This window comes from Drosophila subpulchrella, chromosome 2L (assembly GCF_014743375.2).
Source record: "Drosophila subpulchrella strain 33 F10 #4 breed RU33 chromosome 2L, RU_Dsub_v1.1 Primary Assembly, whole genome shotgun sequence".
Lineage (NCBI taxonomy): Eukaryota > Metazoa > Arthropoda > Insecta > Diptera > Drosophilidae > Drosophila > Drosophila subpulchrella.
The window spans coordinates 1,838,155-1,982,333 of record NC_050610.1 but is presented as its reverse complement, the minus strand read 5'-3'; the positions used below and the strand labels follow the sequence as shown (position 1 = coordinate 1,982,333).

The window sequence follows — 144,179 nt, the reverse complement described above, 5'->3', positions numbered from 1 at the left end:
CTCACTATCAGACGAGCATCCGCTGACGCCGGCGCTTCCTTTGCCGCCCCCATCCTTGTGTACCCGCCACGCCCCCGGCCACGGAATCATATCCTCGACTATTCCCAAGTTGCATTTGCAGCTGCTGGAGATGCTCTGCTGCCGGAAATTATTATTGGTTTGTTAGAGCGAGTTGCTGATCCAAAGATCCCAGTGGTAAACTCTCAGCGGCGCACTGATGAAGCTAACCAAAAAAGTTTCCTCTCGCCATCTCACTCGTAGTGTCTCTACCGCGTTCCTGATACCTGGTGATTGGAACATTTTGGGTATTCCGTATTTTAATAATTTTTGTGACAGAAAAAGCCACTAAACATATCAAATAATCACTAAAATCGTTAAAAAGCTACTTTAAGTAACATTTTTCTAATAATATAATGTCTTCACTTAAAAATGTGAAAAATTGTAGGAATTTGTACACCCTTACAGAGGATTGTATAATTTTAATCATGACTTGGCAACGCACTTAAGGAGAAATTTCTGACCCAAAAAGGTATATTCAGATGAGCTGTCGATATAAGCATATCAGTCTGTTAGGTCGTCCGACAGTTCGTCTGTCCGATTCTAGAGAAACTTGTCTCTATCTCATTTTATCTATCGCGATGAAAATGTTCAAAAGATCCTTTGGGAAGCCTTTCTGTTCCAGCTAGTTTATAGGTCGTAACGGATCGTACCCCTATATCCCATCGTATTTACCATCAACTCCGAGGTAAACAATTTTTAAAGATTTTAGAATTTTTAATCAAACTGTTTTTAATCATACAGCTGCGAACGATGGTAAAAATATAAGAAAATACTATGAACAAAACTAGAGCTTCTTTGTCATAAAACTTTTTTTTTTACGTTTTATTTTAAGATTTCCATATAATGAATTTAACTATAAATAAAATCGGACGACTATATCATATAGCTGTCATAAGAACCATCGGAATATCTTTTAACAAATCTGCGACATATATACGGCTTATAAAGTTTCAGTACTATACAATTGCTGAAAATCAAATTATTTTCTACTGCACATAATTCCAGGGTTCTTATATTTTCCTGCACTATATCATTCAATACGAAAAATCGAAGTACTGGGTGTCTGTAGCTCTCATCACTTCTTGTTTCCTCCTTGCTTAAGCATACGTATATTTCTTTTTCCCAGCCAAGACGGAGTTAACTTTTGCCATCGCAACGCATCGCCTGGCCATTGTCTCCGGCTCCAGAGGAAAAACTTTGCTCATGAACTTAATGCCGGAGGTGAGGGTTGAAAGGATCTGCGGGTGGCAAAGTGGAGGGGTGGAGAATGGGGGAATGGAGGTGCATAATGCGTGGCAGCTTCCCAGGGGAGCAGCGGGGAGTCCGGGCCAAGCACGCATCCTGATGACTTTGGGCATTATTCTTAAATCCGATCCAATTAAAATGCAGCCAACTTGCATATGCAATGCAATTTAATTAACGTCGCTGGGGATTTCTGTTTACTGCCCTTTTGGCCACTGATCCACTCGTGCCTTCGGCTCCATCCCCCCTCTCCCCTCCCCTGGTCAGCTTCAAAAAGCATATAAATATCCACTCAGACATGCGAGTGTGTGTGTGTGGACCCGGGTATGTATGGCCGGCATATCCTTCATATCCTTCAGTTCATTATGCAACAATTATGCAGAGCAAAGCATGCGTTTAATCTTTTACCCAACACACGTACGTAACCAGCTATCTGCCTCTCGCTCCCTCCCCACTCGCCGTCTCCCTCTCGCACTGCATTTTCTGTGCGATTTAATACGCATTTAAATGCAAATTTATATACGAAATTATCTACGTGAAGAAATCTTCGGGTTTTAATAACATTTGCCCGAATCACCAACAATCATTCAGCAATGATATTTTTACCACTTTTCCCCCTTCGGTGTACGCAAGTGTAATGAAAGGAAAAATTGGAAGTTCCCTGTAAGCGATATTAAAGGTGGAATATTCTTCGTCAGTCTGCGGGCTCAGCTGTGTAAAAGTTAGGTATTTACCTTTAAAATAGCAGAAAATAATCATTTCAAAGTAAATACTCTTTTTATATCTTGTTAAATTATTTTAAATTTACCTACATCGCTAAGCCAGTATAATTAGCATATTTAATATTGTAATTTAAATAAATGGAACTTGACACATCATATAACATGAAATACTCGTCCCTTTCAACGCTGCTTGATCTTAATAAGAGCAGACTAAAAAGAATTCCGTTGAAATGAAAACACAAAATAAATATTTCATCGTAAAACCCTTTTATTTTATTATGATGATAATAGAGCAAATAAATGATCTCTCCCCTGTGCCAGTTGCAATAACCGTTTTGTACCTTTTTCGGCTGAAAAATGAGTACAAAAATGCAAATACCCCAGCATATTTGCCATTTCCCTTTCGGAAAAATCAGCATAATGGAAATGAAAAATAAGCACAAAGGATGAGGGATTGCACGGAGATGCAATAAAATTCATTAACCCGAACATAATTAAAATTGATAGACAACAAAGGCGGAGTCGACTCGGGGCGGCAAGTTTATTAGTCCGCGAAGCGTTAATTGCATTTGTCGACCGGATTCCTATGCCTCAACCTTTACATTCACTGCCCATTCCACCTTTTAGCCAACGACACTGAGGCAGCTATCACGTCGACAGAAACAAAAACGTGAACAAGATGAGACGGCCATAAATCGAAATCAAATCAAATGCCTGGCAATGTGGACTATAAAATACTTGGAGGAGATTTTTTCTTTTTGCGAATGTTTTCGCTTGACCACGCCCACACGCCCAGTGTTTTGGCTACTGGTTTTCCCACTGCTGTCTTTATGAAAGCGTCCACAACTTTATTTGTTTTCAATGGCAATATTTTTGCAGGCAAAAAATCTATCTCTGTTATACTTACTATGAGAAAAGTTTTGGGCACTTTCATTTTTACTTAAGCTTGTAAAAATCCCCATTTAATATGTTTTATACAAGTTTTCTGGAAGTTTCATTCATATCTGAATGATTTAATATCTGATTCTGATATCTGAGGTGTTTAATATCGTATTATATTCAATATATGCATTTTGATATCAAATCAATACAATTTTTTGGTAAAATGAAACCCTTCAAAGAAAGTGATAGACTTCTTTTAATGTTAGGAGCAATTATATAAAGTGTTAATAATAGAAACATTTGTTGTCATTATAAATATAAAAATTAACTTTATTTATAACGTAAGTCACCAATAAAATGATTGAAGGGTAACTTAAAGTCCTGACCGAAAACGTAATTCAAGGGCTTGTTTTTTGTGTGTTATTGTTCAGCTCTAAGGGAATATCTCTGTGATACATTCGCCCAAACTAGTCGGGGGTTTGGAGTTGAGTTTCCCCCATCATCCACCCGAAAGTGAATCGCTTTTTATTAGTTGAGGCAGCTTGCGTTGAATTGATTTGTTGTTATCGCATTGTTTGTGGGCTGTGGCCAAGTGGATAGATGGATAGATGGATGTGGAAGTGGATGAGGATGCCGATGCCGATGCGGATGGCTAAAGTGGACGAAAGGATCTCGCCTCGTCTCGTCTCGTTTAGGGACGTGTCATGTGGCAATCAAAATTGAAAATAAAAGGCAACAGCTGCGTTGTCAACAAAATAAATCAGCGGCAGCAATTTCATTATTTGACAGTAAACGCGATAAACTGTTTCGGCCTGCACTTGGAACTGGAGCAGATGGCCGTCCCTTCTTTTATAGTGTTGCCGAAAAAGTTGAAATTGTTATTTGTGCTATTTTTACTGTCGAATACACATGCACGTACAATGCGTACACAATTAGCAGCTTCCTCTTCAGTTATTTTATTAATTGAGCTGCAAAAGTTTAATTGCCCTCCTTTTTAACCCCACCTGATCATTTTCACCTGCATGCACTGTACAGTTAAAATATAATAAGTAGGCGGATAAAATATTAATTAAAAATTTAAATCTTTGAACGAATAATTATTATAAAATTCATGATATATTTTTAAAGGTACTTTAAAGTCTTAAAGCAACGAACATTGAACATTGAATGAATGTCAAAAACTTCTAGATACATACATCTTAATAATTTTGATTTAGAAACAAAATATTTTTGTCCCACCTTAAAGATGGTATTTTTAACGTATCTACAAGACGTTACCAATTGATTAAGGAAATAATTTAAAATTTTAATCATGTTTCCCGAGTTTAATACAAACGTTTTTCCGAGTGCTGCGGTTCCTATTTCCGCATCCTGCAGAGAGGCGACGACGACACACCGCCGGCAGCCAGCAAGAACAGGAAACCGAGTTCCCAGTGCCAGATTCGAATTCAGATTCAGAGCCGGAACACCGGAGTCGGAGCCGCAGTGGAAGTCATGGCAACAACGTATGGAAATCCCCATGTGCGTGTGCACACAAAAGTTGCTCTGGGAATTGCTCGAGGAGGCGGTTTCGAAGCAGGTGACGGGTGCTGGGGTGCTGGGGTGCTGGGCTGCCCCGGCCAGAGGAGGAGGCTCTGAGGAGCTGCCGAGATTGGGGGACTGCTACGAATAAAATTTCATTAAATACACCAACAACAGACAAGTGCACGCAATTATGGTGAGATAGTTAAGTTTTTGATTGTGGGAATCACGCATGAGTACGCACACTCGCACACACACTGCTCAAGGATTTCCCCGCCCTCTTGGAAACTTTTTTCTTGTGGTAAAAACAATTCTCAACTCGAGTCGTGACGCAAAATTTTCGTATATTTTGTGCGAGGATTTTAGTTTTAACAATTGCCTCAATTTATGTCGCAAAAGTTTCCTCCCGTACGTAAAACTTCCGAGGGGTGAGGGGTGAGAGGTTGGAAAAGGGGAAGTCAACTACGCGTCTAATAAATTTCAATGCCTGTCGTTTAATTAATGATAACAAATTGGGGTGCAGGGGCCACGGCGGCAGACAAGGCCAATAGGCACCCCCAATCGCAAGGACATTCCATGTCACAAGCACACACGCACTCAGCCAAAGAAATCCACACAGACACGCATTCGGCGTTAATTCAATTTAACAAATATTGACATATGCTAATTCATACAAATGTTTGCCAGGCCTCGCCGATTTAGACTGAACGGCAGTCGGGGATAATGGATTATAAAAACTGACTGGCAATGAGCCGCGTTAAAGCCCAATTATTTGCAGAAGACATTAGCTGACTTGCGCCTGACGAGGGGTTGCCGGTACATTTATGGAAGGATTTACTGGCAGTGGCAGAGAAAAGCGGTTAACTAAGTTGATGCATTAATCATTAGCTCATGTGGCACTCGGGAATGCCATGTGTTAATAATTTACTCCTAGCGATAAGTATTGTTAGGGTATGCAAAATTGGAAAATTAAGGAATACTTTAGTTTTATTTTTAATTTATTAAATTGGCTTAAATCTTGAAATCTTTCTCTTATTTTGTACCTGATGTATCTTTACCTTTTTGTCTGTATAATTACTTATTATAGTTTTCAGCTTTAATGGATGGTATAAATACTACCTTTAAGATATTCCTACAGAACAATCGAATCGCTTTGAAGGCTTTCATTATGCCTTTGAATGGGGAAAGCGTTTTGAGTGGCATCGCCACAGGATTTCGAGCGAACAATCGCCTCCGCATTAACCGAATGGAACCTCCTCATTCAGCAACACAATTGGGCTCACTTTACACTTGCTGCTGCCGCTGCAGTTGAGTTCCCAACTTCCATTGACTTTAGCTCTCTGAAAGCCCGAAAGTATCGAACAATAACTCCACAATCAATGGCCTAAACGCCCCCAAACTCCCCTAAGCAATGCCGTCGAAACTAGAGACTATCGTCATCATCATTGACGGCATCTGAAGTTGATGGCCAACACATAATGGCAGACTAATGACAATAATCGCCTAGCCCGAAGAATGAGCTGCTGGGGGTGGATGTGGATGTGGAAAGGGCCATGAGCAGTTGCAAAATTTATGGCCAAGGGCAATGGCAAATGGCCATGTGAATGGGTCCTGCCAGCCTGGTTAACTCTGCGCAAAGGTCCTTGGGCGGAAAAGCACAGCAGGACATTCGATTTATAAACGAGCCATGCGTCCTCCCTGCTTATATGAAAAATATGTTGAATTAATGCCTCATAAAGCAAAATGTGTCCCATTTCGATGCCCTAACAGAAGGCGTAGTGGGCACAGCTAAAGTTCAAAAGAAATATTTTAGTAAATTAGGAGAGGTAAGGAAATATTATATACGTTATATGTTTAATATGTTATTGAAGATTTAAATGAAGATTTTACCATATGTTAAGTTAATGCCTCATAGGGTAAATTGTATGCTATTTTTATGCTCTAACAGAAGGTTTAGTGTTTTTGCTCAAGGAATTGCAAATAAATATTTGAGTCAGAAAAGATAACTTAACAAAAGGGTGGCCATTTAATATATTATTTTAAAAAAATGCTGGATAGAAAAACAAAAAATATCATGGAACCTTACAAGTTTGTAAATGAAGATTTTCCAATGTTGGCGGAAAACAAACCACTTTTGTTATGATCTAGCTGACTTAATGAGTGCAGTTCTCGCCACGTTAACTTTGAAATGTATGTAAAAACATGAAACGTTAAAATAAATCCCTTAAACTATTCCACTTTTAGGGCATTAAGAGCATCGGTTTTTGGAGCTCCCTTGTGCCATGCCTTTTAAGGGTGTTAGCCTGGCTTAGTCTGGGGCTTGGTCGTTGGTTTTTAACTCGGCACTTGGCAAGGTCGCCAACTCCGAGTTGAGTGAGTGACTCCCGGGCAGACAGCGCAGTCACTTTATTAAATTTAAAATCAACTTTTGCTTGTGGTCGTGTTGAGGGAGCACTGCACCCAGCTCACCCAGTATCTCTGTATCCCTGGGCTACGACCTCGTCTTCGTCTGGTTGTGCACACACATCATGCCCTCATATGGGCATGGGCGTGGCCCTGAAGGCGGCATGCACAGCCATTATTGCTCCATTAAATTTGTAAGTCAAGCATTTTAATATTTGGGCCAAACAATGCAAACGAGAGGCAACCAAACCCGGCCAAAATAAGAAATGAAAAAACGGAAAACAAGGCAAATACGCCACGGCGCTGCACACGCGATCCCTGGAGGAGTCCTTGGAGCAGCAGCAACAGCAGCAGCAGCAGAACAGCAGCAACACCAGCAGCAGCAGCAACATCAGCGACATGTTCGCATTTTTATAATAACAACAGGGCAGAGGAGCGGAACAGCGGAAAGCAGAGGGAGCCAAAGGAGCAGCGACGACAAAGATATGCAATTTCGCATATGTACTTATATCCTAGCGACATGAAAAGGATCAATTGTGGCAAAACGAATTGCATACGAATGCGATGCCAGAGCCGCGCGCCAGCGTTCGGGGGATAGTGTTGCCCAACCCCCCGGGGCAGGGGCGCCGCTCGAGGGGGTTGAACGACAGCCAGCTCTCGAAAGCAAAACGACGAAGTAATCCCGGATTTGCATTTTATCGGAATGCGGCGACGGCAAATGGAGGGCAACGTTGGTCCCGTTGTTGCTGCTGCTTCCGCTTTTGGCTGAAGACAACATGCTGCACGGTTGCTACGGGGTTTATGCGAGGCACGAAAGTCTGGAAAAGCCAATCTAATACTACATTTTGTTTATTAATTAGGTTTAACTTTTAATGAACACTAAAAATCTATTTTATTGAGCACTGAAACAATATATTTCAGATAGCCACGGTTATAGATGTTTTATAGCTATCGTTTATATATATATTTATTTTAAATACTATTGTACAACCGAAACAGTTTAATATTATATTATTGGAAATACAAAACAATAGTCAAATTCAATTAACTGAGATGGAAATTGCTTTAAGATATCTTCTCCTTAATTCGAAATCTTCAATTTCTCTCCCCATAAACGTCTATACCCGTCCTTCTCATACGCACTGCCCCACACAGATGCCATCTCTCTCTGGGAGTAAGTCAGTCATTTGCATGCGTCGCATATTTGTCGTTACAACAGCCAACTGTTTGTTATGCAATTGTAGTCGGCGAGTTTGTAGAATCGTCATCTCTCTCCCGGTTTCCTAGTAGTTCAGCATGTGTGAGTCCTAGCTGCTGCGTCCTTTTGCAGTTTTTCATTCTCTGCCTTTTTACACGGCATCCGTGGAGGACAAGAGTATTTCATATTCGGGTAGATGTATAATATACAATGTATACTTTGTACATCTTATTGTTTTATATATTTTGTTCTAAATATGTTAATCATTAATCTGTACTATAAACGATAAAAAACATCTACAAATATATCCGAAACGGTTGAGTTTTACGTTCGTTTTTTTTTTAATTTGATTCCATAGCGTTGGAAAATAATCATCTTGAAAGTTTGGTTCTTGAATCATGAAAAATATTTTTTAATTTTTCCTTACTTATGTACGTTTACATATTTTTGTTGGCATGGCCAATAATATACTCACATGTTTTCAGTAATTGGTTCCATTTGTTACTGTTTTTTAAGAAAAACGAATTTTTTATAAAGTCGAACTTCCTTATTTTGATACTCAAAAATAATTTGATAGCCTTATATTTAATTACCATTGCATATAAAGAATTTTTACTTATAGTTAGACTTCCTTTTAGGAAACTTATAGGAATATTCTGCTTCCTTATAAAAGAGACAAGAAAAACTTTCATCAGAGTATTAAATAGTCCCAAAACCAACCCAAACTTACTTGTTTGCTCACCATTTTTTTGTGACTCCGCATTGCCAACGTTTTGTTTGCATGTTTTGCAGTCGGCAGCTTATTCACATTATATAAACTAAATGCGCTCGCGTCTTGCGTAACGAATTGAAAACTGCAATCCATGGGGAGTTGGGGAAAATTCGCTGATGAAGTGCCGGAGGCTCTGGAGCGTGTGTGTGGAGATTCAGCTGTCCTATCCCTCAATCTCTGGGCAGCAGGGCGGAAAATACACAACACACAGCGACCGGAAACCAGAAAAAAGTGTTGACATTTGTAATCAAATTTTTGGGCTGTAAATGCTGTTATCATCAGAGGAGAAGAAAGGCCCAGAAGGAGGTAACAGCTTGCCGGGAGGAGGTCGTGGGGTGGTAAAATAAGGGCCAGGAGCAGCCATATGAGTTATATTTTTGACACGACCATAACAGACACACACACACACACAGAGCGGAGAAGTTATAGAAAATGTGCGATTTGCCAAGTACGTGACGCTTTTGTTGGATCCTTTCTTTGGGCAACAGTTGCCAGTTGAACTCGAATGGGTATAGAACCCCTATATCTCCCCAGTCTCCCCTCACACACACTCACTGCAAATGGCAGTTACTTTTGTTGTTGGCATTCCAAGTTGTGCCCACATTTTTTAACGTTTTGGCGAGAAAACGCATTAAAATTTGTTGCACGTCGCATAAATGCTTCCACTGTGTGTGTGCTTCCCTGCGAGCGAGTGTATGTGTGTGTGCCAGGAGCTAAACGAGCTAAAAGGATACGAAGGAGAGGGGGTTAGAGCTGGGTTAGCTGGCGAGAAAAGTTTACTACGCTTCTGCACTGCAGGCAAATAAATTTGCGGATACCGAAACCGAAAACAGCACATAAAATCACAGCCAGGACGAGAGATTTTCGAGAAAGGTGAACGAGCAGTGGCGAACCGGAGAAATAGAGGAGACCGGGGAGAATGTCCTGTTGCCAGCGATATCCTTGACTCGACATTGCCACGATTATGCGCCGGGGTCAAGGCATCGATTTAACTTGGATTTGCCTTGGCTTTCCCTCAAAGTCGATCGCCATGATGAAAAAATGTTGCGGACAGTAAAACAAATTCTAGCAAAAACCATGTAAGACACATAATATTACTAGGGCCTTTGTCACTTTTAATGGCGTCTAACAGTATGAAATCCAACGAGTTTCCTGATTCAAAATACATACTTGCATACTTCTAAACACTTTTATAACTGATTTCAAAACCACATTTTGTAGAAACAGCAAAACCGCACTGCTTAATAATTTATTTTCTGAATTTTTGTAAGTAATGTCATCACAATAAATTGCCTGATGTTGGTTCAACCCTTTCTAACAGGACCAACATTTATAGTTTTTATAGTTTTGTTTATAGTTTATAGTTATTGTTTTAGATAATTTCAAATTCGAGCTGGATATTATAATTTTTTTTTCATTACTATATTGTTTTAAACAAACCTCCCTTCAATCATCCGAATTTTTCCTGTAATACCATGAATGTCCGCCCCATCTCAGCCTGACTTTGCAGTTTTCTTCCTGCAATCTATCAAGCTTTTGACCACCAAGCCACCGCTTCCAATCTGTGCCGAGTTCATCTACTCCTGCCGGGCTATAAACTCTTCATTTCCGCATTATTGGTAACAGTCCATCATTAACCACAAGTTTGCGCCCATCGGGGATCCCCGCCCCCAAGAGGGGCCAACTACATGGTGGCAACCGCAAAATGCTTTGCCATGTCTTCCAAGTTAGTTATGGCCAACCAATCAACAATTTAGCATGCCAAATGTGCAATCTCAGACCACTAATTGCAACGCATTCATCAGGGGCAAGTAGACAGACATTTAGCACACAAAATGATAGAGAGACCCCTTTCGCCACCCCTTTCATTAGTCCGCCCCCGATGCCAGCTGGCAATTGGTTTATTAGGCCCGGAGGACTCTCCGCTCGATTTGTCCTGTGCTTTTCTGTTTCCCGGCAAATGAAAGAAAATTGTAAATTGCTTTTAATTAAAAGGCACAAACATAAACACCTGCTGCCTGCTGTCCACACATACACAAGCCCCACATCGCACACACACACACAAGTGTGCACGCACTCACGCATACTCGTACACTGGGGAAGCGGAAATGAAATCGCAGCTAAGCTACGGCCAACAACAGTTCCGCAATTCCCATTCAAACGCAGCCAGCTGTTGGTGTCCTTTTGTCTATTGGTTGCGGGTGAGGACATTAATAAGCACGAGTGCGAGAGGGAAGGGGAGGGGTCGAAGGGCATCCCTACACACACACGCACACTGGCAAACACAACAAGGACAAGGAAATATGGCGGCATGTGTTGCACGTTTGTTTATAAATCGCCAAGCCGCACGGCCAAGATCCAGAAAGAGAGAAAGAGAGAAAGAAAAAGAGACAAAGTGGAGAATAGTGGCAGCGAAATCTGGATATTGTTACTCATACGCAGTGTGCGCCATTTGGCAAAAGTCCTCGATTCCAATTATACAATTGGCCCTGTAGGTTTATAGGTACGCAAGGATAATAACCTATTAATATTTTAAAAATAAATAAATATAATACAAAATTTGGAAAATCTGTAAGAGGAGAAAATAATAAACCAAAGTATAAATGTTGCCAAAACCAAAACTATAGATAATATTAATTGTTATACCTTAAGTATAAAAGTTAAAATTCTATCCATTGATAAAAGGAGAACTTTATTTACTTTACTGAAACTTAATAATTGTTAACATTGAATTTGTAATGAACTTATCGTGGCCTAGCCCTAACAAAAACGCAACCAATAATTATAAAATAAGTTAGCACGCAATATTTTTGTGAGTTCCTTTATACCAACTACAATGCCATAATGGCATATATGTTTTTTCTGTTAAGACTTGACTCTTCTTGCAAGTTTAGCTTATTACCCCTTTGTAAGTGTTACAAAACCATTATTCTATGACTAACCTCTGCATTAAATGTCTTTTCCCAGTGAACTTGCCAATTAAGCTCTTTTGGGTATTTACAAAGTATCCGTGGCCTCATGGACTTTGTTCATTAGGGGCCGGGAAGTCCTGAGACATCCGCTCGGCCACTCAGCCACTCGGCCCACTCAATTTGAATGCAAATGCACGGTGCACCGCCCGACTTGTTGGCCCCACCCACAGCTGCTGTGGTTGTTGTATTCGTTGTCGTTGTCGTTGCCGGTGGTGCATTTGCATGCAACACTTTCGGGGGCGAGGCAAAAGCCAGGAGGATGCCAGCCAAGTTGATTGTTTTCCTGCGGTTGCTCGAAGCTGCAAAACTGTGAACATTGGCCGGGGAACAAAAATTGAAAATGCATCTTCTTGCGGTGCTGCGAATGGAGTCTGCAGCCCGAGCTCGAGTCGAGCCATAAATAATGCGGCATTATTTTCAAATAAACTCCCCGAAAACAGGTCTCCATCCCTTTTGGCCTGGTAGTTTCGGGCCTTCCCGCCGAATGATTTTCACACATGAGGAACGTGCAAAATTGTCCATAAATCTTGGCTAGATTCGCCATTCCCTTTGGATTTTGTTTGTTTTTTGGTATCCTTCGGAGGTGTTTCTCTTTTGTGGCTTTTGGTTTATTTTTGGTTCCGTTTGGGGCTGTTTTTGTGTCGCCGCTTTCATTGATTCTGCAGTGCAGCAAACGAAACAAACGAAACAACAATGGCAACTCTGGCGGCATTGTCGTTTAGCCTTTTCTACATTTGCAAGTGAAATGTTTTGCGGCTTGTCAGGCGCAATGAGGCGGGTGGGCAGGGGCGTGGAGTGAGGGGTCTAACCAACCAATATGCAATTGTAGCCGGCAAATGCCAAAACAGATGCCAATAGACAGCGCTTGGCCCCAAAAAGTAGGCTACAAAAACGCCACCACAGGCACTCCAAGGAGGAAAGCGGGAAAACGGGGCCGGGAAATGCAGACTGTGTGGGAGGAAATGTGGAAATGAGCAATGCCTGTATTGGCATATTCAATTTCGTTGATACAGTGGGCGGCATGTCCAGGACACATGACAAATGGAACGGAATGAAAACATGAGGCGTGAGGGACGCCAATGTAAAGGCTTTCAGGTCTATATGTTATCTTTTGTTTTGAAGTCAAAAAAGGAAACCGAAAAAAATGTAGATTCTCAGAATATATTTCTAAAAATAGAGTAAAAAATTTGCTGAAATAAAAAATTATAAAACAAGCAAAGAGTCAGCATTTTAATGCTCTATGTTTTATTACCTACAGTTTCCTTAGTTCTACAACAGTTATAAATTTGTATTCTTGAATTAAATAACCACTTTTAATTTTCCCCAACGTAATCCTAGTTACTCATGCTTGTCTAAAAAATGTACACACATTCCTAAGACAATGTCCCCACTTCTTTAAGCATATAATCAACATTTTTTTTCGTCATTAATTACTTTGGAAAATTCTTTCATTCTTCTCCTGCTCTTCCTTGCTAAGGGATCTACCGGAAATAATTCACCTCGGATCTCAATTGCATTCTCTTGATTCACTTAAGATGGCATCCTGTGCATCCATTGTGGCACAGATTTATGGCAAGTTAATATGCCCATTCCTAGCATTTCGCTTGGCCCGAAAGGATCCCGGCGGAGGGCATAAAAGTTCTCGCTGCTCGGAGCTGGCACACGGCAAATTATTAGTTGAGCATGTGCCAAAAAATATTGCTGAAGACGACGCCAGGCAGTCGCAGGCCACTCCGCCCGGCCCGATGTCGCCCATGGCATTCCCCATTTATATACCTATATAGAGAGTCTTGGCACTGGGTCGCAAAAATTTATGGCCGTTGTCTGTCGCGGACAAAGAACATCTTTGAATGTTGTATAACTTAAGTGCCAGTGCAAATTTTCTGCCACTTCATGGCCCACACACACACTCGCAATCACATGAGAATGCACTTTTCTACGAGTGTCTGGGTGTCTTAGTTTTTGTTGCAATTTTCGAATTTATTTTAGGGGAGGAATTCCCAACTTTATGAAAAGCCATTTGGCAATTTGGCGCAGCCTCCGAGTGCAACTTGCAGTCCCCTTTGGCAGTCGGAATTAGAAATAAGCCTGGGGAAAGAAAATAAATACTCAGCCTTCAGAGACCGCCTAATTGAATCGGGATTAGTTGAAAGTCAAATCATGTATCTGCTATTCACTGCAGGATATTTTATGATGAATTATTAATAGCCATTATATTTTAAAAATAATTAAAAAGGTGTTAACTCTTAACAGACCGCCAGAATATAACACCTTTCTAAGTTTAAGCCCGACCGAGCTAAGTTTCGAAAATTGTTGCCTGGTTTTAAAAATGAATGTTCCACTCGAACTTAAATTAAAAAACCAGCATTCTTAAATTTCAAAATATATATATTTTAAATAATGCTGTGTCTAATAAGATAAATTGAAATTCTATTAAGCATCCCTTTTACTAAAACCGATAACAAAATGCACTTATTACTCTTCAAATCAAAGAATGGTCTCTTCAATAAAATCATTTTGCACTTAAATAAAGTATAAAACTGAAAATACTTTTACATTTTCGGTTGTGGCTATAAGAAATATTTTTTGTTACCACAAGAATAAACAGCGATTTTTCTTAGCTCAAGAATATTTCATACTGAATTTAACTTTAAATTTATTCAATAGCAGTTTCTATGAAATTTGTAATACATAAGTATAACTACTAAGGTATAATTATAAAAATTCTCAACATTTGGAAATTTAGGACCAACTTTGACTAGACTCAAGCCCAAAATGCTTGTATTTTTTTAAATGCAATACGATATTAAAGTCACTTTTTAAATGTTACATTCGAAAAGAGTCAAGGTCTTTTGAAAACGTAGTGATTTCTGAGACACTTCAATGTTCTATTATTTTTATGTATATGACTTTGGTTGACCTAAGATTTTCTTATATTTGTCTTGGACTTGAAAATTAATTACATTTTAATTGCTGTCGATTAACTCATAATTGTGGCCCACCTGTCGGGCTTAAGTTAGAACCCCCAGACATCTGCCGTTTTTGGGGTAAATACGATAATTAAGCCAAACACTTAGCCGCAGCAAACGAGTTGAGTGGACGCCTTTGGGGGTGGACACTGTGGTCACTCAATTTGCCAGGCAGTTAAGTGCGTCAGCAACAACAATAATAACAGCAGCAACAGCAACAGCAGCAACAACAAGGGCAACAGGAGGCTGTGCAACAGCAGGCAAGGACCATAAACAAAATGCAATAATGCTCGACATGACACCGAAACCCGCAGAAAACCATATGGACAGCAGGAACGACCGGACAGCCGCAGAGAAGAGGACAATTGGACCAACGATTATGGCCGGAAATGCACACACACACATGTGCGCTTAAGTATGTAGGTGGGCGTACATGCCCATGTACACCAACACATATATACCTACATATATATCGAACGGCCAATGGACATAAGCACCCTGATATTGGCTTAATTAAGCAGTAATAATTGCGCATAAATATAAAACAACGGAACGCAATTCCGAATCGGGAATTTGTAGTGTTTGCGGTCGCTCCGGCTAAAATTTACTGCACAGAGTTGCGTGCGTGAGCAGTGAGAGTCACGAACGAAAATTTATCTAAAGCAAAATATACAGATCTATAGCAACACAAACAGCAAATGGAAGTATGGGTACCTTGCTTTGTAAGTACTGCTTTATATAACATTATTTTACGAAACTATTTAATTAAATAATAATTAACGCTATAAAACACTCAGGTGACTTGAAATCAATTATTAAGGTATCTAAAAGTATGCAACACAAAATACATAGTAATTTTTCTTCACTGCATTTTATAAGACACTTTTATAGGTTGTCTCCAATTATAGTATTCCTTCTTAAATATAATACTTGAGTTTGTTTTTAGACCGGCTGTGCATACAAATCATTTCTAAGGACGCTCCCAATGTTACACACCTACTTGAAAATATCGAATGGATTACTTTTTCCCAGTTCCACATACATATTTCCAATTCGAGGTCAGTTGTGTCGACCTCCTACTGCAGAGGCGCAGATTTTTATTGCGGATCGGATTGGATCGGCTTGTATTTTAATTATTTACCTGACTCTGTTCGACAGAAGCCTTAAAGCCGATTTTAAGGCAATTACAAAAAACGTTGGCAAACATTATTTTCTGCATTATTAATATTATTATTGCTTTTATTGTTATTGCCGGCCTCGAACATATGTTGAACCATTTGTAGCAACATGAAAATTACACAAATCGTTTAATTTCTGCACAGTTCTTTTTTGTTTTGGCTGTTTCACTCAACCCACCGAGAGTCATAAATTTTATCGTAGCCTCCGACTCTGACGTTTTTACCTGTGACATTTCCATTGTTGTTGCCCTGTGTTTTTGTTCTTTTTATTTGTTTGTCGTAATTGTGGCCAGACAAAACAAGTCGCAAAAAATGGGGCGAAAACAACTTCAGCAGCGGCAGAACAATGCGGGCCATAAAAATTTAATGAAAATTAAAATGAATATAATTTGTGTGTTTAATTTAATTTTATGGTGCCCCAAAGACCGCGGCTGGCGTAATATTGTGTGGAGACGGATGCCGGCCATAAACCAATTGCGCCTAAAACTATGCAACAGATCATAAATCAGCAGCATAAATTACGGGACGAGCCCCAAGGCCAAGTCGGAAGTGTCCTCTGACCCTTGGCAACGCGACGAAAATGGGAAAACAATTCGCAATTCGCAGGGGCGGAAGACACACACACCCAAAGGAAAAGAAAAGATAACAATAACAATAACGGTAACGGTTACAGTAAAAGCAATGTTAGCAATAACATTACCTCAAATTTAATTTAAATTATTGCCCCCGTCCCCCCAAAGGAACAAACAATTGGGGCGATGAGTATCTGGCGAAGATTACCTGTAATGTTGTCGAGTATTAGCTGAACACTTGGAAAAAATATATATTCCCATGGTTTATCAGAGGTATATGGATGGCACAAACGAAAAGGTAAACAGAAAAGAAAGTTTAGTATGAATGTGTTATCACAGTTTCTCACAGATAAATTATGTTTTCAATAGTAAAAGAACCATAATATATTGTTATTAAAGTTATTCCTGTTGTAGGTATATGTTTTGAGCAAGACAGTATTACCTAAAATAGAAACCCGGAAAGTGGACTAAATGATTTTTTAAGTGGAATCCTCCAGACGACCGTTATCCACAACAATAAGGGTGCCGTGTGTACCTGGGACGAGGAGCTTAGGTCAACAATGGTGGCTATAAGGTATAAGGTGGCCAACAATAGGCCACATTGGCCGGTTCGCGTTTTAGATACAAATCGCGGTCGATGAGGTCAGGCCCCGGATATGGGATTTGTCGACCGCCGCCAAACTAATATTACATGTAAGCTGCGAGCGAGCCATTGTCAGCAAAAGAGGATTGCGGCAGCCGACCGACAATTAGTTGATATTTACCAAGTGGAACTCCACTCCGATCTGGGGAATAAACACTTGCAATTGTTTGGGCGAATTAGGGGACATTAAGTGAGCGGAGCCAGACCTTTGTTTTAGGTTATAATGTATCTGATCACTGAGACAGTATGGGGAAGACTAAATGTTTAACAATGTGGGTTTTTAAATAGTAATAAACTTTTGTCTGATTCCTTCAATTCACGGCAATTATATTAATAGAATAAAAGATCTACAATTTAGAGTTTCTAAAACCACATAACTAATTGTTTAATTTTGGATAAACTGGTTTTATTTGATTTATGCCTGGTATCGAACTGTCAAATAGCCAAATTTAAATAGTTTTTCACCTGAATAATAATAAAATTCAAATATAACCAATTCTAGATCAAATAACACTGCAATTATTTGTTTTGCCACCATATGATACGTACCGGAAAAGGAGCCATCTGCCATGCATATCAATCAGTGCGCAATAAAAATCCAATTTTTCCGTCACCATAATTGTTATGCAAGCGATTCGAACTAACTCATTAAAATGAAATAACCAAACGCCAGAAAATTAAATTGCCAAATCGCACAGCCCCCACAAACACAATACGAATTTCGGGCAGGCTTCCACTAATTACAAAAACATAGATCCACCGACGATGACAGCCGCAACAACAGTGCGATGGGAGCCATAGAAAACATTCATAAACTTGATTTCCAGTCGCATTTTCCATTTCCAACAGGATGTGCATTAGCAATTCAAATTCAATGCTCGCCATTAAACTCATTAACTGCACACAGAGGCCAGCAGGACGAGAATCGGACACTAGAGGTCCCGGCCCCACCTCTGGGTATTCGAGACGACATCTAAAACTACCTAAACAGGCGCAGAGCGTCCTTTGGGATTGGATTCCCGGGTCGTGATGGGGGTTCCGGCCCCTTTAACGGCCATCGATCGACAAATTGAAGAACTGTCTTCATTAGACATTAGGCAGCGTCATCTGCGAAAGCTGCTCGGGTGTTTGTAGTAGTTTTTTCCTCATTTCAGCCTTTCTCTGCTGCGATTTGAACAGCTTCCGCTCAGGTAATTTGACTAAACATCACGGGCACTCGAAGAAACAAAGAGGAAAACTGTGCGCAAGTAGTTGTTGAGGCGCGGATACCCTGTACGGGTCAGCAAGAGATTAAGTTTAAATTCCTTTTTAATGTTATTTAAGGTGTATAAAAGTATGCAACAATATGTTTAAGCTCGGAGGTTCAGTGTGTTTTTCACAAAGAGTTTTGCCTTCCTAATTAATGCCTAATAAAAATTAAGTATGTTATGATGTACATTGTACATATACAGTTGAATTAAGATCGTAGTATAAGTTGTAAGGCATAGTAACAGCTCGGCTATGAAAAAACATCACTTGCCAATTAAAAAGTTCAGAGGGATGACTACATTTTATTTACTGCCAACTTTTAGGCACTTAGGGAAATTTAAATTTTCAAAGCTCTATCTTTAATATGTATTATGTAATGTATGTACTTGTTCTATATACATATTTACCAAGAATTCATGTTTACTTTTCTAAACTTGTATAAAAACATAAAAGCTTAAAGTAAATTTAAAGTAATGAAGGCCATAAAATATGAAAATTGCAATGCGAATAGATCGTAAAGTGTGCTTAAAATGGTTCAATATACAAAATGCTCAACCAATCCCTAATAATGGCGAAAAGATACTTAAAATTCCGTCCAAAACATTCAGTTAGCCCAAACAACCCCCTGGTGCCAGGGTATGACTAAGACCTTAAAGCATAAACTAGGTAGAAAAAGCGGAGACCTGGCTCGTTTGCATAGAAAAGCCATTTGCACGCCGTTGACTTCGACGGCGGCTGGGCCGGAATAGTTGACTGGCGGCCAGGGAAAGGAGGCGTGGGGCGCAGGAAGCTCCCGAGTGTTCCTGCTCCTAGGTGGCAAAGGATAATTGACTTTCAAATCAGTTTGCTATAAATTTTTATCGGCACTTCTGATGCTGTTGCTGGCAGTTCCAGCAGCTCGAGAGGGCCATGCCCCAGAAGACCCGCTCGCGGCGACATCGCCAGCGCCATCGCCATCGCCATCTCATCGGCATCGGCAACGGCTGCAATCAATTGCCAAAGTCAACGGGGGCAAGCCTGTGATAATTGCCAGCTCCGTGGAGTACCGAGGACCTGGTCCGGACTGCCGGAGTGCAAGAGTTCCGGGGTGGCAGTGGCCCTGGTATCGACAAAAACGCCACTAATGAGTTTTATTGAGTGACCCGGCCCCGGAGGAGAACTCCTACCCACCTGCCCACCAACTCCACGGGCTAAAAATGAATTTGATGACGCACGGAAGCAGTTAATCAAATCTGCAAGTGGCCCCAAATCCGCCCAAGGGGTCATCGTAATTGCATTTACCTGTCCCACACATGGCCCACTCCGGCTCGTTTCCGATGCTTTGCCAAAAATAGTCGAGGCCAAAAAAAGACTGCAGCTGGAAATGGAGAATGGAAATGAACGTGAAAATAAAAATTGGCAAAGGCACGTAAATTATGTGCTGCCAATTAGCAGGCCACAAATTCCTGCACGCAATTCTTCTCTCGTCCTTAGAAAAATCGCAAAAGGAAATGAAAATGTGACCAGAAATACGCAACGGGCAAAAAACGGGAAATATGGAGTCGGAAAATCAAAGCCAAAGAAGTCTTAGGCCAGGCTATTTTTTCCTCGACACACCCATATATCGTATAATAGGCACAACACAATGGTATGCAAAGGAGGAAGTCGTGAGGGAATGAGCAGGCCAGAAATAGTCGACCTGTGTATTGCCTAGAAATTCTATAAAAATTATCAGTGTTCTTTAGGTCCTTTAAGGATGTTTTTGATTTATTTTTATTCCAATAGATAGGGAAAAGTATTAAAATTTACAAACATAAATAAATGTATTATAACCGGTCAAAACAAAATGAAACAAAAAATTTTGATACTGGTGTAGCAAAGATAAAAACTCATAATAAATATTTTTAAGCCAAATAAAAACAGTAATATTGTAAGAAAAGCAAAAAAAAAATATTTCTACTTTTGAATTTTTGAAAAAGCTAGTACATAATAATTTAATTAATATCTTTTAACATAACATCCATTCGAAGGCTGTACCGATTTTTTTTAATTGCAACATTTATTAAAAAGAAATTAAGACTATCAAACATGACAAAAATATGACATTTTTCAGAAACTGGGGTCTAAATAATTATATATTTTTATATGTTTTCTTTAAAACAGAAATGGTTTTAGCCTTAATTCTTGATGTCGAAACTTCTTTTAAGCCGAGGTTTAACCTGTAGGGTATTTGGGAAGGGAAATATGTATATAAAAATAATTTCGTCACGACATAAGTGGCATCATTAGAAGAAGTATGTTGGCAGCCACCCACCGGCAGCCTTGACTCCCATGGCAGCACCACCCCCTTGAACACCCCTCGACCCACCCCCACCCCCCGTCTCAAGTGCCTGACGCAAAAAAGTCAAACACCAAAATTGCCGAGCACCAACAACGCAAAAAGAAGGACAGAAGAAGTTATATATGCACATATATATATCGCGGCAAGTGCGGGGCCAAGTGAAGGCGTCAGATTGGGGGCGTGTTTTGGCCAAGAGTGTGGCGAAAAGGGGGTGGGGGAGTGGGGGTGGGGCGGACCACTGCGAATGAGTGCGAGGAAAACATGGTAATTTTTCATAAAAACCGCCAAATGCGCACACAACCCGAAGCGAAGCAAAGGCAAAAAATAAAAGAAAATATATAAATTTTCCTCTTGCCCGCTTTTCCATTCCGTTTTTTGCTGGCCTGCGCGGTTTTTGCGGCGGCCGGAATGTGGCTCAAAGACGTGGGCGCTGCCTGAGCTGGGGGCGTGGCATGTCATGTTTATGCGACGTCTTTAGCCATTTAGGCATGCGAAATGCGTTCTGCCCCGAAATCCTTTCTACGTGAATCCCGTGGCCCAAGGACAAGACAGGCCGGAGAAATGGGTGGTAAGTTGGTCCCTTTTTTTCGCTTTTTTGGCTAACGGGGAGTCAGGGGGCTGGCCTGGCCAAACAAACTTCCAGCGGAAGTGGCAAACGGCGCGGCGGAAATGTCAACAAAACAGCAAAACGCTTTACCACCCCCAACCACGCAAATCCCTGCTCCGTCCCCGGCCACTCATAATCATTCCCTGGTGAAATATTATCAAATTGCGGCAATTGATTTAACTGCCGGCGGGGCTACGTGACGGGGTCCGAAGTCTAGGAAAGGGCCGAACCGCGATTCAAATTGACGCAGTAAGCCATCAGAGCCGGGATCTCAAGTTGCAGATGGATAGTTTGGTTTGGCTGGCGGTAGATAAACACGAGAGGATTGGGGCGCTGATTGGTAAAGGGATGGGCAGCGGTCTCGAAGAACAGAAAGCCACAGGGGAAGACAAATTGAGTTAGGAGATTCACCTGATCTGCACACTTCGAAACTTAATTAAAATGAGACCGTTCGTAAATTTGTAAAGAAAACAAGACAATCCTAATCCTTTTAAACAATTATCTTTTGTGGAAAGTCGAATAGCTTTTGATTGGCTGAATTGCTTTAATAGTTAGCATAATACGAGTTTTATAGAACCCACACAAAAGAATTTTTATTTGTTTTATTTACGGTTGAGTCTTTGCTTAAATCTTGTTATAGTCAAATTACTAGCAACACTTAATAAACCTATTTCGTCAGCTTACTGCATAATATTTATTTAAAATGCACATCCGGCATGGATTTCAAATGACAATTAATGGAATTATTTAATTGTTTAATTACAACGCACAGAACTGTGTACGTAGGACGAGGTCCTGACTAAGACCCAAGTTAAAACGGTTAAGTACAGAAGAACACTTCTGAGAAAACCCGGCAAATTCAGGGATTTTCCGTGCCACAAGTCGGTGGCGTTTCGCCACCGTTGATTTATTTTGGTGGCGTAATTGAAACGCGTTGCCAGGACTCTGATCAAATGCTGAAGCATAATTAGTGCTTTGCTCAAAAATAGATCATAAATAATCGCTGCTTGCCTGGAGGATGGAGTGCCGCCGAAGGAGAAGCCGCAAATTGTCTGAGGGCCTGCATAAATTACTTAAATGTTCGTCTTCCTTGGACCCTTTCACATCCTTTTCGCCGGTCTCTTGTTCCCACCCCCCGAAAGCAACGCGTCGTATGCGCAATTTTATTAAATTACATTCGTGTTTTGGCAAATTAATTACGAAATTATGTTGTCGTCTGGCGCCTAACGAGCTCTATCTCCAGAACCCCCACCCCAGCCGCAGATACATATGTATTCATCTAGCTGTGGATGGGTGGGCGGGGTTACGCCTTCGTCCTTGTACCGAACGCCATGCATTTCACTTATCTTTGACTGTCAGAATAGCCGCCTCGTCCTGCTGCCCGGCCATAGTTCATGCATATTAAAAGTAATTTCAGCTCATTTTTGGCATATTTCGTTGTCTGGCTGGACAAGGACGCAGCGCCGGCAGCCCAAACAGATTACTCAGCATTTGAATGGACCGTGTCGTCGTCGTTTTCGGTTTGATTCTGCCACAGAAATACCAAGCGAAATCTCAGTCGCCATAAATTTGACTTTATGTGCATGCCCCGCTTGCCAAATTGTGTTTACAAATCATACAAATCTCTGGCTCGTTCCGTTTCCCCTTTTCGCTTATCTAATTATAGCCGGCCAAGGTCAGAGCTCAAGCATTACTCATACGCCGCATTAGCCGCCGTCGCCCACATCATTGTCAAAATAAATTACAATAATTTGTTAAATCGCTGCCGGAGAACGTTGGGCTGCGAAATCCTGGAATCCAAATGGAAATCAAATCAAATTGCGAGCAACGTTTTAAGTTAAAAACCACATTTGCATATTTTCTGCATAACAATCAGGGGAGCAATGGCTTGTGACGTCAGAGGAATCGGTGTACTCAACCGCATCCCATATGATGCACGGTGAAAATAATTGTATTTGTTTATTCGGGTATATCCCAATTTTGTTGTATGGAAATGCAGCAAATTATAATATATGTGTAAAACAAAATATTCATAGTTAAAATTAAAAATTTTAATTTTTATTATGCATGCAAAGATTAAATGATTCAATTTGAATCACAGCCGTTACTTTTGGAGTATTTGAACCATGAGTTCTTTATTATCACATCCGTCTGAACCTCGGATGATATGAATTATCATTTTAATACGAACTTAATTTACTTAATCATGGCAAACCTAATCTAGAATTAACTTTAATTCCAAGCTTTTCGGCGCAGTGCTACCTGTTTGGGATCCCCTGCGAAATGTCTTGCAGACTTTGCCAAATTGCTTCCAGCTTGCAGCGACGGCACACATCAACCAAAATCAAGGCGATGAATTCACCCCTACCTGTCTCCCCCTCCCCCGCCACTCAATTTGCCCCTCCCCAGCCGGATGTGTACGCTTCATTTATGCATTCATCAATCAGCTAACCAAGTGTAAATTTTGCATTTCCCTGCGCGTTGAAATAAAACAGAGAATTTGAATTTAGCTCCGGCAGAGCTCGCACCCTCCTAGAATCTTTTGTCTTTTGGGCTTTCGCCTCGCATCGAATGCTCCCTCGTTCGCCCTTCATTTATTTTATTTTGAAATATATAAATCGCACCTAAAAAGTATGCTACACTAAACTTTGATTCATGGCGCAAACTTTCCGTGTGCGCTGGGAAATTTCGCTTTCCTTACGCACACACCCACGCTTTTTTGCAGCTGTTGCCCACAACGTTTCGGTTCAACGCTTTTTACGTGCTCAGCTGCCGCGCACCCCTCATTCCACCTTTAAATTTTGGCTAGAACCTAAGGGCAGTGGCGAAAAAAGCAAATGGGAAAAGAAAAGGGAGTTGGGAAGCCAGCACCCAATTTTTTTCGCAATTTTCCCTTGCGCCCATTTAGCACTTGGCCATGATACGCAGTTTTCTCTTTTATTTGCTGTGAAAATAATAGAATCATAAACTGAAGCGAACCGGCGCTCGAAGGATGGGGACGGGGCACGTGGTCCGCTTTGAAGTGTTTGATGAAATTTTCAACACTTAATGATAGCACACGCAACCTTGGGGGGAAAGGGGGCTGTGGCTGCAAAAAGGAAAAAGGGAAACGGCTCTGGCAACATTGCGATGTCCGCTCCTCGGCCAACCAACACAGCACATCATAAACGTCAACGGCAACGACCATGCACCACACAATTGTGTTAACCAAATGAAGCTGCTGCCCCGTGCAAGCCCCCTCCACCGCCCCTCACCGCCCTCCACCACCCTTTTGGCCATGTCCAGCTCAGTTTCGGTTTCGGACCTTCCGCCAGATCGGCGACTACATAAATAGCAGCCGGCAGTCAGCGACCGGGCCAATAAAACCAACGAACCACTTCAAAATAGGCTGCATGGAATCGCGCGAAAATAAAATAGCTGGCAGGGGGAAATGCAAAAAGTCCAGGAGCCATTGAAACAGAATTTTAATATACCCTGGAGGACAGTCCATAAAGGCTTTTTAATGTCCGCTGCTTAAATATTTAAACTTTCAGGCGAGCCGTGGATGCCAAACTGTGCCGGTGATTTAATTTTCACCTCGTAAGGCGCAGAATATTTTATTGAAATTATAAACTAACCATTTTTAATAAATTCTTTAGTTTTTAATTTTTTCTTACAATTAATGTTCAATTTAATGTTAATTAACATTAACAAAGGCAATTAAGATGTATTAAGTATTTATTTATTCTTAAAAGAGACATGGTAATGTTATACGTGAAACATTTTTAATAATTTCCTACTATCCACTTATAGTGAATTTTTATTTTTTAATATGTTTCTATAAAGATAAGTTACAGTAACATAGTCTTTAAGCCTCCAGCTAAAAGAATTTTGAATTTCAGCCTAGCTACCGAAGATATTTGCATTCATTACAAACTTGCAATTACCATATAAGGCACTTCTGGCATTATCACATCGTTATTATACCCCAAAATTTGCATGCCCCCGCTGTCCCCTTTTCCATTTTCCGCTTTTCCGCATTTTCCATAGCAGTGAAGCCTGCCTGCTGTTGTCACTGTTGGTCAGCAGCTGCTGTTGTTCTTCCCACATTTTCCCTGCCGCCGGTTGCTTTGGCTGCTTTTTGCTTTTGTTTATGGCCGGGAATTATGTTGTTAGTGTTGTTTATATTTTAAAGCCCCTCGAACGCTTAAAGTGTTGCATTGAACGCGCCAAACGGCTGCCAATTGCCAAATAAATTACGAAATTTACAGCCAACCCCAGAAAGGAGTGTTGCTCAGAAAAAATCGACGTAGAACTCACTAAAGCCCCGCCAAACAGTTTTCCCGCTGCGAATGGCTGCTGAGTGTTGGCCCATTTGGACACAATCAACGGCAACATTAACGATATCGCCTTCAAAGTGCCGACCCGTACCCAACCCAAGACCCGAGCCCCTGCCAAAAGCAAAACCGACCCGACCCAGCCGGATCCGGGTTCTGCTATGGTCCGGAGTAGGGGTCCGGGCAATAGCACGGCAAACACGCAGGTCCCCCAATGACAAACCCCAAAAAGTTTTGCAGGTATAGCAGATGGCCTTTACTTTCTAGCGATGGGTGCGTGAATGGTATTTCGATAACTATTCGAAAGTATGTCGGATCAAGAACGAATAAGGATATTTATTATTATTGTATTATTACAATATTTGAATAATATGCCTACTTGCTTACCTTTTTATAAATGTATTGAAAAAAATCCGAAACGTTTGTTAAATTACAGATATTACTTTTAATAAAAGTTAATACATAACATTTATTACTGTTAAGAGCTAGACCAATATATAGAACCTTAGGAATGCAAGATTACCAGTTTAAAAAAAAATTCAAGTTACTCGCATGAGTAATATTGAGTATTGAGTATTGCGGTTTTAGTAATCTTTTACGATCGTTGATTGTCGTAAGTTCCAATTAAGAAAATAATATATATTCAAACGGACGTCAATACACAGTAACGTTGCCATCCCTAACACCATTTTCCCCTGGCCCAGTGGCAAAGAGTTCCCTACGTTTTGCTTGTTGCGTGTCCACTTTCACTTAGTTTCCATCAGTATGTGTGTGTATCTGTGTGTCGGAGCCCCTGTATTAGTGTGTACCGAGAAATTGCGGTTTGTTTGCCAGGTAATTACATTTCGGCATTTTCTCTGTATGGGTTCACCCCTCGGTTTCCCCAACACCGATCTACTGTGTGTGGGCATGTCAGCGTGATAATTATGCGACTATAATCGCACTTTTACATGCCAGTCCTGGGGGGGGGGTCTTGGAGGGTAGGAAAATGGAGAGGAAAGCAAATAAGAGAAGGCAAAGGACAGCCGGGCAGCGGGGAAAACTCAACTTGGAACTTCGAACTTGGCTAAAACACTTGAACCTTAAACGAAATATGTCGTCAAGCGGCAAAAGTCAGCAGTGCCAGCTAATTAACTGGTCGCCAGGTACGGACTTACATACATACTTCTCGACCCGACGACGACCCCGACCCGCCCGCACCGCCCCCCGCCACACATTCATGCAATATTTAAGGCAACTTGGCCGGCCGGCCGGGCTTAAACAAAAGCGAAAGGCATGTTTAATCATAAGAGCAAAAACAACATGGAACCGTCGCCATTTGCCGTGTTGCCAAAGGCAGAAGGTTTCTTTCGTTTCTCGGATAAAGCAGCAACAGAATTGGCCGAGAAGTGACGTCAACGTGGCGGGCATACAAAAAAGGGTTAAGCAAATATTGAAGTGAATAAAAACCATGAAAAGGGATCCAGCAAAAAATTACGACAAAAATACCCGCATACGTATAGATCTATATATACATTTATAAGTCTACAGCTGTGGCTAAAGTATAGGTTAAGAAGAATACCAAGTAACTTATACTACAAACACTTAAGCTTAAAGTCCTAACCATATATAAGCTAATTATATAATGAGAATGAAACGTTAATAAATAAAATATTTACTTAGGGTTGGATATTTTAAAACAAAATGTATCTAAATTAAAGTATTCAATTCTAGTTAGGAGCTTATAAACATTATATCCCCCAAGTAAGAAAAATCAATAGTTATTCGATAAGTTATGAAAATCAATAACAAGCAATTGACCTAGAATTGGCAATTACGGGTTACTAAGAACCTTAACACTGTATCCTAAAATTTGGTAAAGTACTAGTGCTATTATTTTGGCCACAATTGTGCAGCAAAGAAAAGAGAGATGAAACGCAACGCACACAGTTAACTACTCTTTTGGCCGTGTCGCGCCTCTGTGGGCGTGGCACGTAGAAGAGGCGTACGGGCCAGAGCGAAAGTTCCACGGCAAAACCCAAAGCCGGAGCCCCTAGCCTGGCTTGCTGGAGCAGCAGCTACCAATTAATGTCCTTGTTAGGCAGTGGCCTGTAAAATTGGCTTAAAAAATATGTAACCTTATGCGAGAGCGGGCCACAAACTGAATACCACTATGGGCGAAATTGAGTTCATGTGTGAGGCTGACTGAGACATCACAAGTAATGATCTGAAAGATATCAATATAATTGTTACACAAAAAATCTCAACAAAACAGATCTGGTTCATTGTTATTATTGCTTGTGGTATTTTTTATGATAATCCTTCTGTAACAAGGTATTTTCTAGCCTTAAATAAAAGTTGTATTTAATTTTTTTCGGACACCAATCTTTTATTCCCATAAGTCACTTGTAATTTTTGTAGCATGTTCTGTACCCTAACATTTTCTAGATCGATCTTGTATTTGCACACAGTATAAACCCCACAATGCATGTGTGTGGCTAGGTCTGTTTATACGACCAGCGAGTGTGTATGTTGGCCAACCGAAAGGCGGGGAATGGGCATTCTTGCCACTACAATGGCTACTGTTACGTCCTGGCTGGTGTTGCTTTTGGCTTTAAGTGAAATAAAGTTCCCTTCGCTTTCTTTTTATGCACTCGCGGCTATTATTTAATTTGCGCAGCTGGGCGTAAATGGGCGACGGCCACGGCTTTGACATGGCCGGCACACGAAGGCTCTCGGAATGCCATAGTGCCAGACTGCCAGAGTTCAGCTTTCACAGCCCAACGTTTCTGCATTTCAGCATTTCATTATGGGCCACCTCATGCGACGCCATGGCGAATCATTGGACCCGAATGCGGCCCAAAGCGGTTGCCGGGCACGCAACTTTTGACCAAAACCAGGGCCCAAATATCGAATGGAAATGCAACTATTGTGCAGATATCAAAGTTGCCGCAGTGATTTGCAAAAACCAAGGAGGACACATCTTCGCCGGACAAAGGAGCCCGTCTGCATGCGCCTGCCAGAGGAGCAACAACCGCAGCCGGAGGGGTGGAGGTGCCAATCCCAGTGCGGCGAATCGAGGGCCACTAGGGGTTAACGCTAGCTGCTGCCTGCGAGGCCATCTAATCTGTAAGCATAAATTCCAATCATTTCGCAAATGGAATGTGCTAGCGCAAACCAATGAAACCGCAAAACACAACACAGCAGATGCAGATGGCCGGGGAGCCGAGGAGCAGGTCCAGTACTCCGCCCGTCAAACTGCATGTGGTTCCCGGGATGAGTGGAATTTTTGGGACCGACATTGATTTTTGACGGGTACTCTACGACGGACATTCCCTTCCCCTTCTGGCTTGATTTCGATTGAAGTTCTAGCTCTATTCTTCAAGCGCATTTGAGGCGGGGTTTTTTAGGGTCATTGGCATATTAACCATCTTTCTATAATTATATTTATTAGCATAGTAACCGTTATAGACCCTTGTCTTTTAATAGTACTCCAATATTGGAGGCGCATTTGGGACGGACTTTTTTCATTAATAAAATGCAGTTTTTCAAGTTCACTACAACATCTTGCAGGGGGTATTATAATTTTGCTCAAAAGTTTGTTACGCAGTAAGGGGGAGATATTTTGTTAAAAAACTTACAAAGCAAACCTTTTTATTACATTCATTCCAAACATAAACATTAACACAAAAACAAAGAAAAACATAAAATCTTAAAAAACATTCGAAAAAAACAAGGAAAACTAATAAAAACAATGAACTTTGACCAAAACAAATCGACTAAAGCGCCATTTAAAAGCAGAAGGCTTAGACCGTGTCACATCGACTACACTGAAGAACGTCTTTGGGAACCGAGTTATTTGAGGGTAAACAAATAATTCACCATTGTTCGTTAACCTATACCGTATTATCCATAGGCCAAATGCAAGGAACTGGGTTTGGAGGAGGAGTATAAAAGGTATCAGATCCGTCTGATGATCAGTAACCTCTCTGTGTTCTATGTCTTGCTCATATTTTTGGGTCTTACCTTTCTAGCAGTCCAACTGGTTTTCGTAGAGGTGAGACTTAGTGGATTATTGCTTAAAAATCGGCTAAAATAACTTATGTAGCGCACGGAAGGGGTTTTCGTTGATATGATGAGCAGGCAATTATCATTTGTCGTGGTAATGATCTTTTTAAGCGTCAACTTCTGTGAAAACTTTGTAAGCCGCCACAGGTGGGTCATGATTTTATCTTCTGCTTTGTCGGCATATGTTGTTCTAATCGGAGGTAAGTCAGAAAACTTAGGAACACGACTCATGCCCTTATTGGCTGTTTATCCTTAGATCTGGGACATAACGCATACCATTATTATACGGGCGGCTGGCAGCTCACTGCCAAATTTGACGTCTTTGTTCTGTGCATGATCTACATGTTCATGCCAATACCCTCAATTAGGGGAGCAGCCCTACTGGCCACCTCAGTCAGTCTCATTTACATAACCTACTTCCTAATGTACTCATTCTCATTTAACACGGATTTCGATGCGGCGAGTGCTGACGACTACGATGATATATCCGTTGATATATTACACAACGTGGGCTTCAACATGATGGGTATATTTTTCCGCATCATGAACGAGACTATGGTTCGTGCCTCCTTCCTGGACCGTCACCAGTTCATCATGGAGGAGAAGTGGTTGCGCCACGCCCTTCGGCAGGAGTCTATGCTTCTGGACAGCATCCTGCCACCCCAGATAGCGAAACCCATCCAGGACAGCATCAAGAACAAGATCAAGCAAAACGAAAACGAGTCCGACCGCTTTAGCACGGGAGGTTCCTGGAGAAGAGAAACCTTCATGGCCATCCAGATCCATCCTGATGTCTCCATCCTCTACGCAGATGTGGTGAACTACACCCACTTGACAACTACACTGACGGTGGGGAACCTGGTGAAGATCCTGCACGACCTCTACGGCAGGTTCGATATGGCTGCCTCTACTTTCAATGTGCAGCGCATCAAGTTCCTCGGTGACTGCTACTATTGTGTGGCTGGATTAACTACGCCCGATCCAGACCACGCGAAATGTGCCGTGTCCTTGGGCCTTTCCATGATTGCCAACATCCAGGAAGTGAGGTATGTTTGCCATTGGGGTTAGGATTTAATTGGGTTCTAAAATGCCCAACCAACCCACAGGGCTGAACGTAAATTGGACATCGACATGCGCATAGGAGTACATTCAGGATCTCTTCTTGCAGGCGTTATCGGCGAGGCGAAGCTGCAGTTCGACATATGGGGTACTTCACTCCTCATAAGATATTCCCTGCGAAGCGAAAAGTATTCATTAAGTAACCGCCAATGATCTTTTCAGGTGCTGACGTTGAGATCGCTAGTCGTCTGGAAGCTACTGGAAGACCGGGATTTGTACACGTCAGTGGACGGACTCTTAGTAACTTGAATCCATCAGATTATACTATTATGTCAGGTACAGAAACGGCCCGAAATGATCCGATGCTGGAATCAATGAGCACCTATCTACTTACTGACCGAGTAAATCGGAAGTCCGTTGTCTCCACCTTGGAAGGAGTTTTATCCGCTTCGAGCCTTGATTTTAAACCTGTAGAAACTGTACGATCACAAAGAACCAGTCACATGTCAATGAATGAGGAGTTGCGTGAAGACTTTCGGAATATGCCAGTAGGGGGCTTCGAGTAAGTGAAATTTGTCTGTTACATTCACAATTTACTCTCTTCGTGGTGTCGATTGAAATTAGTTTTTTTTTCTGTGAAATTGGTCAATGCAACATTTGAAAGCAAGCAATACCTGAATTCATGCTCGGATCCACGGGGGGGATATGGGGGTAGATCCCCCACTCGGGTTTATAACAATATGTAATATGTAATTTTACTTGGTATTTTGTACACCATGTTTGTATTATAATTGAAAAGTACCAAGTAACTAAATGTAAAGTTAACTAAGCATGTTTTTTCGTTGCCCACATTTAATAAAGCTTGTACTATAACCACTTACTTATCGAAATAAATTTAGGCATAAAATATTTACTTTAATTTTTATTAAGACTACTAATCGGTGTTTTCACTTTAGCTTTCATTCACTTTGCTGCCGTCAAGCTGGTGATGACACCAATGAGAAAACACAGCGCGATATCGGCCTTTTTTGTGCAGCGTTTAAGGACAAGTCTCTGGAATGGAATTATATGCACCAGCCGGATTTCATTTGGAAGTCCTCGGTGCTACTGGCCTGGGGAATCGGGTGCTGCCTGATCTACATCCAGTTAGTGACTAACAATTTTGCTTGCCCTGTATGCATTGTGGTCGACTTGATTGCGTTTTTATTTCTTACTTCTCTGCTGTGCATCGCGTGGTTCAAAAAATTCTGTTGGTGGAAATCTGGACACAATGAATTTAAATTGCACAGCAAATATAGCTGCATCGTATTTCACCTGTTTGAAAAGATCCAACACAGTGCGACTCTTCGCATTTGCGCCTATTTCCTGATCATAATTTCCTACTACTCGGTGATATCGCTGATTATGGTAAGTATTGTACAGACTTACTCACTATTATTGGTCTATTATAATTATAAAGTTAACTAGTGGTGGAAAAGTTCGATTTTTAAAACTAGAATAATAAGTTTATATTTGTTTTTGATGGAATTTTGCGCAGTGTATGATCTAATGACATGAAACTTTGAAAATCTAATTTTTTGGCAAAACACGTGCCGATCGGACGATTCCCATAAAAGCGATTGGTTAATATATGCACCTTGTTTTTAGTTTTGGAAAAAAAATGAAAGCAGCTTAAAGCCAGTCGCATATATCTTTGCAAGTCGTATTATTTTATCTATACCATTATCAGGACCAAAAATCTGTCCCTTAGAAATAAAACATATACAAATTTGATGAAACGCTAACCCTCACTCTGGGAAAAACACTGTGCTTAAATCATGTACAAACAGCCTTGATTTAAGAACGATTTCATACTTACCATTTTAGAATTATCGTGCTGAAAAAGTTTTTACATTCAGAACATTTGGCCTGTCAACTCTAAAAATTCCCAAATGTTTATTCTATAAGTGCCCGGTATAAAAGTCGCATAAATTACACAGTGTTGATGCCCGTGAGCGGCAAGTCGTAATTAACGTAAAATATATAATATTATTTAGAAATATATCGTTTATTTCAGTTTCCAATACTTATTTCTTTAAAAGCATATAATTAAAACCCTACTTAAATTTACAATATATGTATGTATTGATTTAAGAATTATTCGTCCTTAAGTCATGCCTGCAACATTCTTCTAGACTAGATTTGAGAATTATTCATACTTAATTGTGGACCGAAAGGTTCCGAAACCTAGCATATTCGGTCTTGAAATTGCGTGCTTAAAAGCTGCACCTTGTTCTCGGGTTCTGTATTTTCCATGCTTGGCAAAGTTTTGACACCGAAAATACTTAATTGAAGCACGAAGTACTTGTTATTTTCCTGGAACAGTCGCTCCCTCGCAATCTCCATACCTGATTAACGGGTATTTGATGGTCGATGGCATCGACTATAGCATTCTCTCTTGTTTTATTAATACACTCAAAACAAAAGTATCCCTTAATAAAAGAAAATCGGCCTACTGGTACCATACCCCGGCAGTTGGCAAAGTGCACCAGCCGGTCAGGCAGTTGGCAAAGTGCACCAGCCGGTCAGTGTCTCCCAAGATAGGGGAAATAGAGAAGTATATGAGGCAGGTAAAAGCTCTAGTCCGGTATAAAAGAGGCAGGTAAAAGCTCTAGTCCGGTATAAAAGACCCCAGCCAAATAGATAAGACAGACAGAATTTGTTCTGATCTCCGTGGCACTGGATTAGAGGTGCCATTCCATCAGCGCAGACCACATACTGGAAGAAGACTAATGTCCAGAAGGACAAAGCACCCTGGCAAAGAACCCCAAGTTGGTTTCCAATTCTGTTACGTGGGCATATTAGTTCCCGAGTTCCGAGGCGTCCAATGTTCAGGCACCATTTAACCGGCACAAGCTACGTCGTATTTGGTTATTGTTTCGTAGGATCTCGGTAAGCCTCTCTCCTCTCCAACATAACGGGAATAAATAATAAAAGTGCCTGGAAAATAATAACTGCTAAGGTTCGTCAGTCGTCAGCACACTTTCCTCCACTAGAGCAGCTGTCGCTTGATCGGAACACGATCGGGCTGTGTTTCGGCCATATTCCTTCCCCTTAACACAATCATGTGCCGAATGGATCGTTGCGGTGCGTACAATACGATTCCCTCTTGTTAAGGTTGTCCGTCGAAAGTTATGCCATTGTAATTGTCATTGTTCTCGACCTACTCCACTTATCGCGTCAGCACCCCTTTTGGAAATGTTTATCACACCATGGTTTCAAATTCTTTTTCACATTAAAAATTTATTGGATAAAATATTGGCGTACGCCATGCATGGGTAATGGTAATGGCTAATACATATGGAATTTATTTAAGTGAAAGTTCTTTTATAAGTGGAGAGTATCGAATTGACCACCTGCAAAGGTCGCCAAAACGATGACTATTCACGACTACAAGCGTCGTTCTGAGGGCTCATAAAGCCATAAGGCTGATACTTGCCGCTAAAAATTAATTATTTACTTACCATAAAAAAAATGTAAATTTATAAAAGTATAAATAGTATATCTAAATGATTATGTAATTTGGCCTATATAATTCTGCATGGAAGCTCTGGGCTCCAGCTGAGCTGCTGTGTATCACATCATGGTTTCAAATTCTTTTTCACATTAAAAATTTATTGGATAAAATATTGGCGTACGCCATGCATGGGTAATGGTAATGGCTAATACATATGGAATTTATTTAAGTGAAAGTTCTTTTATAAGTGGAGAGTATCGAATTGACCACCTGCAAAGGTCGCCAAAACGATGACTATTCACGACTACAAGCGTCGTTCTGAGGGCTCATAAAGCCATAAGGCTGATACTTGCCGCTAAAAATTAATTATTTACTTACCATAAAAAAAATGTAAATTTATAAAAGTATAAATAGTATATCTAAATGATTATGTAATTTGGCCTATATAATTCTGCATGGAAGCTCTGGGCTCCAGCTGAGCTGCGACCATATTTAGTTTGGAGAGCACATCATGCCATTAGCGCAGGGCATAAGGAATTGCAGAGATCTCTAGCCAAATTGAGGCAGCTTTAGTACTGATCAGGGATGGCGGTAGATGTGTAATAAAAGAGTGCGAGGTCTGTAAGATCAGCAAGACCACAAACGGAACGGGCTGGCTAGAGGTTGTTCATCAATTTTATGGGATTACGTACGATTTTTACGAAATTTTACGATAATTTTACGAAATTATAGGGTAGTTTTACTGATTTTAAAGTGATTAATTTTTTCAAAGTAAAGCCTAGTACTCACATCGACGAAAACCGCGAGCTAACCATAGGAGTGAGCGAGAGGCAAATAGGCGGCTAAAGGTTTTCGTCGGGTCTGTTTTTCAGCGCGGTACTCAGATGAGCTAAGGAAATACCAGAAAAAATACCAGGTTTCGCGAGTGAATTTCCGATGAACGCCGTTAGCCGCGGCCCAAAGAATAAGAAATTTGATCTTTGGCGGTGTTCGTGCAGAAGCGGTGGGGGAATTTAAAAATTAAAAATTGACGAAAAACGGCTAAAGGAGGTCAGTGCAGATAAAAAAGGACGGCTTAACCAAGCTGTTGCCCATTATGTTGGACTTGACCGACAGGAAGCAATACCACAACGGGGCAAATCAGCAGAATAGTTGAAGCGCTGGAGAAGATCCACTAGAGAATCCCAGTGGGAAGGAACATGGGACATCGCTCGATCTCCGACGAGCTCTCCATTGAGGACTCCTCCTTCACCAGCTACTTGGCAGCTGGTGATGGAGGCGGAGATAGAGGATGCGCCGGCTTCTATAGTGAGGAGGAAATAAGGTCGCCCGCTAAGGGACAGCTGGAGGAGCCATTACCAGCCATTATTGGCCAGCTCGGAGCTGGACTACAGATGGCGCGGGAAAGATGGCGAAGCATCCGTGGGACGAGAAGGAAGCCTAAAGCTTCTAATTTACCTAAATAAAAACATTCGTTGAAAATTTCATTTATTTTAATTTTAATTTCTTTGTGCACCAGCAGACTCTTCTTTTTTAAATTGCTCCAATTGATTTGTTTTCCGTTTGTCAACAAACCCAGCTGCTTGACAGTAAGACCATGCCACATGCATGGCGGGTGAACTTTGAAAACTTCGGTCACACTAGAAAGAATAAGATTTTTCGACTAGTGAAACTCTTAGCCGATCTGAGTACTAGGCTTAATAAACAATTTCTTGGATGTAAAAGCTAAAAGTAACAGTCGCTATAAATGTGAACTACGGGGGAGGGGTATGGGGGATGTAGAATGTTTTAATAAGTAATATGTTGTCTTTCTGAAAATATATAGAATATATATTTGTCAACAAGCCCAGCTGCTTGACAGTAAGACCATGCGACATGCATTGCGGGTGAACTTTGAAAACTTCGGTCACACTATTAGGCTATCTACTAGGCTTTAAGCCATTTTTATACCCGTAACTCGTAGAGTAAATAGAGATGGGGAGAGGGCATAAATTAAAATCTCCTAGCACTAAACAATTACTATTCAAAAACATCTGCCGGTGAAATAAATTCCTACACTCTTTTTCAATTTAAGTATTTTAGTATTTTTATCTAGTTCAGGTAATTTTTGTATTTGGCGTTTCGGGATTTTTTTGAGAAGAAAACGCATTTAGACTGCAATGGCGCCGTAACAAAAAAGTTGTTGGTGCAGGGTTGAGTGGTCTTTCAACGGCTCGGAACTGAGCAATCGATCTAATTTAAAAAATAAAATTGTGATATGAGGAAAAGACTAACATCCACCTTATGTCCTTGGCAAGACCTGGCACCTCTTGTACTAAAACGTTCATTTTTTATCTTAAGAATAAGTCATTTGAAGGCGCATCCACCTCCCAAAAAACGGGTTGCTTGTGCCGATCAGTTGTTCGCTTCAGCGATTCTCTATGTGAACAGAAATCCGCTTAAAGTTGCAACAGCGGTTTTTAAGCGGCTGGGTGCAAAGGGTATTAGTGGGAACGAAATAAATATATAATTTTTATAAAAAATATAGATATTATGATATATTATCTGCCTGGTATTTATCAAATCAGGGCTTAAGCTCCTTAATCCAGACTAGGCTTAATTAACAGGGAGAGAGAACATGGAATGAAGAGTGGAGCCTCCAATACCAAAAGCAGCGTTGCCTATGGAAGCGCCCAATAATATTTTAACAGAAGTTGAGTCGCATCCCGCTCTAACATTATACTCCTTGGAAAGGGACTGAATTAGCGTGGAAATAAGTCTACTCTTGCCGACACCTGCTCCGCCTTTTACGAACTCATGAAAACTAGCATTTCTTCTTGCATTATAGAAAACATGCGTTAAAAAGGTTTTTTGCTTTAAATTATGGGGTCTAACTAAAGTTGCAAAGTTTTCAGGGGGAATAATTGGTGGGAGCTTCATTGTCCGAGTCAATTTCTTGAACAAGGTTGTTTAAGTTTAAAACATTTATTTGAGAAGATATTGGAAATAAAAATGGACATATTCAAAGAACCGTATGCAAGGAAGGTGTTATAAATACTTAAAAGGATCCAAACGGTTATAAGATGTGAAAATTCTAGTGGCGTTACTGTTGGCCTACGAAAGTCCCTCTTTAATTTTCACAAAACTTGCCTAAATGGAAATCTCATCCACTGCTAATAGCAATAAAATAATTATTTGGAGCTGAAATCATTACACATACTGGCGTACAAATTTTATTGAGTTTTTTATCGTTGTTTTTCATTTTTTTCGGAGAAACTGAATTTGCTCGTCCTCTCTTGTTGGAATACCCCTAATCCTATACAAAAATTTCATTCCAGTATTTATCGTTTTAGTACTAAGTTATTATTTGTAACCGAATACGATGGCCACACTGTTAGTTGGCTTCTTTCTCTTTCTGGCTATAACTCTACCGAAGTGAAGTTGTGTGCTGGTGGTGCGGTATAAAAATACAAATTAACATAAGTTGATCATAAATTCAATCATCTCCCTTCGGATTCGGTTTGCTTGTGCCGATCAACTGTTCGCTTCAGCAACTCTCCATGTGAACAAAAATTTCAACAGCGATCTTAATCGGCTGTGTGCAGTAGATATTAAGGGAGAGTCCATATGAGTAGATACTTTAAGATCAATACATCTAGAACCACGGGTATTTCATAGGGCTGTCGAATGTTTTTAAAAATACTGTTTCGAACTTGGTTTTTTTTTATTGAAAAATAATTTCAAAGAAATGTTACATATCTCGTAAAAATATTGATTTAATTTTTTTTATTTCAATGAAAAATATATTCAGTGCTGTAAAAGCATTTTTATCTCCCTTATGTTACTAAAACAAATCTATACTAGGATGTATTGTTTAAGCTTTAAATATATTTTTAAGCGATTTTAAAAACATCCATTTGGTCTTGTGATTGCGGTTATCCGACTACGGCAATCGCAAATATCGCTTTTATTAGCTACCTGTAACTATTAAAACATATAATTTGTATATAAAAAAAAGTATCGATATTTTGATATATTATCAACAAGCCTGGTATTAAACAATTTGGGGCTTAAGGGAGAGAGAATATGGAATGAAGTGTGGGCCTCCGATAACAAAAGCAACTTTGCCTGTGGATAAACAATAATATTTTAACAGAAGTTGAGTCGCATCCTGCTCTACCTTTATACTCCTTGGAAAGGGACCGAAATAGCGTTGAAATAAGTCTACTCTTGCCGACACCTGCTCCGCCTCCAACGAACTCATAAAAACTAGCATTTCTTCTTGCATTATACAAAACATGCGTTTAAAAGGTTTTTTGCTTAAAATTATGGGGTCTAACTAAAGTTGCTAAGTTTTCAGGGGGAATTATTGGTGGGAGCTTCATTATCCGGATATTGCTATCCGGGTCCATTTCTTGAACAAGGTTTAAAACATTTATTTGAGAAGATATTTCCGGAAAAGCCAGGGCCCTAAACTCCTCATTAACTGCGGCCTCCTTATCTATATTTTCCTCAATATTATCCTCTACTTCCATGGCCCTTCTATGCATGTCTTCCAAACGTTATATGGCATTAAATCTATCAAAATTGGCTTTAATAGCATCTTCATTCCCTTGGTAAAACTCCTCACAATTTCTCTGTATTAAATCTGCCTGTTCGTCTCTCCACGGAGAAACGAAAAAAATAATTATGTCTGTCTATATTAACATTGAAGGGGCTATACCTAATAACACTCTGTCTATTCCTTCTCTAATAAAACCACAACCGTCGCGAAGCGCGCAATAAAGTTCTAAAATATAATTTTCTTCTTCAGCTTCATTGTCACTATTGGCCCCTTGACGAGTTCTTGCACGGCTTTTTGAAAACTTATAGTGTGCAGCAAAATCGGCTAAACACAGGCCTTCATAAGAATCTGGTCTTTGTTCGTATCTTTCCAGCAAACCTTTCTGAAAGATATCAGTGGTATTCTGAGGCACATTTTGCAGGACGCTTGTAGGTCTAAGCATACGAACTCGTTGTACTGGAGGGAAGGTGTTCATATGAAGGCATTTATTGCTAGTTCTGACAACGCCGATCCCAGACAACAATATACGACCTACTGAGCAGAGATCTGAGTGTCCGAAATAAATTTGTGACCAAGATACTGTAGCTTTTGACGATTGTTTGAATTGCTTCCTCGAATGTCATTAGCTGCTTCTCGCATTAACTTCGAAATACGCCTTTGGGATTTGTCCAAATTAAGGGTCCATAATTAACTGGATATCTATATCCTTTGCATAGAAAGAATGTGTTTATTATAAGCATTAACTTGAATTTCTGCCAACGTTCTCTTCAGAAAAATCTTTGGTTTTTTCAAACTAAACCTGCATACATGTAGTCCTCGTAACTGAGGCTCACCTGATCATGAGAAAGACAATTTTCGAATACGCCAAGATGGCTAATCAATTCATGTGATTGATTTTTAAAGTTTTCGTGGTGAAGAGAAAAGTTTTGAGTTTTTTCAGGAAATGGCTTCAACATTTCCGTTTGAGGTATTGAAGGGTATGGAATACCGAATCGACAAGCAGATTGTCCGCGCACCTTTTTAAGACACCAGTGCCCGTGCTTATTCTTTTGGTTTTCAGCATACGGAGCCAAATCTGTGTTGGTAACATCCACAGTTACAACCTGATCAATGAAGGCTGTTACACTAGACATCGATTCTTCATTGTTGAAATCGACTTCCGGGGCATCTTTCAGCCAAAACATACCGTGAATATGAGGTGAACCTCTCTGTTAAAACTTAACACGCCAAAAATAAGTAGTAACCAAATTACTTCCAAAGATACCTCCAGGTTTCTTCATTAATTTAAGAACTTCCCTATATCTATAATTAAAATATCTAGCACACGTCACTGGGTCTGTCCAAGTCAGGCGCGCCTTTTCCCTAAATTGTATATTAAAAGCTTCTTCATTTATTTTAACCCTATCTACATTGCGCTTGAGCAGTACTATCAGCTCTGGCCACCTAGTTTCAGCGGCCGACAGAGTTATAAAAAAAGTTGGCAAATCAAACTGGCGAATCATAGCCATGACTTTCTTCTCATCTTCCCAGTGAGCAGGAGACGTACGACTATCCTTAAGAATTCGATATCCATTATCATGGCTAATTAAGTTGCCCATAAAATCTTCATCAAGTACGTAAGCAGCTGTTACGTAAGCAAGTTGAAATATTGTTTCGAATCTCAATCAATTCCAACTTCTTATAATTGAATAATATGTCGGTGCTACAACCTCTTCTATCTACGTTCCTAAGTTCAGACCTAACTATGGTTGTATTACTTTCTGAAGATGGTTTTTTGACGCCAATATATAATATATTCTTGGGAACGCTAATTCTTCATAGTCGGCATAGAGAATTACGTCGAGAGGCCTTTGGCCATCACCTGGAGCCATTGTAATTCTCGGAATTCCTACATTGTGTGTCTGGTTATTTTCAAAATTTCTTAGCTCTTCGGCTTCTTTACACTGAAAGGAAAACCGTTTTCAGCGTTCTTGGAGGGGTTTTTGAGAATGGTCGATCTCGATTTCGAGAAAAGCCGTTCTCGGTTTCAACATCGCATTGATCTCGCTCCCAGAATCCATTCTCAATACAAATGCTAAATTATTTAAATTTATATATATTTTAGCCTTACGGCTTTAATGTCATTATTAAGTCCATATACATGGCCCCTTACAAAGTCGGACAAATTATAAATGTAGTTTTTTAAGGGGTTTTTTACAACGTACGATCTTAAATAAGAATTATATCCTACTTCTTGTATCAGGATTAAGTTCACAAACGATTTGTAGTTTCACGTCTTCTTTATTCGCACTCTCGGTTAGAACTAACTCGCTGCTCGCAGGCAACTCTGTTTTCAACCCCCGTTTTCAGGTTCTTTCGAGAGAGCCTCTCCTCTCTCGAGGATCGAATAGTGTGACCAGAGCAGATTCATATACTCTGCCCTGTTCATATAACTTTGAGTATAACAATCTAAAACTTAGAACTAGTGTATTGCATATAAACTAGCACGCCTGTTACAATATATAAAATAGCCTGCCTGTTACATTCTATTTTTCACAATTAAATTAAAAATTGCCCTTTGCAAGGAAAAATGTTGATAAACTCGTCCAACAACTTCGATAAATCTGCGGCTTGAACAACAATATTGTTGCGGAAAATCTCATCTATAATTATGTTTATTAAAATATTCCTTTGATTTTCCGTCAACACTTTACTGTTCAGTAAATCGCGGCCAATTTCAGACGATTGTACAAGTAGTAAGGAAAGCAAGCTCTATAAAATATATGAAATTTGTTGTAAGCTAAGATTACATAACTTGTTTTCGGAAAAAGTTAATTTTAATAAGATGAGATTACCTTTTTCAGCACATTATTGGTGGTTTCATATAAAAATTCACTGGATACTTTTTCCTTAAGCCTAGTACTCACATCGACGAAAACCGCTAGCTAACCATAAGAGTGAGCGAGAGGCAGACAGGCGGCTAAAGCTTTTCGTCGGGTCTGTGTTTCAGCGCGGTACTCAGATGAGCTAAGGAAATACCAGAAAGAATACCAGATTTCGCGGCCGTTAGCCGCAGCCCAAAGAATAAGAAATTTAATCTTTGGCGGTGTTCGTGCGGAATTTAAAAATTAACAAGGAAGAACGCTATAGTCGAGTACCTCGACCATCACATACCCGTTACTCAGCTAAAGAGACCAAAGGAAAATGGAGATATGCAAGCAGCAAAGCGAGATTGAAATGCGCCACCTGCCGGCGGTAGACAGATTTAAGCGTTATGGGCGTTAGAGTGGGCGTCGTATATTTGCGTAACAAACTTGCGCTGCGCTCAAGCCTACGGAATCTAAATCTGAAATCCCATTTCTCTATCTTTGATATTTTCCGAGATATCCGCGTTCATACTTACGATTTTTTGAAGTTTGTGGGCGGTTTGCGGGCGTTCAAGTGGGCGTGGCAAACTTTTTTTTGGGTCAATCGATAGGTATTGATGAGAACAATACATTTCAGTTAACATTTTTATTCTAGCATGAAAACTGTAGGAGCCACAGTTTTGGGCGGTTTGTGGGCGTTAGAGTGGGCGCGGCACTCTGCTGAAACAAACTTGCGCTGCGTAAGAAGCTCAGGAATCTGCACGCCTAATCTCAATAGCCTAGCTTTTATAGTTTCCGAGATCTCAGCGTTCATCATTCAGACAGACGGACAGACGGACAGACGGACATGGCTAGATCGACTCGGCTAGTGATCCTGATCAAGAATATATATACTTTATGGGGTCGGAAACGCTTCCTTCTGCCTGCTACATACTTTCCGTCGAATCTAGTATACCCTTTTACTCTACGAGTAACGGGTATAAAAATGAAAGAAAAACACCAAAAACGGCTAATGGAGGTCAGTGCAGATGAAAAAGGACGCCTAATCCAAGCTGTTGCCCATTATCCATTATTGTGGGATAGACCGACAGGAAGCAATACCACAACGGGGCAAAACCGCAGAATAGTTGAAGAGAGTTACCATAACTTTGGTAATTAGATCCCGATTTCGAAGTGGCATGCCTCTATGAGTTTGTGGTTGAATCCTCTAATAATCTACATTCAAATATTTCTTTTTTAAGAGGGTCAAAACTTTAACCCATTTTCATGTCCGATTTTTCCGTATTTCCAATGGCTCCTAGAATGGGAACTCAAAACTAGACTTCTAAGTTCCATAAATTTGGTAATTGGAGTTGGAGATGCACTAGAGAAGGAACATGGGACATCGCTCGATCTCCGACGAGCTCTCCATTGAGGACTCCACCTCCACCAGCTACTTGACAGCTAAAGCGGAGATGGAGGACGAGCCGGCTTCTATAGGGAGGAGAAAATAAGGTCGCCCGCTAAAGGACAGCTGGAGGAGCCATCACCAGCCATTATTGGCCAGCTAGGAGCTGGACTACAGATAGCGCGGGAAAGATGGCGAAACATCCGTGGGACGAGAAGGAAGCCTTAAACTTATAATTTACATAAATAAAAACATTCGTAGAAAATTTCATTTCTTTTTATTTTAATTTCTTTGTGCTTCAATTGATTTGTTTTCCTTTTGGCAACAAGCCCGCTTGACAGTAAGACCATGCCACATGCATCGCGGGTGAACTTTGAAAACTTCGGTCACACTACAGAGAACAAGATTTTACGACTAGGCTTTAAGCCTAGTACTCAGATCGGCTAAGAGTACCACATCCATTGGGTTTTGTGATTATCGGTTATCTGACTACGGCAATAGCAAATATCGACAGCTAACTGTAACTATTTAAACATATAATTTTTATAAAACAACAATTTAGGGCTCAAGCTCCTTAAGGGAGAGAGAATATGGAATGAAGTGTGGAGCCTCCGATACCAAAAGCAGCTTTACCTGTGGAAGCAGACAATAATATTTTAACAGAAGTTAATTATTATACTGCTTGAAAAGGGACTGAAATAGCGTGGAAATAAGTCTACTCTTGCCAATACCGGCTCCGCCTCCTTTTTATACCCGTTACTCGTAGAGTAAAAGGGAATACTAGATTCGTCGGAAAGTATGTAACAAGCAGAAAGAAGTGTTTCCGACCCCATAAAGTATATGGGCATTTCCAGGGGTCGCGAACGTACGTTTGTACGCACTAAGTGCAAATAAAAAAATGAAAAAAAATCTTTTCTGAATTTTTTTTTTGCTATTCGATAGCATTTTGTTAGTTCTTTGCATAGTGTAATTTATGGGATTTATTGAGCAATCGTTTTCATAATATTGGCAAAAAACATGCGGTCGCGAACGTACACAAAATGGAAGTCGACTTTGGCTTAATCTAGTAAAATGCAAATATCTGCGAATTGGGACGGAATGTTCTAAAGCAATAACTTTACTTTTAAAATGGATTTATGTAGCTTTCATTCGAGTCTGTTCCCAAGGAAATATCTCCGTTTGTTTTTTTTTATTAAAGTACCGGCCGCGAACGTACGGGTCGCGAACGTACGATTTTTCCATGTTGTTTTATTAATTGTTAATCGAAAATTTTTTTGCTCTCCTTGAATTTTTATCTTTTTATTAGATTGCAATAAAGAGATTTGGTAGAAAAAGTTCAAGCAAATCATATGCTTTCCTTGCGAAAAAATTAATCATAAAAATGCCTTTAAAAGTAGCTAAAAATGAAAAAAAGTGAATTTTTTCAGTTTTCAGGGAAATTTTTACAGCAAAACAAATGAAATATGCTTTGATTCCACTGTATTATGAAAATATGGCCATTGATTTGTGAAAATACGAAAAAAATTTGATGATTTTGAAGATTTTTTTGTTTCGGTCTTGGTTGACCATTTTTCGGATTTGCCCATATATATTCTTCATCAGGATCACTAGCCGAGTCGATCTGGCCATGTCCGTCTGTCTGTCCGTCCGGATGAACGCTGAGATCTCGGAAACTATAAGAGCTAGGCTATTGAGATTTGGCATGCAGATTCCTGAGCTTCTTACGCAGCGCAAGTTTGTTTCAGCAGCGTGCCACGTCCACTTTAACGCCCACAAGCCGCCAAAAGCTGTGGTTCCTACAGTTTTGATGCTAGAGTAAAAATTTTAACTGAAATAAATTGTTCTCATCAATACCTATCGATTAAAAAGTTTGCCACGTTACTTTAACGCCCACAAACCGTACACAAACTTCAAAAAATCGTAGGTATGAACGCGGATATCTCGGAAAATATCAAAGATAGGGAATTGGGATTTCAGATTTAAATTCCGTAGGCTTGAGCGCAGCGCAAGTTTGTTACGCGAATATGCCACGCCCAATCTAATGCCCACAAACCGCCCAAACCAGTGGCGCCTACAATTTTCATGCTAGATAACAAATTTTAACTGAAAGGTATTGGTCTCGTCAATACCTATCGATTGACCCCAAAATTTGCAACGCCCACTCTAACGCCCATAGCGCTTAAATCTGTCTACCGCCCACATAACCATATATTGTGATCAGGGGTAGGTGGCGCATTTCAGTCTCGCTCTGCTGCTTCCATATCTCCATTTCCCTTTTGTCCCTTTAGCATAGTAACGGGTATCTGATAGTCGAGGTACTCGACTATAGCGTTCTTCCTTGTTTTTTAATTATCCCTTACCTCCATGGCACTATACCTATCGAAAGTGGCTTTAATAGCCTTCTCATTCCCTTGGCAAAAATTCTCACAATTTCATTGAATTAATTCTGCCTGTTCGTCTTTCCACGGAGAATAAAGCATTACTAATGCTCTAAACTAATTCGGCCTATCTGTATTATCATTAAAGAGGCTAAACCTAATAAAACGGCTGTTCGTATATGTCCAGCAAACCTTTCTGAAAGATGTCATATGTTGTAGGTCTACGCATATGAACTCGTTGTTCTGGAGGGATGGTATTCATATGAAGGCATTTGTTGCTAGTTTCTGACAACGGCAATGCCAGACAACGGTGCCCGAAATAAACTTGTGACCAAGATACTGTAGCTTTTGACGAAGTCTTGAATTGTCTCTTCGAATGTCATTGGCTGTTTCTCGCATTAACTTCGAAACATGTAGCTATAGCAAGCAAAAGGTCAAAAATTAAGTGGATATCCATTTTTGACCTTTGCATAGATCGAATGTGTTTCTTATAAGCATTAATTTAAATTCATGAAAATGTTCTCTTAAAAAAAATTTTTTTTTTCAAACTACCTAGGCATAAATGCAACAAAAGCAAATCTGATCGAGGTCAAGACTTACTTTTCTATTAAAAGTTGGTATAACTTACAATTCAGTAGGTCTTCTACTAGGACTGTTTTCCTGAGATATACTAAGTCGTATCTCCTGACTTTGGATTGAGTTCCGAAGGTTTTCTGCTTCCCTACTTTCACTAAACATTCAAGTATATTAATGTTTGTTATGTTTGTTTGTATGTATGTTTGTTAAACATAAACAATCAACAAAAGAACAACAGTAAGGATAGAGGGCATTTTTTCCTCAATTAAAATAAAAACCGTAATGACCACCGCAAAACAAAGTGACGCTCGGGCGAAAATAAAAAGGAGACCCGAGGAATTTTCAGAAATAAAGGGGTAACGGCTAATTATCGCTACCTCCTTTTATAGCGTGAGCGTTGTTTTTTGGTTTTCCTTTCTATCTTCCTTTCAACTTCTAGAAGACATTTGGCAGACAGTTTTTTGGCAATAATTTGGTTTTTTGTAAAATGTGTTCTACCATATTTCTATTGACCAGAAGTGTCTGAGAAGTTATTTCTTCGCGATTCCAACGCTTTTGGTTTTTGTTAAATTTGTTCTATCGTACAGAATTGGTTTCTACTCAATATATGTATGTATATTTTGATTTTGTACAACATGCTCTATCGTGTTTCTATATTCCAGAAGTTTCTAAGAAGTGACTTGTGGACGACAGGGGATAGAATAATCGCCCTTTTGCTTGCAGGGTAAAAACCACTTAAATTAGTCAAAGACAGCTATGTATTTCTGCTTTGCTATCATAATAATTTAAAGAAAGAAAACTCCTTACAATCTTAGCTGCCAGTGCAAGCAATAGGACTTTAATAAATTTGAGGTTATGGTCAACAAGCAACACGTCAAATTTCAACAGCCCGAGAATTGCATTTAAAGCAGCTGACTTAACAGCTGTTATCTTATATCTCTATCAGAATACCTGACAGTTAACATTGCTAAATAGTCTTCAGTTACTGCATCTTTAACGACTTTTCAATAATGAGTTTTGGCCAACAAAAGTGGTCGAATTCCCCATAGTTCTGTGCTTCGGGATGCTATATATGATCTGAGACACCGAACGAAAAGACAACAAATACCGTTTATACCCTTGCAGAGGGTATTATGATTTCAGTCAAAAGTTTGCAACGCAGTGAAGGAGACGTTTCCGACCCCATAAATTATATATATTCTTGATCAGCATCACTAGAGGAGTCGATCTAGCCATGTCCGTCTGTCCGTCCATTTCTACGCAAATTAGTCTCTCAGTTTTAAAGCTATCGGGCTGAAACTTTCCCAAAAGTCTTAATTCTATTGCAGGTAGTATATAAGTCGGAACCAGCCGGATCGGACAACTATATCTTATAGCTCCTATGGGAATAATCGGAAAAAAAAATGTTTTTAAATTATATCTTTGGTGTTTATACATGTGTGTGTGCAAATAGTTGCAGGGCGAACTGCGCGGCAAAGGAAAAATCTGCCACAATACTATCATATTTTTGAATAGGTAACAATTTAAGCAATTTGTCTTTTTTATCTCCTTATTCTATCTCTATTCTGACCTGCAGTGCATTTACATAAGCGGAAAAGAAAGAGACGGAAGATCGTTTACCCAGTGTTGAAAAGCACTAGAAGGCAGTAAAAGGACCGAAAATTGTTGTACCTAACGGCACTGTAAATCTATCTGCTTTCCCATTAGTCCTTTTTGCGAATCTTCGAAGCGTATTCCAGTTTTAAAGCGGTCATCTTAACATTTTAACTTAACTTTTATCAATTTTCATTTTAAAAGATACCCGTTACATCTGATAGTCGAGAGCCTCGACTATAGCGTTCTCTCTTGTTTTTTATTTAATATTGTTTTTGTCAGTTTAGCTCGCTTCCTAATAGATGCGACTAGCTCTGAAATATTGTAGGCTTACCCCACCAAAATGTATATGTTTCGTGGCAGCAATCACAAAGAATCACACATTTGTATGTAGTTTAATTTGTATGTACCTTCTTGGCGAACAATTGTATAATATATTATCGAAATTACATTTATTTTATGCAAATACGCAGATCGACTGTGACCGCGACTTGTTTCAGCTGAGTTACATTGAGAGCAAGCTTTTTCACTACGAAATGAAAGATGATGTCTGCTTCACTCCGTGGTCCTTTACCAACATGATTTCCCTCATTCTCGGCGTAAGCTACACCTTCGCACGCATCCCGTTCGCCCTCAAGATATTTGTTAGCTGCTGCGAAGCCGTAGCCTTCGTGTTGATCGTGTTTTTCCAGTTCGCGTTCAACTTCCAGCACAGTGCTACCACAATCCCGTTTATGAAAGCGGAAGTATCGCACTGTCTTCGGGTGTGCATGATGTTGGCCACTATGTATGCAAAGGAGCGTCAATCCGAGTTCAACACAAAAATGAACTACAAGTGAGTGCAAAAGAAATAAAAGAGACTTATACCATGTATACAATTTTTCCACTTATCGATCATAATAGGCTCAATGTTGATTTGCAGAATAAGCAAAAGGCGGCTGACGTTACAAACCAATCAATTGTAATCTTGCTCAATAATATTCTCCCTTCTCATGTTGGTCAGTTTTAAGTAAACTTTTTCTAAAATTAGCCTACACATTGATTATGGTTTCTCTTCCGCAGTCAACCTCTACCTCAATTCGTTAGCCAAACACCAACTCTACTATGAAAATTATCAAATGGTATCGGTGATGTTCGCCATGTTAATCAATTTCCCAATGAATTTGGCCAGCTTACGAGTGCTAAACGAAATCATAACTGAATTTGATAGACTGGTAAGCTAAAGTATTTGTTCATTCTCCATAAAGGGAATTCCTGCGTTCTCATTCGAGTTAAAAATATTTCTTTAAATAGAACGACATTTTCGGCCTAGTTGTAGTTTTTATTTTCGTTAGATTCACACAGATTCGATTCGGTAAAAAAAATCCCTGCCGTAAACGTTCTGCACAATTACAACATTAAAAAATAAGTGCAACATTTTAAATTAGCTCTGATAAGTTAATAATTAATAAGTTAATTCGAAAGTTAATAGAATAACACTGTGAGATATTCGGATCCGTGCAGTTCCTTCGGAAATGAATCAAAGGAAAGTTTAAACTGGAACAGGGCCGATAGTTTTCCCAAACATTTCCTCAAAGTAAGAACGAAACGCACTTAAAGGAAGTTGCTTCTAAACTCAATGTTTCATTTTATTAAGACCTCTTAAGGTAGCAACTAAAAGTATTCAAAAAACACAAAATATTTTAATTTTAAAAAGTTCTTGAATCAACACAATCAACTTAATTTAGATTTTTCTGTTCTTACCATTTTGATCTGATGGTGATTTTCGGTTTTTAGGAACGCAGGTTCTCAATTCAATAACAATGTTCTTGGTTTTTCCTCTGTGCGATATTTAGTAGATCCCTCTTTTCCTTCCGATCGCAGTTGACGGCATACAGGGAATATCATGTAGTTGAGAAAATCAAGGTCGTCGGTTGCACTTACATGGCAGCATGTGGATTGGATTTCAATTTGGCATCAAACATCCGTCAAAGCAGTCACTTTCGCAATAGTTCACTTCATTTCGAGGGTAAGTAGTGAAAGCGCATGCTGTCCCTCTCACCAATTTGTATCTCCAAGCTGTTGCAGGAAGACTGTCTAGTACGTAATGTTTTAGTTTTCTTCTCTATCAAAGTCATTATAGCGAGGTTAAACTATAATTTGATAATTTTGAGGGCAATGTTATTTGTTCTGTTAAAAAGAACAACTTACATAAAAAAGATTTTTCGAACTGTTGCTTAAATTTATTAATACTACTTTCATTATGGTTATTCTAGTTGAACAGGCGCGCACTCACAGAACGACCGTGGGCACCACCGAAGATAACTACAACGAAGATGTCAACAATGATGAGGTGGTGTTTATGATGACCACGTTCGCTCTGGACCTGATGCGAACCCTCTCGGCGTGCAACAGGGCCCACTCGAATTCTTATTTCGAGCGGTCCTTGTCCTCTGCAGAGATCTGCATTGGAATCTCCAGTGGCGAAATAATGGCCGGCGTGGTTGGCGCCTCCCAGCCGCACTACGACATTTGGGGAAACCCGGTCAATATGGCCTCCCGAATGGAATCAACGGGCCTGCCTGGGCACATCCAGGTGACGGAGGAGTCCGCCAAAATTCTCCAGGAGTTCGACATTCTGTGCATTTACCGCGGCATGACCTTTGTTAAGGGCCGTGGTGAAATACCCACATACTTCGTAGGCATCGATGAAAACCTGAAGTTCATGTCCGCGAAATTGGCCAATCACAGTTGGTCGAGACGTTTTTCAGTCATGTCTTCACTCACTCCAAACTCTCAAGATACAGATTCTTCTGTTTGGGATGGCACAAGTGATAGTTAAGAAAAATAAATATTTATTTCAAACGTAACTCTTAACAGCAATCTCTTTGTGTAAGATTATAAAGTAAACATGTAGGCTCTTAGAACACTGTTCTTTTTAAAAGCATTCATACAAAACGGTCGTACACTTGGAAACAATACAGAGATATGAACAGAAAAAAAGCTTATAAATCTTCGTTCAGAGAAAGGTTTAGACCATGTCATCTTGACTATTCCGAGGAGCGCAAGTGGGAACCAAGCTATTTAAAGGTAATAATGGTTAAGGTTTTACGTTAATGTGGTTCGAGTTCCCGTCCGCAAATTAAACAAAAAGTTGGTAATAAATCTCTTTGGTCTGTATCAAAACTATACGACACTAAGAAGTTTCACATCGACCATCGAGCCGCCCTCAAAGGACATTTTTGTAGTACGACTGAAGAGGAAAAATACAAAGTATATTTAAGAAATATTTCGGAAACGATTAGAGTATAACTTTAACAAAAGTTTAACAAATTCCATAGTGTCATATAGTTCTGATACCGACCTTATATCTTTACGCAGTCCATGCTTAAGACCTTCATTTACATACGGACAGAAAAGAAAACGGAAATAAATGTGTCATCCTTAGGCTAAATGTAAGGAGTTGAATTTGGAAGAGGAGTATAAAAAGTATCAGGTCCGCCTGATGATCAGTTACCTGAGCGTTTTCTATCCCTTGTTTATAATAGTAGTCGTCGGCCTTCAAGTAGTCGCATGGTCTTGCGCCGAGGTGAATGCTCTCTGTTGATTTATCCAGCTGTTTTTGCCTAATTAACTTTTATTCAGTATACCAAATTCACCCACCTGGATTCGATTTTGGCCGGGATAACATTACTTCTAGTTACTGGCATTATGGCTATTAATTTCTATGAGAGCTTTGTAATTCGTCATAGGTGGGTTTTGGTTTTTACCTCGGTTTTGTCTGCGTATGTTGTGGTATTTGCCGGTAAGTCAAATGAGTTATGCCCTTGACTATTTCCCACTGATTGATCATTAATTTTCAGATATTGCTCATGTCACATATCATTATTACAAGATTCATTGGCCTCTCAATACCACATATGACGTTTTTGTGCTATGCATGATTTACATGTTTTTGCCGATACCCTCGATCGTTGGAGCAGCCCTACTGGCCACCTCAGTCAGTGCTTTTTACATTGGCTACTTTATTTTCTTTCCAGCGGGTGAACCAGAAAGCCTAGCGCGCAATATTCACGGCACTAACACGATATTTGTCGACGTATTCCACTACCTGGGTTTCAATATGATGGGGATATTTTTCCGCATCATGAACGACATTATGGTGCGCGCCTCCTTCCTGAACCGCCACCAGTTCATCAAGGAGGAGATGTGGTTGCGTCACGCCCTGCGCCAGGAATCAATGTTGCTGGACAGCATCCTGCCGCCTCAGATAGCAAAGCCCATCCATGATATCATCAAAAACAAAATCACCCAGTCAGAGAGCGGTCCCGACCGCATCATTCTGGGTAGTCCCCGAAGGAGAGAAAACTTCATGGCCATCCAGATCCATCCCGACGTCTCTATTCTTTACGCAGATGTGGTGAACTACACCCACTTGACAACGACTCTGACGGTGGAGAAGCTAGTGAAGGTCCTCCACGACCTCTATGGCAGATTCGATATGGCTGCCTCTACTTTCAATGTGCAGCGCATCAAGTTCCTGGGTGACTGCTACTATTGTGTGTCTGGTTTGACGGAGCCTGACCCCGATCACGCCAAAATGGCCGTGTCCCTGGGCATTTCCATGATTGCCAATCTCCAGGAGGTGCGGTATGTCTCCAATTGAGATTAGGATAAGACCTACACACAGAAACAAAGTAAGGATAAGAAAAATTTTGTAAAGGCAGTGGAATTTATTAAGTTTAATATATCTCATATGGGAAAGATAGGATCCCATATAAGATATATGTAGGAAAATATCCGTCCGTTAGTTTGCAATACCAGTGTAAGAGCAATCGATAAAAATCATGCCCAATCGTCAAACTGTATTATTTTTGATAAACTTTTAAAATTTTGATGTCTTTGAAGTCATTTTCCACTTTTTAAGTGAGTATTGCATGAATTATCGTAAAAAATTCGTACATACACGTCTTTTACCCTGATTGTAGTCCTGATCTAAAAAAGTTGAGCTCAGACGTAATCTTCCGATCCCTAGGGCTGAACAAGACTTGGACATCGACATGAGAATAGGTGTTCATTCTGGCACCCTGTTTGCAGGTGTCATTGGACAGGCCAAGCTGCAGTTTGACATATGGGGTAAACCCTCCCCAAAGGAGATGTAAGTAATTCCTTTTATTAAAACTGATGAATGCCTTTTTTAGGGGCTGACGTGGAAATTGCCAATCGTCTGGAGGCAACCGGAAAACCTGGCTATGTTCACGTCAGTGGACGCACTCTAAGTAGCTTAAATCCAGCAGACTACAAAATATTTCCGGGTACTGAAAAGGCTCAGGTGGATCCCGTGCTGCAAAAGCATCCGATGAGCACCTACCTTCTTACGGGCGAAGTTAACCGTGACTCAGTCAGATCCGTTGATTTAGTGTCCTCCTTTTCTGACCTTGACGTTAGAACTATTCGACCAACCCGGAAAACGCAGATTGTCACTGCTGACGCAATGTCCAATGAGTTGCGGGAGGAGTTTAACAAAATGCCAGTCGGGGGCTTACAGTAAGTGGGGTGTTGGTCATGCAAGAACATCCGAATTCTTTATGCAAAATTATTTATGGTTGTCATTAACTAGACGATTCCATCTCCCCACTAAAGATTTGTAATACCCTTCATCACAGATTTCGTTTTCCTTGCCGCCGGGATACTACTTCTAATAATGAGAAAGCCGAACACGTAGTGGGAATATTTTGTGCAGCGTTCAGGGACTCTTCGATGGAATGGAATTATATGCATCAACCAGACTTCATCTTCAAGTTCTCAATGCTACTGGCTTGGGCTATTGGGGGCTGCCTGATCTTCATCCAAATAGTGAACAGCAAAGTTGACTGTAAAGGGTGTATTGTGGTCGATCTGATTGTGTTTTCCCTGCTGACTTTCATGCTATGCCTCGCATGGTACAAGAAAGTGTGTTGGTGGCAGTTTGCATATGATGAGGGCAAAAAGTACAGCAAACTCAGCTGCTTGGCGTTTAATATGTTCGATAGGATCCAGCACAGTTTTGTCCTGCGCGTTACAGTCTACATGATAATAATGGTTTTGTATTACATGGTGATTTCCTTGATATTAGTGAGTTTTGCACTATCATACTGGATAGAAATAGGTTTATTCCTAGGCATGGGAAGGGTGGAAATCAGACATTTGAGTCAATTTGAGGTTTGCCCGAAGGTAAATAAGTTTGCCTTTTCGGCAAAGATACTTTTTAGTCATACTAGATCTTGATGTAAGAGTTGATTATAAGACTTATTTGCGAAGAAACTAGAAGATGCATAAAGAAATGGATTTTAAAAATACTGTCGGAACTTTTCCACTTTTCCCTTCATTTCTATGCCCCCTGTCAATTTTGCTATCGTAAATTTAAATACTGATATTTTTCTTCCAAATACCCTTAGATCAAATGTGATCAAAACCAGTATGAGTTGGATATCATAGAGAACAAACTGTATCACTACGACATGAATAGGGATTCCTGCTTCAATCCGTGGGTCTTCACAAACATGATTACCCTGATCCTTGGCATGAGTTACACCTTCGCGCGTATCCCGTTCGCCCTTAAGATATGCATTAGTTGCTGTGAATCCGTAGCCTTCCTGTTGATCGTGTTTTTCCAGTTCGCGTTCATTTTTCATCACAGTGCCACCACGACTCCGTATATGAGAGCGGAAGTAGCGCATTGTCTTCGGGTGTGCGTGATGTTAATTACAATGTATGCGAAGGAGCGTCGAGTGGAGTTCAATACCAAATTAAACTACAAGTGAGTCACAAGTGTAAACAGCAAATAAGAGTCGGATTGACAAATGCCATCCACAGGCAGAACGTTGACTTGCACAATAAGCAAAAGGCGGCCGATGTTACAAACCAATCAATCATAATTCTGCTCAACAACATTCTCCCCTCTCATGTTGGTCGGTGTTTTACTGAATATCTTTTTAAGCAGTTTAGCAAACATTAACTTGTCCTTTTCTTTCCAAAGTCGACCTCTATCTCGATTCGTTAGCCAAACACGAACTCTACTACGAAAATTATGAAATGGTATCGGTCATGTTCGCCATGTTAGTTAACTTTCAAATGGATTTGCCAAGTCTAAGAGTGCTAAACGATATCATAACGGAGTTTGATAAATTGGTAAGTTGATGTATTGAAGCTGATTTAGTATTCAATCTCTTTCTTCCGACCGCAGTTAACAGCCTACAGGGAGTATTACGTAGTTGAGAAGATAAAAATCGTAGGCTGCACTTATATGGCAGCTTGTGGATTGGATTTCAGCCTGACTTCAAATTTTCAAAGCAGATCCTTTCAATCCGAAAGTAAGTATTATTCGAGTGACACTCCACTATAGCATTGGTACTGATTCTATGCGGTTATTTGTGCATGTCTACATAAGTTATTCTATCTTTATTTCAGTGCAACAGGTGCGCATTCACCAAGAAGCAAAAGGGATCAATCTAAACCATGATGAGGTGGCCTTCATAATGACAACGTTTGCCCTGGACCTGATGAGAATCGTGTCCGTGTGCAACAAGGCGTACGCGGGCAGACCCTTTAATCGGTCCTTATCCACTGGGGAAATCTGCATCGGCATCTCAACCGGCGAGATAATGGCTGGAGTGGTGGGTGCTTCCCAGCCGCACTACGACATTTGGGGAACCCCGGTCAACATGGCCTCCCGAATGGAATCGACGGGGCTGCCTGGACACATCCAAGTAACGGAGGAGTCGGCCAATATTCTCCAGCAGTTCGATATTCTGTGCATCTACCGCGGCTTGACCTTTGTGAAAGGCCGCGGGGAAATACCCACCTATTTTGTAGGCATCGATGAAAACTTAAAGTTCATTTCCTCGAAATTTAACAATCGGGCTTCAAGGCGATTCACAGTTATGACATCATTGGATCCAGATGAACTTAGTATAGATTCTGTTGAAGAAAATAAGAGCGAATAGTATAATACATTCTTGCAAAATTTAAAAATATATAAATTATGTACACATATTTAATGTTTATTAAATTGTAAATAGAAATATGCTTGCTTGTGGTTAGCGCCACCTAGCGTCACTTAGCCTAAAACGCCAACTAGCCCATAGCGCCCCTAACGGCTTGGTTTGCTTATTAGTGAAATGTGGTGTGCAATTTTGATTTAATTTGCAAAATATTGATTATTGTTTGGTTATAACTCTTTATTGAGTGGTCCGATTTGAATAATAATAATACCCATTTAGATATTGATATATATTTTTACAAAATATTAAAAAATGTGGGCGCTACACGGGTTTTAGTGTTATGGTCGTTCGTGGGCTGTGTAGCGCTGGTAGTCAAGTGGGAACGGATCGGAACTGGCGCCTTCTGTGGGTTGGTTGCCGAACTAGGTAAAGGGGTAAGAGAAAGCGTAATAGGTCAACAGGGCGAAATGTCAGTTGTTTTCTGCTGAGAGCGGTTTTCATTTCTGCTGTAAAGGGGTTTGCCGCCATTGGCAAGCGGCATTAGCGTTCTTTTCCATTTGAACCTTCCACCGATTAAGTCGTGAAAACCATCGTCAAAATTTAAGTGGTGATAGTCTTGGGGCGAGCAGGCATATAAGCCTTCGCGAAGACTTTAAAAAGGAAAAGGCACCGAAATTAATCATTACCGCCGAGATCTATGATTTGGGTGAGTCGAAAATAAATGAACAAGATCCAAAGGGTCCGATCAGCAGCACTTTATGTGATTTACAGGGGCTCGGCGATTATAAAACTTACAAGGAAGAATGCTATAGTCGAGTACCTCGACTATCAGATACCCGTTACTCAGCTAAAGGGACCAAAGGGAAATGGAGATATGCAAGCAGCAAAGCGAGATTGAAATGCGCCACCTACCGGCGGTAAGGAGATTTAAGCGTTATGGGCGTTAGAGCGGGCGTTGCAAATTTTTTTTTAATCAATCAATAGGTATTGACGAGACCAATACATTTCAGTTAAAATTTTTTATCTAGCATGAAAATTGTGGGCGCCACAGGCTTGGGCGGTTTGTGGGCGTTAGAGTGGGCGTGGCATATTCGCGTGACAAATTTGCGCTGCGTACAAGGCTACGGAATCTAAATCTGAGATCCCAATTCTCTATCTTTGATAGTTTCCGAGATATCCACGTTCATACTTACGATTTTTTGAAGTTTGTGGTCGGTTTGTGGGCGTTAAAGTGGGCGTGGCAAACTTTTTTTGGGTCAATCGATAGGTATTGATGAGAACAATACATTTCAGTTAAAATTTTTATTCTAGCATCAAAACTGTAGGAGCCACAGTTTTGGGCGGTTTGTGGGCGAGGCACTCTACTGAAACAAACTTGCGCTGCGTAAGAAGCTCAGGAATCTGCACGCCAAATCTCAATAGCCTAGCTTTTATAGTTTCCGAGATCTCTGCGTTCATCCGGACGGACAGACAGACGGACAGACGGACATGGCTAGATCGACTCGGCTAGTGATCCTGATCAAGAATATATATATACTTTATGGGGTCGGAAACGCTTCCTTCTGCCTGTTACATACTTTCCGTCGAATCTAGTACCATAAATTTTTTACCATAATTCATGCAATACTCACTTAAAAAGTGGAAAATGACTTCAAGGACATCATAATTTTGAAAGTTTATCAAAAATAATACAGTTTGACGATTGGGCATGATTTTTATCGATTGCTCTTAAACTGGTATTGCAAACTAACGGACGGATATTTTCCTACATATATCTTATATGGGATCCTATCTTTCCCATATGAGATATATTAAACTAAATAAATTCCACTGCCTTTACAAAATTGTTCCTATCCTTACTTTGTTTCTGTGTGTAGGTCTAATCCTAATCTCAATTGCAGACATACCGCACCTCCTGGAGGTTGGCAATCATGGAAATGCCCAGGGACACGGCCATTTTGGCGTGATCGGGGTCAGGCTCCGTCAAACCAGACACACAATAGTAGCAGTCACCCAGGAACTTGATGCGCTGCACATTGAAAGTAGAGGCAGCCATATCGAATCTGCCATAGAGGTCGTGGAGGACCTTTACTAGCTTCTCCACCGACAGAGTCGTTGTCAAGTGGGTGTAGTTCACCACATCTGCGTAAAGGATAGAGACGTCGGGATGGATCTGGATGGCCATGAAGTTTTCTCTCCTTCGGGGACTACCCAGAATGATGCGGTCGGGACCGCTCTCTGACTGGGTGATTTTGTTTTTGATGATATCATGGATGGGCTTTGCTATCTGAGGCGGCAGGATGCTGTCCAGCAACATTGATTCCTGGCGCAGGGCGTGACGCAACCACATCTCCTCCTTGATGAACTGGTGGCGGTTCAGGAAGGAGGCGCGCACCATAATGTCGTTCATGATGCGGAAAAATATCCCCATCATATTGAAACCCAGGTAGTGGAATACGTCGACAAATATCGTGTTAGTGCCGTGAATATTGCGCGCTAGGCTTTCTGGTTCACCCGCTGGAAAGAAAATAAAGTAGCCAATGTAAAAAGCACTGACTGAGGTGGCCAGTAGGGCTGCTCCAACGATCGAGGGTATCGGCAAAAACATGTAAATCATGCATAGCACAAAAACGTCATATGTGGTATTGAGAGGCCAATGAATCTTGTAATAATGATATGTGACATGAGCAATATCTGAAAATTAATGATCAATCAGTGGGAAATAGTCAAGGGCATAACTCATTTGACTTACCTGCAAATACAACAACATACGCAGACAAGACCGAGGTAAAAACCAAAACCCACCTATGACGAATTACAAAGCTCTCATAGAAATTAATAGCCATAATGCCAGTAACTAGAAGTAATGTTATCCCGGCCAAAATCGAATCCAGGTGGGTGAATTTGGTATACTGAATAAAAGTTAATTAGGCAAAAACAGCTGGATAAATCAACAGAGAGCATTCACCTCGGCGCAAGACCATGCGACTACTTGAAGGCCGACGACTACTATTATAAACAAGGGATAGAAAACGCTCAGGTAACTGATCATCAGGCGGACCTGATACTTCTTATACTCCTCTTCCAAATTCAACTCCTTACATCTAGCCTAAGGATGACACATTTATTTCCGTTTTCGTTTCTGTCCGCATGTAAATGAAGGTCTTAAGCATGGACTGCGTAAAGATATAAGGTCGGTATCAGAACTATATGACACTATGGAATTTGTTAAACTTTTGTTAAAGTTATACTCTAATCGTTTCCGAAATATTTCTTAAATATACTTTGTATTTTTCCTCTTCAGTCGTACTACAAAAATGTCCTTTGAGGGCGGCTCATTGGTCGATGTGAAACTTCTTAGTGTCGTATAGTTTTGATACAGACCAAAGAGATTTATTACCAACTTTTTGTTTAACTTGCGGACGGGAACTCGAACCACATTAACGTAAAACCCTAACCATTATTAGCTTTAAATAGCTTGGTTCCCACTTGCGCTCCTCGGAATAGTCAAGATGACATGGTCTAAACCTGTCTCTGAACGAAGATTTATAAGCTTTTTTTCTGTTCATATCTCTGTATTGTTTCCAAGTGTACGACCGTTTTGTATGAATGCTTTTAAAAAGAACAGTGTTCTAAGAGCCTACATGTTTACTTTATAATCTTACACAAAAAGTTTGCTGTTAAGAGTTACGTTTGAAATAAATATTTATTTTTCTTAACTATCACTTGAGCCATCCCAATCAGAAGAATCTGTATCTTGAGAGTTTGGAGTGAGTGAAGACATGACTGAAAAACGTCTCGACCAACTGTGATTGGCCAATTTCGCGGACATGAACTTCAGGTTTTCATCGATGCCTACGAAGTATGTGGGTATTTCACCACGGCCCTTAACAAAGGTCATGCCGCGGTAAATGCACAGAATGTCGAACTCCTGGAGAATTTTGGCGGACTCCTCCGTCACCTGGATGTGCCCAGGCAGGCCCGTTGATTCCATTCGGGAGGCCATATTGACCGGGTTTCCCCAAATGTCGTAGTGCGGCTGGGAGGCGCCAACCACGCCGGCCATTATTTCGCCACTGGAGATTCCAATGCAGATCTCTGCAGAGGACAAAGACCGCTCGAAATAAGAATTCGAGTGGGCCCTGTTGCACGCCGAGAGGGTTCGCATCAGGTCCAGAGCGAACGTGGTCATCATAAACACCACCTCATCATTGTTGACATCTTCGTTGTAGTTATCTTCGGTGGTGCCCACAGTCGTTCTGTGAGTGCGCGCCTGTTCAACTAGAATAACAATAATGAAAGTAGTGTTAATAAATTTAAGCAACAGTTCGAAAAATCTTTTTTATGTAAGTTGTTCTTTTAACCAGAACAAATAACATTGCCCTCAAAATTATCAAATTACAGTTTAACCTCGCTATAATGACTTTAATAGAGAAGAAAACTAAAACATTACGTACTAGACAGTCTTCCTGCAACAGCTTGGAGATACAAATTGGTGAGAGGGACAGCATGCGCTTTCACTACTTACCCTCGAAATGAAGTGAACTATTGCGAAAGTGACTGCTTTGACGGATGTTTGATGCCAAATTGAAATCCAATCCACATGCTGCCATGTAAGTGCAACCGACGACCTTGATTTTCTCAACTACATGATATTCCCTGTATGCCGTCAACTGCGATCGGAAGGAAAAGATAGATTTATTAAATATCGCACAGAGGAAAAACCAAGAACATTGTTATTGAATTGAGAACCTGCGTTCCTAAAAACCGAAAATCACCATCAGATCAAAATGGTAAGAACAGAAAAATCTAAATTAAGTTGATTTTGTTGATTCAAGAACTTTTTAAAATTAAAATATTTTGTGATTTTTTGAATACTTTTAGTTGCTACATTAAGAGGTCTTAATAAAATGAAACATTGAGTTTAGAAGCAACTTCCTTTAAGTGCGTTTCGTTCTTACTTTGAGGAAATGTTTGAGAAAACTATCGGCCCTGTTCCAGTTTAAGCTTTCGAAAGATTCATTTCCGAAGGAACTGCACGGATCCGAATATCTCACAGTGTTATTCTATTAACTTTCGAAAATTCTACAACTGGTGGCCAAGTATTTGGCTCTCGGATTTTAATCTGCTAGCGTAATAATACATTTTTAAAAAATATTTTGCGATAGCTTTATATTCAAATGATACTTCTATCAAATTCGTTGATGTATAATGTTCAAAGTTGGACCATCAGAATTTAAACTATTTGCATATTGATTATATTAATTATTCTGTGGTTGCACGCCAAACCCAGGTAAATTCGAGCCCTCGCAATTTTTTTAGTCATGGTATGCATAAAAAAAGTATTTAGATATCTTACACGTTCGTTTTTTTAGTCATGGTATGCATAAAAAAAGTATTTAGATATCTTTCACGTTCGTTTTACTTATCCGAGCTACTTTAAAATGTTGCACTTATTTTTATACCCGTTACTCGTAGAGTAAAAGGGTATACTAGATTCGTCGGAAAGTATGTAACAGGCAGAAGGAAGCGTTTCCGACCCCATAAAGTATATATATTCTTGATCAGGATCACTAGCCGAGTCGATCTAGCCATGTCCGTCTGTCCGTCTGTCCGTCTGTCCGTCTGTCCGTCTGTCCGTCTGTCCGTCTGTCCGTCTGTCCGTCTGTCCGTCTGTCCGTCTGTCCGTCTGTCCGTCTGTCCGTCTGTCTGTCCGGATGAACGCTGAGATCTTGGAAACTATGAGAGCTAGGCTATGGAGATTTGGCGTGCAGATTCCTGAGCTTCTTACGCAGCGCAAGTTTGTTTCAGCAGAGTGCCACGCCCACTTTTACGCCCAGAAACCGCCCAAAACTGTGGCTCCTACAGTTTTGATGCTAGAATAAAAATTTTAACTGAAATGTATTGTTCTCATCAATACCTATCGATTGATTTAAAAAAAAGTTTGCCACGCCCACTTTATCGCCCACAAACCGCCCCCAAACTTCAAAAAATCGGAAATATGAACGTGGATATCTCGGAAACTATCAAAGATATAGAATCAGGATTTCAGATTTAGATTCCGTAGCTTTGTACGCAGCGCAATTTTGACACGCGAATATGCCACGCCCACTCTAACGCCCACAAACCGCCCAAGCCTGTGGCGCCCACAATTTTCATGCTAGATACAAAATTTTAACTGAACTGTATCGGTCTCGTCAATACCTATCGATTGACCAAAAAAAAATTTGCCACGCCCACCCTAACGCCCATAACGCTTAAATCTGTCTACCGCCGGTAGGTGGCGCATTTCAGTCTTGCTTTGCTGCTTGCTTATTTCCATTTCCCTTTGGTCCCTTTAGCTGAGTAACGGGTATCTGATAGTCGAGGCACTCGACTATAGCGTTCTTTCTTGTTTAATGTTGTAATTGTGCAGAACGTTTACGGCAGGGATTTTTTTTACCGACCTTGGCAAATATAATTTATATTCCGATGATGCAATTATGAACATTAAACACCAACGAATTTGATAAAAAATATCAGTTGCATATAGATATTTCAAAGTATTTGTTAACAAATAGTTATGATGGTGGCGGATTTAAATCCGTCAGTCAAATGCTTAAATGCAAAGTTAACAGACTAACAACAGAGGGAAATTCAAATCCGTACAGTTCTTTGGGAAGTAAGTCTTGGAACAAGTCTTGGAAATTCGAATCTGTGTGAATCTAAAAAAAATAAAAACTGCAACTAGGCCGAAAATGTCGTTCTATTTTAAGAAATATTTTTAACTCGAATGAGAACGCAGGAATTTCCTTTATGGAGAATGAACAAATACTTTAGCTTACCAGTCTATCAAATTCAGTTATGATTTCGTTTAGCACTCGTAAGCTGGCCAAATTCATTGGGAAATTGATTAACATGGCGAACATCACCGATACCATTTGATAATTTTCATAGTAGAGTTGGTGTTTGGCTAACGAATTGAGGTAGAGGTTGACTGCGGAAGAGAAACCATAATCAATGTGTAGGCTAATTTTAGAAAAAGTTTACTTAAAACTGACCAACATGAGAAGGGAGAATATTATTGAGCAAGATTACAATTGATTGGTTTGTAACGTCAGCCGCCTTTTGCTTATTCTGCAAATCAACATTGAGCCTATTATGATCGATAAGTGGAAAAATTGTATACATGGTATAAGTCTCTTTTATTTCTTTTGCACTCACTTGTAGTTCATTTTTGTGTTGAACTCGGATTGACGCTCCTTTGCATACATAGTGGCCAACATCATGCACACCCGAAGACAGTGCGATACTTCCGCTTTCATAAACGGGATTGTGGTAGCACTGTGCTGGAAGTTGAACGCGAACTGGAAAAACACGATCAACACGAAGGCTACGGCTTCGCAGCAGCTAACGAATATCTTGAGGGCGAACGGGATGCGTGCGAAGGTGTAGCTTACGCCGAGGATGAGGGAAATCATGTTGGTAAAGGACCACGGAGTGAAGCAGACATCATCTTTCATTTCGTAGTGAAAAAGCTTGCTCTCAATGTAACTCAGCTGAAACAAGTCGCGGTCACAGTCGATCTGCGTATTTGCATAAAATAAATGTAATTTCGATAATAATTGTTCGCCAAGAAGGTACATACAAATTAAACTACATACAAATGTGTGATTCTTTGTGATTGCTGCCACGAAACATACATTTTGGTGGGGTAAGCCTACAATATTTGAGAGCTAGTCGCATCTATTAGGAAGCGAGCTAAACTGACAAAAACAATATTAAGTAAAAAACAAGAGAGAACGCTATAGTCGAGGCTCTCGACTATCAGATGTAACGGGTATCTTTTAAATTGAAAATTGATAATAGTTAAGTTAAAATGTTAAGATGACCGCTTTAAAACTGGAATACGCTTCGAAGATTCGCAAAAAGGCCTATGGGAAAGCAGAAAGATTTACAGTGCTGTTAGGTACAAAAATGTTCGGTCCTTTTACTGCCTTCTAGTGCTTTTCAACACTGGGTAAACGATCTTCAGTCTCTTTCTTTTCCGCTTATGTAAATGCACTGCAGGTCAAAATAAAGGTAGAATGGGAGATAAAAAAGACAAATTGCTTAAATTGTTAACTATTCAATAGAATAAGATAGTATTGTGGCAGATTTTTCCTTTGCTGCGCAGTTCGTCGTGCAACTATTTGCACACACACATGTATAAACACCAAAGATATAATTTTTTTTCCGATTATTCCCATAGGAGCTATAAGATATAGTTGTCCGATCCGGCTGGTTCCGACTTATATACTACCTGCAATAGAATTAAGACTTTTGGGAAAGTTTCAGCCCGATAGCTTTAAAACTGAGAGACTAATTTGCGTAGAAATGGACGGACAGACGGACATGGCTAGATCGACTCGTCTAGTGACGCTGATCAAGAATATATATAATTTATGGGGTCGGAAACGTCTCCTTCACTGCGTTGCAAACTTTTGACTGAAATCATAATAGCCTCTGCAAGGGTATAAACGATATTTGTTGTCTTTTCGTTCGGTGTCTCAGATCATATATAGCATCCCGAAGCACAGAACTATGGGGAATTTGACCACTTTTGTTGGCCAAAACTCATTATTGAAAAGTCGTTAAAGATGCAGTAACTGAAGACTATTTAGCAATGTTAACTGTCAGGTATTCTGATAGAGATATAAGATAACAGCTGTTAAGTCAGCTGCTTTAAATGCAATTCTCGGGCTGTTGAAATTTGACGTGTTGCTTGTTGACCATAACCTCAAATTTATTAAAGTCCTATTGCTTGCACTGGCAGCTAAGATTGTAAGGAGTTTTCTTGCTTTAAATTATTATGATAGCAAAGCAGAAATACATAGCTGTCTTTGACTAATTTAAGTAGTTTTTACCCTGCAAGCAAAAGGGCGATTATTCTATCCCCTGTCGTCCACAAGTCACTTCTTAGAAACTTCTGGAATATAGAAACACGATAGAGCATGTTGTACAAAATCAAAATATACATACATACATATATCGAGTAGAAGCCAATTCTGTACGATAGAACAAATTTAACAAAAACCAAAAGCGTTGGAATCGCGAAGAAATAACTTCTCAGACACTTCTGATCAATAGAAATATGGTAGAACACATTTTACAAAAAACCAAATTATTGCCAAAAAACTGTCTACCAAATGTCTTCTAGAAGTTGAAAGGAAGATAGAAAGGAAAACCAAAAAACAACGCTCACGCTATAAAAGGAGGTAGCGATAATTAGCCGTTACCCCTTTATTTCTGAAAATTCCTCGGGTCTCCTTTTTATTTTCGCCCGAGCGTCACTTTGTTTCGCGGTGGTCATTACGGTTTTTATTTTAATTGAGGAAAAAATGCCCTCTATCCTTATTGTTGTTCTTTTGTTGATTGTTTATGTTTAACAAACATACATTAATATACTTGAATGTTTAGTGAAAGTAGGGAAGCAGAAAACCTTCGGAACTCAATCCGAAGTCAGGAGATACGACTTAGTATATCTCAGGAAAAACAGTCCTAGTAGAAGACCTACTGAATTGTAAGTAATACCAACTTTTAATAGAAAAGTAAGTCTTGGCCTCGATCAGATTTGCTTTTGTTGCATTTGAGCCTAGTTAGTTTGAAAAAAAAAATTTTTTTAAGAGAACATTTTTATGAATTTAAATTAATGCTTATAAGAAACACATTCGATCTATGCAAAGGTCAAAAATGGATATCCACTTAATTTTTGACCTTTTGCTTGCTATAGCTACATGTTTCAAAGTTAATGCGAGAAACAGCCTTCGTCAAAAGCTACAGTATCTTTGTCACAAGTTTATTTCGGGCACCGTTGTCTGGCATTGCCGTTGTCAGAAACTAGCAACAAATGCCTTCATATGAATACCTTCCCTCCAGAACAACGAGTTTATATGCGTAGACCTACAACATATGACATCTTTCAGAAAGGTTTGCTGGACAGATACGAACAGCCGGTTTATTAGGTATAGCCTCTTTAATGATAACACAGATAGGCCGAATTAATTTAGAGCATTAGTAATGCTTTATTCTCCGTGGAAAGACGAACAGGCAGAATTAATTCAATGAAATTGTGAGAATTTTTGCCAAGGGAATGAGAAGGCTATTAAAGCCACTTTCGATAGGTATAGTGCCATGGAGGTAAGGGATAATTAAAAGACAAGGAAGAATGCTATAGTCGAGTACCTCGACTATCAGATACCCGTTACTATGCTAAAGGGACAAAAGGGAAATGGAGATATGGAAGCAGCAGAGCGAGACTGAAATGCGCCACCTACCCCTGATCTCAATATATGGTTATGTGGGCGGTAGACAGATTTAAGCGCTATGGGCGTTAGAGTGGGCGTTTCAAATTTTTGGGTCAATCGATAGGTATTGACGAGACCAATACATTTCAGTTAAAATTTTCATTCTATCATCAAAACTGGAGGAGCCACAGTTTTGGGCGATTTGCATATCTCCATTTCCCTTTGGTCCCTTTAGCTGAGTAAAGGGTATCTGATAGTCGAGGTACTCGACTATAGCATTCTTCCTTGTTATTATGTGGAGTGAGCGTGCTACTGAAAATCAAAAGAAAACTTATTGAGATTTGCCAAGTCAATTTTTTTTTTCGTACATATAATGCTGCCTGTTTATGTAATGGCAAAAATATGGAAAAGTATAGATAATCGAGAAATTGAGTGAGACCCAATACCGTAGATTTTGAGCAGCAGAAACCCACTCAACGCGCCAATATCGTAAATTGCCTTTGCGGCTGCGCACAAAGTTTTGATTTGACATGCAAATGAGAACGGTGATATTGTAACGTAAAGCAAAGTAAATACGAATCTAAAGTAAAACAAAGAAAGGTTTTAAGTAAAGTAAAGCAAAAAATGCGGGCCGATCCTAATCGAAATATTTATATGCTACATTTATCGTATCTACCCCTATTTATAAGAAATTATTTATGCTATTTATTATATTATGATATTTAATTTTTTTATTATCTCTATACTGTCCCCTTATACTCAATGTTAGTTTTAGTCCGTAGTTTGGGCGATGTTCATTTTGCTAGGATTTTAATTTGTTAGTTGGTGAATAAAATGTTTATAATGTGGTAAATTAAGTGTTTGTCCTCGGCGGACATGAGACTCCCGTAAAGCCGCAACCGCGAAGGGGCCGTTCTGAGGGAACGAAAAGGGTTATGGAACGGCCAATGGAAGAGTGGGCTGAATGCCGCCTCTTTAACAGCTGAGGTGGAAAAGCGGTAGACTCGATCGCAGGTGTAGGGGGCCCTACGCCCGACAACAGTCCAAGTGTAGTAGTGCTTTCTCTCCCCGGCCTTATTTTTGGTTTTTCTTTGCACGCAATCCGAGTTTTAATAATAATCGAAGAGACAATGATGAGTTAAAGCAAAGATCCACCCCACTAGCCAACGAGCCAAAGCCGATTGACATTTTTGCGTGCGCTCTAACGCGTCCGTAACACCCAGCCTTAGTTTTTTTTATTCAGTGGATGTTCGTTACAGCTGCTGAAACAAACTACCGTTGCGCAGGAAGCAAAGGAATCTGCATGCCAACTCCCAACGTTCTAGCAAGAGCTATAAGATAGTTTCCGGTATCTCAGTGATCATAAGATCCTGATCAAGAATATATGTGTGTTATTTATTGTACGTGTATATACATCTACCAATGCACTCCTAAAGACGCAGAGGAAACGGCCTGGCTCTTGGCTGGACCACTGGTTCATGCGGAGCCCATCACCCAGGTCACGGAAGAGGAGACCGCCGATCTTATATCCGCAATGGCCAACAACAAGGCACCAGGCGATCGAAGCTGGTCATCGAAGCTCCTGATATATAAGACGATCATCAGGCCGATCTGGACATAAGGGATCCAGTTATGGGGCACAGCTAGCAAATCCAAAGCGAACATCATCCAGGCGTTCGAAAATAAAATGCTTCGCATCACCTCCAATGCCCGCCTGTCCCACGACAACGACACCATCCATGATGTACTCAACTTCCCGTGGGTGAAGGAAGAAATCCAGAGAACGAGTAGGCGCTACGTCCATAGGTTGCATGAACACCCAAAAACTCTGGCGATAAACCAGCTGGACAGTAACGAGCGGACCAGGAGGCTGCGAAGGAGCCACCCCCTGGACCTCCACTGAAAGTAGACGGAGCATAGATCCACTGTCCTATCCTGCCATAGGTGAAAAACCCATATGCCAAGTTTTTTTTATCAGATTTATTGGACAGTATTAAATGAAAAATTCCACGATATAAAAAAAACATAAACACGATATAAAAAAAACAACATATATGTGTATACTATACATACATGTGTCTACATACGAATGATTCTTTGTGATACGTATCGAGATTTTCTTTATGGTCTCAAAACGGTTTCATATTTTTATCACGATATTATACCATTTATATAGGATTTGAAAAAGAATAAAAAAATTAACCCATTTGACAGATGCAAAGATATGGCGATGCCTTTTTTGTTAAGTTTATGTATAACTTTAAATTACATGTAAACATTTGAAACTGTTATGGGAGTTATTTTTATCTGAAAGGTTGGCAAAAATAATAATTAATGACAATTTTTTTTTCACCATTTAAGCGGCCTAACAATACAAAGCTAAAACAAGGAAGAACGCTATAGTCGAGTACCTCGACTATCAGATACCCATTACAAACCATTAACAAACTTGCGATGCGTACAAGGCTACGGAATCTAAATCTGAAATCTCAGTTCTCTATCTTTGATAGTTTCCGAGATATCCGCGTTCATACTTACGATTTTTTGAAGTTTTTGCGCGGTTTGTGGGCGTTAAAAAGCGCGTGGATAACTTTTTTTGGGTCTATCAATAGGTGTTAATGAGAACAATACACTTCAGTTAAAATGATCCTGATCAAGAATATACAAACTTTATTTCTGCCTGTTACATACTTTCCGACGAATCTAGTATACCCTTTTACTCTACGAGTAACGGGTATAACAAGGAGCACGATTACGAAGCTCCCAGTCTTAGGCCCAAAAAGTACATCAAACAAGAAAGGAAGTTAACTTCGACAAGCCGAAGCTTGTATACCCTTGCAGCTATTATTATTAAATTTAAAAATACAAAAAATGATATTCCCAATAGTATAAGATAATATGTCAAAAAACACCGAAGCTATAATTTGTTTCATATTATTTTCCTACCAATTTTCCGATCGTTCCTATGGCAGCTATATGATATAGTCGTCCGATTTTGATAAAATTAAATTCGAAATTCAGAACGAATTAAAAAATGTTGTTTCCAAGCGTAAGAGGTTATATGTTAAAAAACACCGAAGCTATAATTTGTTTCATATTATTTTCCCACCAATTTTCCGATCGTTCCTATGGCAGCTATATGATATAGTCGTCCGATTTCGATAAAATTTAATTCGGAATTCAAAACTAATCGAAAAATGTTATTTTCAAGCTTAGGAGGCTATATGCTAAGAAACACCAAAAATATAATTTAAAAAAATTTTTTCCCGATTATTTCTATGGGAGCTATAAGATATAGCTGTCCGATCCGGCTGGTTCCGACTTATATACTACCTGCAAAAGATATAAGACTTTTGGGAAAGTTTCAGCCCGATAGCTTTAAAACTGAGAGACTAGTTTGCGTAGAAACGGACGGACAGACGGACAGACGGACATGGCTAGATCGACTCGTCTAGTCATGCTGATCAAGAATATATATACTTTATGGGGTCGGAAACGTCTCCTTCACTGCGTTGCAAACTGAAATCAATATACCCCCTGCAAGGGTATAAAAATTGTCCGAGTAGTAACAAAACTGCTGTATGCAAGAAATGCGGAAAGCCCTTCAAAACTGCTTGAAATACAAACAGTAAGTTCATTTTATTAAGATTTATTGATAATTGACCGTTACAAATTACGATTAAGATGAGTTCTCATAACATGAGCACCTTTAAGGCAACTGCAATGCAGTACTTATGGGTTCCCGCTACACACAGAAAAAATGAGAACCTTTTTCTTTTCGGTTTCACGACGGAGGCGATGACGATTTTAGTGTTCCGACCTAAAATTAAGCTCTGTTTTGCGGTTGTTGACGAGCGACGAGAGGGGAAGACGTAGATAAAATAAGAAAGTGAGAAAAGAGAGACCGAACTCCTCTCTTGAAACTACCGCAAAGTTTTCGAAATAAGCGCGTCTATTACTATGTTTATGCTATGGGAATCTCGATTTCTTGAAAGCGCGATATAGAAATAACCCTTGGTTATGCGACACATATAATTTCGTGATTTGATTTCAGTAGAGATGCCAGACGTGAAAATGAGGTATTTTAGTCTGGTCACACTTTCACAAAAAGTAAACAAACCAAAGAACGCGATGGATAAAGTTAAATTCTTAATTTACTCTCGGCAAATAAGAACCGGAAAAAAAGAACCGATGGCTTTATTAAAAGCGAGGCGGTTTTTGGTGGCCAGGAGTCACAGGATGCTGATGCAGGTTTACCCGGCTGCAACCGCGACTCTCAGCCTGAGGACACCTAGAGTGCGAAGATTCAGGAGCAGGCCAAGAAGCAATGCATTTTGGTCACTTATGCAAGAGCCAAAAAATGAAAATATGTTCTTTTAGAACTTACACCCAAAAAAAAAACCAAAAGTATACACTTAATAAGCGTTGTGTTAAAAGTATACTAAAGTTAGTATAAAAATGTAAGTATTAACTCAACACTTATTAGTTTTAACTGTATACTTTGTAGTGTAAGTGCTCTACCAAAGAGTATAAAGCGTAAACCTGTAGTGTTATTTTTAAACTATTCATATTTGACTATTTAGTTTATAATTTATACTTTTGGTTTCAACAAAAACTTGATGTAGTATAAAGAAAATGTAGTTTCAAGTTATTACAAAATAGTTTCATGCTTATACTAATAGTATTAATACTAATACTACTAATATTATTATTATAGTATGAAGCTTATACTAATTATTATATGAGTGAGACTCAGTAGCATAAATAGTATACTGAACATTAAATAGTTTTTCATGGTGTGAAACTCGGACAATAGCGATTATTCGAACATATATTTTGGTGTAAAACCAGGACAATAGCGAGTATACGAACACAGAAAATGCTTCCGGAGTTGGAGTTGCTTGACGCGTTAATGATTATTGTGATGATTTAACTCGGTGAGTTTGGTCCCGCATTTTTGTGAAATTTGTGCCGAGTCAACATGTAAGTAAAATATTTGTTCTAAAATTAAAAAAAATCAATATTATATTGTCCCTGTTGGTAAATATTGTGTGTATTGTGTATTTTCAGGTGCAAGTGCTTTGCGCACGCGTACAGCTGCATACCGCGAAGGAGCTAACGAACTCGACGTACAGCCTTTGTGCTGTCAGAACAGCGAGTGTCTTCCGGACGATCTCGGACGACGCAGCGCTCGTCATTGCAGGCCAAGTTCCCCTATGTGAACTGGTGCGGGAGCCACAGAACCAAGACCGAGGTGAAGAGGAGTGCAGGCAGCCTGGAACAACTCCAGCAAGGGACGCTGGACGCTGGACGCTGGACGCAAGGGTAAATAGGAAGCACGGCCAGGTAGATTTCTACCTCACGCAGGCGCTGAGTGGACATGGTTGCTTCCGAAGCTTCCTTAAGCGCTTCGGACACGACACGGAGAACGGTTGTCCAGAGTGCGGCAGTGGGATTGTTGAGGACGATCAGTATGTCCTATTTTAATGTCACCGCTTCGGGTCTGATCGCCAAATGCTGATGAAGACCACCGGGGCAAGAATTCGGCCAGCGACGGCAGCCTACGCAGCGAGTTTACTGCGAACGCTGCGTCGCAGCGAGAAGGAGAGGAGAGAAGCTACAGCCTAGGTGGCTACCATTGCGCTAAGCAATACATTGCGGTGATACTAGAGCTGGAGAACAATCGATGGAAACATCGATAGTATCGATTTTCTCAAAATTTCGTGAAAGTCGATTGTTTTATCTCACTATCGATGGTTTTCCTTTTTTTTGCCCATCACTTTATGCTTTTCCCATCACTTTTTTAGCGGGAGTTGGCAAGCGAACACGATAATTAATATGTAAGTACATAAAAAAGTAAAATTGATTACACAGTTAACTTGTTTTTATATTGTTTTATTAGCTTAACAGTGGTGGTGTTGGTGCTGGCAGTGGCCTGGAATGGATTATGGACAAGTTTCTCAAAAGTAAGTAAATGCGCTTTGGCACTTGTACATGTGTGTGTATGTGTGCATGTGTAATGCTTATAAATCAACGTGTTTTCAGTGCACTTTGGTGTGACAACTTTAAATATTTATTAATAAGAATTTTGACTTATAAAGAATTTGATCTCAAAATAGAAATTTTTGGCGTTTTTTTATTTATTTATTTATTTATTTTTTTTTAAACCATCGATAGTCCATCGATTGTTTTTCTAAAACAATCGAAAACCATCGATGGTCCCACCATCGATTGTTCTCCAGCTCTAGGTGATATCACGGCCCCTACTCTTGTTGCTTGTACTTATTTTAGTCTGAATATACGTGTTAGGTAAAGGAATATAAAAAAAAACACGAAGGAGCTAAAAACATGTGTTATGTGTGTTGCGCAAAATATGAATATTTATGAAATAATAACAAAATAATTTGTGAAATAGTAATAAAAGAAAAACAACATACAACTTGATTTTATTGGGTTTGGGATACCACGAAAAACAAAATAGTATAAATTGTATACTACAGGCAACGGGGAAATCGTATAAGTTTTATACGAAATAGTATAAAATGTATACTAACGATTTCGATAAATAGCTTAAAAAGTATACTACGGCCCTCTAGATTAGTATAATATGTATACGAAATAGTACAAAACGGATACTACATAGGATAGCTTTTATACTAAATAGTATAAAAAGTAAACTATCAGCATAAATTTCAGTACACTGAGTGAGTATAAATTGTATACTCGTTAGTTTAACTTTGATAAATTCGAAAGTTTCAGTTTAATACTTTGGGTGTCATAAGGTTAATACGCATCTTATCAAGATATTTTTGACACTCAATAGTTTAGTTTTAATGTACGAATCGTTTAGTTTCTATGATCATTTTTTTTTGGGAGTAATGTCAAAGAGATCATTTTTCGACCTGTGCGAATTGCTACGTCCCACCTTACCGGTGCAGAGCATGTTTCTAACCGTTCCAGTTCCCTTGGAGAAACAAGTTGCGATCTGCGTATATAAACTGGCGACCTGTGCCGAGTATCGAGTGATTGGGGATGTATTTGGAGTACATAAATTCCATTCCCAAAACTGGATAAATGCATTCAAAATGCAGGTGCATTTCAAAAAATGTGCCACATTCCTAACGTGATTGGAGCTATTGACGGTAAAATGCTTTTTAGAATATTAATTACAAATTATAAACGCTATGTATCAATTACTTAGGAACACACAAGCCCCAAAGATTGGCTACATGGATTTCGTCAATCGAAAGGGATGGACATCGATGGTCATGCAAGCTGTAGTTGACAACAATTACTTGTAAGTAAAAACATATTTAGATATTGGTTGTTTTTCCAAATATTATTTATTTTTAGGTTTAGAGACGTCAGCATGAAATTTCCAGGAAGTGTCCCCGACGCGACGGTCTTTAAAGAATCTGGAATTTTCAAGAACCATAGCCGAATTATTCCGGGTTTTGCAAAGCTGTTGGACAACAAAGAGATTCCCTTCATTATCCTGGGAGATCCTGCCTACCCATTGCTACCGTGGCTTCTAAAACCATATATTGGACACCTAACTCCACAGGAAGAGTCGTTCAACTGCTACCTTAGCTCGGGCAGAATTGTAGTGGAGAATGCCTTTGGTCGATTAAAAGGACGCTGGAGGTGCCTGGCCAAAAGAATATATATTGATTATAAATTTGTTCCATATGTTGCTTTGGCTTGCGTGGAAATAAGAAAAGAGAAGTTTACGCCAATCAACGAGTATGAAAGTAACCAGCAACCACCAATACATTGTTTCTAACTTTCCTTTGCGAAGCAGTTCAAAATAAATGAAAATTGCACAATTAGTTTTGTTTCGAAATATTTCAGCTTTAATTGGAGTTGAAGAATTCTCGCATGAATCTTTGGGTCTCGGCCAGATCCTCCGCAAGAACATCGCGCATGTGAAAAATCAAGTGAAATCATTAGAAATTACCATCGTGTTACCGTTAATGAGAATTAATATGCTTACTTGAAGTTTAGCGGCTCCTAGGCATAGATGTCTCTACCAGGAATTCAGGTGCATCAACCGTAGAACTGGATTCATCAATTTCCTCTGTTTCGGTGAAGACTTCATTGGCCAGGCTATCTCGGCGTCTGACCAAAACGATCTCTTCCATTCCATGGCTATTTCAATAATTACTCCCTTTTCTTTCTTTAATTTGCGTTTTAATTTCAACTTTTATGCACGGCGCTGCCACCTGATTTGTATAGTGTTAAGTTGGTTGCGCATCACCAATTCACGCTTTGAGGCTGAAATCATAGTCAAGTTTCGTGTGTTGCCGAATTTACGAAATGGCGTTTATGCACACACGAATCGGCTGAAATCGCAAAATAAAGCGTGAAATGGACATCGCATAAACGCAGTAGCAGTTATTTATTCTACTTGTAACTACGCAGTTTGCATTCACAGTGATACACAATATCCCTGCGAGCATTTTCTACCGCGGAAGGCACTATTAGGTGACTTCTAGAAGATGAAAACGATCGTCCGCGATATCGCATTCGGATCGCGGAAGTGACTCCCGTCGGGAAGAAATGTGCCGAAGTGACTCCGAGAAGTGTCGCAACTTGGCTGGGTTTACTCTGGACGTTATTCTATTAAAATATTGTTTGGCTTCTCTGTGCTTTGCCTCAAGCCTCATGCACCATAACTGCTTAAGAGGTCCGCAGTTTTTAATTGCTGATGAGTAATGGAGAAAAAAATGAAGTTTGGGCTTTAAAGGCCCGAAAAGCTCCAGGTAAATTCGATGGTGCAAGCAAACAAGCCTTTGCAGCTCACTTATATTCTCTTCAATAATATCAGGCTGTAATAGCAAATCAACAATATCTAGCAATGTTAGTAACAGCTCCCAGCTCCCGTTCCCTTCTGGTATTAAGTCACCACTTTGTAATGTTAGGAAATGGACTAGAGAAAACATTTGAGTTGCATTCATCTCCAAATGAAAATTCTTCAGTTTTTCGAGCTCGATGCTTTTCGACTTATTTCCTACCTCAGTCTCTCCATATTGAAAAAGATTTTTCCTACAATTTAACTCATCTATAGTTATAAATTTATTTTTTATTAGAGCGCCTAATATGTTTCTTATATCGTATATGCATACCCCCTTAAACACATCATGCATTATATCGAAACAAATGTTTTCTACAACGTGAAATGATGTTAGATCATTAAAACTGCAAACGCTCTTTACACCAGTTTCTTGAAAATTATTTAAACTTAGGTGTTCAGCATAATCAATTTTGTTCCTCAAATGAGATTCTGACTGTTCAGTATCCAGTTTCATTTCTGCTTTTGGTTTTGTACAAGCTCTGCAATACATTTTGGAATTAAATGACTCCACGAAGCCATTAATACCATTAACTGCCAAATTATCTCCAACTATTAGACCCAATACAAAGTGAACTGTTATTTCTCCACTGTCAGTTCTTAGCTGTATACCCTAATGTAAAACAATAATTTTATTTAAACGTACCAGATCGGTAACCTTAGCGTGGCTAAATTTTGTCCACCCCTGAAAGAATGTTATACTGTCCATTTCCTTAGACTCCCGCTGAGGAAGAGAAAAAGTATCCTTCCAGTTGGCACAGACTAAGTCCCAATCTGAGCAGTCTCTATTTAGCAATGCTTTCTTTCCTGCCGCCTCGAATTCGTCGTATTCAATAACTTTTGAATTAGCTTTAATAGAAGAATTCTCATCCATCGTTGTTAACTTAACCTTTTAAAATTGCTTTCGGCTACGCATATTTTTATATCGCGAATATAGTTTTCCGGACGCGTTGTTACGAGGTCCTCATGCAATAAAGTAACAGTCCTATACAAAATAAGTAAACAAATCTTTTTTTTCCGGATTTGAATGTACGTCTTTTGTTCTTACCTTTTTTTCGTTTTCAAATGGGAATAAGGTACATATTTCCTCAACTAACAATGAAAAATCAGTACTTTTGATGACCATAACTCTGACTTGAACATCGTCAACTATAATGCTTATTCAATTTTTTCGTTCATCGTTGGACAGCACTTTGTGCTCCACGAAATACGTTAGTATGTTTTTCCCTTTAGCGCTCTGCGCGCTACATACATATCTCTATAAAAATAGCTAAAACATTAAACACGTGCTCCTTTACCCAACAATATCAAACGCTGCAAAAATGATTGGTAGTCCTTAATAATTAATTTTTCTTGTATCGCATTCGGGACAATATCAGTTAATTTATTTATCACTTCGTAGCGTTTGGTCACACTGAAAAATGCAGTTTTCTTTAAATTTCCAAAATGAGCCCCCGCAAAAGCATCGAACAGCGTGAACTGGGCCTGAACCATTTCAAAAATGAGAAAATGCACCGAACAAAATATTTACCGATCTTGAGGAAAGGCGAATTGTCCGGAAAATCAAAGTAAGATTTCGGCCCCGAAAGAAACGGTAGAAGTGGAAAATGAAATGGGCAAAAATTGTTCAGTAGAAACCGTCCGTCGCGTTTTGCGGGAACACAACTGTTGAGGCCAGCGCCACCCTGTCCTCGACTTTACGTAGCACGTCCCGGTTCTAATAAAACTCGCAGGTTAACATATATCCAATTTATTATTCAATATATAACTGCTGGCTGTATGGCGTTACATATAGCCGTGAGACAAAGAAGTAAGGAAACCGCTTTAAAAATAATCGTAGCAGACGGTGGCTAGTGCTGTACTGAATAAGCGCGGGCGAAGTAAGTGCTCGCGTACCCCACAAGTGCGCTTAAAGCTTGTGTTGAACGGTACAATTCCAGCCACTCATCTGCTGATTGGAACATTATAGCGGGCTCATTATATCTATCTATTGTAACAGATTTCGGCGGCGACAACGGCTTTAATGGCCGAGTAACCCGGAACAAGCCCTTCATAAGCCAGAAAAATCAAAAGAGCAGGCTTAAATGCCAAGGAACTTGTTGTTCACCAGCCATCGTTCTGGAATGACGTAATTTTTGCAGACGAGTCCGAATTTAATATTTTTGGGTCGGCTGGAATGCAATATGTGTGGCGTCAACCAAATACCTAGCTTCAAATAAGAATTGGAAACCTACAGTCAAGCACGGTGGCGGTAGTGTCATGGCTTGGGCCCGCATGGCGGCATCCGGCGTTGGAAACATGGTTTTCATCGAGGGAAATATGGACAAGAAAATGTACCTCCAACTTTTGCAGGACAACTTGCAGACCGCCGAGAAATTGGTCCTAAGGCGGAAATTTAGATTTTACCAGGACAATGACCCTAAGAATAAATCGGCTATTTTTCAGTCCTGGTTGATCTGGAACTGCCCTTACGTAGTTAATCCACCCGCCCAGTAACCAGACCTGAACGTCATTGAAAATTTGTGGGCAAATTTGGCTCTGGCAATCCGCAAAGGTCAATTTCTAATAAAAATGACCTCAAAAAAGGCCTCTTGGAAGAATGGTCCAAGATTCCAAAGGAGACCTCAGAAAAGTTGTTTTCTTCGATGCAAACTCGCTTGAAGGATGTTATTAAACAGAAGGAAGGCCACACAAAATATTAAGTTAACTAAAAGTCTATATATTTAGCATGAAGTTCCTTGCACGAAATAAGCTGTGACATAAAAAAGTCAATAATTCTTTTAGTTTTTTTCAGTCTTAATTGTTATTAATTGGAGTTTAAAAATAATGAAATTAAAAGTGCCTTAATAAATGCCAAAATACTACATAACACATCTGCATTTAAATTTTTTTAATATTCCGTATAGTTTGCCAGCTACACGAGTTTGAATTTCAAGTTTACCTCTGCACGAAATAAGCTGTGATATTCTATTGTATCTAATTACATGTATATATGCATAATTATAAAAGCATTTGAAAAATACGTCTTAAATTAGTTGCATGAAGCAGCACATGTCTAACATTCTTAATTTTCTATGTACATATATATATATACGTATGTACATACAAAGTACATACATTGTGGCGGACAAAAGTCTACGAACGACCCCCTTTTTTGGATTTTACCCACCCCTTTAGCTTTTAGAGGAAAAGTAATGATGCAGTTTTGTTTTAATACCAAAACCGAAATGTTTTTCTTATTCATAAACAACTTTTAAAGTTACAAACTAAAAAATTAAAAAAGGCACTGACAAAAGTGTAAGTACGATTTCTTTTTTGGACTTACAGCTGCGGTCAAAATAATAGTAGTGCCCACAGAGGCTTTTTAGTAACCCCAAAAAATAGCTCTAGAAATGTTTTTACAATTTTTTCTTTAATTTTCATTGAAACTTAACTAATAGTAGCTAATAATAATAAACAACAACTAAGGATAATTTATAAGATTTTTCCAAAAAAAAAGAAAAAATTTGAATTTTTACAAAAAAATGTTCGGTCAAAATAATAGTAGTGAAACGTTTCAAAAATTTCACAGCCAAAAAAAAACCTTTAAAGGTTGAATTATGTACTGTACATAATGATCTATATTTATATTACATTTTAGTATTTTGTTGCATATCCTTTGTTTGCTATGACAGCTGCACAGCGCTTATGCATGGAATCAACCAAGTTTTTGCATATCTTTACAGGAATAGAGCTCCAAGTCCTTTGTACAGCTTCCCAAAGTTGGAAGTTATTGCTTGGTTTTATTTCTGAGATTGCTCTTTTTACGTCACACCATCAATTCTCAATAGGATTGAGATCGTGTGACTGTGCGGGTCACTCCATGACATTTACTTGGTTGGCTGCGAACCACTCCTTAGCATGTTTACTTTTATGTTTTGGATCGTTATCCTGCTGGAACGTCCAAATAGGAGGCATCTCCTCAGAGGCATATGGGAGCATCACGTCGTTTAAAATATTGACGTATACGTAACGGTCCATGATGGTTTTGACCCAATATATTGGCCCAACTCCATAGTATGAAAAATTTTCCCAAATCATGATTGATAAACCACCATGCTTTACCGTTTTTAGCGTATACTTTGAAGAAAAAACCCTTAAGGGTGGTCCTCTAACAAACTGGCGAGAGCCTCGGCCTCCAAACAAAACTATTTTTGACTCATCCGACCACAAAATATTCCTCCACTTTTCCAAAGGCCAATTCAAGTTCTGTCTTGCGAATTTTAAACGTTTGGCGGCATGTTTTTTTGTGAGTAAAGGCACTTTTCTTGGACTTCTTGAAATGATGTTATTATCTCTAAGCCGTCTTCTTACCGTTTCCAAACTTACATTTAAGTCACATGATTTTTTTTAGAGATGCAGCAGACGTGAAAGGCTCTATTCTTGCCTGTCTTGTTAAGCGATCCACTGATCTTTTGTACAATAATTTGGGTCGACCACGCGTTCTATTTGCTGGCTCATATTTAACAGTATTTCTAATCATTGTAGAAGAGCACCCAATAATATTTTGCACTTCGACAAAAGTCTTTCCAGCAGAAATCAATTTTTTAATCAGATCTCGCCTCTTGGCAGTACAGTGTTTGCCACGCCCCATGTAGCCAGAACTAATTTTAGAGCAAAATTCCAAAAATGCTAGGGACATTAAATAACATCTAAATGTATTGTTAAACAACACAAACCTTGTTACAAATGGAGTAAATTTAATTATTCTTGATAATTTCTCTGGCACTACTATTATTTTGACTGAGTCAAACACGCGGGTCATTGCAAATGAAGGAGAAAATAACAAGGAAGAACGCTATAGTCGAGTGCCTCGACTATCAGATACCCGTTACTCAGCTAAAGGGGCCAAAGAGAAATGGAGATAAGCAAGCAGCAATGCAAGATTGAAATGCGCCACCTACCGGCGGTAGACAGATTTAAGCGTTATGGGCGTTAGGGTGGGCGTGGTCAATCGATAGGTATTGACGAGACCAATACATTTCAGTTAATATTTTGTATCTAGCATGAAAATTGTGGGCGCCACAGTCTTGGGCGGTTTGTGGTCGTTAGAGTGGGCGTGGCACTCTACTGAAACAAACTTGCGCTGCGTAAGAAGCTCAGGAATCTGCACGCCAAATCTCAATAGCCTAGCTCTCATAGTTTCCGAGATCTCAGCGTTCATCCGGACAGACGGTCAGACGGACAGACGGACATGGCTAGATCGACTCGGCTAGTGATCCTGATCAAGAATATATATACTTTATGGGGTCGGAAACGCTTCCTTCTGCCTGTTACATACTTTCCGACGAATCTAGGATACCCTTTTACTCTACGAGTAACGGGTATAAAAACAAAGAGGTATGACAACCGAAATTAACTGCACATTCTTAGAGAGCAGATAATTACAGTTACTTAAGTGAAAAAATGAATTAGATTGGCGAAGAAATAGAGAAAATAATGAGAAGCTAGAAAGGAAGTTAACTTCGGCAAGCCGAAGTTTGTATACCCTTGCAGCTATAATTATTAAATTTAAAAATACAAAAAATGATATTCCCATGATATTAGTATAAGATAATAGTCAAAAAACACCGAAGCTATGAAATTTTTCATATTATTTTGGCATATGGCAGCTATATGATATAGTCGTCCGACTTTGATAAAATTAAATTCAAAATTCAGAACTAATTAAAAAATGTTATATCCAAGCGTAGGAGGTCATATGTTAAAAAATACCGAAGCTATAATTTGTTTCATATTATTTTCCCACCAATTTTCCGATCGTTCCTATGGCAGCTTTTATTACCAAGCTTAGGAGGTTATAAGCTGAAAAACACCAAAGATATAATTTTTTTAAATTTTTTTTCCGGTTATTCCTATGGGAGCTATAAGAAATAGTTGTCCGATCCGGCTGGTTCGGACTTATATACTACCTGCAAAAGATATAAGCCCGATAGCTTTAAAACTGAGAGACTAGTTTGCGTAGAAACGGACGGACAGACGGACATGGCTAGATCGACTCATCTAGTCTCCAATATACCCTCTGCAAGGGTATAAAAACTCTCTGAGCGAACGACACTACTATTATGTTGACCGCAACTGTATAATATATATTATTGATTTACGAAACAAAGTTTGTAAAGTAGTTCTAGAGCTGGGATGAAAGTCGGTCACGCCAGGGTCTCTTCACAGAAAATATTTACGGCCACTGCGCGGCCTACTTTCCAATTTCTTCGATTCTTGGAAATTTTTACAAATTGTATGCACCGTCGATTTGCTTAGATTTAACAATCTACCAATTTCGGCGAAAGATTTCTTTTCTTTCCTATGTTTTATAACTAATTCTCGCACAGGAAAAGAAATTTACTTTCGGGGAGACATTTTCGCGATTATACGTTCTTCAAGTGATGAAATGAAATGGGGGGGGTGGAAAGGAAAAGGCCAGGAACCCCGTTAGCTGTGAGTCGATCTCCAGTCCAAAGACAGAGGTCCGGTAAATCCGATCCCGTCACCCGTGAATCGGATTTCCGGCCTAAGCAGGAATTCCGGAGAAGGGAGGCTGGCCCCGTCACCCGTGAGACAGTTCCCCGATCCGGAGGTGAGGAAAACACTTCCCGGGCGGTCGGAGGAAGGAGGGGCCCCGTCATCCGCGAGCCCTCTTCCCCTTTTCGTCCCGGTAAGCACGAGAACACATTGTTGCTTTCCACTTTGTTACTCTTTATTTTCTTCTTAAGTTATCCCTATCCTATCTGCCACACATGTTGTCCCACTTTTGGGATTTCGGGCCTCGGCCAGCTCACCCACTTTTACTCCTTCCGACTCCTCTGGGTTGTGGCGGTGATGATGTCCAATTCCAGGCTTTGTTCTATCTCCGCGCTTTTCTGCGACCCACGACCGTCTCCTTTGCCGGTTTACGAGCGACTGTGCCTTTCGACAAGTCGGGAAGCTTCGGCTGCCGTTGTCTGCCGACGATCGTGTCGGCTGCTGCGCTGTCGTCGTCCGAGCAGAGGACCACGTGTTTTGATCTTCGGCTGCGTTCTTAGCTTCGGCTATGTCTTTAGCTTCGGCTGCGTTCTTAGCTTCGGCTACTGTTGATCATTGCGCCCTTCGTGGTCTCTCTCTTCCCTCTCTCTCCTGCAGCGCGTGGTATGTGCGTGTGTGGATTTCTTATAAGTCTTTATCTTTCCCTCCGTGGGTTTTTTTTTTCTCTTATTTGGCTACATCAGTTACGTCTATCTTTACTCTACTAATGTCTACTTATATCTACAATAATGTGGGGTTTTCCTCACAAGTTTTTGTTGGACCACCATGGGCATCAATAACTGCCTGTAATCGTCTGGGCATTGTAGCAGCCAAATTTTCCAGCTCTTCACTTATTCACTCCTCTTGGAGCCTCTCTTTAAGCATGGGAGCACTACTTATGGCGTGTTTTCGAATTTTTCGTTCCAATATTTCCCATATAATATTTAAATCTGGGCTTTGTGGTGGTGAATATAATTGCCGGGGAGCATAATAGAGCAGCCAATCCTTTACGATCTTCGCCGTGTGCTTAAGATCTTTATCCTGTTGAAAGATCCAGCTCGCACCGAGGCCTAATTTGTCCACTAAGGCTTTCAAATTATTTTCTAGCATGGTCTAATACTGAAAGCGATTCATGATACCCTCGACGAAGGCCAAATTTCCAACTCCCGAGGCTGCAACTGCTCCCCACACCATGACACTTCCACCACCGTGCTTTACGGTCGGAATAACATGCTTGGAATCCATGGCTGTATTGGGTTTCCTCCAAACTTTTGCTTTTCCATCGTATCCAAATATATTATATTTGGACTCATCAGTAAATAAAACCTTTTTCCAGAACTCCATATCTTTGTTTATATGCTTTTTAGCGAATTCCAAACGAAGTGCACGGTTTTTTCGCTTATGAGAGATTTCTTGCGAGGAGTTCTGCTGTGGAGTCCTTCATTGTTAAGAGTCCCTGTTATTGTGCGTGAGTGGACAACAATTTTTGACATTTTAGCTATCTCCTGGCCAAATTGGTTGCATGTACCTTGGGGTTTTGATTCACTTCATTGCGGATAAAGGAGATGTCCCTACGACGAAGCTTTTTTGGACTGCCACTGCGCGGCTTACTTCCCAATTTCTTCGATTCTTGGAAATTTTTACAAATTGTATGCACCGTCGATTTGCTTAAATTTAACAATTTAACAATTTCGGCGAAAGATTTGTTTTTCTTTCCTGTGTTTTACAACTAATTTTCGCACTGGAAGAGAAATTTCCTATCGGGGAAACATTTTCGCGATTGTATCGTTCTTCAAGTGATGAAATAAAATAAGACCAACGCCAAATACTAAGCAAAGCATAAAACAAAACTAAAGGCTACTTTGCCGTTAGGTTTTAGCTGGAAGCAACAGGAGAAACAGCTGTCCAACAAATCGTACGTACACTTTTGTCAGTGCCTTTTTTAAGTTTTGTAGTAGGACATATACTGACATTGCCCACTGTACAACATATGATGTAATATATTCATACGACGCCCACTGTGCTATAGAATAAGCGGGAAACCTAGTTTAAGTTAACTGTAAACGTTATATTGTCTCCCTTTCTACCGAGTACTGCAGCATATGAGATCGCAAATACGTATACCTGCCTCGCTCACACAGATGAGCGAGAAGAAGGAAGAGAGAGAATCGTGGCGGCACTCTGTGTTAGACGTTCAAGGAAAGCGGTTGTGAAATAAAGAAGTTAAACCGAAACTACTTCAGGAGTACATTCATTGCCTATTACAGGTTTTAGTTTATAACTTTAAAAGTTGCTTATGAATAAGAATACCATTTTGGTTTTTGTATATTAATACCATTTAAAACAAAACTGCACCGTTACTTTTCCTGTAAAAGCTATAGGAGCGGGTAAACTCAAAAAAGGGTGTCGTTCGCAGACTTTTGTCCGCCACTGTATGTACTCGTGCACCTTTTTTCACATGAAGCACTTTACAAAAACAAATTAGATTAAAACACTTACCCTCAGGCACGGAAGGGCCGATAGAATGTCCAATTTCTGCTACGTTACGCGGGGTGCATTTAAAAACAGTGAGAGAGAGACAACCATAAACGCAACGAATTAAAGTCCGCTTATCTCTCGTCCCATTCCCAGAACGGAATTCTCTAGAACTCATTATGAGAATTCGCAACCCCTCTTTTGAGTTTATCGGTTACTCATAATGAGAATATTAATTCTCAAATTGGAAATTGAAGAACACATTTCCTCAAACTTAGAATTTGTTGATCAATTCAAGTTATTTTTCTTAAAATGAGTGCAACTTTTCTCAACATGAGTTTTTTCCACAAATTTTGTACTTATATTGAGTACATCCTCAAATTGAGGATACAAATACTATATTTGAGAACGTCATAATTTTCTCTGTGTAGGAGTGGTAAAATCCAAAAAGAGGCCTATGTAGACTCAAGCATGTCGCGCTTTAGAAGACGACCTTCAAAATATTTTAAACAAATTGTCTCATAAACAGTTGACAGCATCGTCGATAAAGCCTACACCTCCCAATCCAACTGATTCTTCGAGCTGTTTTACAAATCTGCAATTAGAGTTGAATGCCATCACCACTACAACGCGTTTTGACGCAATCATATTGCTCAGGCAGCATGTAGAAAGCACAAATGAGCCATTTTTGATGATAGGAATTACAATTGCTTTAAAAAGTGATCCCATTAAAATGTTAAATTATCTCATTCTACTGAATTTCTAATTTTTTGTCTATGTTTTAATTTTTTGAATATTACATGAATAAATGTTTTTTTTTTTTGGTTTTAATACAAATTTCATTGAGATTTTGTAAGGACATTTTTCATAGGCTGGGATAAAACTCAGTCCGGCCAGGGTCCTCTACAGTTAAATTTGTAGAAAAGTATTGGGACGAAACTGGACGGGGAGTTGCCGCGGGGATTTGTGGGGAAAGGAGGCCAGAGTATCCGCGTTGCACCGAGTAAGCAGCTCTAGCGCAACACGGCACCCGAAAGGTATAGTGGAGGGCGGGGCTGCTCCCGGCGAAAATACTAACGGAAACGAGCGGCGTAGCCGATCCCTGAGAAAATACCAACAAAACTGGACGGCGTGGCCGTTCCCCCTGGATGTGCGACTCACAAGCTACTGGGGTAGGGGGTAGGGATCCGAGAGGAGGATGGCCGGAGGCGACCCTTCCCTGTGCTCACTGTGGTCGATCGAGTGGTCGTTTGCACTGAGTGCACCGGCACAAATCACTGCACGTGGCTCGCGACTACCTAAACCGTATTTGGGGCGGGGTTCCCAGGAGAGGGTGGCCAGAGGCGATCCTTTCCTATGCTCCTTGTGGGCGATCGGGTGGTCGTTTGCACTGAGTAAGCTTCTCTGGCGCAACACGATTCCCGTCCAGCACAAATCACTGCACGTGGGTTCCCAAAAAATGCACAAATTCACACGGACACATACTTCCTCATTCTCTCTTGTCTTTATTATTCGCTAGTACTACTACTACTACCCCTACTCGCACTCAGTCTGATCGCTATTGTCTGTCCCACTTTCTCCTTGGATCCGGCGTGCCGACGCTCGTGCCGCTGTACCACTCCGGGTTGAAGTCCGCTCCTAGGTCTGGTCGCCTTTTCTGCCATTCGGGAATGGGAGCGAGCTTCCGCCCTTGCGGCCGCATGTAAGCCCGGCTTGCCGGGTTTCTTCGTTTCCCAACACAGTTTCTTATCGAACCTCCCGCCTATCGCTATCGGCACTATCAGCTGTTGGCCCTCGGTTGACCAACACTGGGTGGTTTTCCAGCCCTGGTGCGCGCAATATTTAAATCGGATAAGCTTAGCTTCTAGTTTGAACTTAAATAAATTGCCTTCGTGGCGTAACGACTTATATTATAATTATATTATATATTATAACTTATAAATAAATGGCCTTCGTGGCGTAATCTCCAATTGTATGCCTTCGTGGCGGAAAGAATAGAAGTGGCGAAATGTGGAGGGTGTGTTTCACGCATCCTCACAATTTTTAAATAATATTTTGTAATATAAAATAATAATGAAAAACATCGATGGCCTACAGGCCATTGCTACCGCATTTTAGTCAAATGTGGCATTAAGCTTTTTTAGCAGCAGAGCATACGAAATTATAGACTAACACAACCAACGAATCTTGCACGGACAACGGATCGAAAATCACAACCCCAAAAATTTCGGTTTACCCATCTTGTAGTCTATTATCTTTCATCTCAAGGTATGTCACAAGACGATCTTGCATTATCAGTTCACGGCATTTAACGTAGTGACGAACGCGCACCCCTTACCTCTTTAAGAGGTGTTTTTACTTGATTTATTTTATTCTAAGAATCAACGTTTATTGACCTTTTGAAACTTCAGTATATGCACCATACTTTCAGATACCTGTTTTTTGTAAAAACATATTTTGTTGGAAAAAATAGTATCCTAAGAATTGTAATAAAATTTTTGGAGTATTTTCGATACATAGTATAGTCATACAGTAATAAATTCCGACCCCATAAAGTACATATATTCTTGATCACGATCACTAGCCGGAGTCAATCTGGCCATGCCCGTCTGTCCGTATGAACGCTGAGATCTCGGAAACTATAAGAGCTAGAGTGTTGGGCTTGGCATGCAGATTCTTGAGCTTTCGGCGCAGCGCAAGATTATTTCAGCAGGGTGCCACGCCCAATCTAACGCACACAAACCGCCCAAAACTGTGGCTAAAATGACTGAAATGTATTGTTCTCGTCAATACCTATCGATTGACCCAAAAAAAAGTTTGCCACGCCCACAAACTTCAAAAAATCGTAATGCCTAGTACTCAGATCGGCTAAGAGCTTCACTTGTCGAAAAAATCGTATTCTTTGTAGTGTGACCGAAGTTTTCAAAGTTCACCCGCAATGCATGTAGCATGGTCTTACTGCCAAGCGGCTGGGTTTGTTGCAAACGGAAAACAAATCAATTGGAGAAATTTAAAAAGGAGGAGTCTGCTGGTACACAATGAATGTTTTTGTTTATGTTAATTAGTAGTTTAAAGCTTCCTTAACGTCCCACGAATGCTTCGCCATCTTTCCCGCGCCACCGCAGTCCAGCTCCGAGTCCCAATGGGCATATTGGACCTTGCGGGAGGTGGGAGCCGGGTTGGGAACGGGGTTGATCTGCTGATGCTGCTGGAAGTCGCCCAGCATCCTGGCAGTGGCTGGCCATGGCTTCTCCAAATGTTTCTCCTCCCTATAGAAGCCACCGCGTCCTCTGCTTAAGCTGCCAAGTAGCTGGTGGTGGTGGTGTACGGAGTCCTAATGGAGAGGACTTCGGAGATCATATTACTGGTGGTTCTGCTAAAAAGATCTTTCTATTAGTACAATGCAACCAAATTATTTTGACCAGATCTTATTTTCTTTGCGAGGACACGCTCGGCAGGATGTCCATGTAGAGAGCGAAGTCCCAATCGGCATATTCCTTCCCACTGGGATTTATAGAGGATCTCCTCCAGCACGTCAACTATTCTGCAGATTTGCCCCTGTTGTATTGCTTCCTGTCGATCAAGTCCCACAATAATGGTCAACAGCTTGGACTAGGCGTCCTTCTTCATTTGCACTGACCTCCTTTAACAGTTTTTGGGGTTTTTCTACCATTAAAAATTTTTAAATTCCCCACCGCTTCTGCACGAACACCGCCAAAGATTAAATTTCTTATTTTTTGGGCCGCGGCTAACGGCGTTCATCGAAAACTCACTCCCGAAATATGGTACTTATTCTGGTATTTCCTTAGCTCATCTGAGTACCACGCTGAAAAACAAACCCGACGAAAGGCTTTAGCCGCCTGTTTGCCTCTCGCTCACTCCTATGGTTAGCTCGCGGATTTCGTCGATGTGAGTACTAGGCTTAAGTATGATTCAGATTAAGATTCCGTAGCCTTGTACGCAGCGCATGTTTGTTACGCGAATATGCCACGCCCACTCTAACACCCATAAAGCTCCCAAGCCTGTAGCGCCCACAATTTTCATGCTAGACAAAAAAATTTTATCTGAAATGTATTAGTCTCGTCAATAGCTATCGATTGTAACAAAAAAAGTTTTCCACGCCTACTCTCACGCCCAGAAGCCGCCCAATCCTGTGGCGCCTACAATTTTCATGCTAGAAAAATACAAAATTTCAACTGAACTTTATTAATCTCGTCAATACCTATCGATTGACCCAAAAAAAATTTTCCACGGCCACTCTAACGCCCATAACGCCTAAATCTGTATACCGCCCACATAACCATATATTGAGATCAGGGGTAGGTGGCGCACTTCAGTCTCGCTTTCCCTTTTGTCCCTTTAGCTGAGTAACGGGTATCTGATAGTCGAGGTAGTCGACTATAGCGTTCTTCCTTGTTTTGATTAATAAATTTGCGACGTTTCCTTTGTAATAAACAGTAGCCAATATTAGAAATAATATATTACATTATAAATATTATTAACCAAAGCTAATTCGCTTAAAAATTTTTAATGTGTTTACGCGAATTCAGCACTTCATGATTTCTGTGACATCCTTGATAAACTGGATAAGCTGATTGTTCCTTCACTCATATCAAATAAATGTTCAATGTTCGGACAAAGCCCCACATTTCTCGTTATAAAGAACAGTACATAAAATTATTGCAGGCTTTTGAATGATGAGATAGTTTTTATACCCGTTACTCGTAGAGTAAAAGGGTATACTAGATTCGTCGGAAAGTATGTAACAGGCAGAAGGAAGCGTTTCCGACCCCATAAAGTATATATATTCTTGATCAGGATCACTAGCCGAGTCGATCTAGCCATGTCCGTCTGTCCGTCTGTCCGTCTGTCCGGATGAACGCTGAGATCTTGGAAACTATGAGAGCTAGGCTATTGCTCTATTGCTATGTTGCTCCGCTACTTCCTGAGCTTCTTACGCAGCGCAAGTTTGTTTCAGTAGAGTGCCACGCCCACTCTAACGCCCACAAACCGCCCAAAACTGTGGCTTCTACAGTTTTGATGCTAGAGTAAAAATTTAAACTGAAATGTATTGTTCTCATCAATACCTATCGATTGACCCAAAAAAAAGTTTGCCACGCCCACTTTAACGCCCACAAACCGCCCACAAACTTCAAAAAATCGTAAATATGAACGCGGATATCTCGGAAACTATCAAAGATAGAGTATTGGGATTTCATATTTAGATTCCGTAGCCTTGTACGCAGCGCAAGTTTGTTATGCGAATATGCCACGCCCACTCTAACGCCCACAAACCGCCTAAGCCTGTGGCGCCCACAATTTTTATGCTAGATAAAAAATTTTAACTGAAATGTATTCGTCTCGTCAATACCTATCGATTGATCCAAAAAAAAAAATTTTCCACGCCTACCCTAACGCCCACAATGCTTAAATCTGTCTTCTGCCGGTAGGTGGCTCATTTAAATCTCGCTTTTCTGCTTGCATATCTCCATTTCCCTTTGGTCCCTTTAGCTGAGTAACGGGTATCTGATAGTCGAGGTACTCGACTATAGCGTTTTTCCTTGTTTATATTGCTATTGCTAAGCTCCTAAGTTGAAACAAATAAATAGCAGAAGCACAAATTTTGATATTTAAACTGTGTTGCTCCGCTACTGCTACAGTAGCGTTCCTACATGTTTTTAATTCGTAGCAATACGTATTTGTATTTTTAAGACAACCACATACGCAACGAACTTAAGGCCGCTCATGTCTCGTCTCGTTCGCAGAACGGAATTCTCTAGAACTCCTTATGAGAATTCGCAACTCATTTTTGAGTTTATCGGTTACTCATAATAAGAATACTAATTCTCAAGTTAGAAATTGAAGAACACATTTCCTCAAATTGAGAATTTTGTGATCAATTCAAGTTATTTTTCTTAAAATGAGTGAAACTTTTCTCAACATGAGTTTTTTCCACAAATTTTGTTCTTAAATTGAGAATACAAATTCTCAATTTGAGAACGTCATAATTTTCTCTGTGTACATATATTGGTAGCAGTAGCAAAATTATGGGATACTATCGCTCCATTTAAGCATGTAACAACTTAAACAATATGAACAAAATGACGACAGCATCATAGCAATCCTTGTTTCAAGGAAAAATGCAAAGTAATAAAATTTAATACTTTTAATAAAATAATTTTAATAACAATAAAAAAATAAAGATGGCCCTAACATTTAGAAGACACACTTATATTTTGAGTCAATTGCTCAGAAACTGAAAAGAAAGAGAAAACTCGAACTTTTAATGAATGTTCCGATTTGAAACATTTTTGGCATGTACACATTGATAATGAGAACAAAATCTTATTTGAATGTTTACAAAATAATAAAATGCTTTACTTTTCCTTGCTAAAAATATATGAAAATGATTTTCTCGTAACTGCAATCGCATACTTTTTAGCTTGCCCAGCTCTAATAGCAAGGAAACTGACGTTATGCATTACAACTTGCACCAAATTCTTACGTTCCCCAACACTGAAAATTTAAAACAAGGAAAAACGCTATAGTCGAGTACCTCGACTATCAGATACCCGTTACTCAGCTAAAGGGACCAAAGGGAAATGGAGATATGCAAGCAGAAAAGCGAGATTTAAATGAGCCACCTACCGGTAGAAGACAGATTTAAGCATTGTGGGCGTTAGGGTAGGCGTGGCAAATTTTTTTTTTTGGATCAATCGATAGGTATTGACGAGACCAATACATTTCAGTTAAAATTTTTTATCTAGCATAAAAATTGTGGGCGCCACAGGCTTAGGCGGTTTGTGGGCGTTAGAGTGGGCGTGGCATATTCGCATAACAAACTTGCGCTGCGTACAAGGCTACGGAATCTAAATATGAAATCCCAATACTCTATCTTTGATAGTTTCCGAGATATCCGCGTTCATACTTACGATTTTTTGAAGTTTGTGGGCGGTTTGTGGGCGTTAAAGTGGGCGTGGCAAACTTTTTTTTGGGTCAATCGATAGGTATTGATGAGAACAATACATTTCAGTTTAAATTTTTACTCTAGCATCAAAACTGTAGAAGCCACAGTTTTGGGCGGTTTGTGGGCGTTAGAGTGGGCGTGGCACTCTACTGAAACAAACTTGCGCTGCGTAAGAAGCTCAGGAATCTTTTCGCCAAATCTCAATAGCCTAGCTCTCATAGTTTCCAAGATCTCAGCGTTCATCCGGACAGACAGACAGACGGACAGACGGACAGACGGACATGGCTAGATCGACTCGGCTAGTGATCCTGATCAAGAATATATATACTTTATGGGGTCGGAAACGCTTCCTTCTGCCTGTTACATACTTTCCGACGAATCTAGTATACCCTTTTACTCTACGAGTAACGGGTATAATAATGCTTAACGGCCGCTGCACCCGAATACTGAACTTGGGTATATACCTTTAAAAACCTGTAAAAAATCGATTTACAAACGGATTGTCGTGATTAATGGCGCATATTCTCCGTTAAAGTTCAGCCTTCAAGAAAACAACATAAAACTAATTTCGGTTTTTAGGCGTGTATTTTTAAAGAAGCCATTTATGCCAGCGTTTTTTCTTTTTTTCCAACTTTATCAACTTTGACGAATTGTAGCTTCCAAACTAATGAATGGATCTCAATGATGTGTAAAAGAAAGTTAAAGGGCATCCTATTACCTGTAAAATAAGTCTTTGATGACCGAATTCGGTTTATCAGAATTCAAGTTAGAAAATAAAAAAGAGCGAAAAAAGATTTCCTTGAAGGCGTATTTCATCGATTTTTTTTGTAAGCTGGTGTAAGTGCTAAATGGGTTAAGAAAAGTTTTGTATTATTCAAACGCAATTTAAATGACATTTCCATTGATGCTAAAATGTATATGTAGTAATTTCAAATTATGAGTGTACTTAACTTTTGTTTCGTCAAAATACTTATTATGACTAGTGCACATCCCTAGAATCTGCATGCTTAATTGCAGCGCAAGACTGTTTCAGTCGAGTGCCACGCCCACATTAAGGCCCATTACGCTATAATCTGTCTAGCGCCCAAATTTTTGAACATTTTGCTCCAGTGTAATTGTAAATTAATAATTTGTAATATCTTTCTACACGCTAAAGATCTTACCAATTGCAGAATATCTTAAAAAGTTACGGGTAAATGAGTTTAAAGACCTGCCATGGGCAGTGGTTTCACTTCCCGCGTCATCCGCTACAGTACAGGAAATTTTAAAAATGAGAATCTCTACTATGGCGTTCCATCTTATTTTCAATAGTTTTTTTGCCATTGGTTTCGTACCATTTTTTAATACTTTAAAGCAACCATTAATTTGAATCATAATAGGTTTCAGACAAACAGCTTTTAAGTGGTGACATTTTATAAAGTAAATAAGCAGAACTATTTCAACTTACAAAAAACAAGGACGGAAGCCAATTTCGGAAAACCAAAGTTGTAATACCCTTAAAGATTTTACGAATTCAATTTGAAAATTATATTTACTGTAGGCAGGGAAGACAGTTTTAATAATTATACCCGTTACTCGTAGAGTAAAAGGGTATATTAGATTCGTCGGAAAGTATGTAACAGGCAGAAGGAAGCGTTTCCGACCCCATAAAGTATATATATTCTTGATCAGGATCACTAGCCGAGTCGATTTAGCCATGTCCGTCTGTCCGTCTGTCCGTATGAACGCTGAGATCTCGGAAACTATAAAAGCTACAGTACTGAGATTAGGCATGCAGATTCCTGAGATTCCTGCGCAGCGCAAGTTTGTTTCAGAAGAGTGCCACGCCCACTCTAACGCCCACAAACCGCCCAAAACTGTGGCTCCTACAGTTTTGATGCTAGAACAAAAATTTAAACTGAAATATATTGTTCTCATCAATACCTACCGATTGACCTAAAAAAAAATTTTCCACGCCCACTTTAACGCCCACAAACCGCCCACAAACTTCAAAAAATCGTAAATATGAACGCGGATATCTCGGAAAATATCAAAGATAGAGAAACGGGATTTCAGATTTAGATTCCGTAGGCTTGAGCGCAGCGTAAGTTTGTCACGCGAATATGCCACGCCCACTCTAACGCCCACAAACCGCCCAAATCTGTGGCGCCCACAATTTTTATGCTAGATAAAAAATTTTAACTGAAATGTATTGGTCTCGTCAATACCTATAGATTGGTTTAAAAAAAGTTTGCCACGCCCACTCTAACGCCCACAAACCGCCCAAGCCTGTGGCGCCCACAATTTTCGTGCTAGATAAAAAATTTTAACTGAAATGTATTGGTCTCGTCAATACCTATCGATTGATTTAAAAAAACTTTGCCACGCCCACTCCAACGCCCACAATGCTTAAATCTGTCTACCGCCGGTAGGTGGCGCATTTGCTGCTTGCATATCTCCACTTTCCTTTGGTCCCTTTAGCTGAGTAACGGGTATCTGATAGTCGAGGTACTCGACTAAAGCGTTCTTCCTTGTTTTATTTTGTTTCAGACTTGTCCGGCTTGTGACGTCCGGGGATTCACCATTAAGCGGTTTTGTCGAGCAGAAGATGAAGCGGGACCTGGTCATTGAGCGGGGAGCACCGCACATGCTGAAGGTTTCCTTCGCCAACGAGGGTCATTAAATGCGAGGCGGCGAGTTTGGGGACCTGATTGTAGTCATCGCACAACTGGAGCATTCGCTCTTTCAGCGCCGCCATGCTAATCTGTACATGCGGGATCTTGAGATAAACATCACGGAGGCGTTATGCGGCTACACACATTGCTTTAAGCACCTGGATGGACGAAACGTACGCCTGCGCACCCAACCGGGCGAAGTCCTGCAGCACAACCAAATTAAGATGGTGCGGGGCGGTGGAATGCCTGTTTTTAACAAGGCCACCGACAGCGGAGATCTCTATATGAAGTTTAAGGTTAAGTTTCCTGACAACGACTTTGCCACGGCACCGCAGCTGGCCATGCTGGAGGATTTACTGCTCCCCAAGCACGCCGAGGAAGTGCAGATGACGGACTACAAACCGATGCCGCGGCAACAGGAAGACGAGGACGGACAGTCGCCACACTTTGAGGGCGTGCAGTTTCAGACGGCTTAGTGCCTGTGGTTGTGGCTCCTGCAGGCGCGGTTTCTCTGTCTCGATCTGTGGCTGATACTGGGCACTTTCGGCGTAGATGAAGTCTGCTTCCTGGTGCCGCTTTTTGTCCTGATATGCATAGTATTATTTTTCATACAGGAATGTTTGCTGTGAAAAGCGCGTGATCTAAATTCGTAGTATACGTCATTATCCGAGACTAAAGCTTAGCTGATCTGATCTTCAATAGGAGTGTCATAATTACAGTAGTCACGCTAAATTAACTGTATGCTAAAACTATTAACTACATATTTATTGTTATTTTTTAGATGTACTCTTGCCCTAATTACCCCTACCTAACAATAAACAGATACGCAATAATCTCACTATAAAAGGTTCAATCTTTTATTAGGTTCTTTAAAATCGGTATTTAAGTGTATTCAGACTAAAATCTTAGTAAGAAAAATAATTTTTGTGTAGATATATAAACAAAGTATACCAATATTTAAGGCCCCCGAGATAAATTTAGTGGAATATACAATAAAGCAAAAAATATTTGCTTGTCCCTTCAAATTTTTCCAAAAATTTTGGTGTAACCAAATATTGTAAACTATGTTTTATTGAAATTGACAATAATATGATATAGTTGAAGCACGTGTACTTCCATCGTTAAGGCTAATCGCTTTCAGTAGACTCCTGAGAGTCATCACTGGATGTCATTTCGTCTGATTGAGCGCCATCTGACTTTGTTAAATCTAGAGGAGACTCTTTGGATTTTGGTTCGCCAACGGAGGCATTCAACGCTTTAAATGTTAGTGATTGAAAATGTGTATCTGCGGCTCCCTGTGGTAGCATATGCTTGCGGAAATCGTCGATACTTGTGATTACTTCAGCGTCAACGTTGATACTACCCATCGGGGGATCTTCTTTGGGTTTGCTCAGATCTAGAGCCGAGGTCGAAGAGGAACTGTCCATCATTTCAATGGGCAGCAGACTTTCTAGCATGTTCTCCTCCGTGTCCATGAGATGATGCTCGGCTATCTTCTCCGGTGGCATGGCGATCATTTCACCCGTGCGCATACCCTTGGAATCGGCCATCTGATCCGCACTCACCTTCATCAAAGTCAAATACTGGTTATACTTGGCGTAGTTGCGCCTCCCAGTCTCATCGTTCATCAGCACCTGGGCCTGATTGTGGGACCTGTCTCGGATGGCCTTCAAGCGGATGTGCTTGGTGATGTCCCAGCGCCAGTTGGAGCGATAGGCGCAAAGAGAGCATTCAAAGGGTTTTCTGTTCAGATGGCCAACGATGTGAACGTGAAAGCGCGAGGCAGTAGCTGCCCAAAATGTGCAATGGGGACACTTGAAAACCTTCTTCAAAGGCGACGTATCATCGGACTCCTCTGGCAAGACCTCAGTGACCTAAAACAATGGAGATTGAGTAAATATTCAGCCAAATATCAAGAAAATTGAGTTTAAAGTAAAATTTACTCTCCGTAGCCAGGAGCTGTCTCCACACCGCAATAGCTGAGATCGGTGGGAGCGCTGGGCAAGTCATCATCTTGAAGATCCATCTCCCCGTTAAGAACAGCCTGTAGATGAGTGGTGTTCCGCAAGGCAGGAGCACACACTTGCAGGTGGTTAATCAATTCGATGGCATTGGCCACCTTTTTTTGGCAGTGGGAGCAAACGATCTCCGGGAGTTTCGAAACTGGAGAATCTGGTGCTGTAATCGGAGGACCCCTTTTGTCCGTTTCTGGCTTCTTGGAGCTAGTTGGCTGTTGATCCAGGTGGTTCTCTACCTCATCCCGGCGTCTGGTGCCCGTTTGATGACCCACAGTAGGCACATGATGGTTTAACTCGTGTATGGTCAGCGATTGCTTGATATCCGTGCTGAAGTCACAAGCCGAGCACTTGAAATGTCCATGGGCACCATGATTTTTAGTGTGGCGGTCGAGGTTCCATTTGTAGGGTGTGTGAAAGTCACATGAGCTGCACTTGATCAGCGGCATGGAGTGGTATTTGACGTGCTTCTTAAATCTGGAACGGATAGGGGTACTATAGGAGCACTTCTGGCACTGGAACTGCTTCTCGCCCGGCGGCAGCTCAAAATTATCCGGCGAGGGACTCTTCGAAGCCTCCTCGGAATCGGAGCTGTTATTATTCTGGTCCATTTTCAGGGACTCCGATTGCTTCGAAGGCATCAACTTGGCCTGGAACTCAAAGGCCATGGAGAAGATGTTATCGTTGTTGTCGACGATCTGCTGCAGCTGCAGCATCTCCTGCTGCCGGCTGTAAGCCTGGACACTGGCCAACAGCTGCTGTTCCTCCTTCTGCAGCTCGATCTTGAGCTGTTCCAGTGGCGGACCATTCTGCAGCATGCGCAGCAGGCTGGGATTAAGGCACGGCCCAGTTGTGGCCTGCATTTCAATGCTCTCCTCCAAACGTCTTTTGCGCACCTCCCTGGAGAGGTTTCGCTTGCCCCGCAGTTGACCTCCAGATCCTGGCACTCCGCCCCCATCATCGGAGCAGCCGTGCACCATTTTCATGTGCCTCACCAGCTTTTGGAAATGTCGCGAGGCGTATAAGCAGAGCTTGCACTCGTTGATCACAATCCGTTCGCCATGGACGTCGCGAAGGTGGGACAGATGACAACGAGGATTTTGGGTGAAGAAGGAGCACTGGTTGCAGCTGTAGTTGCGTCGAATCTTGCACTGGGGTAGCTCTTCCTCGTTGTTCGAAGGATTACCTTCTTGCAGAGCACCTTCCACTTTTTCCTGGACCAGGTCGGCTGGAGCTGCAGCTCCCACGGGAACCGAACCGGGCAATGGAATGGGATACATCAAGTTCACCCTATATTGCTCCAATTGACGCTCCAGAGTATCTATACCCAACAAAGGCTGCAAACCTTGAGTTGTTGGTAGACCCACATCCTCTCCACCTTCCAATGCTGTTTGATACAGCGGTACGCCATTAACCAAGCTGCGCACCACCAGGTGATTCCCCGAACGCTCCACCATGGATGGTAACTCCATGACTTGACAAAATGTGAATTTACCAAAATGTTCCTCCTTTTTTCACAGAACACTTTCCTGACTTCCCGTGCGAGAGCTGCCGTAAGACTGAGCCATTTTTTCGGTGGTCGGGTTTGACTTCTTTCCGTTCTTTCAAGGGCTACTTTATGCTCACTGGATAGCAGTGTTGTAAGTCACTTTTAGGCTTAGTTATAAAATAGTTAAAAATAGAACATCCCTTCTTGTTTGATGTTCTGCAAGTGAGCAAATAAAACAGCTTTAGAAGTCTGCAAACTATTGTTAAGCGGTAGATTTAAATTTCAATGGTAAACATTTGAAAATACAAAATAAATGTAAATAATAAATTTAATTTTATTTAAATTGCCTACCCTATTACGATCAACACTTTTATTACGTAAAATTAAACCATCAACAAAACTAAAAATGAATTTCTTGTTATATAATTAGCTAATTAAAAATTGGTACATTATTTTTTAAAAACGTATTTTGTAACCTTTTGTTCTGGCTCCAGGGGGTGTTTTATAAGTTAGGATGCCCTACAAAATTGGTTCTAAAAACTCAACGATGATGTTCACTGTCTGGTTTATTAGCAAAATAATTTATCGCTCCGTTTCGAACTTTAGCTTTTATCGTCTTTTTAGACGATAGAAGCTAAAGTTCGAAGTGCTTAAAGTGGTTCAGCTCCGGAGCTGTTTGTAACCCTGATGCTAACACTATCCTTTTGTAAAAATCGTATAGCTGAAATTAAAACTGAATTCAACATTTTACAATTGTGTGGTAGACTTACTAAAGCAACAGCTAAATGCACATCTCCAATTTGAATAGTTGTTAACCTTTCTTACAGTTTCTTAAGAATCCTTTTTTTTTTAATTTAACCAAAGCCGCCTTCGCTTAATTTTGGGTCCAAATATTAAAAAAGCATTTTTTTAATTTTTAATACCATATTAGATTAAAACTTATAATTTGTTTACATTTTGTAATTTTTTTTTATGGATAGTAAGTATATATTAATTAAAAATAGTTTATTTCAGGAGTCAAGAGTAACGAGCCCTGGAATATAATTGTATCAATAAAAAAAATAATTTTTTGTGCTACGAGTAAGTCGAAGTATAAAATATAGTATAACATGCTTGCACCCTGTAATTAATAAATAATATTCTATAATTAATTACACCCTATTTATTCTTTTACAGGATCACTAGCCGCAATAATTTCAACATGTCCGTCTGTCTGTCCGTATAAAAGTCGAGACCACGGATACAGATTCAAGTACTTTAGGTAAGATAAGATTTTAAGTTGCAGGCTAAGACCTTTCAAATGGAACTCCGCGAAGTTTATTAATATAAGTCTGCATGACCTTATATTTCCAATACATCTTCAAAGGCTGCTACGGCAGGCAACTCTTCCTCTGCCTGAGATAAATGGAGGGGTAACAGCATTATCCAAAGCTTTGGATCTGTACCCAACTCCTGGCTGGTAAAGTTGAACAGAGGCGGCAGCGGAGAGCGATTGGGCATGCGCAGCCCCAGTGACTCCATGATGCGCAGTTCATCGTAGGAGCCATCATTGTCGGTATTCTAGCAGAGGACTCGTACACCAAACAGGAATTCAGCAGATCCGACAGGTCTTGCGGCACAGCCACACTCAGTAGCAGGTCCCAGCTGGGCCGGCTGGTCCTAGGATGCTGGAAGTCCCCACACTTTGAAAGGACTTCAGGAGCCCGTTCCAAGCCCTCGGCACCCAGCAGATTGGCGATAAACCGTAGATGCTTTCGGTCGTGCTAGCTTTAAGTACACTCAAAAAAAAATTTTCCCCTAATGTTAGAAAATCGCCCGTAATTTTACAACGCCATTAAAATAAGAACATTTTTCTTGGTTATAGAAATATTTTCTTAAACTAAGAAAAATTCGCAATTAATTTTTTTTTTATAATGAATAAGAAGAAGAGAAAAATTAGTTTTTCTTGGATTAATGGCGATATTTTCTTGGATTAATGACAATATTTTTATAACTTTTTTCTTGAAATAATGGCGAAATCGCCCTTGGTTTTTGGACAAAACATTATTTTTCATCACAGAAAGGGTGGACAATTTTGGTACATTTTTATACTGTGTGCGGTCACACTAAGGCAATGACAATGATTTTCGTGGTTTCTGTCCTTCGGATGTTCAGCTCGCAAAAAACTTAGAGTTTAAAAGTGAACAAAAATTGTGAAAAATGGACTTTGTTTTAAAACAATTGGACGGGGAAGCCTTTAAATCAATTTTCATCGGTAAGTACTTTTATACTCTTGTTACATAGAAGTGTATATTTAAATATGTATATTTATATACATATGTACATATGTATGTATATTCGAGTTTATATATGTATTGGCATGTGCTTTACAAACATTTATTTCAGAGCATGGTATAAATGATGAAAGTTTGCCATTCTTAAAATGGGATCAGATGATCAAAATTATTCCGCAAAGCATGGTGGGGCCTGCAATTATATTTTTTTCGAAATTGGAGAATTGGTATGTATGTTATGTTTAAAATAGTTACAAAGATCTGCGCATCCATGAATTTTACGCCTGCGTACGAGCTTGAGTGTGTATGTGTGTCTTTGTTTATAATACATATATGTATATATATATACATATATGTACATATGTACTTGCATACATCAAAGCACGTGCGTAGAAGCCAAAACATTTCTGGAATGTTCTACCTTGCACATTTTATATTTCAGCATGTTTCGTAGTAGTGAGGTATAAGCAAAAATAAAATGTAACTAATTAACATTGTAAGTAGATTAACTAAAGTTATTTTCAAAATTTGGCTCGAGTAAGTTGCGCAGCAGAACATTCCAGGAATTTTACATCTGCGCACAAGTTTACGTATGTGTATATGTGTGCTGTGTAGAAATGCGTACATTTGCGTAGATATGCCTGTTCATTCAAACGTATGGGAAAAGACTTACGAATATAGAAGGAACTTTTTTGAAACCGCTGAGTCCTTGGAAAATATTTTTGATACCCTACCAATCCTTAAGCAGTCGTTTGGGTTTGAGCTAGTAAATACAATTTATTTATTTTTTATGTTTATTTATTGACCTTTTTGTTTCATTAACAGATATTGGCCGATTTTAAAACCAAAAATGAAATGATTTTTGATATGTTATTTACAAAGTGGGATCCCTTCAAACTAAAATGTTTGCCGCTTTAACAATTAAAGGTAAAAGAGCATAAAGGTAAACTCTTTCTAAAAGAACTTGGCGGAAAGTCTGAGGGTAAGTAATTTTAATTTTTATTCTACTGCTATTTTCTTTCAATAATTTTGATTATCCTTTAGATACTCAAAATGTTCTTCTACTATTGCTGTTGCACTCCAAATATCAAAAATGCTTAATAGATGATTCCAGAAATAAATTTTTAATTTGGAAATCGACGATTGGAGAACTGCAAGATTACATCTCTGGCGAAGTCAACTCTTAGTTTGGAAATAAGACCAGTTTTCAACCACTGATTTGTTGCATCGGAAGTGGACCTCACAACCAGGAACATTTTTATGTATATGTTTCAGGTATATTTTATAAGCAACCAAATATCTTGTCAAGTTTAGACTAATGTCTTAAAGTTTTTTTTATTTTGAATTTAAAGTATCCCGAAGAGTGTGTGCTCGTATGGACGTTTGATCAAAAATACTTTTTTGATATTAATTTGGACACCGACACAAAGAGTAGATCATTATCCGAGTTCTTAAATGATTTGAAACAGTAACCAATAAGTTTTCAAAATGAGTTTCGTATATAAAATTTGCTCAGATCCCTTTAAACCACATAACGAATTTTGGTCTCATACAAGATAATTTCATTGTTTTGACTCGTATATTACTCTTAATTGTTGATATCCCAATTGCTCACAATCTTTTTCAAGCATATCTAATTTTAAAAAACATACTCTAAATGAAAAGCTTTATGCAACCAATAATGAAAATTTAAGTTCTGACACGACAAGTGAAAATGCTTTTTTCCTTCAAGAAAACGAACTATGTTCTTCCAGATCTCCTCAATATTTGCAAGATAATGATATTGTTACCAATCCCAATACTTGTCTTAACTTGAATACGAATCTTTATATTAATTCAACTTCTTATACTGTACAAAAAAAACTATATTGTCTATAAATCTAAACCTTACTTTGTGGCATACGAAATTAAAGAAATTGTCGCAAAAAATGAATTTGTATATTTTTTATGTATTATTTTAAGAACAGAATATTCTGAACACTTTACATTTTTTAAAAAGGTAGATACTAATAACCCCGAAATGAAGATAATTAAATTAAGTGATTTAGAGTATCCCCCATTGAATGTCATAAGTGTGGAAAATTTATGTTTTTAAAACCTAAGTTTTATTTTTAAGAATGAAAATATATATTTAAAATGTAATGTTAAGAAATGTATTAGCTATGTAACAAATGAACTATGTACCAATTTTAATTTTCAATAAAATTAGTTCTTAATATTGAACAATTGGCCTTTAAATAAAGAAAATGGGTTAATTGATTTAAGAAAAAATGCTGTAATTTGTAATAAACTTTGTTATTCAAATTAGAAAAAATAGCCTTTAACTATAGAAACAAGTTTCTTGATTTACGAAAAAATTAGTTATTCGATTTAGAAAAAATTTACCTTAAATATAGAAACAAATTTCTTGAAATACGAAAAAAGACCGTATTATATAGAAAAACAATCCATATTTTAAGAAAGAAATTCCCTAAAGATTAAAAAATTAGTACTTGTTCCTTAGAAAAAAAAGCCTTATTTTTCAGAACAATTTTCTAAATTCTAGAAACTTGTTCCAACTTATAAGGTATTTTGCCGTGAATTTAAGAAAAATTTGTAGTTATTTCCAGAAAGTGCTTACATAAATTCAAGAAAATTATTTACTTAAAATAAAGACGAGTCGCCGTAGGCTCAAAATCATAGGCGATTTTCTTGATTTAAGGGCGAATTTCTTGATTTAAGGGCTATTTTTTTTTTGGGTGTACGGACAGACGGACATGGCTAGATCGACTCGGCTAGTGATCCTGATCAAGAATATATATACTTTATGGGGTCGGAAACGCTTCCTTCTGCCTGTTACATACTTTCCGACGAATCTAGTATACCCTTTTACTCTACGAGTAACGGGTATAAAAAGTACAAAAATTGTTTAGATTTATTTGTACAAAAAAGTAAATTATGATTCAAAATGTATATAAGGAAAAAACAAACGTCAACATTTTTGTTGAACGAATGGGTATTGCCACCTAGCTGCAATATCACTCTGGTTCGAAGAACGAGTAGTGTTGAAAACTCAAAACATAAAACCCTAATTAAGATCAAAAGTATAGAAATGAGATTTCTCAAAAATAAAAACTTGACACGTTTTTGTGGGGCTCTAATTATAAGCAATCGTTTGGTAAGGAACTGGAATTAGAAACGAGTAGTAATATAATAGTTAAGCAAAACCTTCTAAAGTTAGGCGTAATAACAAAGAAGCGGCACAAAAAAATCCACAACAATGTTACAAATACTAGACTAGACCAATATAAAATGTAAAAGAATGTGCGAATAAAATAATCTAGTTGGGATATGTACAAATGAAACATATTTATTTGATTTTTTTAAATAAAAAAAGTATAAAAAAAATAGTGGGCGTGGCACGCCTTAAGAAGGTTTAAAGGAAGAAAGTAATATACAGCGCATTCATCTTGCAGCCCTGTAATAAAAACAATGAGTAAATAAATGATGTTCTAAATCTAACACATTAAAGGGTCTTGCATCCTCGAGCGCCGTGTTGTCACCCTGATTGGATGAGCATTCTAATAAGTCCAAAACCTCTAATGGACTTGGAATTTAGGAACGGCAATTGGAAGCTGGCATGAAAGGCATATCAAAATCGTTTTTAAATTAGTAATAAGTTGCTCGTTGATGCCAGTGATGTTGGAAAAGGCATTAGGATTGGAAAATGCTCGCCGAGCAGTATTACTATCGTTGATCGACTTTTAACGATAAGTGTTCCCAAAATAGCCCTTGGATTTTCTTTTTCCGCTGAAGACCGCTTTTTTTATCATTTTCTTAAAAAATTCTTCACTTCTTCACTTGATTTTTATAGCCTGCGTGCAAAACGAATTCAAAGGCTCGTCTCCAACAGTTAGTCCGAATTTTAAATGACTGAAAATGGGTAAGAATTTTGCACACTTGGAATTTCGGTTATTTAGAAAATCAGATGGTGTCCATAAGAAAAAAATCGACAAATTGGACAAGCTTGTGTTGAGTTTGTGCCCGTCAGCGCACTCAATACCTTGCCATCAATAACTGTTAAATTAAGGTTAAACTTTATATAAACTACTTTCCCAGTTTTCAAGATTATTTTGCAAGGTATTGATTCAGAAATTTGGTTCTTCACGTATTCGTCTTCTTTCAATATAAAGTCCTTGCCATCTTTGACAAATTCCATCTTTAATTACTCCATATTACATTTTTCGATGCATCTATAAGCCATAAATGTGCGACTGTTGTTGCAAATATATTCGAGCCAAAGTATAGCCCTCCCGAGTGCTTCTGATTGTAATTGGACTGCCCAGAGCTTCCATCAAAACCGTAGCTTAAAACCAGATCCGCCGATAAAAACTCAGTACCTTGATCTTACGTAATCTACTCGACGACGTCAACTTGCAAATCAACGAGCCGTCTTGCTATGTGGACTATAAGACTCTGGAGTGGTACTTCAGCTTTGTTATTACTAACAGAAAAAGAATCAGGTCGGCATATATTTTTTTGGTCAGCTACCGTCTTGTATAATGGATATATATCACAATGTTTTTTTTGGATTGGTCTTGGATAGCAAAGTATTGCTCTTTTGTAAGACTTTGGTCCAGCAGAAGAGCTAATGCCTCGTTAGAGGACAAAGTCTCGGGCTTTTTGATTGGTGCCATAATTGCTTGACGCATGTATTTAGCCTTTTCGGGGCATATTGAAAGCAGCTTGAGAATACTTGCAAGATCAGCTTGCTTTCTTTTTATAGCAGCCAAGCTTGCTGCATGAATAAGCAAACTTACATTTTGTGACTTAGCTAGTTCTGCAGCGCGGCTTCTGCGAGATCTGCTACCCTTTGCATTATAAGGCATAGTTGGCCGACCTGCTGGCTTCTTGGTTACCGGTAAATTGATAACAGCCAAACGGCAAGCTTCCTGCGCAACTGACTTAAATTAGCATTAGAGCTCTTCCACATTTGCGTCAAGCGGTAGCAAAATTTTATACATGCTTGGTCTACAATGTCGCTGTGCTGTTTAAACTCCACTTCCCATAGTGCAGCTTTCATTAAATTAAATACTACATTTCTCGATGCCCGACTTTCAGAAAATGAGTTTTGGCCAGAAAAAGTGGTCAAATTTCACATAGTGCAGTGGATCCATTTGCCCACATAAATTTGTAAATTAAAATTAATTTTTTTTCGTTTTAAGAATATTTCCATATGTTTAAAAATGTAAAATGTTCTGTAATTTAAAAGTCAAACTCGTTGCCGTTTGTAAAATCAATCGCAACAAGTAAACAAATCTACCTTGCCCCTAACAGGTTGTTTCTTTATTAAGCGGCAATAAAAATTAGTTTTCCTAATTTATTCTAACTACTGGCGTTTATGAAATACTGAGAGCAATGAAGCCGGACGTTCAAAATATTACATTTATTTTTGTCCGTCTGGCATTTCTATCAGCTGAGAATAAATAAGTGCAGGCATTTGATTTCACGCATTCAAGAGCCATCCAATTTTTCTTAACAGGTTTCTTCTCCACTTAGCAACAATCCAATTAAGTTTTCGTATATTATTTTTACGATTGTCATTTATGAAGTGCTTAAAGCAAAAAGCCAGACGTACACCTTTTTTTGCCTGTCTGGCATTTAATGAATGAATTCGGCTGTGCGGCATAAACACTGCCAATATTTTCACGCTTTCAAAATATGCAACTTAGTAACTTTTCGGATTTTTTTAACGATTATCCTAAACCTATTCACATACGACTACAAACATACACACACATAATATAAGCAAAATAAATATTAAAAAAACATCCAAACATACGCTTATTTGCTTACAGTGCAAAAAGTAAATTTTTTGGTTTTGTTTGCTTTATCAATACAAATTCGAACTTGGTCAAAAATGCTAGGCGTAAACTTAAAAAATAACTTTAAAACATTTCGACTTCTCTAACAGGTTTTTTTATAATTTTTCTGGTTCTGTGCCATTGCTAACGTTAATTAGGACCCTGTTTTTGTTCTTCCTCTTCCAAAAACTTTAAAAAAAACATACAAATATTTTTTACTGTAACTGCCCCTCCCCTTCCCTTTCAGCCCTACCCCTCGTCTCTTTGCTTCGACCAAAGACGAAGGGAAATCCATCTTTGTAATAGCGCTTGCTCCTTGCACCCGTTCTCTCTTCAAGCAAATTTTTAAAAATACTTAAAAGCATGTTAGAGATTTGGAAAAAAAACTTAAGCATGTGGGTCATAGATACAGCCGTGATCAAAAAGTCATCTAAATTTCAGTGAGAACCGCGATTATATAATTTTTTTTGGGGGTAATGGGGCATTTAAAATGATTTATTTAGCTCATTCTATCTATTTTTGGAAATGTTTGGAGCCGCTGCGCGGACACATCGAATCTTAGTGGTCACCTAGGCCCCCATAATCGTGGCGTATCCCCATAAACATGGCTCTATCAAAATATAGATCTTCAGAGATTCTAAATAATAAAATAGTAGGCAGAAAAGTGCCTTACTAAAAAATAATGCTGCTTTGTACTGTGTGGGGCTGAAAAGTGAAAACGCACTTCTCCAAAGCTTTTAACTTCTAAGTTCTTGTGACATCAACACAACAATTGTTCAAGTTCTATGCGGTTTTGTGATTTATTGCAATACATATTTTTGGGTTAATTTTTTAAAATCCATTAAAGTTTATGTTTCTCAGCAATAGATTTCGTAGTACGTGGCCTGGGATCGTGGATGAAATCAGTTGTCACTTAGTACTGGTATCCGTAGGACTGTGGCACGTAAGAGGCGCTGAAAAGCTGTTGCTGGTGCTGGGGGACTCCATAGTTAGGAGCGACGTAGGAGGCCACCGGAGAAGAGTAGGCACCGGCGGATCCGTAGCTGGGGGCTGGAGCACTGCACGGCACCGGGGCGAGATTAGGCTGGCAGCTGAACAGGTAGTTCTTGGGGCAGGGAGGGGCTGGTACGCTGGAGACTCCATAGCCACCGGAGCTTCCGCCGTAGGCGGACTTACGAAGACGAGTCAGGTCTCCGAATCCCTGACCGGCGAGTCCCTCCAGCTCGCCGTCCTGGGAAGTCAGGGATACCGTGGAGCTAGTCTGTCCGGTGGCCGAAGCCACGTTGGTGGGCAGAGCCAAAGCGGCTGCGGTGAAGGCGACCAGAGCGATGCACACGAAGGATTTCATCTTGATTGATTGATTGTTGTGAGAAGGAAGATGGGAGCTGGTTTGGCTGCTTGAACTGCGACTGATACCAATTCCATACAGTAGCGTAGTTTATATAGCTACCCAATCTGCACGGTGTGCACTAAGATCGGCCCTTAACGAGTTATTCTTCGCTTTTTCCCCGATTAATTTTCTGCTCCATCAGCTCATTGCATAAATGTATACCGCTGAATCCGGTAGCACAACATCGCCAGCTTTTTGGGGTCATCACTAGGCAGAAGAACGATTAGGTCGGCAAAAATATGCTAAAAATGTAGTGCAATGCACTTTAAGAGTGGTGTGAGTCAGCTTAAAAAGTTGACCACAAATTCGTGACACGTTGGACGTGGAATGACCCACATGCGTTCTTTAACGCATGAAAGAAAATGTTGTTCTTGGCCTTGAACCCAGGAAATGCCATGCTGCAAAGATTTATATCTTCTCAATCTCTTTAAAGGAGTTCATGTACCCGAAGTTTCCCCTAACATTTTCACAGTAAGATTTCTATGATTAGAAAGATCGAATACAGTGAGGATTTTGATTTTATGTGTCTTACTAAAATTTAGATTGCTGTCCAAAAACACTGTTTTGCTAACCATACTAGAATGGTCCCAAATGATGCTTCCGTTCTCGCTTAGCAAATATATTTCTTAATCTATAAGCAGAGCTCCCAATATATGCTCAATCTTTTTTCTCAGTCTCAGCTTAAAGCACGAAAAAGTAATCGAGCTTAGTCTCTGGTTGAGCATAGACACTTTTTTGTTTCACTTATGTTAGGTGACTCCACGTTACTAGATGAGAAACACATGATGGTGTTCCAAAATAAAAGTTTGGACCGGAGTCAAAAGAGTTCAGTAATGATCAAAACTTTTTAACTGGAATTAAAAAACAAAAACACCTCTTAACGAGGTAAAGGTTTGTGACGATCGTAAAATAATATGTGATAGCATTCGGAATTAAAGTTCGAAGGCTTTTTGAAGAAATTTCTGCCAGAGATGATGAATTTAAAAACATTCACAAGCTTTTTTCAGCATTAAAATATCTTAAAGTCGTATTAGAAGTGTCAGATTTTACGGCAAACACACTTCTATAAGCCGACAACATAAAACTACTTAGAAGTTAATTTTAAAAGCTTCTAACATGAAAATCAGCTAGTTTAAGTTACTTGAGTCATAAAGTTTAAAGTTACCCAAACAAATCACAGCAACTGCCATATATACTTTTCTCTTTCTAGGCCTCTGATAAATAAGTCGAAATAAACCTTGGAATAATCGCATTATGATTTTAGAAATAGCAATTGGTTTTGGGTAAAAGAGCTGTAACAGTATAAAAGTTAGAATAAAGAAAATATGAAATGTTGGGACCGTTGGGGATAAATGCGCCGCGTCGAATGACACAAAAGTTATACGCAAAACAAGATATTGGGGAACTTTTCAAAATGAAAATTGTATTTTGTTTGTCGGTTGGCCCCAAAACGTTGTTTTAGGGTCCCAAAAATTTTAAATGATGATAAACAGCTTAACATAAGAAACTTTAGCTCTACATATATTAGAAAGACCCGCTTGTTTGGCGGGAAAACAGCTAAAATGCATACGTCATAACTTGTGATCTACTAAAGCTACAGGGTTGTTCCATATGTCGTTGAAAAGGTATTTTAAAATACTACACCCAAAAAAAAAACCAAAAGTATACACTTAATAAGCGTTGTGTTAAAAGTATACTAAAGTTAGTAAAAAGATGTAAGTATTAACTCAACACTTATTAGTTTCAACTGTATACTTTGTAGTATTAAGCTTATACTAATTATTATATGAGTGAGACTCAGTAGTATAAATAGTATACTGAACATTAAATAGTTTTTCATGGTGTGAAACTAGGACAATAGCGATTATTCGAACATATATTTTGGTGTGAAACCAGGACAAAAGCGAGTATACGAACACAGAAAATGCTACCGGAGTTGGCGTTGCTTGACGCGTTAATTATTATTGCCATCCGGACGATCTCGGACGACGCAGCGCTCGTCATTGCAGGCCAAGTTCCCCTATGTGAACTGGTGCGGGAGCCACAGAACCAAGACCGAGGTGAAGAGGAGTGCCAGGATGCAGAGCGTCGACAACTGGCAGGCAGCCTGGGACAACTCCAGCAAGGGACGCTGGACGCTGGACGCAAGGGTAAATAGGAAGCACGGCCAGGTAGATTTCTACCTCACGCAGGCGCTGAGTGGACATGGTTGCTTCCGAAGCTTCCTTAAGCGCTTCGGGCACGACACGGAGAACGGTTGTCCAGAGTGCGGCAGTGGGATTGTTGAAGACGATCAGCATGTCCTACTTTAATGTCGCCGCTTCGGGTCTGATCGCTAAATGCTGATGAAGACCACCGGAGCAAGAGTTCGGCAATGTTGTTGGCGATGGTAAGTACATTTTTTTAAGTAATGATATTTTTATTTAAGAACTAAATTCTTTTACATCTTAGGCCCAAGGGACTGTATATTGTTTATGGCCTTGCACGCTGTTATAAAACCAACGTACCGGTACACTGTTACTCAAGCGGACCAGAAGTTCTGTCGAAAGGCGACCATCGAAGACAGCGTTAGCAGCGCGGTATTGCACGTCACCGAAATCAATGACATTCAAAACATAATTGAAACATTGAACAGAAAAAGTGTCGAGTCAAACTCCCCCATTCAACCATTTATAATTGTTGTGGGCGTGGACATTTTCAATTTGGTTGAATTCTATGTTAGCTTTGGAAAGTCCTTTTATAAGTTTAACTCTTTCATTATTGCACTAGATATATGTTTTAAAATTTATCAAGTATTTGGTCTAAAGTACCCAAATGAATCCCATAAAGTTTGGTCTTTTTTACAATATTTTTTCTATAATATGAAAACTGAATTTGATATTATATATCCGTGCGTATCCAATGTCATTGAAGATTTAAACAAAATGTGAATACTTTGTAAAATATTTTTAATTTGAAAATTTATTCATATCCTTTTTAATTTTAAGATCTTGAAATATTCTGTTATTAGTTAAGTCTTATATTTTTAATTTCTATATTTAGTTCTTTTATAATATTAATACCTAGCCATTAACAACATGCGTTGCTTTAAGTGTTTTAAAGAATTTTCTGACCTCAATAATTTATGCTTACACTTTAAGCATCACCACAATTTAAGGGAAATTTATTTATATAAATATAAAATCTGTCCACAACTTGACCAACACAGGGACCGAGGAGTACAGATCTCAGGGTAATTCAGGGGACCACAACATTGAATATTTTGACAGTAATGAAGATTTGGACGATATTCCGAGTGGCTCTCAAAATGGAATCCCTTAAAGTGCTGAAACTAGTTTAAAATTATCATTTGAAGTTTAATGAGCACTATCAAGCCTATACAGTGGAAAAGAAAATTCTTTAAAAATTAATAACATAAGTAGTTTCCAAGGTCCCCCTGTAAAATATCATAAAAAAAATGCTGTTAGCTATGTAAGATTAAAATCATTTTAAATAAAACTGTATAAATATTTATGAAATAATAACAAAATAATATATGAAATAGTAATAAAAGAAAAACAACATACAACGTGATTTTATTGGGTTTGGGATTATTGGGATACCACGAAAAACAAAATAATATACATTTTATACTACAGGCAACGGGGAAATCGTATAAGTCTTATACGAAATAGTATAAAATGTATACGAAATAGTATAAAATGTATACTAACGATTTCGATAAATAGCTCAAAAAGTATACTACGGCTCTCTAGATTAGTTTAATATCTATACGAAATAGTATAAAACGGAGACTACATAGCATAGCTTTTATACTAAATAGTATAAAAAGTAAACTATCAGCAAAAATTTCAGTACACTGAGTGAGTATAGATTGTATACTCGTTAGTTTAACTTTGATAACTTCGAAAGTTTCAGTTTAATACTTTCGGTGTCATAAGGTTAATACACATCTTATCCAGATATTTTTGACACTCAATAGTTTAGTTTTAATGTACGAATAGTTTAGTTTCTATGATCATTTTTTTTTGGGTGTATGTACGCTTTCTAACGTGAATTGTCTAAATACAATCTCAAACTTTAAACAAGTTAGAAAACTCCGCGTTTCTCAAAACTTTTCTATATCAGTACCATACGGAAGGCATACGTGTTATACCTTACCGAAAAAATTCAAATATTGTAGACGGCACTTTCTGGGTGTTTCTTATTCGGCGGTCGCAGCAAAAGTGATCTTTATTGCACAGATTTGTACAGGCTTAGCCTATTTCACAAGCGTTGGGGGTATACAGTATGAGGGAGTGAGACAAGCATAGTGTTTCTTAAGAGTAACAGAGATGTTAATGTGTGTTTAATAATAGTGTGACCTAACTTAACGTAGTATGTATGTATGACAGATGCTTAGGAATATGTATGTGTGTGTGTGTGCTTGCTACAATTCGGCCATCCTGACCAGAGAGCTCCTGATCTCTTAACTATTTGCATTATTAATCCATGGTCGTATATTTGCTACTGCCCAAACTCCCTTATAAGGAAGCCTAGACTGTTGAAAACCTTCAACATCCTCCAAGACATACCTATCATTAGGAAGCACCTTTGTCACTCTGTATGGTCCTTTGAATTTTGGAATTAGCTTTTTGGATACGCCTACATGAGAATCGAAGTTTTTGATCATAACTAAATCGTCCGTCTGGTACTCTTTAGGATTCTTTCTCTTAAGGTCCGTGCGTAACTTATTGTATTCTTGCAGCTTCTCGATGCTCTGAGTAGCTTTATCTCTAATTACTTCTAAATTTCTACTTTCCCTAACTTTATTCAACTCTTCTAATTTCTCTTTTAAGCTATCTATAACTTTTCCCTTTTGAGACACTCCGAATAAAACTTGACTTGGGTGCTGACTAACTGGTCTTTGGATCGTATTATTCAGTGCGTGTTCAACTGTTTCTAAAACTGTATCCCAGAACAATCCCTTGTCTGGATCAGTCAATTTAGCGATCATGGGTCCTATGCTTCTATTTACTCTTTCGACTTGCCCATTAGCATGCGGCGATCAAGTGGCTATCTTAATGTGTTTCACTTCGTTTTCCTCTAAGAAGTCATGAAATTCTTTAGATGTGAGGCATGTCCCACGGTCTGAGATCACGCATCGCGGCCATCTATACGACCTAAAATAGTCCTTTAATGCTACTATTGCTTCCCTAGACTTTGTAGTTTTTGCCGGATAAAGTCTTACATACTTTGTAAATGCGTCTATAATCACCAGTACGTGTTTGTTGGCTCTACTTTTGTCTACCGGGCCATAATGGTCTATGTGTATGACATCAAAGGGAATGCTTACTTTGGGGATGCTGTGAAGGAAACCTTCGTCTTTACCAGACTTATCAGAATAGGCGATACATTTCAAACAATTATTAATGTGCCGCTTGCATTTTTCACGAACTTTAGGGAACCAGTAACTTTTTGAGATAATTTCTACCATCTTATCTATTCCAACATGTCCTAATTGATCGTGGTAACTAAAAAGAACGTGGCTTTCCATTTCGCTTGGCACATAAAATAAAAGACCATCCTTATTCTTTTTTTTGTAAATTATTCCATTCCGCATCTCATAATCCTTTAATTCTGTTTCCTGAAGTTTCTTAGCTATACTTTTGATTTTCTCATCTCTACTTTGACATATAACTAAGTTTTCTTCAAATGAATTAGAATCGATTGTCAGTATGTGTGTGTTCCTGCTAAGTGCATCGACATGCTGCATACGCTTGCCGGCTCTATGTTCTAGAGTGTAGTCATAATCTTGAAGAAAAAGTGCCCACCTGGCAATTCTTGGGCATAATTCCTTTTTATTTAACGCCAGGGTAAGAGCACTACAATCTGTAACTATTTTAAAATGTATTCCTTGAAGATAGATTCTAAAGCGTTGTAACGAGTAAACTACAGCGAGCGTTTCTATTTCGAAACTATGGTACTTCGACTCCACATCCGTCGTGCGTTTAGAAAAATAGAACACGGGGTGAAACTTACTATCTTTCTTCTTCTGCATTAAAATTGAACCAAAACCTAGGGCGCTAGCATCACAATGTAACTCTGTTGGGTCTTTTGGATTGTACAAGGCCAGAATAGGGGCTTTCAAAAGATTTACTTTTAATATTTCAAAACACTCTAACTCTTTCGCACCAAATTCGAACTTTCTGTCCTTTCTTACAAGATCATACAAAGGCTTTGCTTTTGTGGAAAAATCTTTGACAAAGCGTCTGAAATAGGAGCACAGTCCAAGAAAACTTTGAACCTCATGCGTTTTTGTCGGTACAGGAAAATCTTTTACTGCTTGCATACCTTTCGAATCAGGTTTAATACCCTCTCCCGATATTATGTATCCTAAATACTTTATTTCTCTTTGAAGGAACTCACACTTGTCTAACCTAAGCTCAAGCTTGTTATCTACCAGTCGTTTAAAGACCTCCGTTAATATCTCCATATGAATCTTACTATCTTTCGTTGCTATTAAAATGTCATCCATATAAATTAGAACCTTATCTTCTTTAACCAAATCGGCAAAGATTTTGTTTACAAATCTTTGAAAAACTGCTGGTGCGTTTCGTAAACCAAATGGCATTCTAAGCCATTCATACTGACCCATAGGTGTTGTAAAAGCGGTATACTTAATTGAATCCTCGTGCATGTGCACGTGAAAGAACCCATTTTTGAGGTCTAACTTAATAAAAATAGTTTTTTCAGACAGTTTATCAATAAGGTCATCTATTAAGGGGGTGGGGTAGTTATCTTTAAGCATGTTTTTGTTGAGGGTTCGGTAATCTACGCACATTCTTAATTCTCCAGACTTTTTCTTAACTAGAACTATAGGTGATGCATACTCAGACTCGCTTACTCTAATAATACCGTTTTTTATGTAATCGTCTAATAAATTTTGAACTTGACTTTTCTCTGCGTATGATAAACGCCTTGGAGGGTAATTAAACGGTTTAGTTTTATCAAAATTCAGTTTCATTTTCCATTTTACTAAGGGGATCTCTGGCCGTTTCGGTTTCGTATAAAACTTATCAAAAATATCTATCAGTTTTTTTCTTCAGCCTAGTACTCACATCGACGAAAACCGCGAGCTAACCATAGGAGTGAGCGAGAGGCAAACAGGCGGCTAAAGGTTTTCGTCGGGTCTGTTTTTCAGCGCGGTACTCAGATGAGCTAAGGAAATACCAGAAAAATACCAGATTTCGCGAGTGAATTTTCGATGAACACCGTTAGCCGCGTCCCAAAGAATAAGAAATTTAATCTTTGGCGGTGTTCGCGCAGAAGCGGTGGGGCATTTAAAAATTAAAAATGCAAGAAAAACACCCAAAACGGCTAAAGGTCAGTGCAGATGAAAAAGGACGCCTAATCCAAGCTGTTGCCCATTGTTGTGGGACTTGACCGACAGGAAGCAATACCACAACAGGGGCAAATCCGCAGAATAGTTGAAGCGCTGGTGGAGATCCACTAGAGAATCCCAGTGGGAAGGAACATGGGACATCGCTCGATCTCCGACGAGCTCTCCATTGAGGACTCCTCCTTCACCAGCTACTTGGCAGCTGGTGATGGAGCGGAGATAGAGGATGCGCCGGCTTCTATAGGGAGGAGGAAATAAGGTCGCCCGCTAAGGGACAGCTGGAGGAGCCATCACCAGCCATTATTGGCCAGCTCGGAGCTGGACTACAGATGGCGCGGGAAAGATGGCGAAGCATCCGTGGGACGAGAAGGAAGCCTTAAGCTTCTTATTTAAATAAATAAAAACATTCGTTGAAAATTTCATTTATTTTTATTTTAATTTTTTGGTGCACCAGCAGACTCTTCTTTTTTAAATTGCTCCAATTGATTTGTTTTCCGTTTGTCAACAAACCCAGCTGCTTGACAGTAAGACCATGCCACATGCATGGCGGGTGAACTTTGAAAACTTCGGTCACACTACGAAGAATAAGATTTTTCGACTAGTGAAACTCTTAGCCGATCTGAGTACTAGGCTTTAACGTAAACTCACACTTGTCGCTAATATTTAACAGGTTGCTTTCGGCTGGATCAGGGTATTCAATTGACATAATTTCTGACTCGAAATGATCGCTGGGTTGGACACTTAAATTTTGACTTGACTCTATCGTTTTACACGAATAACTTTGCGTTTCTTTGTAACCACAATAAACCTTTATACTATCATTGAGACAATCATCTTTCTCACAGCTATCAGTAGCACAATCGTTTCCAGTCTGACCAACATTTGAGCAATAAAATTTAAAACTACTATCCTTCTCACTATTACCATTATCTGAGCGATCATTTGCAATACAACTATCTTTTGAAAAAATATCCTTTAAACGATCATCAACCCCACTGTCATTTAAACGATCATCAGCACAATCATCATTTGAACGATCATCAGTACAACTATCATTTGAACGATCATCAGTACAACTATCATTTGAACAATCATTTTCCCTGACAATCTTAAAGTTACAAATGTTCATAAAATCTCTTCCTAAAACAGTGCTATATGCCATCGATTCGTTTGCCACAATTAATAATTCAAAATTAAACTTCACTTTATTCATAATAACAAAACATGATATCTTTCCATATATGTCTAAAGGGCTGTGGTTCAAGCCAAAGTAATGCGACAAGTTGTTTTCATTAACGTTAACGATATTACTTCTTAGAATGTTTTCAACGCAGGATAACTTCGTAAAACTAATTGGACTCCCAGAATCGATTAGGCATTCTGTGAATAGGCACTGATTAGACTGTGAATTAAAGTAAATTTTAAACGGTCTCACATATTCATTTTTGGTTGCGTTCTTCTTCTCGTTGCAATGGGATATCAGGTGCTCCAAACTTCCGCAACCGTAGCAAGCGCCGTACGCGCGCTTAGGCTTGCGGCAGTCGGCTGCGAAGTGACCCATGGAGTTACAGTTGAAGCATCTTACAGCGGGTCCGGGCTGATTTCCAGAAACGTCTTTGTGGCGTCCAAATGCGAGAGATGGTTTCCGCAATGTTACTTTGGAGAATGCCTGCAACAGCTGGGCAGACGAATTAAAACAGTGCATGTGTGCCTGTTGTCGTAGAAGAGTATCCGGTATTCCTTCGATGATACTGTCGATTAATTCCTCGTCGTCTATTCTGATGTGTGCAGCCAACAGGGTCTTGTCGTTAAAGTACGTAGCAAAGTCTTCAGCTGGTTGCCACTTTCGCTCCTGGAACTTGCGTCTGGACATTATCTTGCTCTCTTTTGACTGAAAAGCCTCTGCGAGTTGAGTTAAGAGGTCCTGGGCTGGCAAGGACAGAAAGTTCTCAGAAGAGTACAACCAAATTTGAGCTCGGTCATTCAACTTTGACATAACCAGCATGCGAGTTATGTCTTCGCTCAGCTTGTACATTTTTATGATCGCGTTGAGCTGTGCGATCCAAGTGTTAACTGGCACTTTGCTGTTAACAGCACCGTCAAAAGGTGGAAGCATTTCCTTCACCGTGGTCACCAAAGAGTTGTTGTTAAAAATGGTTGTATTAGGTCTGGCAGCCTCTTCAACAATATTCCCCAAATTCGATAGGGTGACATTGGTTTGATTTGGTGTGGAAACATTGTTCTGGATTTCTGGCAAGTTGCTCGTCGAAGGTGCGGTCACTCTATTCAATGGCTGACGCCGGGAAACTTCCAATTTGAGAAACTCATTTTCCAATTGGACGACTTCTAAGTGACGCTTCAGAGATTCCAATTGCATGGAAATTTCTGGAACGCACATGTTGTTGTCAGCTTCTTCGTTGTTTTGGGCTTCCAGCGATGTAGCCCCGACATCGTCCTGATCGGTTCCTTGATTTTCAGCAGTATTTGACCTTTCCTCGGGTCCAGCTTCAATGTCGGTCATGTCCTTGGGGTCCAGTACTGGACAATCTCCTCGGGCTGCGGGGTGCACACCATTCAACCGCGCTGCTAGTGTTGCCTTGGTGCCGCTTTTCGGCAACCCAAGTTTTTCCAGCCAACATCGAAGTTCTGATGCTGTGTAGTCGTCCGCAGCGATGGGGTCCATGACTACAAACTATTTTAAATAACTGACTTAATAACTTTTGCTTTATTATGCTCGTAGGCAGTAAGGACGCGAGAAAAAAATTTTTTCGCGGTAATCCCACTTCTGAAATTGTAGACGGCACTTTCTGGGTGTTTCTTATTCGGCGGTCGCAGCAAAAGTGATCTTTATTGCACAGATTTGTACAGGCTTAGCCTATTTCACAAGCGTTGGGGGTATACAGTATGAGGGAGTGAGACAAGCATAGTGTTTCTTAAGAGTAACAGAGATGTTAATGTGTGTTTAATAATAGTGTGACCTAACTTAACGTAGTATGTATGTATGACAGATGCTTAGGAATATGTATGTGTGTGTGTGTGCTTGCTACAATATATTTTTCGTTACTACAGCCTACTAATTCGTTTTTTTGCTTTAATCTGGAAATAACTTTATCTTTACTTTTTAGCCTTATTATTTTTTTGGTTTTTGTTTCTTTTGTTAATACAAAAGTAATTAAGTTTACTGCTACCTATTTAGTTTTATAATAAGAAATATTTATTTTACCTTATTATTAGAACATTTTTTACTGATTTTTTGCGTTATTTTTAGATTTTTTATCTATCTATACAATATTATAATTAATATTTTTTCAGTATTTACAAATTTACACAACTTACTCAGCCTCACTAACGCTAGCTTATATATGTACCAGGGTGGTGTTTTTTTTTAATAAGGAAATAAATTAGCATATTAATATTTTTGGTAGTTTTGTTAATACAAAAGTAATTGAGTTTACTGCTACTTATTTATTTTTTTAATAAGAAATATATATATTATAATAAGTTATATTTTAATATTTGCAACCTACCTACTTTACCTCCCTAACGCTAACTAATATAGCACTGTGGTAGCTATTCGTGGTCTCAAATGTGCACGCAGTGGCCCTATTATCGAAAATATTTGAAAACGCTCAATTAATGTGCGTATCGCAATTGGTTGAAGACAAATCCAAATCTAGCATTGAACTAAATCCTTTTGCATATACTAAAAAATCGAAAATTCTCCTACAGCAGCCAGATATGTAGTGAAGGCACATATTAAAATCTTCTTACACTAAACAATTTCTAGTTAAAACATGAAAGGAAGTTAACTTCGGCAAGCCGAAGCTTGTATACCCTTGCAGCTATAATTATTAAATTGAAAAACACAGAAAATGATATTCCCAATAGTATGAGATAATATGTCAAAAAACACCGAAGCTATAATTTGTTTCATATTATTTTCCTACCAATTTTACGATCGTTCCTATGGCAGCTATATGATATAGTCGTCCGATTTTGATAAAATTAAATACCAAATTCAGAACTAATTAAAAAATGTTATTTCCAAGCGAAGGAGGTTATATGTTAAAAAACACGGAAGCTATAATTTGTTTCATATTATTTTCCCACCAATTTTCCGATCGTTCCTATGGCAGCTATCCAGTTATCCAAGTTTGATAAAATTAAATTCGAAATTCAGAACTAATTAAAAAGTGTTATTTCCAAGCGTAGGAGGTTATATGTTGAAAAACACCGAAGCTATAATTAGTTTCATATTATTTTTTCACCAATTTTCATATCGTTCCTATGGCAGCTATATGAAATAGTCATTCGGTTTCGATAAAATTTAATTCGAAATTCAAAAATAATTAAAAAATGTTATTTCCAAGCTTAGGAGGTTATATGCTAAAAAACACCAATGATATAATTTTTTCAATTTTTTTTTCCGATTATTCCTATGGGAGCATCTTATAGCTCTATAGTTGTCCGATCCGGCTGGTTCCGACTTATATACTACCTGCAAAAGATATAAGAATTTTGGGAAAGTTTCAGCCCGATAGCTTTAAAACTGAGAGACTAGTTTGCGTAGAAACGGACGGACAGACGGACGGACGGACATGGCTAGATCGACTCGACTAGTCATGCTGATCAAGAATATATATACTTTATGGGGTCGGAAACGTCTCCTTCACTGCGTTGCAAACTTCTGACTGAAATCAATATACCCTCTGCAAGGGTATAAAAAAGGTAGTCCGCTGGAATAAATCCTTAAACTCTGTTTCAAACTTTATCAGCAGATAAGTCCGAATTTTATAAATAACAACACTCTCTAAAGGCCGGTACATAAAGATGCCAAACTCAAATACGAAAGGCTAAATTTGTAGATTATGTCAATAAGACCACTTGAAATGTTAGCTTTGAATGAATACGAGCATGGCTTTTTTTGTCCGAGCTCCGCTAGCTACTGACTGGCAATCTAGTCGCACTGGAAAACCCATTAATATCATATGCTTTATTTGGGTTTGTGGACGCCTCAACGAAAAGACTTAAGCATTAGATGATCGGAACATACATCGCTAATGTAGCAGTGCAAGCTTTCCGTATTATGATAAAAGGCAGCCCTCTGCATGCCTTCGCTGAAATGGATGTGGTTGAAAAAGATGGGAAAAGTTGTAACAACTTGCTTGAGCGGAAAATGGGACCGCACACGCATATCGATTCAGTATTTCAGTGTATTTATTCAGTATTTTTTCGAGCTTAAGTCATTTTTGTATTTGGTGTTTCGGTATTTTTTTGAGAAGGATGTGCAGTTAGACTGTAATGGCGCGCCGTTATAAGCAATTCGTTTTTGGACCGATAAGCCTTCCAACGGCTCGGAACTGAGAAATTGTTCTCATTTTGAAATCAAGTATTGCTATGCTCTTTTTTGAAGAATAGACCAACCTCCAGCTTATGTCCTTCCTGGCAAGACCTGGCATCTGTCGCACCAAAACATACATTATTTATCTAAAGATAAGGCCATTTGAAGCCTCTTCCACCCCTCAAAATGGACATATTCAAAGAACCGTATGCAAGGAAGGTGTTATAAATACTTAAAAGGGTCCAAACAATTATAAGATGTGAAAATTCTAGTGGCGTTACTGTTGGCCTACGAAAGTCCCTCTATAATTTTCACAAAACTTGCCTAAATGGAAATCTCATCCACTGCTAATAGCAATAAAATAATTATTTGGAGCTGAAATCATTACACATACTGGCGTACAAATTGTATTGAGTTTTTTATCGTTGTTTTTCATTTTTTTGGGAGCAACTGAATTTGCTCGTCCTCTCTTGTTGGAATACCCCTATTCCTATACAAAAATTTCATTCCAGTATTTATCGTTTTAGTACTTAAGTTATTATTTGTAACCGAATACGATGGCCACACTGTTAGTTGGCTTCTTTCTCTTTCTGGCTATAACTTTACCGAAGTGAAGTTGTGTGCTGGTGGTGCGGTATAAAAATACAAATTAACATAAGTTGATCATAAATTGAATTATCTCCCTTCGGATTCGGTTTGCTTGTGCCGATCAACTGTTCGCTTCAGCGACTCTCCATGTGAAGAAAAATTTCAACAGCGATTTTAATCGGCTGTGTGCAGTATATATTAAGGGAGAGTCCATATGAGTAGATACTTTAAGATCAATACATCTAGAACGCCGGGTATTTCATAGGGCTGTCGAATGTTTTTAAAAATACTGTTTCGAATATTGTTTTTTTTATTGAAAAATAATTTCAAAGAAATGTTAAATATCTCGTAAAAATATTGATTTAATTTTTTTTATTTCAATGAAAAATAGATTCAGTGCTGTAAAAGCATTTTTTTCTCCCTTATGTTACTAAAACAAATCTATACTAGGATGTATTGTTTAGCTTTAAATATATTTTTAAGCGATTTTAAAAACATCCATTTGGTTTTGTGATTGCGGTTATCCGACTACGGCAATCGCAAATATCGCTTTTATTAGCTACCTGTAACTATTTAAACATATAATTTTTATATAAAAAAAAATATCTATATTTTGATATATTATCAACAAGCCTGGTATTAAACAATTTGGGGCTTAAGGGAGAGAGAATATGGAATGAAGTGTGGGCCTCCGATACCAAAAGCAATTTTGCCTGTGGATAAAGACAATAATATTTTAACAGAAGTTGAGTCGCATCCTGCTCTACCTTTATACTCCTTGGAAAGGGACTGAAATAGCGTGGAAATAAGTCTACTCTTGCCGACACCTGCTCCGCCTCCAACGAACTCATAAAAACTAGCATTTCTTCTTGCATTATAAAAAACATGCGTTAAAAAGGTTTTTTGCTTAAAATTATGGGGTCTAACTAAAGTTGCTAAGTTTTCTGGGGGAATTATTGGTGGGAGCTTCATTATCCGGATATTGCTATCCGGGTCAATTTCTTGAACAAGGCTTAAAACATTTATTTGAGAAGATATTTCCGGAAATGCCAGGGCCCTAAATTCCTTATAAACTGCGGCCTCCTTATCTATATTTTCCTCAATATTGTCATCTACTTCCATGGTCCTTCTATGCGTGTCTTCCAAACGTTCTATGGCATTAAATCTATCAAAATTGGCTTTAATAGCATCTTCATTCCCTTGGTAAAACTCCTCACAATTTCTCTGTATTAAAGCTGCCTGTTCGTCTCTCCACGGAGAATAAGCATAACTAATGCTCTGAAATAATTATGTCTGTCTATATTAACATTGAAGGGGCTATACCTAATAAAACTCAGCCTATTCCTTCTCTAATAAAACCACTACCGTCGCGAAGCGCGCAATAAACTTCTCCTAAAATATAATTTTCTTCTTCAGCTTCATTGTCACTATTGGCACCTTGACGAGTTCTTGCACGGCTTTTTGAAAACTCATAGTGTGCAGCAAAATCGGCTAAACACAGGCCTTCATAAGAATCTGGTCTTTGTTCGTATCTGTCCAGCAAACCTTTCTGAAAGATGTCAGTGGTACTCTGAGGCACATTTTGCAGGACGCTTGTAGGTCTAAGCATACGAGCTCGTTGTTCTGGAGTGAAGGTGTTCATATGAAGGCATTTATTGCTAGTTCTGACAACGCCGATCCCAGACAACAATATACGACCTCCTGAGCAGAGATCTGAGTGTCCGAAATAAATTTGTGACCAAGTTACTGTAGCTTTTGACGACTGTTTGAATTGCTTCTCGCATTAACTTCGAAATACCCCTTTGGGATTTGTCCAAATTAAGGGTCCATAATTAACTGGATATCCATATCCTTTGCATAGAAAGAATGTGTTTATTATAAGCATTAACTTGAATTAACTCAATCTCTTTAAAGGAGTTCATGTACCCGAAGTTTCCCCTAACATTTTCACAGTAAGATTTCTATGATTAGAAAGATCGAATACAGTGTGAATTTTGATTTTATGTGTCTTACTAAAATTTAGATTGCTGTCCAAAAACACTGTTTTGCTAACCATACTAGAATGGTCCCAAATGATGCTTCCGTTCTCGCTTAGCAAATATATTTCCTAATCTATAAGCAGAGCTCCCAATATATGCTCAATCTTTTTTCTCAGTCTCAGCTTAAAACACGAAAAGGTAATCGAGCTTAGTCTCTGGTTGAGCATAGACACTTTTTTGTTTCACTTATGTTAGGTGACTCCACGTTACTAGATGAGAAACACATGATGGTGTTCCAAAATAAAAGTTTGGACCGGAGTCAAAAGAGTTCAGTAATGATTAAAACTTTTTAAATGGAATTAAAAAACAAAAACACCTCTTAACGAGGTAAAGGTTTGTGACGATCGCAAAATAATATATGATAGCATTCGGAATTAAAGTTCGAAGGCTTTTTGAAGAAATTTCTGCCAGAGATGATGAATTTAAAAACATTTACAAGCTTGCTTCAGCATTAAAATATCTTATTTTACGGCAAACACACTACTATAAGCCGACAACATAAAACTACTTAGAAGTTAATTTTAAAAGCTTCTAACATGAAAATCAGCTAGTTTAAGTTACTTGAGTCATAAAGATTTAAGTTACCCAAACAAATCACAGCAACTGCCATATATACTTTTCTCTTTCTAGGCCTCTGATAAATAAGTCGAAATAAACCTTGGAACAATCGCAATATTATGATTTTAGAAATAGCAATTGGTTTTGGGTAAAAGAGCTGTAACAGTATAAAAGTTGGAATAAAGAAAATATGATATGTTGGGACCGTTGGGGATAAATGCGCCGCGTCGAATGACACAAAAGTTATACGCAAAACAAGATATTGGGGAACTTTTCAAAATGAAAATTGTATTTTGTTTGTCGGTTGGCCCCAAAACGTTGTTTTAGGGTCCCGAAAATTTTAAATGATGATAAACAGCTTAACATAAGAAACTTTAGCTCTACATATTTTAGAAAGACCCGCTTGTTTGGCGGGAAAACAGCTAAAATGCATACGTCATAACTTGTGATCTACTAAAACTACAGGGTTGTTCCATATGTCGTTGAAAAGGTATTTTAAAATACTATGTACGCTTTCTAACGTGAATTGTCTAAATACAATCTCAAACTTTAAACAAGTTAGAAAACTCCGCGTTTCCCAAAACTTTTCTATATCAGTACCATACGGAAGGCATACGTGTTATACCTTACCGAAAAAACTCAAATATATTTTTCGTTACTACAGCCTACTAATAAGTTTTTTTGCTTTAATCTGGAAATAATTTTATATATACTTTTTAGCCTTACTATTAGGAAATTCATTTTTTTTGGTTTTTGTTTCTTTTCTTAATACAAAAGTAATTAAGTTTACTGCTACCTATTTAGTTTTTTAATAAGAAATAATTATTTTAGCTTACTATGAGAACATTTTTTTACTGATTATTTGCTTTATTTTTAGATTTTCTATCTATCTATACAATATTATAATTAATATTTTTTAAATATTTACAAATTTACACAACCTACTCATCCTCACTAACGCTAACTTATAAACCAGTGTGGTGTTTTTTTTTTTAATAAGGAAATAAATTAGCTTATTATTATTTTTGGTATTTTTATAGAGTAAAAGGGTATACTAGATTCGTCGGAAAGTATGTAACAGGCAGAAGGAAGCGTTTCCGACCCCATAAAGTATATATATTCTTGATCAGGATCACTAGCCGAGTCGATCTAGCCATGTCCGTCTGTCCGGATGAACGCTGAGATCTCGGAAACTATAAGAGCTAGGCTATTGAGATTTGGCGTGCAGATTCCTGAGTTTCTTACGCAGCGCAAGTTTGTTTCAGCAGAGTGCCACGCCCACTCTAACGCCCACAAACCGCCCAAAACTGTGGCTCCTACAGTCTTAATGCTAGAATAAAATTTAACTGAAATGTATTGCTCTCGTCAATACCTATCGATTAACCAAAAAAAAAGTTTGCCACGTCCACAAACCGCCCACAAACTTAAAAAAATCGTAAGTATGAACATGAATATCTCGGAAATTATCAAAGATAGAGAATTGAATTCCCAGATTTAGATTCCGTAGCCTTGTACGCAGCGCAAGTTTAGTACGCGAATATGCCACGCCCACAAACCTCCCAAGCCTGTGGCGCCCACAATTTTCATGCTAAATTTTAACTGAAATGTATTGGTCTCGTCAATACCTATCGATTGATCCAAAAATAAAATTGCCGCGCCCACTCTAACGCCCATAACGCTTAAGTCTGTCTACCGCCGGTAGGTGGCGCATTTCAATCTCGCTTTGCTGCTTGCATATCTCCGTTTCCCTTTGGTCCCTTTAGCTGAATAACTATGGCGTTCTTCCTTGTTGTTAATACAAAAGTAATTGAGCTTACTGCTACTTATTTATTTTTATACCCGTTACTCGTAGAGTAAAAGGGTATACTAGATTCGTCGGAAAGTATGTAACAGGCAGAAGGAAGCGTTTCCGACCCCATAAAGTATATATATTCTTGATCAGGATCACTAGCCGAGTCGATCTAGCCATGTCCGTCTGTCCGTCGTCTGTCGTCCGGATGCTCGGAACTGCTAGCGAGATCTGCAGATTCGTACTTCGTTTAACGAGTCTAGTATGCTAGAATAACTATGGCTATGACGTTAGTTGACGTGGATCGCGTTCTCTCACGCAGATTGTTCGTATTAATAAAAATTATAAATATGTTAAGAAAATAAAAATTAATAATATATTTAATAATTATTATCACTATATAAAACAAAATATATAATTAATATAATATATATTAAATAAATATAAATATAAAATAATTATAATATATTAAATTTAATTAATTATAATAATAAAATATAAATTTAAATTATATTATCTAAATAATATTTAAATTATTATAATATATATATATTAATTAAATAAATCTACCCAAAATAAAAAACTAAAAATATATGATATATAATAATTTTAATTATAAATGATAACTATATAAAATAAATATTATATTAATTACGCAATCTAACGCCCACAAACCGCCCAAGCCTGTGGCGCACACAATTTTCATGCTAGATAAAAAATTTAAACTGCAATGTATTGGTCTTGTCAATACCTATCGATTGATTGAAAAAAACTTTGCCACGCCCACTCTAACGCCCACAACGCTTAAATCTGTCTACCGCCGGTAGGTGGCGCATTTGCTGCTTGCATATCTCCATTTTCCTTTGGTCCCTTTAGCTGAGTAACGGGTATCTGATAGTCGAGGTACTCGACTATAGCGTTCTTCCTTGTTTTAATTAGAAATAATTATGTTAAATTACCTTATTACTAATTATATCTATAATTGTTGATGTATATGTATACAATTAATATTATATTTAAATATTTACAACCTACCCACTTACCTCCCTAACGCTAACTAATATGGCACTGTGGTAGCTATTCGTGGTGTCAAATGTGCACGCAGTGGCCCTATTATCGAAAATATTTGAAAACGCTCAATCAATGTGCGTATCGCAATTGGTTGAAGACGAATCCAAATCTAGCATTGAACTAAAACCTTTTGCATATACTAAAAAAATTGAAAGTTCTACAGCAGCCAGAGATGAAGTGAAGGCACAGATTAAAATCTTCTTACACTAAACAATTACTAGTTAAAAAAAAGGTAAACCGCTGGAATAAATCCTTAAACTTGATTCAAACTTTATCAGCAGATAAGTCCGAATTTTATATATAACAACACTCCCTAAAGGCCGGTACATAAAGATGGCAAACTCAAATACGAAAGGCTAAATTTGTACAATATGTCAATAAGACCACTTGAAATGTTAGCTTTGAATGACTACGAGAATGCCTCTTTTTGCCCGAGCTCCGCTAGCGACTGACTGGCAATCTAGTCGCACTCCTGTGGAAAGGCCAGGAATATCTATGCTTCATTTGAGTTTATGGACGACTCAACGAAAAGACTTAAGCATTAGATGATCGGAACATACATCGCTAATGTAGCAGTACAAGCTTTCCGTATTATGATAAAAGGCAGCCCTCTGCATGCCTTTGCTGAAATGGATGTGGTTGAAAAAGATGGGGAAAGTTGTAACAACTTGCTTCAGCGGAAAGTGGGACCGCACACGCAAATCGATTCAGTATTTCAGTGTATTTATTCAGTATTTTTTCGAGCTTAAGTAATTTTTGTATTTGGTGTTTCGATATTTTTTTAAGAATGTGCAGTTAGACTAATGTCGCGCCGTTATAAGCAATTTGTTTTTGGACCGAGTAGCCTTCCAACGGCTCGGAACTGAGAAATTGTTCTCATTTTGAAATCAAGTATTGCTATGCTCTCTTTTGAAGAATAGACCAACCTCCAGCTTATGTCCTTTCTGGCAAGACCTGGCACCTGTCGCACCAAAACATACATTATTTATCTAAAGAAAAGGCCATTTGAAGCCTCATCCACCCCTCAAAATGGAAATATAAATGGATATATTCAAAGAACCGTATGCAAGGAAGGTGTTATAAATACTTAAAAGGGTCCAAACGGTTCTTAGTTGTGAAAATTCTAGTGGCGTTACTGTTGGCCTACGAAAGTCCCTCTTTAATTTTCAGAAAACTTGCCTAAATGGAAATCTCATCCACTGCTAATAGCAATAAAATAAATATTTGGAGCTGAAATCTTTACACAAACTGGCGTACAAATTGTATTGAGTTTTTTATCGTTGTTTTGCATTTTTTTTCGGAGCAACTGAATTTTCTCGTCCTCTCTTGTTGGAATACCCCTATTCCTATACAAAAATTTCATTCCAGTATTTATCGTTTTAGTACTTAAGTTATTATTTGTAACCGAATACGATGGCCACACTGTTAGTTGGCTTCTTTCTCTTTCTGGCTATAACTCAACCGAAGTGAAGTTGTGTGCTGGTGGTGCGGTATAAAAATACAAATTAACATAAGTTGATCATAAATTGAATTATCTCCCTTCGGATTCGGTTTGCTTGTGCCGATCAACTGTTCGCTTCAGCGACTCTCCATGTGAAGAAAAATTTCAACAGCGATTTTAATCGGCTGTGTGCAGTATATATTAAGGGAGAGTCCATATGAGTAGATACTTTAAGATCAATACATCTAGAACGCCGGGTATTTCATAGGGCTGTCGAATGTTTTTAAAAATACTGTTTCGAATATTGTTTTTTTTATTGAAAAATAATTTCAAAGAAATGTTAAATATCTCGTAAAAATATTGATTTAATTTTTTTTATTTCAATGAAAAATAGATTCAGTGCTGTAAAAGCATTTTTTTCTCCCTTATGTTACTAAAACAAATCTATACTAGGATGTATTGTTTAGCTTTAAATATATTTTTAAGCGATTTTAAAAACATCCATTTGGTTTTGTGATTGCGGTTATCCGACTACGGCAATCGCAAATATCGCTTTTATTATCTACCTGTAACTATTTAAACATATAATTTTTATAAAAAAAATATCGATATTTTGACATATTATCAAAAAGCCTGGTATTAAACAATTTGGGGCTTATGGGAGAGAGAATATGGAATGAAGTGTGGGCCTCCGATACCAAATGCAACTTTGCCTGTCGATAAAGACAATAATATTTTAACAGAAGTTGAGTCGCATCCTGCTCTACCATTATACTCCTTGGAAAGGGACTGAAATAGCGTGTAAATAAGTCTACTCTTGCCGACACCTGCTCCGCCTCCAACGAACTCATAAAAACTAGCATTTCTTCTTGCATTATACAAAACATGCGTTAAAAAGGTTTTTTGCTTCAAATCATAGGGTCTAACTAAAGTTTCTAAGTTTTCAGGGGGAATAATTGGTGGGAGCTTTATTATCCAGATATTGCTATCCGGGTCAATTTCTTGAACAAGGTTTAAGTTTAAAACATTTATTTGAGAAGATATTTCCGGAAAAGCCAGGGCCCTAAACTCCTCATTAACTGCGGCCTCCTTATCTATATTTTCCTCAATATTATCCTCTACTTCCATGGCCCTTCTATGCGTGTCTTCCAAACGTTATATGGCATTAAATCTATCAAAATTGGCTTTAATAGCCTTTCATTCCCTTGGTAAAACTCCTCACAATTTATCTGTATTAAATCTGCCTGTTCGTCTCTCCACGGAGAATAAAGCGTAACTAATGCTCTGAAATAATTATGTCTGTCTATATCAGTGGTCGGCAGCGGCCTATCTAGTGAGCATAGGATAGTGTTCTGCCCATCCTCTGCTCGCTCACGTATAACGTAGATGTTCGTATGACTTCGGCATGAGTCTTCGGGTCTTTTTTTTCTCAGCTTCGGCGTGTTTTTTTGCTTCTGCGGCAGAGAATTTCAGTGCAAAACAGAGAAACGTCAGGCGTCAGAGCGCTGCGCGCCAACTTCGTGTTTTTTACACTTACACTAATGCAAGGCAAACTGTGATGGTATGTGTGTGCCGACCACTGGTCTATATTAACATTGAAGGGGCTATACCTAATAACACTCTGTCTATTCCTTCTCTAATAAAACCACAACCGTTGCGACGCGCGCAGCTTCAGCTTCATTGTCACTATTTGCCCCTTGACGAGTTCTTGCACGGCTTTTTGAAAACACATAGTGTGCAGCAAAATCGGCTAAACATAGGCCTTCATAAGAATCTGGTCTTTGTTCGTATCTTTCCAGCAAACCTTTCTGAAAGATGTCAGTGGTACTCTGAGGCACATTTTGCAGGACGCTTGTAGGTCTAAGCATACGAACTCGTTGTTCTGGAGGGAAGGTGTTCATATGAAGGCATTTATTGCTAGTCCTGACAACGCCGATCCCAGACAACAATATACGACCTCCTAAGCAGAGATCTGAGTGTCCGAAATAAATTTGTGACCAAGATACTGTAGCTTTTGACGATTGTTTGAATTGTTTCCTCGAATGTCATTAGCTGCTTCTCGCATTAACTTCGAAATACCCCTTTGGGATTTGTCCAAATTAAGGGTCCATAATTAACTGGATATCCATATCGAGTGCATAGAAAGAATGTGTTTATTATTAGCATTAACTTGAATTTCTTCAAATGTTCTCTTCAGAAAAATCTGTGGTTCGTAACTGATCATGAGAAAGAAAATTTTCATATATGCCAAGATGGCTAATCAAATCATCTGATTGCTCGCGAAGCAAAAAGCTACGAATATTTTTAAGGTTTTCGTGGTGAAGAGAAAAGTTTTGAGTTCCTTCAGGAAGTGACTTCAACATTTCCGCTTGGGGTATTGAAGGATATGGAATCCGAATCGACAAGCAGATTGTCCGCGCACCTTTTTAAGACACCAGTGCCCGTGCTTATGCTTTTGGTTTTAAACATACGGAGCCAAATCTGTGTTGGTAACATCCACAGTTACAACCTGATCAATGAAGGCTGTTACACTAGACATAGATTCTTCATTGTTGAAATCCACTTCCGGGGCGTCTTTCAGCCAAAACATACCGTGAATATGAGGTGAACCTCTCTGTTAAAACCCAACTCGCCAAAAATAGGTAGTAACAAAATTAATTCCAAAGATACCCCCAGGTTTCTTCATTAATTCAAGAACTTCCCTATATTTTTAATTAAAATATCTAGCACACGTCACTGGGTCTGTCCAAGTCAGGCGCGCCTTTTCCCTAAATTGTATATTAAAAGCTTCATCATTTATTTCAATCCTATCTTCATTGCGCTTGAGCAGTACTATCAGCTCTGGCCACCTAGTTTCAGCGGTCGACAGAGTTATAAAAAAAGTTGGCAAATCAAACTGGCGAATCATAGCCATGACTTTCTTCTTCTCATCTTCCCAGTGAGCAGGAGACGTACGAATATCATGGCCATTATCATGGCTAATTAAGTTGCCCATAAAATCTTAAGCAGCTCTTACGTAAGCAAATTTAAATATTGTATCGAATGTCAATCAATTCCAACTTGTTATAATTGAATAATATGTCGGTGCTACAACCTCTTCTATCTACGTTTCTAAGTTCAGACCTAACTATGGTTGTATTACTTTCTGAACATGGTTTTTGACGCCAATATATAATATATTCTTGGGAGCGCTAATTCTTCATAGTCAGCATAGAGAATTACGTCGAGAGGCCTGTGGCCCTTACCTGGAGCCATTGTAATTCTCGGAATTTCTACATTGTGTGTCTGGTTATTTTCAAAATTTCTTGTCCGCCAGGACTTAGCTCTTCGGCTTCTGTGAGCCAAGATCGATTCAACTAAAAATTATGGAATCGTCATCGAAGTCTTCTCGGTTTGCGAACGGGCTTTTGAGAACGGTCGATCTCGATTTCGAGAAGAGCCGTTCTCGGTTTCAACATCGCATTGATCTCGCTCCCAGAATCCATTCTTAATTCAAATGCTAAATTATTTAAATTGTTTTATATTTTAGCCTTACGGCTTTAAGTCCATATACATGGGGGGGGCGCGTTACAAAGTCGGACAAATTATAAATGTAGTTTTTTGAGGGATTTTTTACAACGTACGATCTTAAATAAGAATTTTACCCTACTTATATTTTATCACAATTAAAACTCGTCCAACAACTTCGAAAAATCTGCGGATTGAACAACAATATTGTTGCGGTAAATCTCTTCTATAATTATGTTTATTAAAAAATTCCTTTGATTTTCCGTCAACACTCTACTGTTCAGTAAATCGCGGCCAATTTCAGACCATTGTAGTAAGGAAAGCAAGCTCTATAACATATATGAAATTTTTTGTTAGCTAATATTACATAATTTTTTTCGGAAAAAATTAATTTGAACAAGATGAGATTACCTTTTTCAGCACATTATTGGTGGTTTCATATAAAAATTCACTCGATACTTTTTCCTTAACTGGAACTGCGATCGGCACTTGAGACTGTAAGATTATTGTAGAGAAAAATGTTACTTAAAATATCTACATTTTTATACCCGTTACTCGTAGAGTAAAAGGGTATACTAGATTCGTCGGAAAGTATGTAACATGCAGAAGGAAGCGTTTCCGACCCCATAAAGTATATATATTCTTGATCAGGATCACTAGCCGAGTCGATCTAGCCATGTCCGTCTGTCCGTCGGAAACTATGAGAGCTAGGCTATTGAGATTTGGCGTGCAGATTCCTGAGCTTCTTACGCAGCGCAAGTTTGTTTCAGTAGAGTGCCACGCCCACTTGAACGCCCACAAACCGCCCACAAACTTCAAAAAATCGTAAGTATGAACGAGGATATCTCGGAAACTATCAAAAATAGAGAATTGGGATTTAAGATTTAGATTCCGTAGATTTAGATTACGCAGCGCAAGTTTGTTATTTGAGTATGCCAAGCCCACTCTAACGCCCACAAGCCGCCCAAGCCTGTGGCGCCCACATGCTAGATACAAAATTTTAACTGAACTGTATTGTTCTCGTCAATACCTATCGATTGATCCAAAAAAAAAGTTGCCACGCCCACTCTAACGCCCATAACGCTTAAGTCTGTCTACCGCCGGTAGGTGGCGCATTTCAACCTCGCTTTACTGCTTGCTTATCTCCATTTCCCTTTGGTCCCTTTAGCTGAGTAACGGGTATCTGATAGTTGAGGTACTCGACTATAGCGTTCTTTCTTGTTTTCCTTTGCTTTCTTCCACTCCGTCAACCTGACCCTGAAGAGCACGCGGAGTCTAATCGGTGGGATGGCCTTTTTAATTTCATCGTCATTTATGTATTGAAGGAACTCGTAAGAAACCCCGGCACCTAAAACAAGAAATGATTTTTATTTCACCACCACAAAGCCCGGATATAATTATTATAGAGCACGTATGGGAAATATTGGAACGACAAATTCGAAAACTCGGCATAAGTAGTGCTCCCATGCTTAAAGAGGGTCCAAGAGGAGTGGGCCAAAACAACAAGTGAAGAGCTGAAAAATTTGGCTGCTTCAACGGCCAGATGATTACAGGCAGTTATTGATGGCCATGGTGGTCCAACAAAATATTAACTTTGTTTCGTAAATCAATAATATATCTTATAAACTCCAAAAAAGGGTGTCGTTCGTAGACTTTTGTCCGCCACTTTATGTGCATAGAAATCTGTGTTTGTTAATAGCATCCAATTTACTTAATTATTTCACACATTAGCTTATAAGCTAATAATTATTAGTTTACGTTACGTTACGTTTATGTTTGTGTACATATGTATGTATAAAATCAGTTGTTACAACACATAACCGATTTCGTTTTCTTAAGAAAAACACAACACTAACTCAAATCGTAAAAAAAATCATTTTACTTACGCTGTAAATATGGAAGGGCTTTTATAAGGTTGAATTCCTGGAGCAATTCCTCCAATTTTTGTCGTCTTCGTTGTCACACATTAAACACACTGCACAGTTCTACCATATACAAAAAAGTAGAGCTGTAAAAACATCGATAGTAATATCGATAGTATCGATAGTGGCTGGGCTGCGCGATACCTCGACTTTTTTTTCCACCATCGATCTATCGGGTTTATTTAACATCACTAGTTGCAGATTCTGCAACGCAGAAGCGTGGTTCCAGAAAAAACGAAAAATTTATGAAAAGTGAAAAATGGACAGTTGTTGTTGTACAAGATGTTTTGTCCTCATCGCTTGTCAAGTCGGCACTTGGTAAGTGCAAAGCAATTGTGACGTATTTTAAAAGTAGCGCCACTGCTTATGCCAAATTAAAGACGGCTCAAGGTGATAATCCATATAGCCTAATTCAAGAAGTGCCAACCCGCTGGAACAGCGCGTTCAATATGCTGAAAAGATTTTTGCAACTGAAAAATGAAATCAGCTCAGTTCTGTTAAATACTCCGAAGTCGGAGCAGATGTTAAATGCAGATGAAATAAACCTGCTGACTGACATTTGCGAGCTTTTAAAAACTTTTGACGATGCTACGCATTATGTCTCTGGCGATACAAAGGTGACAATTTCTTTAATAATACCGGTGGCGTGCGGATTGTACTTAAACCTAGAACAAATTACAACCAAATTGCAAACCACAGAAGGACTTGAAGTCTGTGAATTATTAAAGAAAGGAGTTGAAGCTCGATTGTTTCAGTTCGAGAAAAGGACGGTAACTAGGATTGCCACTATGTTGGATCCGAGATTTAAGAAGGAGGCCTTTAGAAGTCCTTTCAACGCCGCGGAGGCCATGAAGGCGTTAGAGGATGAGCTAACAATTTCTCCTACAATCGAAGTAGAGCCAGAAGAACAATCACAAATAGAGGTCGACGGATTGTCCCTAATTGGGTACGTTCAAGAAAAATGTCAAACTAAAATCAAAAACAAGAGGGTGGACTCAATCTTGGCACTTAGGCACACTCAAAAAAAAAAATCACCATAAATATTAGAAATTCGCCCGTGATTTTAAAACGCCATTGAATTAAGAAATATTTTCTTGAATTAAGAAATATTTTCTTGATTATAGAAAAAGTTTCTAAAATTTACGGAATTACGCCATATTTTTTTTTTCTTTGTAAAGAAGAAGAGGAAGAATAAAAATTTTTCTTTAACTAATGGCGAATTTTTCTTGATTTTTTTTCTTGAAATAATGGTTAATTCTTACTTAAATTTAGTAAAGAAATACCCATATTTTAAGGAAAAAGTGACTTTTTTTTATACATTTTGATGGTGGTCTAGCTGGTAAAGACGTCCGGTCAATAAATAATCGTACAAAAGTACCTGGTTCGAGCCCACGCCACGGCAAGTCTACCCTTTGTTTATTTATTTTTCTTTTTTTTTTTAAATTTATTTAATTTTTATTCTTATTAGTTTCACTTTTCTATTTACCAAATTGTTTAAACGGTTGTTAAAAGAGTTTAGATTAGAATAAACGTTATTGGTATGCGTAAAGCTGGACCAAAAGCACCATAGCCCTCTTTAGTCATTGTATGACAAGAAGCACGCGTGGCCGAATGGTTAAGACGTCTGGCTATGGTGTGAGCAGTTGCGGGTTCGAGTTCATGCCGGGGTTGTCTGAGGTAAGGATTTTTCCATTTGTTATTTATATGTTTATAAAAAGTATTTATAAAATATAAATCTTACATAAATACAGGTAAGTATAAAAATGTATAGACTATATTTCCATGTAATAATTGCCTTTAAAATTAGAAACGGTTTTATCCATTTAAAATCCAAAATTGGTATACAAAACCAACCAAATTCCTCAAATGTAGAAAAAGGTAATCTTACAAAATAAATATTTTTTTTCATATTTTAAGAAAATTTTCCTTAATTTTAAGGTTATTTACCATACATTTAAGAAAAATTTGTCATTATTTCCAGAAATGGCAAACCATAAATTCAAGAAAATTATTTACTTAAAATAAAGGCGAGTCGCCGTTGGCTCAAAATCATAGGCGATTTTCTTGATTTAAGGGCGAATTTCTTGATTTAAGGGCGATTTTTTTTTTGGGTGCAGTACACAGAGAAACCTTACTCTATGCAGTCTCTGGATCCTCGTACGTATTGGAAGGTAATTAATAAAAACAATATTTTTCAAATTATATAAAATGTTTAAAAATTATATACATATGTATCCGTTTTCTTATCTATAGACTCATTTCTTGGAATACCCAAGCTTGGCTGAAGTCGTCAAGCGGTACCTCTGCATCCCGGCTTCATCTACCGAATCGGAGAGGATGTTTAGTAGAGCCGGTCAAATTATATCGGATAGACGAACTTCTTTGAAGCCAAAGCATTTAAACACGCTCCTTATGCTTAACAAAAATCAGTGGCTGCTGGATTAAATTTTTTGTGGTACAAAGTCATTAAGAGCAGTTTTCCAAAGAATGGATTATCTAAACTTGTTATTTTATTTTTTATCAAACGTTTTCTTTGTTTAATTCGTAATCAACAACAATTCCCGAGGAACGATGATCTCTCTTTTGTTAATCTCATTATATTCATTATAATCTCAAGTAGTTCTTAACTTTATTTAATTTATAATCAACTATATCAATATCATGTAATTCCCGAGGAACGGATGATCTCTCTTTTGTTAATTTCATTATAATCATTATTATCTTAACTGGTTCTTAACTTTAATTTATAATCATGTTTTCGCTTATAATTATAATCAATAAAAAAAACATGTTTATGAAATGTGCTTGGTTTTTCATTAATAGTTTTAATGTTCTCGATTTTAGCATCAGAAGGCAAACGATAATGGCTTATAACGACTTTTTAAAGCATACGAGAATTTTTAAGTTTTCTAACTTATGAATAAAAAAAAAATATAAGTAATTATTATAATCAAAATCTTTTAAATTTTTAACCTATTTGTTTTTATGTGTGTTTATTAGTTTAATACATTGTATGGTTTTTGTCGCAGCTGTATTCATACCTCGCAATTAAAAAAATTGAAAGCAAATAGGCTTAAAATACGAAATAAAAAATTAAATAATAATTCGATTGATACTATCGAAAATATCGATGGTTTGGACTATCACTATCGAAAACATCGTGTAGGGGCACTATCGATGTTTTAACAGCTCTACAAAAAAGTGAATTATTTCGATAACTTTGTGGTAATTTAAAGAGATGAGTTCGGTCTCTCTCTCCTCTCACGTCCCTCGTCGACATGTCGTCCCTGACCATCATAACCTATCGACTTAATAATCAAATTTGAATGTGTCTAAGAATAGCCCCATTATAATTTAGAATATTCAAAAAATAGCATTACAATGATATTGATCTCTGGTAGCACTAAAGCGTAAAACACACGGTCAATCCATTCTTTATTTCTGATCTCGTAAGCTGTAGTTGGTTGTGCTCTGCTAAATAAACATAACTATTATTGAATACAAAATAACGCTTATTTATTTATTTAAACTTGGAATCCCAACAGCTGCATTTGGAAGGCGATGTCAAATCACTCATTCTTCCTAGGGAGTAAGCCCCATCAAGGAATGAGGATATTGTAGGAAATCTACGCCGTTGGATATGACAGCTTTGTGCTTTCTGCAGGCTTTTATATTGCTGTGCAAAGCAGGCTAGATTGCGATCTGGTAAATCCCTTCCCTAAACTTCCCTAAACCTTCTCCCAAATAGAAATAGTTTGTACAAGAGTGCATTAAAAAAGAGTACACCCAGAATGTGTTTAGTTTGTTACTTCCAGGTGCATTCCAGATATATGCTTCCAGAAGCATGCAACGGGTGCATTCTTTTTTGTCCCGCACCCGTGTAAAAAGAATGGACAGACTCATCACTTCCGGAACACCTTTTTGATGCCATTTCATAATGAAAGAACGCATGCCCAGTCGTAAATGACACCATTCCAGCATGCGTTCTTTCATTATGAAATGGCATCAAAAAGGTGTTCCGGAAGTGATGAGTCTGTCCATTCTTTTTACACGGGTGCGGGACAAAAAAGAATGCACCCGTTGCATGCTTCTGGAAGCATATATCTGGAATGCACCTGGAAGTAACAAACTAAACACATTCTGGGTGTACTCTTTCTTAATGCACCTGGAAGCAACATACTAAACACCTTCTGGGTGTATTCTTTTTTAATGCACCTGGAAGCAACATACTAAACACATTCTGGGTGTATTCTTTTTTAATGCACCTGGAAGCAACATACTAAACTCCTTCTGGGTGTACTCTTTTTTAATGCACCTGTAACATGTACCCAGGAATGCACCTAGAAGCATTCAAAAATCAAATATCTGGAAGTTTTCCCCCGGAATACATAAGACTGGATTTCAATTTCATATTTTTTTTTATTTCAATATTCAAGAACTCAACTAATTTTTGATCGGAGTCACTCTCCTTCTGTACGGGCTTTGCTGCTTCCTTCTTGTTGATGTACTTTTATCATTTACGCAGTTCAGTCCTTGGTGTGCCCATTCATTTCTTGCGATTCTGAAAGATATAAAGGAAATTTAATATTATATATTTTGAAACATGTGTATATATATTACAAATATACAATATATTTATTTTGTCACATTAACACTGTTGTTTGTACGATTTACATTCAAATAATTATTATTTTATTAATTTAATTTGTTTTTAGTTTGAATGTTCAATGTACATGTACTCTGTTATGTTCATATTGAACTGTGTTGTGCTCATATTGAACTAAATTATCTACACTTTGCTTACCTGTGAAAATATTGATGTAAATTTGGTGGCAGAAAGCAACAAACTTTTTCAAAACACGAGGCACGAATTTCACTTTTCAGAACTAAAAATGCAACTGACGAGAAATGCAAGAGATAAGAAAAAACGCGCGCTTCCTTGAATATTCCCTTTTGTCTTTATTATTTGTTTGTCAAGAGAACAGTACCGAAAAAAGACGATTGTAAAAAAATGGGCATCGGCAACCTTCGGGTTTGAGTTTGGTTTTTTTACATTCCCTCTAAAATACACCTGGATGCACTATATTGAAAGGCACCCAGATGGCACCCAAAAGACTGCCCCCAGCACGCACATTTGCTAGTTAAATTTGCATGCGTGCTGTTTTGCGTGAAAAAGATACGATCCAGAACTATTTTTACGTTCCCGAAATCCCGTTTGGGCATGCTTCTGGATACACTATATTGAAATACACCCAGATGTCACCCAAAAGACTGCCTCCAGCACGCACATTTGCTAGTTAAATTTGCATGCGTGCTGTTTTGCGTGAAAAAGATACGACCCAGAACTATTTGTTTCGGAATACGTTCCCGAAACGGGTGTTTGGGCATGCTTCTGGATGCATTATTCTGAAACACTTCTAGATGGCACCGCAATAGAATGCACCCAGCACGCACATTTGCCTTGGAAAATTTGCATGCGTGCTGTTTTGCGTAAAAAAGGTGCGACCCATAACTATGTTTTTTTAAAACACGTTCCGTGCTGGAATGCTGTCATTTACGACTGGGATTGTTTATGTTTAGCAACATTACATTAGTATATATTTTTATACCCGTTACTCGTAGAGTAAAAGGGTATACTAGATTCGTCGGAAAGTATGTAACAGGCAGAAAGAAGCGTTTCCATAAAGTATATATATTCTTGATCAGGATCACTAGCTGAGTCGATCTAGCCATGTCCATCGGTCCGTATGAAGGCTGAGATCTCGGAAACTAATAGAGCTAGGCTATTGGGATTTGGCATGCAGATTTCTGAGCTTTTTGCGCAGCGCAAGTTTGTTTCAGCAGGGTGCCAAGCCACAAGCCCAAAACTGTGGTTCCTAACTGAATTGTATTAGTCTCGTCAAAACCTATCGATTGATCCAAAAAAAAGTTTGCCATGCTCTAACGCCCACGAACCGCCTAAGCCTGTGGCGCCAACAATTTTCATGCTAAAAAAAATCGGGTAACAGGTATCTGATAGTCGAGGTACTCGACTATAGCGTTCTTCCATGTTTGTATTGCTCTCTCTTTCGTGGCGCTACCAGAAACATAAGCAGGTACAGAAAAATGATATCGAAAAGCGCTGCGAGCGCTAAGAGAGAGCAGAGTGCTTAAATAATAAATAATTAGAACTTGTCTTTTTTTCTAAATTTGTTTGCCACCCCAATAATCTTCCAAGTATCTTCCAATTTTAAGGCGGTCATATTTAGGTTAATAAAGCTTAATCAATGTTCAATTTAAAAGCTGAGTAACGGGCTAGCTGGTAGTCGACACACTCGACTATAGCGTTTTCTCTTGCTTTAGCTATAGTAGACATTGGGTTGACATTCAACTTGACAAAGTAGAGCAGTTTGCGACTAAAATATCAAAATGCCTTTGTCTGGAGGAAAGTGCCAGCTTAACTACGCGCGGGAACGCATGTGGGAACCCGGTTACCTGAAGGTAAATTGTATTTAATTTGTAGATTCTTTGCAATTAATATAAATTCAATCTTAAGGCCAAATGTGCAGAGTTGGGCTTAGAAAAGGAGTTGCGATTGTATCGAATACGCCTTTGGAAGAGTTACCTATTCTCTTTCTTTGTCCTGCATATTTTCGTCACGACGGTGTATTGTACGCTGCTGTTAACAACCATTGAGGTAAGTTACCTGAAATGGAATTCCTTTGAAACTGTAGCCATTTTATATTGAAATTCAAAATGTAACTCAAAAAACCAAATTTTTTTACTGCTTTGTTGATTTCTGATAATTATATTATACAAATTATGGAAAATTTTAAAAATATATATACATTTTACTTTCCTAATTTGCGATTATGCACCCAGAAAAAAAGATCAAAAAAATCAAGAATATTTTTTTACGTTTTGCGATCAATCCGATTAAATTAAAAACGAACGCCGCGGGGTCAGTCCATAAACGTTTCGATGAAATTATAAACGCGTCACTGAAAAATGTCCAGCACTGAACGGTTTGGGGTCAGCTTATGAACAATGGTTCTGAAATTGTGAGCGCTGTCCAAAAACCATTTTTTGGGGAGAGCACTGTTCATACAAACATGGATGTAGGTCTAGTATCTCGATTGTCCGTGGCATGTTACGAAGATAAGGAATCTAAGTCGGAAATCTTAACCTTCCAGCTCTTATAGTTTCCGAGACCACAGCGTCCACTGACCTTTAAATTATCCATTCATTTTAAAAACTGCAGCAAATCTTTTTAAAATCAGCTAACCTGCTCCAACTAATTTAAATGGTCGATCTCTATCTCTTTCCATTCACTTGTAAGTACTAGTTATTAAGTAAACCTGTAAATATCAATTTATTCCGACCGAAAGTCCCAGCAACTATGGTCGATTACTCCCTTTACCCAAAGTTTTAACTTTCAGCTACAGTGTACAATAAATAAAGAACATTAAAAAGAAGTCTTACATGAGCGGATCCACGGATCCTAAACTCATAAAAATGTTACGGTTCGCGAGCCGTAAAGTATAGTTAAATTTATATTCATCATCATGATCACTTGCCAAGATAAGTACAAAAATCGTTTAAGCCGGATCATTCACTAAAAAGTGAAAGCAAAGTATGAAATCGCCACTAGTTGTAAATTGTTTGCAATTTCCATCTGCCCCACTCTCCCTTTAACTGAGTATCGGGTATCTGTTAGTTACTTTTACTTTTCTCTTGTTTTAATATTGATTAACTATCTAACGAATATCTGATAGTCGAGGGACTCTTCTAAAGTGTTTTAATAGCCTATATAATGATTTCAGTGAAGGAGACGTTGCGGACCTCATAAAGTATATATATTCTTGATCAGCATCACTAGACGAGTCGATCTAGCCATGTCCGTCTGTCCGTTTCTACGCAAGCTAGTCTCTCAGTTATAAAGCTATCGGGATAAAATCTTCCCAAAAGTCTTATTTATATTGCAGGTAGTATATAAGTCGGAACCAGCCGGATAGGAAAGATATAAAAATAATTTTTAAAAAATGTAAAAAAAAAAAATATAACTTTAGTGTTTGTTGGCATATTAACTTTTAATTTTGGGAATATAATTCTTTTAATATTTCAGAACTTATAACTAAATTTTAAAAAATCCGAAAGACCTGGACGGTTGCCTCCCTTATTGTTTTAATATTTCTGTAATTAGTTTTTAGTTTGGAATTGGAAAGCTCTGAACAAACAACGGCTTGCCGAAGCTAGCTTTCTTTCTTGTTTTTTGTTTTTTCGCTTGGAAGAGGTGATCTATTTTTATACCCGTTACTCGTAGAGTAAAAGGGTATACTAGATTCGTCGGAAAGTATGTAACAGGCAGAAGGAAGCGTTTCCGACCCCATAAAGTATATATATTCTTGATCAGGATCACTAGCCGAGTCGATCTAGCCATGTCCGTCTGTCCGTCTGTCCGTCTGTCCGTCTGTCCGTCTGTCCGTCTGTCCGTCTGTCCGTCTGTCCGGATGAACGCTGAGATCTTGGAAACTATAAGAGCTAGGCTATTGAGATTAGGCGTGCAGATTCCTGAGCTTCTTACGCAGCGCAAGTTTGTTTCAGCAGAGTGCCACGCCCACTCTAACGCCCACAAACCGCCCAAAACTGAGGCTCCTACAGTTTTCATGCTAGAATAAAAATTTTAACTGAAATGTATTGTTCTCATCAATACCTATCGATTGACCCAAAAAAAGTTTGCCACGCCCACTTGAACGCCCACAAACCGCCCACAAACTTCAAAAAATCGTAAATATGAACGCAGATATCTCGGAAAATATCAAAGATAGAGAAATGGGAATTCAGATTTAGATTCCGTAGGCTTGAGCGCAGCGCAGGTTTGTCACGCGAATATGCCACGCCCACTCTAACGCCCACAAACCGCCCAAGCCTGTGGCGCCCACAATATTCATGCTAGATACAAAATTTTAACTGAAATGTATTGGTCTTGTCAATACCTATCGATTGATCCAAAAAAAACTTTGCCACGCCCACTCTAACGCCCACAACGCTTAAATCTGTCTACCGCCGGTAGGTGGCGCATTTCAACCTCGCTTTGCTGCATATCTCCATTTTCCTTTGGTCCTTTTAGCTGAGTAACGGGTATCTGATAGTCGAGGTACTCGACTATAGCGTTCTTCCTTGTTATAAAAATAATATTTACTTTTTAAGCGCCGATCGGTTGTCCAGTTTGATGTGTCCCTCACCATAGGAAGTTCCTTTGTTCTTTTACTAGTACTGAGTGTTAATTTCTGCGATGGCTTTATTGCGAAACACACTTGGTATATGTTTTGCAGCTCGACGGTTGCCTCCCTTATTTTGGTATTCGCTGGTAAGCCTAAATCGTCTATCTCCAATTCCACATATTAGTAATGTTCCCAACAGATCTAACTGAATCTATTTACCACCACTACGTTCACAACTGGCAGCTGGGGACGTTCTACGACACCTACATCGTATACATGATATACATCTTCCTGCCGATCCACTTCTTGAGCGGTGCAGTCCTGCTTGCAATGCTAGTGTCACTCCTGTACATTATCTACTACGTGCAATTCCTGTCCGACGGGTTCATCCAATTTGTGTCCCAGCTGTTTTCTACCGGCGGAATGTCCGTGGACTTGGTGCACTATCTGTGCCTCAATCTGGTGGGCATATTCTACCGCGTGATAAACGACACTATAGTGCGCTCCTCCTTCCTGGACCGGCACCAGTACATCAAGGAGGAGCTCTGGCTGCGCAACGCCCGAATCCAGGAGAAGCAGTTGCTGGACTCCATCCTGCCGCCGCAGATCTCGAAGCCCTTGCAAAAGGATATTCAAAACCGGATTATCCTGACCAAGCGCGGCGTCGGAATTCGTTCCTTGAGTGCCTTGGAGCGTGCCATGGCCATCCAGATCCATCCCGATGTCTCTATCTTGTACGCAGATGTGGTGAACTACACCCACTTGACCACCACATTGACGGTGGAGAAGTTGGTGAAGGTCCTTCACGACCTCTACGGAAGATTCGATTTGGCTGCTTTTCGCTTCAAGGTGCAGCGCATCAAGTTCCTGGGCGACTGTTACTACTGCGTGGCGGGTTTGTCAGACCCCGATCCTGATCACGCGAATAATTGTGTGGCCCTAGGGCTTTCTATGATCGACGAAATCATGGAAGTACGGTAAGTAACCTCATATATCCTAAAAAATACGTTGTTTATTGTGAAAATTTTTACTTCCATAAGCTCTATAATCCCCCGTATATCCGCATATGGTTTTAAGTATCGTACACCCAGAGAAAAATTATAGTATTTCGTGCTTGAATCAAGTATTTTCAGTGTCAAAACTTCTCCAAGCATGGAAAACCCCAATCTCGAGAACAAAGTAAAGCTTTTAAGTACGAATTTTTAGACAGAAAACACTCTACTTCAGTTCGTTATTAGAACCTTTCGTTCTACAATTATGTATGAATAATTCTTAAATCTATTCATATTTGTACAAGTACGATTTATTAATAAAGTAAGAAAGTTGCAAGCATGATTTAAGGACGAATAATTCTTGAATGAATATATATATATATTGTACATTTTAAATTGATGTTTAGTTGTATGCTAGTATGAGAAATAGGTATGGAAGATTACTTAGGACTTGCCGCTCACGAGCATATACACTGTGTATTTTATGCACCTTATATACCGAACACTTTCAGAATAAGCAGTTGGGAATTTTAAGAGTCGACAGATATTTAAATCCAAAATGTGCTAAATGTAAAACCTTTATCAGTACGAACGGTCTTAAAATGGTAAGCATGAACTCGTTTGTACTTGATTTTAGCACGGTGTTTTTCCCTGAGTGTACTTACCCTCAAGTATTACTATTCCTTTGTTATGCTTTTTCAGTGACTCGCAAAACTTGGACATAAATATGCGCATTGGAGTTCATTCGGGGAATCTGTTCGCCGGAGTTATTGGCGACGCCAAGCTTCAGTTTGATATATGGGGTAAGAAGGCAACTTCGCGCGACGAAAATTCGCTGGTAACCTATTTCAATTTCTCAAATTTTTCTAGGACTGGACGTCACTATTGCCAATGTTCTGGAATCCACCGGAGTGGCGGGACTCGTGCACATCAGTGGTGCAACTTTGAATAATCTGAGCGAACAGCGCTACGTTATTGAAGATGGTCCCGAAATGGCACGGAATCATCCACTTCTGAGTAGATACCGAATAAGTACATACATAGTTCGACAAGACTTGCAAGATGATCAGGATGAAAGTGACGAGGATTTTGATGAGCTGCATGCTGTCTCCCTCTTTAATGTAGGGTCAAGACAGAGACTGAGTAATAAGGCTAATGAAAGCTTAAAAGCGATTTTTAACGCAGAGCTAAGGGAAGAGTTCCGGAAAATGCCAGTCAGTGCATTTAAGTAAGTATTGAGAGGAAAACAAAATCCTTAGATTGAGGAAACTGTCTTAAAATTCAGGCCTAAATAGTCAATGCAAAATGCTTTCAAGCCTTTTGACCCCTAAGTCATGATAATGTCATCAAAGACCTTTTAACTCTAAGCTCCTTAGAATTATAATATAAGATAGAAGATACTTAAAATTAAACATTTTTCTATTTTTACATTTTAGTGAGCTTTGTAAAACTATACGAAGCATGGTTGGAAAAAAAATTGTTATTTTAAAATGCAGCAATCCTCGATGGTTTGGGCCAAGCAGGAATAGTTTTGTTTTGTTTTTGGTATTTTGCAAGAATAACAAGAAAGAAGGCTATAGTCGAGTGCCTCGACTATCAGATACCCGTTACTTTGTGTCAAATTATATTGACGTGGCACACAATACCAATGCCACTGGTACCAACCTGGCTAAAGCCTGTTAAATTTAGTTAGTCATAACTATTAAGATAATAATTCGATCTGTACGATTATAATTTTGTAGATAGGTACATATTTGTAAATTAAATAAATTTCAATTAAGAATGAAACAAATTCTCCAAAAATGTGGGCTTTAGATTGGGCGTTGCACTCAACTGATCAAACTTGAGCTGCTTAAAAGCCCCTATAATCTGCTTATGGTTAATTCCAACTTTCTAGCTTTTCTAGAAAAAAACAAGGGAGAACGCTATAGTCGAGTACCTCGACTATCAGATACCCGTTACTCAGCTTAAGCGACCAAAGGGAAATGGAGATATGCAAGCAGCAAAGCGAGATTTAAATGCGCCACCTACCGGCGGAAGACAGATTTAAGCGTTGTGTGCGTTAGGGTAGGCG

General features: G+C 39.0%; 8 protein-coding genes, 1 long non-coding RNA gene and 1 pseudogene across 19 annotated transcripts in view; 5 read left to right on the top strand and 5 right to left on the bottom strand.

The window, feature by feature from the left end:
- Positions 1 to 29,263: 29,263 nt before the first annotated feature.
- On the top strand, positions 29,264 to 50,399 carry LOC119546601 (adenylyl cyclase X E-like). Of its 3 annotated transcripts, XM_037853034.1 has the most exons (13): positions 29,383 to 29,469; positions 29,521 to 29,561; positions 29,639 to 29,661; positions 29,713 to 29,872; positions 29,929 to 30,718; positions 30,779 to 30,879; positions 30,954 to 31,293; positions 31,688 to 32,138; positions 48,024 to 48,385; positions 48,454 to 48,548; positions 48,613 to 48,764; positions 49,414 to 49,558; positions 49,806 to 50,399. In XM_037853034.1, exons 4-13 carry the CDS (start codon positions 29,737 to 29,739, stop codon positions 50,369 to 50,371), a joined length of 3,138 nt encoding a protein of 1,045 aa, XP_037708962.1. In that variant the 5' UTR covers positions 29,383 to 29,469; positions 29,521 to 29,561; positions 29,639 to 29,661; positions 29,713 to 29,736; the 3' UTR covers positions 50,372 to 50,399. The 3 variants fall into 3 exon arrangements, with proteins under 3 accessions (XP_037708960.1, XP_037708961.1, XP_037708962.1); XM_037853032.1 differs by having other exon boundaries at positions 29,264 to 29,469; positions 29,521 to 29,661; XM_037853033.1 differs by having other exon boundaries at positions 29,370 to 29,469; positions 29,639 to 29,872.
- Positions 50,400 to 50,477: 78 nt separating this feature from the next.
- Positions 50,478 to 55,540, top strand: LOC119546585 (adenylyl cyclase X E-like). 6 transcript variants are annotated; one of them, XM_037852992.1, is made up of 12 exons: positions 50,478 to 50,619; positions 50,978 to 51,118; positions 51,175 to 51,334; positions 51,393 to 52,179; positions 52,565 to 52,665; positions 52,731 to 53,076; positions 53,196 to 53,643; positions 53,967 to 54,328; positions 54,385 to 54,479; positions 54,548 to 54,699; positions 54,755 to 54,881; positions 54,979 to 55,540. In XM_037852992.1, exons 1-12 carry the CDS (start codon positions 50,518 to 50,520, stop codon positions 55,512 to 55,514), a joined length of 3,357 nt encoding a protein of 1,118 aa, XP_037708920.1. In that variant the 5' UTR covers positions 50,478 to 50,517; the 3' UTR covers positions 55,515 to 55,540. The 6 variants fall into 6 exon arrangements, with proteins under 6 accessions (XP_037708920.1, XP_037708922.1, XP_037708925.1 ...); XM_037852993.1 differs by lacking the exons at positions 50,478 to 50,619; positions 50,978 to 51,118; positions 51,175 to 51,334; positions 51,393 to 52,179 and adding an exon at positions 52,305 to 52,455 and having other exon boundaries at positions 52,518 to 52,665; XM_037852994.1 differs by lacking the exons at positions 53,196 to 53,643; positions 53,967 to 54,328; positions 54,385 to 54,479; ... (1 more) ...; positions 54,755 to 54,881; positions 54,979 to 55,540 and having other exon boundaries at positions 52,627 to 52,665; positions 52,731 to 52,872.
- On the bottom strand, positions 54,996 to 59,098 carry LOC119546587 (adenylyl cyclase X E-like). 4 transcript variants are annotated; one of them, XM_037853000.1, is made up of 5 exons: positions 58,912 to 59,098; positions 58,480 to 58,653; positions 58,264 to 58,423; positions 57,419 to 58,205; positions 54,996 to 55,488 (listed from the first exon to the last, which is right to left on the bottom strand). In XM_037853000.1, exons 2-5 carry the CDS (start codon positions 58,561 to 58,563, stop codon positions 55,458 to 55,460), a joined length of 1,062 nt encoding a protein of 353 aa, XP_037708928.1. In that variant the 5' UTR covers positions 58,564 to 58,653; positions 58,912 to 59,098; the 3' UTR covers positions 54,996 to 55,457. The 4 variants fall into 4 exon arrangements, with proteins under 4 accessions (XP_037708928.1, XP_037708929.1, XP_037708927.1 ...); XM_037853001.1 differs by having other exon boundaries at positions 58,480 to 58,620; XM_037852999.1 differs by having other exon boundaries at positions 58,916 to 59,098.
- A 128-nt stretch (positions 59,099 to 59,226) lies between these two features.
- LOC119546099 (adenylyl cyclase X E-like) lies at positions 59,227 to 72,719 on the bottom strand. Its single transcript, XM_037852181.1, has 6 exons — positions 72,702 to 72,719; positions 62,715 to 63,076; positions 62,552 to 62,646; positions 62,336 to 62,487; positions 60,040 to 60,184; positions 59,227 to 59,792 (listed from the first exon to the last, which is right to left on the bottom strand). The coding sequence occupies exons 1-6, from the start codon at positions 72,717 to 72,719 to the stop codon at positions 59,227 to 59,229; spliced, it is 1,338 nt and encodes a 445-aa protein (XP_037708109.1).
- A 241-nt stretch (positions 72,720 to 72,960) lies between these two features.
- Positions 72,961 to 94,109, top strand: LOC119546098 (annotated as a pseudogene).
- Positions 94,110 to 94,390: 281 nt separating this feature from the next.
- LOC119546095 (zinc finger protein 236-like) lies at positions 94,391 to 96,944 on the bottom strand. The gene is made up of 2 exons (XM_037852176.1): positions 95,208 to 96,944; positions 94,391 to 95,139 (listed from the first exon to the last, which is right to left on the bottom strand). Exons 1-2 carry the CDS (start codon positions 96,748 to 96,750, stop codon positions 94,391 to 94,393), a joined length of 2,292 nt encoding a protein of 763 aa, XP_037708104.1. The 5' UTR covers positions 96,751 to 96,944.
- A 1,814-nt stretch (positions 96,945 to 98,758) lies between these two features.
- On the top strand, positions 98,759 to 100,327 carry LOC119547905. The gene is made up of 3 exons (XR_005219259.1): positions 98,759 to 99,021; positions 99,968 to 100,022; positions 100,085 to 100,327. It is a non-coding gene; the product is annotated as an uncharacterized LOC119547905 (long non-coding RNA).
- Positions 100,328 to 105,658: 5,331 nt separating this feature from the next.
- LOC119546993 (vitelline membrane protein Vm26Aa) lies at positions 105,659 to 106,309 on the bottom strand. Its single transcript, XM_037853657.1, has one exon. It carries the CDS (start codon positions 106,229 to 106,231, stop codon positions 105,797 to 105,799), a length of 435 nt encoding a protein of 144 aa, XP_037709585.1. The 5' UTR covers positions 106,232 to 106,309; the 3' UTR covers positions 105,659 to 105,796.
- Positions 106,310 to 114,833: 8,524 nt separating this feature from the next.
- On the bottom strand, positions 114,834 to 115,601 carry LOC119547998. The gene is made up of 2 exons (XM_037855057.1): positions 115,090 to 115,601; positions 114,834 to 115,034 (listed from the first exon to the last, which is right to left on the bottom strand). The coding sequence occupies exons 1-2, from the start codon at positions 115,525 to 115,527 to the stop codon at positions 115,026 to 115,028; spliced, it is 447 nt and encodes a 148-aa protein (XP_037710985.1). The 5' UTR covers positions 115,528 to 115,601; the 3' UTR covers positions 114,834 to 115,025.
- A 22,673-nt stretch (positions 115,602 to 138,274) lies between these two features.
- The window catches only part of LOC119546094 (adenylyl cyclase X E-like), a 10,347-nt gene continuing 4,442 nt past the window's right edge, over positions 138,275 to 144,179 (top strand). Inside the window, exons 1-6 of the mRNA XM_037852174.1 lie at positions 138,275 to 138,390; positions 138,446 to 138,586; positions 141,100 to 141,259; positions 141,313 to 142,090; positions 142,808 to 142,908; positions 142,976 to 143,333. Of these exons, the coding sequence (XP_037708102.1) occupies positions 138,319 to 138,390; positions 138,446 to 138,586; positions 141,100 to 141,259; positions 141,313 to 142,090; positions 142,808 to 142,908; positions 142,976 to 143,333 (1,610 nt within the window). The 5' untranslated portion in view covers positions 138,275 to 138,318. The remainder of the gene's footprint in view (positions 138,391 to 138,445; positions 138,587 to 141,099; positions 141,260 to 141,312; positions 142,091 to 142,807; positions 142,909 to 142,975; positions 143,334 to 144,179) is intronic.

Excerpts from the sequence above, each read along its gene's own strand:
- LOC119546601 (XM_037853032.1), top strand. The coding sequence starts at position 29,359 with ATGAACTTTGACCAAAACAAATCGACTAAAGCGCCATTTAAAAGCAGA. Across the intron at positions 29,662-29,712 it reads TCCAACTGGTTTTCGTAGAG|CGCACGGAAGGGGTTTTCGT; the intron begins GTGAGACTTAGT and ends TAACTTATGTAG. Across the intron at positions 32,139-48,023 it reads CGGTGATATCGCTGATTATG|ATCGACTGTGACCGCGACTT; the intron begins GTAAGTATTGTA and ends GCAAATACGCAG.
- LOC119546585 (XM_037852992.1), top strand. The coding sequence starts at position 50,518 with ATGAACAGAAAAAAAGCTTATAAATCTTCGTTCAGAGAAAGGTTTAGA. Across the intron at positions 53,077-53,195 it reads ATGCCAGTCGGGGGCTTACA|ATTTCGTTTTCCTTGCCGCC; the intron begins GTAAGTGGGGTG and ends CCTTCATCACAG. Across the intron at positions 54,329-54,384 it reads AATACCAAATTAAACTACAA|GCAGAACGTTGACTTGCACA; the intron begins GTGAGTCACAAG and ends TGCCATCCACAG.
- LOC119546587 (XM_037853000.1), bottom strand. The coding sequence starts at position 58,563 with ATGATCAGTTACCTGAGCGTTTTCTATCCCTTGTTTATAATAGTAGTC. Across the intron at positions 58,424-58,479 it reads TCGCATGGTCTTGCGCCGAG|TATACCAAATTCACCCACCT; the intron begins GTGAATGCTCTC and ends ACTTTTATTCAG. Across the intron at positions 55,489-57,418 it reads GCCAACCTCCAGGAGGTGCG|AATCTATACTAAGTTCATCT; the intron begins GTATGTCTGCAA and ends TTTCTTCAACAG.
- LOC119546099 (XM_037852181.1), bottom strand. Across the intron at positions 62,647-62,714 it reads AACACAAAAATGAACTACAA|GCTCAATGTTGATTTGCAGA; the intron begins GTGAGTGCAAAA and ends CGATCATAATAG. Across the intron at positions 59,793-60,039 it reads TAGTTCACTTCATTTCGAGG|TTGAACAGGCGCGCACTCAC; the intron begins GTAAGTAGTGAA and ends TTGTTATTCTAG.
- LOC119546095 (XM_037852176.1), bottom strand. The coding sequence starts at position 96,750 with ATGGAGTTACCATCCATGGTGGAGCGTTCGGGGAATCACCTGGTGGTG. Across the intron at positions 95,140-95,207 it reads GACAGCTCCTGGCTACGGAG|AGGTCACTGAGGTCTTGCCA; the intron begins AGTAAATTTTAC and ends CTCCATTGTTTT.
- LOC119546993 (XM_037853657.1), bottom strand. The coding sequence starts at position 106,231 with ATGAAATCCTTCGTGTGCATCGCTCTGGTCGCCTTCACCGCAGCCGCT.
- LOC119547998 (XM_037855057.1), bottom strand. The coding sequence starts at position 115,527 with ATGTCCAGACGCAAGTTCCAGGAGCGAAAGTGGCAACCAGCTGAAGAC.